The 121,896-nt window shown below is 40.8% G+C and overlaps 3 protein-coding genes, 1 long non-coding RNA gene and 1 other non-coding gene across 6 annotated transcripts; 3 read left to right on the plus strand and 2 right to left on the minus strand.

Annotated features, from left to right (window-relative positions):
* Nucleotides 1-16,602: 16,602 nt before the first annotated feature.
* pxylp1 (2-phosphoxylose phosphatase 1) lies at nucleotides 16,603-43,312 on the minus strand. Its single transcript, XM_042413387.1, has 6 exons — nucleotides 43,223-43,312; nucleotides 41,445-41,585; nucleotides 32,436-32,624; nucleotides 25,501-25,627; nucleotides 18,776-18,915; nucleotides 16,603-18,596 (listed from the first exon to the last, which is right to left on the minus strand). Exons 2-6 carry the CDS (start codon nucleotides 41,524-41,526, stop codon nucleotides 17,569-17,571), a joined length of 1,566 nt encoding a protein of 521 aa, XP_042269321.1. The 5' UTR covers nucleotides 41,527-41,585; nucleotides 43,223-43,312; the 3' UTR covers nucleotides 16,603-17,568.
* LOC121898378 lies at nucleotides 20,805-25,494 on the minus strand. The gene is made up of 2 exons (XR_006096446.1): nucleotides 23,564-25,494; nucleotides 20,805-23,510 (listed from the first exon to the last, which is right to left on the minus strand). It is a non-coding gene; the product is annotated as an uncharacterized LOC121898378 (long non-coding RNA).
* Nucleotides 43,313-52,688: 9,376 nt separating the features above from the next.
* trnak-uuu lies at nucleotides 52,689-52,761 on the plus strand. Its single transcript has one exon. It is a non-coding gene; the product is annotated as a tRNA-Lys (tRNA).
* A 449-nt stretch (nucleotides 52,762-53,210) lies between these two features.
* Nucleotides 53,211-67,764, plus strand: LOC121898377 (solute carrier family 25 member 36-A). The gene is made up of 7 exons (XM_042413389.1): nucleotides 53,211-53,612; nucleotides 55,548-55,712; nucleotides 57,488-57,565; nucleotides 61,427-61,527; nucleotides 63,990-64,056; nucleotides 65,148-65,437; nucleotides 65,543-67,764. Exons 1-7 carry the CDS (start codon nucleotides 53,572-53,574, stop codon nucleotides 65,734-65,736), a joined length of 936 nt encoding a protein of 311 aa, XP_042269323.1. The 5' UTR covers nucleotides 53,211-53,571; the 3' UTR covers nucleotides 65,737-67,764.
* Nucleotides 67,765-75,450: 7,686 nt separating this feature from the next.
* LOC121899293 (SPRY domain-containing SOCS box protein 4-like) lies at nucleotides 75,451-120,737 on the plus strand. 2 transcript variants are annotated; one of them, XM_042415012.1, is made up of 4 exons: nucleotides 75,451-75,763; nucleotides 90,459-90,552; nucleotides 104,603-105,491; nucleotides 119,360-120,737. In XM_042415012.1, the coding sequence occupies exons 3-4, from the start codon at nucleotides 104,783-104,785 to the stop codon at nucleotides 119,485-119,487; spliced, it is 837 nt and encodes a 278-aa protein (XP_042270946.1). In that variant the 5' UTR covers nucleotides 75,451-75,763; nucleotides 90,459-90,552; nucleotides 104,603-104,782; the 3' UTR covers nucleotides 119,488-120,737. The 2 variants fall into 2 exon arrangements, with proteins under 2 accessions (XP_042270946.1, XP_042270947.1); XM_042415013.1 differs by lacking the exons at nucleotides 75,451-75,763; nucleotides 90,459-90,552 and adding an exon at nucleotides 97,056-97,255.
* Nucleotides 120,738-121,896: the final 1,159 nt, after the last annotated feature.

Consider the following 121,896-nt stretch of genomic DNA (forward strand, 5'->3'; position numbering starts at 1 on the left):
AATAGTGTTTTTTTAACAAATATTTGTTTCATTTATTTGTTTTCAGGAAGAAAAAAAAACATGTTAAATACCAGCGCGCATGTCAGTTACATCACTATCTCAGTCTCTCTCCTCTGCTCCGCTGTTACGTCAGCAGGTCTCAACGAGGGGAGTCACATCCACCTTCATTTTGTTATTTGGACATCACTCCTGGTTTTCCCCAGGGATAAAGCTGAGCTACTGACACACACAAAGTGCTCCCAAGGGACTCTCCATAACCTGTTGTTCCCCTTCTCCTTTCCACAAAGTTAGATTGTAAAAAACAGGCAATAAATGAAAAGTGCAAAATAAGAATGGCCTTTGAAGTTCTTCCCTAAAAGTTACATGGTGTGTTGCCTGTCTGCAAGGAGGTGATGAGCAGAGTTTTAGCTAAGTAGTCAGCGCAGTCGTCTATGATCTGGTTGACTCCAGTTCGAGACCCAGTGTGGGGACCTCCTTCATAAGGTAGTTTATTCATGAACGCTTATTGTAACACTTTGATTTTCTGAAAACAAAAGTGTAATAAAAACAAAAACAGGATTTTAAGCCTCTTTCCACTTTCATTCGAATACAAACACAGATACAAATAATTTTGCTGCCTAAACAAATACAAATACAGATACAAATACAAATACTGGGCTCTCTGCACAACCCTAGTACATATACAGTAATCTTTAATTTCAAATAACCAGCATGGTTGTCATTGTGGCAGATAATATTGTGTTCATGTAGAATCTGGTTAGAGTATGAAGGTTTTCAAACCATTTAAAGATATTAAATATTACATAAAGCTGGCATTGAAAGCAAGTAAGTGATCTCACTGACAGATTTTAAAAAAACAAAAAAACTTTTAATATAAGCAAGTCTTTGGCTCCATACCAGACTATAACTTACAAAAGCTTTTCACAGTGCAAGCATGAGCAAACACAAATTACAACAGAGAAGGAAAATCAATTACGAGACCAAGAACATTTAAAAACATCCATGGATCCTGTGGGGAAAATAATCAGTGTTTTCCTGCCTTCATTCAGCAAAAGTTCATGAATGCAGATTGGGATCAAAGTGGCATGGTCAGCTGTATCCCATCATGAAATCATCCAATTAACACCAATGAGACCCCGTGATCGGAAAGAAGGGAGGGAAACATGGGGGGGGCGGGGGGTTGTTGGAAAGATAGAAATAAGACTGGTGGAATGCGAAAAGACAAGAAATGTTACCTGTGTGAATACAGCGATGAAAAACTGCCAGCAAATGCATTTATAGCAGAAGTGGGACAAACAGAGAGAGAAATTGAAAGAGAGGGGCGATCGATAGAGAAGCTGGGAGATTAGAGAAGAGACTGGATCAGAGGAAGATGAGGAGTACTTCAGCAAGGTCAACAAAGACGAAGAGGCAGGGGAGAAAGTGAGTAAGAGAAGCGGTGAGAAATAGGGAGAGGATGGGTGAGCGGAGTGTATCAACTGACAACCACGCTGCGGAAAATACAAAACTACACTATCAGTTATGAGAGGTCAGAAAAAGAAAAAAGACAGTCTTGGTTTTTATTGCAAAAGAAAATAGAAGTGGCAGCTATTGAGGTCTATCAATTATAGATTCCATCATGACTTGACAAGGTTGAGTTACTGCTAGTGCTGTATCAAGCTCACACACACTCACATAGATGCACATTGTGAATAAACCTCGACACCTTGCTGCTGCTCTCCCTCACACTAATAAGCCTTTGATCCCAGCTGAATAGACACTTGTCCATAAACCCATGATACTGTGTCATGTGGTTACTGAGGTACTTCACTATCTGAGCCAAAGATAAATCAGGTGTTGAAAATGTGTGTGTATGTAGCCTCTATGGACAAGAACTCGTGAAAGCCCTTCCTTCCAACCCGCATTGCTGCGCAATTAAACAGGCAGCATGGATATAAGGAAATAGGATTAGAAAGCACACACACACATATACACAGTATCCATCTGGAGGAAGCAGCTCAGCTACATGGATATACAGTAATATCCAGCCCTCAATTAGTAAGGCATATAAAAGTCCATGTCCTTGAGGTCAGATCTTACCTCTTTCTGTTTATTTTAGAGGCTTTATGCTACATTTTGTATGTAACTCACATGCGTGTGTCTATCTGAATGTTACTGTATGTACATTGATGGTGCCACTTAAAACGGCGCTGCCGCAGTGCATTAGCACGGCTTGTGGCGTGTTAACACCCCGCGCTCCAGCATTAAGTGTCGATGAGAGACGATACGGCTAATACGTGTTTATGTTCTGTCAGACAGCTCGCTCTGTGAGTGTACGTATGTGTGTGTGTGAGTGAGTGAGTGAGTACAAAGGGCGTGAAAGTACTCCATCCAAACTATGTCAACTATTTAATTCTGTTCCTCTGAGAGCCAGGGCATCTGTCAAACAGAGACTTCAGCTGTCCTCTGCTTCTCAAGCTTCCCAGGAACCCCCCCTCTCTGTCTGTCTGTCTATCTGTCTGTCTGTCTGCACACTCCTAGCTCTGCTCATTGTTGGGCACTAACGCTTTATTGTGAAACCTGTTTCAGTAATATGATTACTTTTTTCAGTAATGAGTAAGTCTAAGGTATTTGAATTTTTGTAATAATTACAATACAGCTACTAATCCCTCCATTACTTTAAACTTTTGGGGTGTTGGCTTGTTACCTGACTTACCAGGAGTTGGATGAGAGGTGTATATATACATGTATGTTTAAAGGCCCCCATGGCCCTTTCCTTCCCTCAATTTCTCACAGCAATTTTGTCCCTGACTATTCTGGTGTTGTGTCAAAATCTGTTAATCTGTTTATTTTTCCCCTTACCATAACATTTCCCCATCCTGAGCTCTAACCTCAAGCTCCTGTCATCTTTGCGACATGTAAGCAAATGTAACGTTAGCCTAAGTGAAATATAACCTCACAAAAGGCAGGGGGAACCCAGTTTGAAGGGAGAACAGACTTCGCACAACATCAAAACATGCAAGGTTAGCACAGGTGAAGGAGGAGACAGCTACCCTCTGCCAAAAGAGGAAGAATAAACCCTCCTGAAATTCCAAAGTCATCTCATTTACATGTGTCTTCTTAGCTGACAAGCTAGCTACTTGTGAGCCAACATTTAGGAATCACCTGGGTTTTGTTCAGACTTGGAGGTTGTGTGAAGCCGCCAGTATCACTGTTAGAATGTAACTTATGGAGTGCTATGAGCACTCAGGGCTAAGCTAGCTGTAAACACTTTCAAACTGTAAGCTCACTGCTTGTTAGATCATGTCTTGTCTTGTTTTCTATTCTATACAAGTTAAATACAGAAGACACAACACAGAGTTAAGCAACTTTCTAGTTGTTGGAAGGTGATGGACCTGGGCTGAGTAACGGGAAGTGGGAGACTGAGTAATGCAGTAAATTAGGTATGCTGTTGAATAAACTATTGAAATTACTTTTTAAGTAATAAGTAACTGATTACATCTGTCAGGTAACTAGCAAAACACTGTCTCTAGTTACAAAAGCACCAGTTTCTGAATTCTGCCATTGTTGTTGGGGTGATGACTGCTAGCCGGAAGCTTGATCTGCTACACATGTTCATCTGTTTATGGTCAAAAATTACAGAAATGTGAAAAGGTCTATTAGACATTCATTGGTCTTGAGTATGTACATGTATACTTTCTATCTAGGGTGACAGAACGTTTACTGACAACCTCACACACACTCTGTCCACTCAAACCTAATTCCCTCAAGTCAGTTAAGTTTACATAAATGCCAAATCTTGTCATGTTCCCAAGGCAATATGTGGAGTGTTAACTTCCACATGTGTTTGGACATGTACGTTCAACATCACCTTCCTATATACTCTTAATTCACTGGTGATATTAGTGCAGTGTACATCTATGTTAATGGTGTTATGTCTAATAACAGTGATTTGTTATGATGAGACTGTAAACTGTAGGAGGACAGAGGAGGACAGATGTGGAAGCATGGATACAGTGACCAGACATCCCAGTTTTTCCAGGATTGTCCTGGTTTCAAGCTGGGTGTCCCGCGTCCTGACAAATATCTGTAAAACTCTAAAATGTCCCAGTTTTCAACATTCATGGCATAGCATTGTGAAGATGTATGTTAAAGTTATTTTTATGTTATAGCCTATAAACTTATTTATACGGCCACAGAGTTTGTACCTTGTTTTGTTTTTTAAAAAAAAAGCTTGCAGAGAATGTGTCACAGTCAGCCATTTAGCCAGCAGCCTGTGCTGACAAATACCTTGGTGGATTTTGGGGGACAAAACATTAATTTAAAGGTGGAATCGGTAGATGTGCTAAGCACTGAAATAATCACCTCCCATCCTGATGAAAATACCTAAGGTGACGTGCATAAGCGCATACATGTGCACCTGCATGTGCGCGTGCATGAACGTGCAGTACACTAAAGGGTCCCAGTTTGGGGGTTTTGAAAAAATGGTCACCCGAAGCATGAATGGTGTTGACAGTGTTTGAGTGTGTGTTTGGGTGAGAGAGAGAGAGAGAGAGAGAGAGAGAGAGAGAGAGAGAGAGAGAGAGAGAGAGCAGTGCATGAGCCCTGAAATCTGTTGTTTAGGGAAAGAACATATGTGAGTGTGTGTGTGGCTTGTGACCAGAGCGACAGGCGGATGACTCACCGTCAGGAGAGGACAGGGTCAGGACACTTATATCAAGGGATGATGACTTCATTACCTCTTAAAAGATAAATGGAAACATCCCTCCATCTCCTCTTCCACTCAGCGTAGAGTGTAAACCTCTCAGAAGGCCAAACAGAGCAGGAACTATTGAATCATACTAATCATAATACTACATGTTTTTGGCTTGACCTATGCTGGGGGCTCCACAGGGCGTGCTTTGTTTGCTGCAGCCATTGATTTACTCTCATTGTTCCAACAACCTCTCCACCTCTTGTAGCAGGGAAAGGGAAAAACAAGGGCAATGGATATGTAATAATAATTCAAAACAGCACTATAGATTTCTGCTGTAATGCCACAGAATTGAGACTTATTGATCTTATTCCCATGGTGCTTCTCATTGGCATCAGCAACAGAAAAGAGCATCAGAATATATTTTAGGGGGGTTGAAACAAGCCATGCAGAGCTATGCCATTATCCCTCCTCTTTATTTCTCCCCTTTTCTTTCCCTCTGTTTGCCTCTTTCACTCTTCTCACCATTTGGTTTTTCATCCATATTTTTCCCTGACACTTATATTTTGCTAACCTAAAACCAGTCAAGCACCTTGTTCTGACCAACAGAGGGCACTAAAGCAATATTTTGGCTTTCCCATTGTATTGTTAAAAGGAATTATAGCAAGGCTTTTCTTGCTGATGCAATACTTAAATGAATAGTTAAAGGGGACATATCAGCCCTTTTATGATTTTCTGTTATTTTTATATTGTTATTTCCAAAACTGGGGGTTTATGTATGAACAAATGCCCCCTGCAAGTGAAAAACTAAGGCTTCATTCTGCTCTGAATGCTTCATTTGCAATTTTACCTCGAATTAAACCTCATGATGACGTTGTTCATGCATGGACACAAAAAACACAAAAGAGACATCTGTTTGGTAGCCTTTGTTGCTAAGGTTGTTCCATTGGTTGTTCACATTGTTTACTCTCATATTTTGGATCGGACTTGGGCTCAAACATGTACGGATGTATTTGAGAAGTTTCCATTTCGAGTAAAGAAAAAGGAAAAAGAAGTGAAATTCTATGACGACTGTTTGTTTACATAGCCTCCTTATCTCTTGGAAGTCTGTCGAGACAGCTTCCAGAAGCTGGTCAATCAGAATAGAGTAGGCTCATTGGGAGGGGGGCCTTAAAGAGACAGGAGCTAGAACGCCCTGAACTGAAGGGCTGCATAAGAGTCCCCTTCAAAACTACACATATTCCTTACACACTTATTTTCACTTTCTTGCTAAGAGTTAGATGAAAAGATTGACATTTGTCCCATTTTGTATGCTAAAGTTAAATATAAGTTAAAGCAAGGAGACAGTTTGTTTAGCTTAGAATAAAGACTTGAAACAGGGGGAAACAGCTAGCCTGGCTCTGTCTGATGGTACCAAAATCCAAAGTGTAAAAATGTCAAATGGTTTAACGGGGAGAGGTGGGTTAAATGTGCAAAGACGGGAAATGTTTGGGCTAAAGGAGCAACAGCAGAAATAAGGTATAAATAGAGTTATTTTGTCCAAGAGGCAGAAACAATACTCAACAGTGATTACATCGCTCCGAGTTCAAGGTGAGTCAGACAGTTGACACTATCAAGCATGTAACTTGGAAATGATTTCAGAATGAAAGGGCTGCTGCCTCTTGCTGAGTGGCAGACTCATTAAGGTGCTGTCTCTGCATTGTTTAGTCAAGACTGAAATAGTTTGGGCCCCATTAGCCTGTTGGTTTGATGGGATTATTGCTTTTGAGAGTTCTCACTTTGTACTCTCTTTATGTGACCTTCAATGGATTGAAATTTGAGCTTTTAATTTTCTCTTTCAGTTTGTGACTTTATATTTTGACATACTGTCTTATTGAAAAACTAAACAGTACTTAAGATGTGAAATAGCAAAGTAGATATTTTGTCTTCATCACAGCACTCTGTTAGAGCATGGCCTCTTTTGCCCTTTATGTACTGTATCACTGCTTTGATAATCTTTGTTCTGAATACATTAATCCAGTCTTCTGGGCTGTTGTTTTGATGCTGATGTACTGTATGCAGCCTCCTCACTCCACCCACAGTGGTAGAAGTGAACTTTTGTGTCAGTGTGCTGTTGTTGAGTTTACTGAGAAAGCCATCTGTGGTTTGCAGTTCCTCGCCAAGGTGGGAATTCTTCTGATGTGTTTTTCTAGTGCCACGTTGGTGTGAATGTACCACAGAGCTCATGTGTTAGAGTCTCTCTGCATTGTATTTTGAAGGCTTAAAGCAGTGGTTCCCAACCTTGGGTCGAATTGAAGGTGTCCCCGGGTGATTACAGGGATAATAAAGAATTAGATATTTCTGTTACACAAAATAATAATCATTTTTTAAAACTTTTCTCTAATTTTTTGTTGTTTTATTGATGAATAGATACTAAAATCCTTCCTCTCCAAAAATTCTTCAAATTAAAAAGTAATAGAAGACAAAAAAACTTCTATTTTCGTTTGAACTGCTCATGTGTCTTGTCATGACGGGTCACTAGTACACCGTAATAAATGGCTGTAAAAATACAGCCAAATTCAGTAAGGTACTGTTCTTTCTAAATACCATAAAATACTGTAGATTTTGATGCTTTTTGGAGCCAAAACCAAGAACGGAATTAACAGTAGACTACGGCAAGATTTGACGGTAAACTAGAGTATTTTCATTTTTGCCGACGCAATAATGGAGGGACAGAAGTCGCATGCAACCATTGACATCATATAATCATAGTTCATCTTCCTTTGTGGGATCAAACCAAAAGGTCATACTGAGAAAATAGAACTACATTTGTGTATCTGGTTACCCAATTAGTGACAACATTTAATTTTTGCTAACATTAAAATGGTACAGTCCTAGCCAGCACCTGGCAGGCACAAGAGAGCATTTTCAGGTAGTGTTCTTCAGTTGGAAGTTTGAATTACAAATATTTAAACATTATTTTCTGCTACTTGCAAGTCTAGTTCAAAGATTATGTTTGGATGACTGTTTTTTTCTTGAACTACACATCAGTGAATGCTAACATTAGTCTGGCCTTTAACTACACCTTGTTTATCCCACTTGCATTTCATAATTAATAATAGCCTACTGTCTAAAGCACATAACAAATGAAAATTATTGAAATATGTAGACAAGTTGATTAAGATGCTGCTGAGCCCCAAAAGACAGAGTGATTATAATGGTTATATTGGTTAGCTCAACATAAGTGTTTTTCTAAGCTGTAGCTACAGTAGGTTGCCGTAAATATATACTGCAGTTTGTTGCCAAGCTGTACTGAAACCTGGGACATAATAGGTGATTTGTTACATCTTGTTTTCAGGTACTTCATTGTGATTAAACCTGAGAGGGGAACAGAGGCCAGTCGGGGAAAGTAATGTATAAGAAGACAGGCAAGCTCACAGTGAATCCTCATCACCACTCTTCTGAAGAACTCGGTGTCACTTCATAAAGGAAAGTTAGGTGTCCTTGTTTAAAATGTTTATCTCTCCCGTTCAATTGTTTCATTTCTCTTTCTCTCACTCAATTTTCATTCTTGGTTCTTTCTCACTCAGTGAGCTGTGAGCCTAGAAGTCTGGATGTCGACCTTCTGCCAATTATAACAGAGGACATTTGAAGGCATTAGAAATGGTGTAATCCTGCAGTCTGGTTATTTGTGCTTTTATATTTTTTTAAACAGTAGTTTTCAAAGCAGTTGCTGTTTAGACTCATGACTACGTTTTGCTGGCAGCTATTATGATTAACAGATTTACATTGACCCCCTTTGAAAGGGCATGAACCTTGAGAATGATTTTTTCAAATCTCATTACTGTGTCTTCAATCTCAATGGTAATGAGATTAAAGACACATTGTTATTTACAGTATATGTCTGCAATTTATAGTTGTTTTTATTCATATGAATAAGAAGAAAACTTTTCGGTTGTTAAATGCAACATTTACAGTAAGAAACTGTTCATGTAGATTGCAGTAGCAACCCTGTAAAAATACATTACTGCAGACCTAGCTACAGTATAAAACTGTAAATCTCACATTCTACAGCAGAATACTGTAATAATTTTTATAGCAATTAACTGTTAAAGTAAATTATGGTAGTGACACTAAAAAATTGGTAAAATGCTGGCAATTACAGCTACAAGTAGTTTAATGTAATTTTACAGGGAAATTTGTTACAGTGCAGACACTGCTTTATTTTAAGGAACCACAAGCCAAAGTTTGGGAACCACTGGCTTAAAGGATGGGCTATGTTTAAAAAAACGAGTTTGTACAAAGTGCTGTCTGAACATGTCTAGAAACAAATGGGTTCATACATGTTCTGAATGGCAACACTTGAAGGTGAAGCGAGATGTGATGAATCATACCAACAGTGATAAAGGAGAACACTTTTGGAAAAATAAGTTTAAATCCTGCCTTCTTTCTGCCGCATACCTGGCACACAGCTACTGTGAAGTAGGCATAATTATGGGATTGTAGGTTTTGGAGAGTTAAAAACATGGCCCCCAATTCCAACACTATTCAGCAATCCAACAAGCACTTTGTTTGAAGAATACTGGTGCCTTAATTCTCTCAGACTTTCTTCCAAGGTGTAAGAAGACAAGTGAGCATCAAATTACACAAGACATATTGTATCTATTCTGTTTCAAGATTAAACCTGAAATATCTCATTTTCATGTCATGCATAGCTAATATCTAGAACACGCACTAGACCATATTACACTTTTGATCCCATCTCCTCTGAGCCACCTTTGTAATCACATACGAGGTCAGAAAGTAACAAGAAATGTGCCAGGAATCTGAGTTAGGCTTCTCACTCCTTCTGTCTCTTTGTATCTCTCTCCCTGCTTGTCACTGTCTGGCTCTGTAAGAATGAAATCACAGCAGCTGTATTGGCTTTCTCGAGCACTCCCCAGCGCCGAAAGGGAAGGTCACCCACTGCGTGGACAACAGAGATTCAATTTAAAATCTGTGCAGCTCACTGAGGAACACTCATCCTGCGCAAATGTGTATGTTTGTATGTGTGTGAGGGAGATACTGACAAGCACCCTTACCCATGATCCACAGTGATCCACACTTGAATCAAAATGTGACACCACAACTATGATACATTTCTACAGTAATACCATCACAACTGAAAATAATGTTTGTAAAACTGTTGAAGCTCTATTCTAAGCCACAAAAATCAAAACTGCCTTGTTACTCAGAAACACATGATGCATACTAACACACACACCCTTCCACAGTGCACAGAGTGGCGCCGTCCTGGGCTGTGGTGAACAGGTAGTGTCGCCATTGGGTTGTATGCTCAGCCCACTGGGGGCCAATAGGGAGATTGTCCCCCTTGGCCAGGAACCTGCCCACAAAGACAGGAAGTGGAACCCTTCCACCTGATACGCAGCACTGCAGCGCCTCAGGGGAGAAACATTTCAGCGTGACGCCCGTGATGGATTAGCTCCTATTCCCAAAACGTGTTTACCTAGGCGCACACAGACGGCAAGCAGCAGACTGCTGCGCAAACAATAGAGGCAAACAAGGCCGAGTGTAGCAGAGGCTGTACGGCAAATAAGGCCATGCTTCAGGGAAAAAAGTTGCGGGTGAAACAGTGCAAAGGCACGGGAGGGAGTGGGTTTTGGAGTCATTACTCATTGTCGTGTGTTGTCAAATGAGATTAACCCTTTCATCTGTTCAAGCCAAGCAGCCACAGAGCAGTTCTCACTTCAGTGACAGCCTGGCTCGTTTTCCTTTCTTCTCTCTTTCTTTGATGCAGTTCCAGTCCAGCAAACAAACTCACCGTGTCCTTTCATCAGGCAGCAGCATACCATAAAAAATGACTGGTGTGGTCTGCGCAGCAGCAGGCTGAACCACATTCAGCATCATGGGTCAGAGTCTAATCTAAGACCTTTGTCACAGGTCAAACCCAACTCTCCTTCCCCCTGTCAGACCTGTCACTCACAACTATGAACTGTCTGATGAAAACACTCTTTGAGAAACAATTGTAATCCCACAACAAGAGTTTAGACAGATGCTTGCTGTAAGGGAATATTGTATTGATGCTGTAGGTGTAAAGTAGTGGATACAGGCAGCCATCCTCCCTTCCCATTACAAAACTGCTTAACGTCATACAAACATATTGCATTATCAGCAGAACAGTGCCATATGGGGTTTATAGAACATTGTAAAACATATCTTGACAGCACCATATGACATTATGTCAGCCAAAGAATATAACTGTATGAAAGCAGTGTCATTAAGAGATGTATTTTAGTAATGACAATGCCACACTTCTAAAGGTGATCTGTTGACCGAAAACTATATTTGAACTTGAGATTCTAGTACATACCGGAGGAACTGGCAAAATGTTTTCAAAACTTTCCTGCCACACCAGGTCAACACAGACAAAATTGTGTAGCAGACTGTAATATAATATTTGTATTGTAATATTATAAGATATTATAGTATAGCTCATGCTGCTCACAATAATTAAATAAATGAATAGTGACAGGGACCAGGACAGGTGGGGTTTGACAAAAGAGCAAAAAAAAAAAGAAAAAATCTTGCAATAATACAGGTTTAACCTGTGGCAGCAGGTAATCACAATATTGTGATTACAACACATGCAAATATGCCAGAGCTGCTGAGCAAGTCCTTTAGGGCAAATCCAAGTCATAAACAAATATCAAGTCATGTCACAAGTCTTCAGGTCTCTGAAAGGTGGACCTTCTCACCATCATTTGTATCACAAAGTGAATGTGAACACAGTTAGTGTAAGGAATTATAATTAAAGCACAACAGCTGGATCACAAACGATTAAATCTGACACTGAACTATAAATCAAAACCTACACCATAGGTATCTACGATGGGACTCTGATTCACCCCTTCTCAACTATAAATCCTGTTTGAGTGATGTCATACTATATTTTTTAATAGGTTATGTAGTGCAAGTACTACTTTAGTAATGTCAGGAACATTATAATGATTTTCTGAGATATACGCTTAAGTTCACCCATTTGTGATGCTCAAAAATACATTTGAAAACAGTAAATGTATCATTTTTGGCAGAAACTACAGTAGTTCCAGAGAAAACTTTGGATTTTAAGTAACCTGCATGTTCTTTCTAAAATTACAAGTTCATAAAATTCACCTCATTGTATCGGGGTTGTAGCAGAAATCTCAGAAATGGACATAGTTAAAATCACTAGAAGTAAGTGAGAACATGTGTTTGAGTGAGTTGACCCTTTAAAATCAGAGCTCACTGAAACACTAGCTGGTATTCTGATGTCATTCTGACCACATCTTGCTTTCCATCCTCTTCCCTGCCATCCATCAGCAACCTTCTACTTCATCTTATTTCTCTCTCGTCTCTCCTCCCTGTCTTTCCCCTCTCCTCATGTCGTCTCTTCTCAGCGGCATGTTGTACGGTCTGGGTCTCTCTCTGGGGGCTGCACACTGTGTGTATGTGCTTGAGATGGCAGACAGGCCTGACCCATTTACCAAACGCTTTTATCCCCCTCCTCTTTTTTGCTCTCACTACCCGTCGTTGACTTGCTGTACATTTGTATGCGTCTCTATCACTCCGTTGCGTTTGGCATGTATGTCTATTCCATTCGTCTGTCCGTCTTATTTTCCCTCTCTTTCTATTTTTCCCTCTAAGAATGGTGAGAAGGGTCATTAGCCATTTGCATTCGAGAGGGCGTTTCACGAGATGCCATACACGTACACACACACACACTTCTAATTCCTGTTAGACACACTCAGGCATTTACAGTGTGTTCAACAACTAAAGATAGAAGACGCAGACGGCCATAGACAAGTGTGGATAATAAAGACGCAAATATCACCGGAGACGAGCAAGAGTCGCTGGGGTTGACATTAGTGTGTGTGTGTGTGTGTGTGTATGCTTGTATATTGCATCCAGAGTGACACACACACACATTTAATGAAAAAGTGCTTGTACAGCAGCCAGACACACCTTAACAAAGTGTTCAAAGAGCGTGCAAGAAGAAAGAATTTAAATTCACAAAGTTTTTTTTTTTTTTTTATTGAGAGAGTGTTTGTGTGTTGTGATAGATGACTGACTGAATGAGCACTTGATAGAGGAACGAGACTGTAATGACCAAACTCAATTAGCTGGGCTGTGTGCGTCTGTGTGGGGTGAAGCCTCTGGCCCGTCACTTACAGCACAGAGAGACTCATAAATCCTGATTATTTTAGCTAACGAGAACTCGCTCCCATCTCAATAAATCACACACAGGTAAGTGGGCACACAAGGAGCATCAGACACAACCTGCATTCAAACTGCAAGCAGTATGCACACACACACACATACATTCAGACGGACACATACATGGTAGCATGGCTGTTTGCTTATGTAAAGGGCTTAATAAAGTCTCACATCTGAGAAAACATACCGGTGGCACAGTCTAGACACTGACAGACAGGACACACACACACTGCAGACCGCAATTAGCCGACCCTCAGCTTAACACACACTCTCACACACACACTCTTTTGGTCTCTTTCTCTCTCACAAGTCTCCTCTGTCACCTCATCCCCCCAAAATGGCTCCTTATGTGCTAAGAATATCAGTTTTCCTAGCTCGGCAGGTTTTGGGTTTGACTAGCTTTCAAACCGTGTAAATACTGTAAATGCAGTGGTGGAAAAGTACTCAGATGCTTTACTTAAGTGAAGTGGCAATACCACAATGTAAAGGTACTCCATCACAAGTAAAAGTCCTGATTTTAAAATCCTACTTCAGTAAAAGTACAAAAGTATTATCACCCAAATTTACTGTAGTAAAAGTAAAAGTACTCATTATGCAGAAAATTGCCCACTGTGGCTGATATTATATATGACATCATTAGATTATTCATACTGACGCATCAGTGTTAGAGCAGCATGTTACTGTTGTAGCTGCTGGAGGTGGAGCTAGTTTGAACCACTTTATTTACAGTAAGCTAGTTTAGTTTAGTGGTTCCCAACCTAGAGGTTGGGGCCCCTCCAAGGGGTCACCAGATAAATCTGAGGGGTCGTGAGATGATTAATAGGAGAGGAAAGAAGAAAAAACAAAGTTATGATACACAAATATGTTTTCAGTTTTTGGACTTTTTCTCTAAACTTTAAACTTCTCACATAATTTCATTTCAATAAATGTTCAAATGATCCAGTATTTCACCAAAAATCAAAGGGGAAATTCATTTTTAATATTGAAAAGTAAGAAAGTAACCAATAACTATAGCTGTGAAATAAATGTAGTGGAGTAAAAAGTACAATATTTCGTAGCGGAGTAGAAGTGTCTTACTGTAGTTTATAAAGAGCTTTAAAGGAATTGTTTGACATTTCGAGAAATTTGCGTATTTGCTTTCTTGCTTCCCATTCAAGTTAAATGGGAAGCTCGATAGCACACATTTGTGTCTGTACGGTAAATATGAAGCTACAGCCAGCAGCCAGTTAACCTAGCATAAAGATTGGAAAAAGCTAACATGGCTCTGTCCATAGATAAAAAAAATCAACCAAACAGCACCACTATTCAACATGATATATCCATTTAATCCGTACAAAAGCTTAAGTGTAAAAACGACAAAGGGAAATTGTGTGCCTGCTACTATATTACATTGGTGAGCTTTAAAGTTGCTAGTCACCAGATTTTATTACCTCTGGACAGAGCCAGGCTAACTACTCCCCCTGCTTCCTGTCTTTATGCTAAGCTAACGAGCTGCTGGCTTTCACTTCATATTTAACACACAGACATGAGTGGTATCAATCTCCTCATCTAATGCTCGGCAATGAAGTGAAAATTTTACCATAATCTCAAACTATTGCTTTAAATAGACTTAATGCAGGTAGCATCCGGATCTCCACAGGTATAATGCCATAGATTTTCAAATGAAAAATTCCCACTTTGATGAGATTTACACAAGGAATCCCAACACAGGAGGACTGTTGCTGCTGCTGGATTTAGTGTTGACTTGTCTGTCTCTACTGTGTATGGAAAGATAATAGCCGTGAGAGTGAAACCTATGTCATTTGCACACGTACTCTGGCTCCTTTCTTATGAATTATGTTGGAATGAAGCTAACCGTGGGAAGCTGGAGTCATTTCAGTGGTGGCATTAGTCTGAACCCTAGTTGCTCCCTCTGGTCAACACTTGGCTCCTTTCGCCCCGAGTCTGGTAGCTTTTCCTCCTCCTCCTGAAACCTCTTCACAACATGAAATCTAATCTGTCTCTTTAATTCCTTCAACCTGTGGCTATAACTGTGGTTTTGGAGAGAGGAGAGTCCAGGGCTGATTCCATGAGGTTAATGTCAAACCATAACCACAATCTCTGCTTCTCTTCCATCTTTGGTTCTTCACGACATTGACCACAATGCTTCTCTCCTACTGTCTGAGCTGTCAGTCATCTGTCTTCCCTTCTATCTCTTCGACCAGCATACACACTGTGTTTTCTCCAGCCACTGTGTTGCTATTGATTCTGAATGGCCGTGGGTGTGTTTGCTATATATCTATGTGGAATTTTGTTTCCAGACTGGGTCAAGTGGACATTGTTCTGGGGCCAGACAAACACGCTGACGTACACTTTGAGCGAAAGCACACACACCCAATATATTCACCTTGATCTGTCTTTACACTTCTCCCCACACACACACACACACACTGAGAGGTGGCGGTGTATAAGCCAAAGCCGGAGGCAGTGTAACAACATCAAAGATTGAGCGAGTTGCGGCGGGAGGAAATTGCTGCTCCACTTGGTCTGGCGGGATGACATCAGAGGCGTGGGGTGTCAGGGCCTGGAGGGAGAGGCGTTGGTGGGACAGCGCAGGACAAGAGCGGGGAGGAATTGGGTCGACCAGAGAAGGTTAGCTCCTATCATTACCAGCCTTGACGTCATGGCATAACATGGGAAATGGCCCGGGAGAAGCGTTGGATGTGACCGGGGAAAGTTTGGGGATATATTTGCATAGACTTATGTGGTTTGCCTGAACTTCGGGATTGAGATGTGAACTTTAGGTTTAGGGTGTGACTCAGCAACTGAAGGAAATGTGACTTTTATTACACTAGTATTGGTATTCAAATATTTTCATACTTGACACCATTTTAATACCAGTGTCTCTTCTGTCAAACAATTAAATTATGTGAATACTCGAAAACATACATTACACTGTGGCAAGTCTTCATTATAAGCTCCTTAAATTCATACAATTCACTAATCTCACAACTTCATCAAAATCTGACATGTCTATGCAGCTTATAGCGTAACAAAATGAAAACTCTTGCTAAAGCTGATGACATTTATAATCTATCCACAACATCAATTGCATACCCTTTTATTCGCTAGCAAATAGCCCTGTACTGCAATGACAAATATAATGTCCATATATTGCAAATGTAATTTACCCAACTCACCCTTGTTATTGCGTTTTTCTAGTCAATACTCTCTTGATTCTGAGGATTTTGAAAGGGAAAAAAACAAGGCAGGCATGCTGAAGCACTTTTGAAAATGAGCTGTACAATTGATATCTTGTCAGTGTTTTATTATGTCCCTAATGATGATGACACATGACTTGTCTAGTGTTTGGGAATAGGCACTCAAGGTTTTTACATTTATCTAAACGTATTGACTATCTGCTCTGTCCCTGCAGCACTGTTGACAAAGTGGATAACTGATAGTAGCAGATGGGCCACAGAGAATGAGTTGTGTGGAACTCATGTGCCACCTAGTGGTAGAGTATTGTAAGAGATACCCATTGAGAATTGTTCACTTCAGCGTTCAGTCATTTATACATAAATATACCATGTACTTATATACTTTATATGGACTTGTGGGATTCTTTAGGTCACATTTTTCATACCAAAATATAAGCAGGAAACAATTTATCAACAAACCAATCACAACTGTTATAAAATACTACTGCGACAAAGACAATGACAACATGAGAGTATTTATTTTACTCCATATGTGCTTTACAGTATAAAGGTCTGTTGAGAATGAACCACTTACAGATTCAGTATCCTTCAAGCAAAAAAAACAAAACAAAAAGTGGAATGTTATTGGTTATATCACCAATTGATATTGTCTCATATACTGTAGTGGAATGGTCTAACAACAGTGTCACATCCCTTAAAAAGAAAAATTAAAATCAATATTAAAAATGAAACAAAAATGATATCACTTGTCACTGTCAAAGTACCGCAGTAAATTTTTAGAAACTGAAGGGAGAAAAACAGATAAATAAGCCTAACAGAGCTACAGCAATGAATAAACATTCATACTGAAAGAAATGCTAAGTGACAAATGAGTTAAACTTATTGAGTAATGGCCCAAACTAGCCCAATGTGTATTTTTCATTGAAAAGATTATTATATACAAAATATTTCCCAAGAATGATTAATCCAGCACAGTATTTCCAGCTTCAATATTCCCTTTTCTAGCAGGCATTTGGGAATAGTGGAGTTTTAATATTCCATGGTATTATGGAATGTAGGAATAAAGTGGCTAAGTGCCATACAGCTTCCCTTGAATTATTTATACCATACAAATATGTTTGAGAAAATATACAATATTCAAAACAGAATTTTGAAGAAGCTCTCAGGTTAGAAGCTGAGGTTAGGTCTAAGTGTTGATACCATATAATTTAAACATTGAGCCCATGAAAACTTCTGACCAAGATATGATATACAGTAGGTGTTTGCCACTCAAGTTTGTGCTCAGCAATGTTAAAAACTACATGTAAAAAAAGATGTGGCGTTTTAAGACACTATGAGCAGCATAAAAGTGCAACATCTTTAAAAGTGGAAAACAACTTAAAAAAACAAAAAAAACAAGGAAAATATAACCATCTGTCAACTCTTAATGCTGCGCCCTTACTCAAACACCCTCCCCTCCATCTGTCAACCAGGGCGTCTGTAGCAGGCCTCCTGGTAGGAAGTAGCGTTGACAACACTGAACATGTCTCTCCTGACAAAAGACAAGAAGTTCTTCAGAGGACACAGTGGCTGGCTGGCGTGGCGGTCATAGGAGCGACAGAAGGTGGTGTGAAATGTCACATCCTCGCCGTTGTACAGTACCCTGATGAACAGTTCCCCATCTTTCGCCTTTGACTTCTCAGCTTTGCCAGCTCTCTTCTTTGACTGTCCTTGAGTCATTGGGGGACTCTTCCACAGTTCAAAGACCACTCTTGCTGCAAATCGTGGGAACCTGGCCTCCTCTAGTCCCAGGGCGCTCAACAAGGGGGCCATGGTGACGTCATGAGCTGAGGAGAGGGTGAACACCTCTTCACCTCCTGCTCTTGGTTGCCGGCCAGCCTCATTGCCCTTGGCGACTCGCTCCATCTTGGTGGCTGTTCGGTTGAGGTAAGGGTACATAGCCAGAATGGCGTATTTATGGTACAGTCCTGCTCTTCTCCGATCCATCTCGTCATCTAGCTGCTGCCGACGAATCACAGCAAACTGTGCCATTGTTAGACACCCACCGCTACCAGTATCTGCCATGGGAACGCATGGGAAAGAAAGGCCGTGGCACAGGTGGCACAGCAGAGAGTCAATGGGGTTTGCAGCTCGGAGCTGGCGGGTGGGCAGACCCAAAGTGCGCGCCATATCGGCGTAAGTCCTTTCCAGTTCCATATCGGCCACTCTGAGCCGATACTGCCTCCTCTGCTCCTCCTCCAGGTATCTGTTCCTGGCGGGGCAGTCGCAGGCCGAGCCACAGAACAACGTGCTCCACTGGTGATGCACGGTCAGCTTTGTCCAATCAAAGTCAGTGTGGAAACCGTAGAGGAAGGCTAGTCCGCTCTGAAGAGTGCGGCTCTTACCTGTGGTCTCCACCCACAACTGGCGGGGCGACCAATTGGAGGGGAGGAGATTGTGGCGCTTGTAGGCTTGCTGGAGTAGCTGCCCGTTGCGCAGGTGCTGCACCACACCTGGAAAAAGGTTGAAGTCGAGATTTGCATGAGTTTGCATGACTATCAGAAGAATGTCAGGAATGACACTGGGCTCTAATGCTTGACATAAGACATTGTTATGAAAGCTGTGAAAGTTGAGTTTTGGTTGGGTGAGAAGAAAAATGTCTGATCTCAGTAATGAAATGTTCCTTGCCTACCTGTCTGTGTGAGCTCTCCCATCTCACAGGCACTGTGGTTGGGCAGGCGGGGGACAGAGCTCAAAGGGGACTCCCAGTGGCCACGTCCTCCCTGACCCATGTGAGTGATAAAGGAGTTCAGCAGGGAGTGGGAAGGCTTCCTATGGTTAGTGGGGAGTTAGAAAGAACATACAGCCTCATTAGCATTCTAAACCAGCAGAAAGAAGCTGCAAGATTCATTTCTGCTGTTAAAGCTGTAACTTTTCTGATGGTAACACTAACTAAAAGTTATACTGTATTTGAACAATAATCCACTTCAACCTATACAATTATGAAAACTAATGTGCTACACAGAGGCAAACATTTGTTTTTACAACTTTTTCTAATGTGTTAAGGCCCAGAAGATACCATCACACAGCTCCACATACACTAAAGAGCAGGATTACAGTTTGCTTCAGTGAAGCAGTTACAGCAGCTGTTTTATTGTCTGTAGGCACATGAAGCCCATGTGTCAAATCTCATGGCAACAAACAAATCATATTTTGAGGAACATGCTGATGGAATGAGAACCAAATACATTTTATGAAGTTTTATTGCTTTCTAACACTGTTGTGATCAAGACACTTCACTTGAGCTGAAACAGAATCACACAATTAAGCTGTGTATTTCCATGCATCACCCACAAACCTCTTGTCATATTAAGAAACTGGTTTCTGGTTTTTATCTAATCAAGTTAAAATGTGCTGATTCAGGCTTCTCAAATGTGAAGATGTGCAGCTTTTGTCTGTTTTATATCATTGTAAACTTGATATCTTTTGACGTCCCACAGCTTTGCACTGTTGGGATGACAAACAGATTTAAGACATCACCTCGGACTTTTCATGATTTTCTATCATTTAAAACACAAAACAATTCATTGATTTTTCAAAAAGTAATGAAAACAATTATTTGTAGCCCTATGACAAATACAGTGATTATACAATAGTACTGAACATCAAATTGACAATTGTTGGTCATTTTAATAGTTAAAATATGTAACACAAGGAAGATCAATGACATATTTATTTTTAGTATACAGAAAACTTGTAAACTACAAAAAACTGTGAAAACCCCAAGGTGATGTTATCAAATGTTTTGTCCAACCAACACTCAAAAACCCAGAGATATTAAAGAGATACTTATTTCCACATAAGGAAAAAAGCAGCAAAATAGTCACAATTGAAAAATTGAAACTAGGGAATATTTGGCTTTTTGCTTGAAAAATTAATTCAATTATTAATCAACACTGGGTGATTATTTTTCTGTCCTTTGACTTACGGACTTATCAACTAAATGTTTCACTTTCAACAGGATCTTTATATATTCACTATTTGACAGCATGTGAAACTTACTCCCAGCATCCACCACCAGATGTCTCTCTAACACAACACTGCGGGGCTACAGCACTGTTCAATATGTGTGGGTGGGTATGTGGGAGATGTGGATATAAAAAGATGAAAGACTTTGTTGCCATGGGACTCACACTCATATATACACATGCAAGCACAAACACACACTCACACTCTGGCACACACAGGGATGAGGGCAGCAAGAGGAGCAGTGGGTGATCTGATAGATTAGAGATGATTGAAGATTACAGTTTAATATAACAAATCTGTGGGAGCTGCAGCTCAGCTCACTCAGATTAAAGAAGCCAGTCTGGAGGGGGCATCCGTGGACGTGCAGACACACGGTTTCCATAGTGATCATGGGGCTGGATCATGAACATACCATAAAAAACTCATGATTTGTGTGACTGACCAGTACACATAATCTGGCATCTAAAGCCAACAACTACATTATAAACAATCACACAGCTGCAGCTTTTGCAACAGAATCTCCATTTTTTTTTTGGTCCAAATAAAAAGTAAAAGGACGTTAGCTTCAATGCACTTCTCTGATGTGCATGTGTTTGAAAAAACTAGTCTACATTTTCTGTTTTTGAAGGCTTTATTTCCTTTTGTTGTCACGTTGCATCAGCAGCTGTTGTCACCATCTATCCACCCGCCTCTCTCTGAATTATCACACTTTATTATTCACTTACATAATAATATATTCAACCACACAGCACATGGGACTGCAGAAACGAGTGAGATAGTATGCTCATTCGTACTCTATTCAGCTCTGCCCTCGGCAAATCAGTTGGCTGTGGGAAGTTTGGGACAATCTAGATTTAATTGGCTACAGTGGGGGACTGGATGTCAGTAGATGGACGACTAGTGTGGACAAAGAGCCAGCCAGGCTGTCTATTAGGCTGATTGTTTCTAACCAAAGATTACAGAGTCCAATTACATTAAGCAGGGATTATTATCACTGGATAGGGCAGGGGAAGAGATTAGCGAGGAAGGGATGGACAGATGAGGAAAGAGAGGCAGGATAAATGAGAGAGAGGAATAAATAAACAGAAGAGGAAATGAGTGTGTGCTTGACTAAAATGAAAGTAAATGGGATGACTGGAACAGAACGACAAGCGATGATGGAAAAACAAAAAAACCTTGACAAAGGCTGTACTGGTGGAGGAGGAAGAGGAAATAGGGTGGAGACGATATTCGCTGAAGAGAGCTCAGTTAACCGCAGACGGAGACAGTGGGTCGGCAAGCTGGTGCCAGCGCGCACACACACGTGCGCACCCACACAAACACACAGACATCCTTGTAATTACACCCTGGTCTAAATAAAAACAGAACTACCTGCATAATTACTAGGACATACGGAAATATAAAATAGGCTTTTAAAGTTCTCTCCCTGCATATCAAGCACATTCTAAACACAAATAATTCAAACACACTTACAATCATGCAGCCTCATAATGGTATCTTAGTAACATCAAGCCTTTTCTCTACACACAGAGTTTTTCTCTGCTTGTTTCTTCATCCTACTCGAAACTTGACTCTGCCCTAAAGATAAATATTGTACTAAATCCCAGACGCAAGATTGCTGTGTCGAAACAGGGAGAGAGATGTGGGAGGGAGAATTGTTTGGCACAAGGTGATGAAGATGAGAATGAAAGCTTGACATCAAAGTTCAGGAGTCATTACAAAAAGGAAGACATGAGCATCAACACCTCCTTCTAATGATGGTGAAATGTGCACTGTGGAATCATGATTTTTTTTTTTTCCCCCACACAAAGTAAGGCTTCCTGTTGTTTAATGAATAAAAGATGTGGAATTCTTATTCCTATGAAACAAGAGTAGGCGGCCACATGGTCATGTTTTCGGTGCAACCTCAGGTCACACCAGGTTCCACATTTCCCTGCTCGGTTCCTCCTTTCTGGTTGAAGAGGTGGTTCTCAGTGAATTTAGCATGTGTTGATACTTGTGTATTGTCTGCTCATCCAGAGCATTTCACATGCTAGACTCGATCCTGTTATTTAGCACTGTGCATGACAACAATACCAAGATGCTATTAACAATTAGCATCTTAGTATTCTGAACATCGTAAGAGGAACAGTGTAATCATACTGGGATCCTTCTGTTCCTGTAAAATATAATGATGCAGAATAAGCAGACATATCTGATATGTACAAAACACTACAAATGACATTGCTAAACAATGTAAAATGTTGAATGCAGAATATGAAATTTTAGCATGGGATTATAGTTTTATATTTCAATCCTTTTATATCATATGTGCATTATTTAAAAAGGTCCCTGGATGATGAAAATAAGTTTGCTCATGTCACCTCTGCTTTCTGTCTCCTCATTATGAATCACGATGTTGGATGGATTCTGACTGTGCATTTTGCCATTGCAGTGGGGTAAGAATTACAGTCTTGCTCTCTTGTAATGACATTATGCACGTCATTGTATCTTTGCAAGTTAGATTTGGCTTTTAATTCAATTGGTTTAATAATGAGGAACTAACCCTTCCTACCAAGATAAATCCAAACATACCATGACCAAAAATATTCATTCTGTTATTGCAAGTCTGACAGTCACCACAGTATCAGTTTCATATATTCTTGATCCAAGTTTTATTCTTTACTTAAAATTTTACTTTTGAGCCAGTAAAAAGTTTTTATCTTTCAGTTTCAATTCAGTTTCTGTCATTTTCTAAATGGAATCCAACCTCCATCATAAGAGGCTTGTGTGCTGGATGACCTACTTTCAGCTCAAGATCAAAGATCAAGGGTATCTAAAATATCTAATAATCAAATGTACATGGTCAGATCAAGTGCGTCATATCAATCTGAAATGCAACTGTGTGTCCACTGTGCCAAAGATTACAGCCAAGCCGCTCTGTCCAGATGTGCAAAGCTGATGTGGCAGCAGTGAAATCCATTAAGTAATTGGCTAAATCTGAACTCAGGTACACAACCCAGAAAAAGGGGATTGGTTACAGGGAATTTATTGACCATATGGTTAAAATAAAGCATCCAAGAGGATTCTGGGTGCACACGTCAATACCAAGTTAAATTTTCAGTCAAAAAATGTTGACGTGTTAAACCTGCAGTACGGAACTTGTGTCTCCCCCCTCTGGCAGTGAGAGTAAATACTGGATGTAACTCCAGTTCTATGAGTCCATGCATGAGCTGGTTGCCGTCGCCACTGTTGCGGCTGTAAAACAGTGGATAAATTGTTTTGAGCGTCACAATGAATTTGATCCTTTTGAAAAGTCGCACAATTTAATTATTTTATCCCTCAAGTTCGCAAGGGCTAAACTGGAGGTTGGCCAGCTCGGCCGGCGGAAGTCTCTGGTGCGCATGCTCTATGGGTGCCTTTCAGCTCCGGCAAAACAGTCATTGCTGGTTAACGTAAAACGCATCACTACCGGTGCGCCAGCACAGGAATGCCACCACAGACGCCAGATTTAAAAACTCTGTAAACTGCAAAATACAGAGATTTATCTGGCGGTGATAGGCTTAATCAGCATTGTGTGAGCTCGTTTGACAAGGGCTTGAATGTAACGGACGTTCGTTTACATGTAACAGCACTGCACTCAAGCTTTAAGTGTGTGTTGTTAAGTGCATACTATGATAGTACATCTGTATGTATGATCAGAGTTCACATAAATGGAAGTAAACAGTGCACAGAGAAACTGGGTGTGAAAGTGCTGATTTCAGACATCTTCTGAAGCTGAAGTACATCGGCTTTTAATAACATCTATCAGGGACTCTCATCTAGCCCCCTTGAAAGAGCAGCAGAGCCTGCCTGAGCACAGAGAAAGTGATAACAGTTACAGAAAGATACAGACAAGAAGAATAATGAATAAGAGATAATGATATTAATTTGTGTGTGTGTGTGTATTTTCCACCCACATTTCTGCCTTACCAGAGCTGCTCTGAGAGCATGGCCATGAGCATGTTGTCTGAGAGCATGCAAATATGTGTGTTTATGTGCGTGTATCCATCCGCACCAAAGCGCAGCAGAACAGATGTAGCAAACCAAACCCACCCGCCACAGCTGACACATGCAATAACACACAGAGTTAAAAGACAAAGAAATATATCTTCTTCACTGGAGCTGAATATTCAATGCCTATCCAGGTCCTGAGATTTCAAATGTAATACATATTAATTGATTAGCGTTCACAAATAACTCACAAAAAGGTATCTACAACCATTTTCTCTTGAACACACTGAGCTCATTTTCTGACAGTTATCAACCCAGCAGTCTTTGTAGAAGGATATCAAAGGCTGCTGCAGTAATTGGTGGGCTCTATCAGTGTCTTACTCTCTCACTGGGTGTGCACCCACCAACTTTCCATCAGGCATTAGACAGAGGTGGCCAGAACTCACAGCTGGGAGAGAGTCACTGCTCAAGAAGCCAGCTTCAATGCGCTTTTCTCTGACCTGGTTTAATTAAAACTGCGGGCATGAAGCCGTGCATGTGTAAGAATGCCTTTCAATGCATTAATGTACATATTTGTCTGTTGTTTTGTGTGTTTTTTTATTTTCATTTATATTGTCTAGGGTTATAACATCACTCATTTCTGTCTGTATTCTGTTATGTGTGCTGTATTTTGATTTGATTTGTAGGGTGCCTTTTATCATCTCACACCTTAAGGACCTCAGGGACTACAGAGGAAAAATCTCCTTCTAGAGTAACTGGCTCATTTGCATCATTTGGTGTCGTCCCTGTGAAATAAACCTTAAGTATGCAATTAAATTTTAGACTGAAAAATAGACCATAGAGTTGTATCAACTAAATGCTGAACAGAGCGTCACAGAAAAAGTGAACACTATAAGCTTCACAATGGTACATTCTATTCCAGGGTCATTGTATTGGATTACATTATACTGTAAGGTATAACTTACACTTGAATTGTTTCTTTATTTGCTTGTTTTTCTTAATGCCACATATGTTGCAATTTGCTTGTGTCTTATCTATTTGCAGCATTTTATTTATGTGACATATGTGTTGTTTAAGTGGTGGTGATGTTCTCTTCATTTGCTTGTGTTTTGTCCTCTTTGGCAGGCATTTTCCTGAGCTCTCTCAGGCACTGCACCATTGCAAGTGTTCCTCTTTGCCAGATCTTGTAAAGAATTTGTATTTTTATGATTTTTTTTCACTCTGCTACACTTCAGTCACTTTGATAATGTCCACAACATTCTCAAAAACAACACGTCTAGGGGTGTACACGGCAAAGTAATCAGTCACTAAAGATCCCTTTCAACATGTTCAGCCTCTTCGGAACAGCTGAGGGAAAACAAGAACAAATGGAGAGAACATTTCTCTGACTGCTACATGTATGAAACGTGTGTGTACCTGTTAACAGACAGAGTGCAGTCGATGGCAGGCCGCTTGGTCTTGGGGATGGAGTACAGTGGATAGCGGTCTCCATGGCGAATCATCACCTGCACAGACAGCAGTTTGTAGTCGGCAGGACTGTGACCTGCAAGAGAAGACTCAATCAATCTATATGATGACCACCATCACCACCATCATTATCCGTCTATAAATGCATGTATCCCACATTATTAACATGATTCACTTTGCTCAGTGTAGCGAATGAATGTTAAGAGATTTTCAAGTCATCTAAGGTCAAATAAAAAACAGCGCTATTGGTCAGAAATGGTTATAATAATGACAACATCTCTCTGTCTCCCTCAGTGTGTCAATAAGTCATGAATCCTTTTTGGTCCCTCTGTTTCTCAGAAGCCTCTGGTGACTGGATTTTCATAGTGAGTGCAACCATGTGTGGGCTGCTGCACTACACTTGTGTGCTGGTGTTACACCAAAAGATTCAAATTTATGTTCTTCACAGTTCTTTTTCTGATCTTTAAGCATCATTTCATGTATGCAAATGCACTTTAAATGTAAGTGATTGATTTGATTTGATTTATTGAACAGGACAGTGTGCAGTATTAAGCATAAATGATGCACAGCACCGGAGTTAGCTTGAAGCTAATTTGCATCCGTAGTCCATTATAATCAAAACATACAACAACAAACAGTACAAAGCAAAAAAAACAAAAACAAACAAACAAACACAAACAACACACCATACAAAATATAAAGCTACACGCAACAGCACATCACATACACCCACAATGTTAATTAAAAATGAATAATGTAAACTAGACTCAGTGGTCACACAGCTGATTCGTCTTTAGTTGATTTTTTAATATGGCCTTAAATGCATTGATAGAACTACAGTTCTTCATATCATCAGGTAGGGCATTCCACTGAGTTGTGGCTTTCACACAGAAAGCTGACTGCCCAAATGCAGTGCGACAAAATGGTATGGTACAATCTTGTATAGAGGATATTCTGGAGGATCTAATAGAACTTACAGAGCGAGTGTACACAATGATGGGGGCCAAAATGTGTCCACACAATCATTTTTTGCAAAAACGTATTTATAAGTTGATCTGAAGCTTATACGAGGCTGTGTTAGTCATATCAAGTGGATATCTGCCACATTTACAGTCTTTTAAGCATCAAATTCCCTCTTTGTGTTTCCTCAGACAGTGTTTCCTGTTGAACTACGGTGGAAGTATAGTAACAAAAAGAGGGGCTTTGGCATTAAAAAGACTGAAATATATCTACTAGATTTGACTCATTTGGACAGCTGATGCTTCATATTAGCTTCAGGTAAACTTTTAAATACATTTTTGCACAGAAGGAGGCTTGTGGATTTTGTCCCTTACATTCACTTACATTGTAAGTGCATTGTCTAATTGTCAGTATGAACAGGAGGAGTGATTATGGCAAGAAAAACATGTTTCAATGTTCATTTGGGCACCTGACTATTGTTTTAAGATAAACTTTGATTTTGAAGTTGTGAACGCGTCTTTTAACAATGTAATAGTCCTACTGTAGTTCTGCTGGATTCCATCAAATCTACATCACAACTATCGACTTGCAGAGAAGGTGCTCAACTCAATACATCAACCAAATACAGGGGAATTTATGCACATCAGTTCTTATAAAATGAAATGTTTATTTAGAAAATCATGCCACCTTAGCAGCAGCACTCAAGAAACATCAAGCGTTCATTGTCTGTGATTGCAAAGAATGGACTCTGGGCTGTGAGTGTGTGTTTAACATTAAATTAAGAAGACAGGAGAGACCAGGACAAACGAGCATGTCACAGGGAAACTAAACCCACCTGAAAAAAACAATGGTTCGTGATTGATTTTCAATAACTTCTAATCAAAATCTAAAAGAAGGCATAGGTTTAATTGGTGGTGGCTGGTACAACTTGTCTCAGGCGGTGAAGGACATTTGAATGGTCGCCTGGGTCTCCACAGTACTGTGCTTTAGAGAGAAAGCACTGCAGTATTATGGATGATGCAATCTGCAAACACATCCCCCAAGTCCTGAAATGAATACTATATTAAGTATTTACATACTGTCCATCACTCTAGCAGCAGGAGAACTGGTCTATTTGTTTTTTTAATTTACATTTTATGATTACAAAAGACCACATACAGAAAACACAAATACACAACATAAGGACAGTATGCCAGAGATTATAGACAAAAAGATATAAATATGATATACTTGCTTAGGAGAGATCATTGCATCACCAATCCCTCTTGACAGGACTTTTCCATTCTACATACAAGGTTCAGGTTTCTATTTATTTTACTGGCTTTATATCTTGTACAGTCAAAACACTTCTTAAACTAAATGTCTCTTTTTTAAATTATTTATTTATGTCTCTTTTATAAGTGTCCATGGTCCATTACCTCTATAAAGCCCCTGCAGGGCTGAGGCTGCACTTCTATCATTATCATTACCTTTAGCCAGTAATTCAAACACTGAAATTTGTTTGATTTCCTTACTTCCCAATTCATAAGAATGACCCTTTTCACAGAAAGGAATACTAATGTTATCAGGTGTTGTGTCACTGCAGATTTCAATCCATCCACTTTAACTCCTATCAAACACACTTCTGGATATAGTAATACATCCACATTTAATATTAAACACAACATATTTTGGACTCCTACCCAAAATTGTCTTATTTCTGGGCAATTCCATGACATATGTATTAAAGTTCCCCTATCTCCACAGCCATGCCAACATAGGTCTCACATATTCGGATTCATTTTATTCAGCTTATGTATATATAAAATCTTCATCTGTATAAGTTTATATCCAAAACATTTTGATGAGTAATTTGCATATTGCATTATAGTGTCCCATTGTTCTAGTGGTAGGTATTTTCCCTGATCACGTTGCCATTGTAATTTAATTTTATCCATGGCACTACAGGAGGAGAGAAATATAAGTCTCTTAAGTTTAGATACTGTGCCTGTATTTGTTACTAACATTATGACTTTTCCACTTTAATATTATTAATAATGATAATAATAATAATACAGGCAGCAAAGTAATAATAACAATAAGAGACTAATAAGAGTCTTCCCTCCAGCAGTGAATGGGTTCTCCCATAATGGCCATGAAGGCAACACCAATCCATTGATTGCACATTTCTTTTGGATTATCTTTGCAATTTCACATGAAAAACTAATAACTGGGCTTCTTAATGTTTGTATTGACCTTTGTACAATACCACAAAGAAGAAAGGGATATTTGATCTTACTCTCATCAACAATTTTCTGTTCCAGCCATATCCAGCATCTGACCTCACACTGTTCCTGATAGGTCCAGAGCATGGGTTATTTGCCATTAAGGGCCAAATAATATGTATATATTTCCAGTATCCCTAACCCCTCTTTATTTCTATGCTCTGTAAGCTTATTGAAACAGATTCTTGTTTTTTTTATTCCCCCGAAGAAACACTGTAAAAAGCTTTTTAATTTCTTTAAACCAACATTCAGGAAATGTAAGTGGAATCAAAGATATCATAAAAAACAGTCTGGGGAAAACATTCATTTTATTTATTACTCTGCTCTGCCCCACAAATATAGCGGATGTGTTACCCATCTGGTAAGATCTTCTTAGGACCATTTATCTCAAATGTCTTGTCAATGGGGAAAGTTATATTAATACCAAGATTTCACTCTCTCTGTCTTCCAAACTATGTGGGTTGTAGCAAGATGTGCTGGAAAAGTCATGCAGGGGAGTCATTTCACTCTTGTTCTAATTTACTTTATATCCCGAAAGGTTGCCAAACTCATTTATGAGCTTAAATAAGTGTGGCACTGAGATTGCTCGATTTGAAAGAGTTAATAACATATCATCTGCATATGTATTTATTTAAAAAAAAAAATCCATTTTAATTAAAACTGCTTATTTGTTGGTTAGCTCTAATAACACATGGCAGGATGAGACTGGACATCCTTGCCTTGCTGATCAAGTTAGCTGAAAGGACGAAGACACAATTCCATTTGTTTTAACACAGGCAAGTGGTTTGTAATAAAGCACCCTAATCCATTGCATACATATAGGTCCAAAGCCATATCTTCCTAAAGTATGAAATAAATATGGCCATTCAATCCTGTCCAATGCTTTTTCAGCATCCAGTGATAGCATGACCACTGAATGGTGAGGTGAAGCAGCTCTGTGCATTATGTGAAAGAGCCTTCTCATGTTACTTGAGGAATCATAGACTTTTACAAATCCCACTTGGTAAAAATGGACCAAGGAGGGGACCACTCTTTTAAGACACATTGCAAGTATTTTAGCAAAAAAACTTGAAGTCATTGCTAAGCAGACTGCATATGATCTTTGCCAGGCTTTGGTATTTTTGAATTTACGGGTCTTCGCATGCTGACAGGCGTTGATTGAGACATTATAATATCATTATATAACATTGTAAGAAAAGGAGTCAATACATCCTGAAAACATCTGTAGAACTCAATACTAAATCCGTCTTCTCCAGGTGTCTTACTGTTAGACATTTTATAGCCGATTTTACCTCTGTATCTGTAATACATTCCTCTAGTTCATTTTTGTCTGCATCTTTAACCGAGGTTACACATATACTAGTAAAAAAAATTGCTTTAAATTAAAATGACTCTGATTCATATAACTTTCTTTAGTAAGTTTTGAACTAGTTTTATACGTTTGATCTTGTGTAAGCGTGCCGTCAGTTGGCAAAGGCTGTTTGGACCGGTCAACACTTGGCTGAGCTGCTACATTGAAATCTCCACCAATTAATGTTGGAATGTCCGAGAACCTTGATAATAGAACACTCAATTTTGTCAAAAAATTAGCTTGCTCAGTGATAGGAATATAGATATTGGAGAGCACCATTTTCTTATTACAAAGAAGCAAAACACTTGCACTCACAGATCTATAGACTTTTTATTTATTGTGGACAAAAACAAATGCATTTCAGCTAGTCCACAATAAAAGTATTAAAGTATATAATAATAATCCTGCAACCGGGGCCATCGCAACCACCAAGACTGTACATTGTCCGCATGCTGAAGTGGAGAGACCGACAACACATCCTCAAAGCACCAAGGTCAAAGACAGGATTAAAGTGGCACCGAAAACTTTTCTACATATTCTTGGATCTTCCAGTGGAGATACAACAGCAACGTGCCGCTTATTCAGATCTGAAAAAGATGCCCCGGGATGCAAATATATGCTTTGGCCTGCTTTACCCATCCAGACTACTGGTGACACTGGGTGGGGAAAAACTCCTGAAGAGGTGCATCAAGACCTGCTAAAACGTGTCTCAACCGCTTTTGGTTAATAACAATATGGACTACAGGTCAGTGAATTGATTTGATCTACAATGGGAACCTAAAGTCTATAATTTGCTGTTAATCTTTTCTTTCTTTTCCTCATTATCAACGCTGGACAAATATGAACAATTTCTGCTGTTTCTTATTCCAGGGAGAATAATGGATAAATATTGAAATTAAAATTGATGCAACATCTGGCGATGCTAGAGTGACGAGTCACTCTTGGATCATGGACAGAGGACCCAGAATGAGTCCCTATATTATGTGTTGTCTGTGTTGTGTTTATGCTGTGTTATGGTAACGTCAGAGGAACAGTGTAAACTGATTGAAATGAGTTTGGGAGTCACTCGTAAAATGAATTATGTGAAATGTGGGATTGATTATTATTAAGATGATATCATGGAATGTCAATGGATTATCAAACAAAGTTAAACATTATAAAATACTTTCACATTTGAAATACCTGGTATGTGACATAGTTATGATACAAGAATCTCACTTGAATGAAGATGAATCTGTAAAATTAAAAGAGAGGTGGGTGGAGCAAGTTTTTTTTTCTGCCTCCAGTAATAGAGCCTCTAGAGGTGTCAGTATCTTGATTGCTAAAACTACCTCATTCAAACCCCTGAAGTCATTCCTGACAAGGAAGGTAGATACATCATAATATCAGGACTACTTTGTAATAAGTGAACAGTAGTTGCACGCACAGCTCCAAATCTTGAATAAAGTATCGGGTGCACTATTGTGGCAAGGATCAAAACAAGCAAAACACCAGCACTCACAGATCTATAGTCTTAAGAACAACATGGACTATAGGATTCTATGCTGCCGCTCCACCTCTGGTACCTGGTCTGACTCATCTAGATCTAATGTGTATGGGAGGACTGTTGCCATTTCTTTAAGAGGCTCGGAAGACTCCAACAGGCCCTCCTTTAAACCCACAAACACCAGCTTATTCCTTCTGCCCGGGGATTCCAGGACTTTAGTTTTTAACTGTTGCACTATTTTGGAGAGATCTCGGGTCGTTTTAGTGAGAGTATCTTGGAGGTCCTCTAAATGGCCAATTCACCAATTCACTCGGAAGTCTTTTTCAGACTCTTCATATTTTCGCTCAAGGCATCAAGCTTTTGTTCAAATGATTCTTTAACACCAGTAAACTGCTTTAGAAGTTCTTGTGCGCAGACTGGAAGATTTTCTCCAGCCACACTTCCTTCCATTTGGCATTGTTCGCTCTCTGTTCCGCTGTTTGTCTTTTCTTCCGACAAAACCATTTTCTCTCATTCATTCGTGCATTTATTGTCAACAATACATCTCAGATCTGTGTTATGTTTTTTACCAGGTAATTTCTAAAAGGCAAAATTAGGTCTGTGCTGTGAACGCCAAGAGCTTCAGCACACCATCTGGTCTAAATTTGTTTTTAATGCTCTGAAACTGTGACACTTTTTGAAAATAATAATTTAGTGATTCCATCAGCTATTGCGGGTCTCAAATCAGTTCAGAATAAGTCTTTCAGAAAAACAAGAAATAACCACTGGCTCGCACTCTTCGGTTAGACTGGTAAGATTTTGCATGTCAGTGTGCAGGTCTCACCCTCCCAAGCTTGTTCGGTGCGGTTGGGGGTGTTGCAGTAGCCGTAGGCCTCAGATATGGGGTTGGGCTGCTGGGTATGAGGCACCGGGAACACTCGCTTTCTGCTCTTCCCCTGAGCCACCCCGACACCTCCATCAGCGGCCTGGAAAGGTCGCTCCTCCACTATGGGAGTGGTGGGGATCAGGTTCACTGTAGGAAGAGAGAACGACAGAAGGAGAGAGATACAGCAAGTGAAAAAAAGATAAAGAGAGGATGCCAAGTGATGGAATAAAGAGGGGGAAAAGAGAGACAAGAGACTGCTAAATGTATAGATTCAAGAAACTTTTACAGGCAGCAATTCATAACTGGAAACAAGAAAAGACCAACTGACAGAGCAGTGACAGCAAAACCAAATTGGAGAAAACCAATTCTTTCTCAGTTCATCTCCATGTCAACAGCTCTGTACCCCAAAACCCCTCACTGCTACCAGCATGTTGCCTGGACACCAGTGACCTGTGACCCCTGGGAGAAAGGGTCCAATAGGAGCAGAGGTATTGTGGGAACTGGAAGGCCCATTCACAAAGCTCCAATTCTGGAGAAAAAGAAGTTGAACCCACATGCCCCTTTGGCAAGACAGATACCCAAATCCTACTTATGTCACACACACGCATTAGAAATCCAAGCTGGCAAGTCAACTGTGCAAATATTACATGCTGCTGCAGAGACAGAGAGAGAGAGGCCCCTGCCTGCTTGGTCATGACACACAAAGAACTAATGGTTTCTCATTTCTAGACAACCTCAAAACTTAAGTCATCTACTCTGAGTGTGACTGTATACGTGGTGTGCATACTGTCTTTCTCGAGCATTCACACAGTCACAAACACAGTTTTCCACTTCCTCTTCGCTCCAGCCCGATTCACAAAGTCCACAGTGTGGCAGACCAGATATTTTGTGCAAATATGCACTTCAGTTTGCTCCCGGGATCTTGTTTTCATTTGATTAACTGTCACATGTATTATGTTAAGAGAGTTTGAGAACACTGCGTCAGAATTATTTTCATTTTCAAACGTATTACTCCTGAGAGGGAGAAGTGCAAAATTAAAAGGGTTTAGAGGAACATCAAAAACAGTTTGTAATCGATCTACTGACTTCAGCCTTGTGTTTGACCTGCAGTGAGTTTTTTTTGCCACACATCAGCACCTGATTGTGACAGTTTTTATCTCTGTTTCCTAACTTGTTAAAACTTTTCTTCCCCCCCTAACATTGCAACATGCAACGTGATCGATCAATTAATCACATTTTTCTTCTGACATGAGCACAGGCTCTCTTAATTTTAGGTGAGGTGGGGCACCTTTTCTATAAATTGCTGTGGGAAGCTGCTAAGTGCTGAAAAAGAATGTGGAAAAATCCATTAGTCCGTCGGCAAAATGTACTGAGAAAAATTCAATAATAATTGTGTAAGCCTTTTATGAAAACAAAAATGCCAAACATTCACTGACTTTAGCTTCTCACATGTGTGGATTTGTTGTAAATTGATGTCATCTTGGCAACAGGAAACTGTGACGGTCATTTTTTCCTATTACCTGACATCATTGTTAGTTGAAGCTCTATAACAGGGACTGTATCTGAACCAACCTGGAGCACCAGACAATGCAGATGCTGTTGCATGACATTTTTTCATGTTATATAACTAGAAAAACAACTACAAAGAGTGTTTCTGAGACATTTTCGGTGTAAACTGAAACCCGGCTGTCTGACTCAGTCAGGCAGCCGACATCTAAAAGGAGGATCCAGACGCTCATTTCTACAGCTAAATCTCACTTTTTCCCTTCGACAGTGAGACCTTCTATTATTGCATTTCATCTGAGCAGCTGACACACTGAAACTCTTCAGGCACAAGCTGTTGAAACGATTTGGAAATGGAAGTAAACTGACATTTTATGCTAATTCTCAATCATGACTATTCATTTAATATCTAAGAACAGTTCAAGAGATTGAGGGAAGCAAACTTCATATTTAACAAAACTTCATCATGTTTGCCTTGTGAAATCAGAAATTACATTCCATGCAAGACCAACAAAAACAAAAGTCCAACCACATTCTTTTAGTTGGCGCTCCACATACAGTGGCACAGCAAAATATCTTTCAAGTGAAGTCAAGTGGTAAAATCCAGATGAGGATCGTCTCTATTTCTGGATGCTAAGTAATTAGGTCTTTATTAAAGAGACCTGAATTTTTATATGAAGATTTCTCGACAAACTCACCAGTGATGAGGAGGAAGAGAAGGTGTGCAGCGACAGCGGAGACCATTTTGACGACTGCACGGTAGCTTGAGGTCCAGCCGCACATACTGGAGCCCATTCATTACCACAACCTGTACCCCTCTACGCTCTGTGCCCCATACACTGCCACCCCCACCTACCCATCCACACACACACACATTCACACACACACGCACACACACACGCCTGCCTGAACTAACCAAACTTTCGGAGGCCAGCTCAGTCACAGGCACCTACACAATGGGGCTTTTGTAACTGGCTGCCCAACATTACCGAGCGCATACACAGCAATGGTACATAGAGCATACTGTAACACACACACACGATTTCATGAATTCATACACCCACGCTGAATGTGGCTTGAGTAACCAGACTTAAAATGTGTTTCCAACTTCCAATCCACCGACAGTAGATCTCTCAAACGCAGCAGGAGGCTGTCAGTCTGCCTCCAACAAAAGGTGAGAAGTGAGTTTGACACTCATTAAATGGTCTAACACTCCACATCTATATACACACACACACACACACACACACATGCACCATCCATACTCACAAATACAGAGCTAAACACAGCACACCCTATTAAAATCTCCCACCTCTGTGTCAACCCATCATTATACACATACACAGCTCGACTCAACAACATTACCTTACCCGAAGGCATAAGCAAGGAGTGTGTTCAGACTCAAAAATGTACACAGCTATCGCACCGCAATGATCAGGGGGTGAACAGGTACTTACAGAATGTGGTTTGGCCTGAAATTACGAAAATGTGTCCAAGATTACCTGCCTCCAAAGTGTTCTGTACCAGTAGCACTGTGGTAAAAACTAAAAAGGTGCAACAAAGATTGACACAGACTACGTACTGTGTTGTGGGGTGGGGTGGGTGGGTGGGGGGCATGGCAGCCTGCGGTGTAGCAGATCTTCTTACATCCCACCTTTATGTCAGATGCACAGAAACGTAGCTACTAGGGGTGGAGGAAAAGATTCGGACAATTCTGCATCAGTTCACGAATGTCAAAAATCAATTTTCTATATGTTAGTTAATAATATGATGTTGATGGAACTCAACTGTGAGGACAGAGCAGCACCCGGTCAGTCTACAGCAAGCACACACTAGAGTTATCTTCTAATTCATCTTCACAGAAGACAGCGGTTGCAAGCATTTTTTTTTTATTTAATGACTAAATAAATACCTTTGAGAGACAAATGTGAAGTATATTGTAAACTTTGAACACCATCACTCAGAGACTGCTATCAGCAGTGACTGTAAACAAATGAGATGAGACCAGCTGACCAACACACACACACACACTGCAGCATTAAACAACTTAAACCAACTCTGAAGTGAAGAAAATATGTCAGTGCTCAGTGTGTTTCACCTCAGAAACCCTGCGCCCACTCAGCGTGTTGAACAGTGAAGTCTGTCCCTGGAGCTAACAGTGCAGCAGAGAGGCTGCTCTCCACTGCTGGAGACATGAAGTTAATAACAACACAGCGGAGTGCTCCACCTCCCCCTCACTTTGTTATTCTCACACAGGCAGGAGACTGTAAGATGCTTTCAAATTAATTAATGCATTAATTAATGCAGTTAACTTCGTAAAAAAAAATTAAAAGGCTGCAGTCCATTTATCTTAATTGCCAGTCATGTTTCATATTGTATTTCAGTGGATTAAGGTGCCATGAATGGTTTGGCACACAGTATACTGGAGCAAGAAACTGGACTATTCATTAAATCGAGAATCAGTTCTGGAATCGGACACCAAAGAATCGGAATCAAATCGTGAGATTCCCAAAGATTCACACCCCTAGTAGCTACACATATCTCTTGCTCACAGAGTACTAATCAAAAACAAAACTATTTACAACTACAGGGGGCAGAGCCATGTGGCTTTAGAAACAATCCACAGGGACACAAACCTTATCTGAGCACAGATTAACATCCTCCTCAGCACTTTTAATTAAGCACTAATGCTTGGAAATACAGCAAAAGCTAGGGATATCCAGATAAGCCCCTGATTGCCCCCAAAGCTGATCCGTGTCCCTTAATGTTGGGTATCTGCGTATACCAAGTGTGATCTGATATTTAATTTGAGTCTTCTTTTTTTTTTCAGGGCGGCACAGCGGCTCAGTTAACACCTCACAAAAAAAGCCTTAGACTTCCTGTGTGTTCTCACCGTATCTGTGTTCTCCAGATGTTTTAGTTTTCTCCCACAGTCTGATGAATGCTTGTTAAGTGAACTTCAAACTCTAAATTGCCTGTAGATCCAAGTGTGAGAGTGATTATGTTAGATTGTGCTGGCAACTTGTTCACAGTCTCTCACCCAGTGCATGCTGGGATAGACTCTAACAACCCACCTTTATAGAATAATAGAAAACTGATGGATGATGGGATTTTTTTCCCCTACATAATACATCTGCACAGTGTATGTTTAGCTGAATAGCTCAGCATTCAGAGAATATAGATTGCATCACAGTCTTCCTTTCCTACAATAACCCATACTATTTTGTGTAATACCACTAGGACTGGGAATTGAAAACTATTTCCACAAAGCCCCACTCCTAGCCCGAGTGTGTCACCAGCTGGCACTAGCACCTCCAGTAGAGCCAGAGAAGTCTAGCCGTGACACACCTTTCTCTTTGGCAATAAAGGAACAGATGACCAAAGAGAATACTGAGGAGTCAAATACCACAGCATCCACAAGAAAATGTTTTTATTGTATGTATTTGCTTTGCTACTGTTCAGTTAATAATATTTTGAATTTACTTATTTTAATGAAACAATAGAAGTCAAAGTAAACTCTCAAAAGAATAAAGATATTTGCTATCTGAATATTTGACCTTTCTTTTTACCATTTTGGAATTGACATTGGGTATCGATAAGAACCAGAATCAATAAGCAGTATCAGAATCTGTCAAATTCAAATGATACTCGATCCTAAATACCACAGAGGAAATGAGTCGGTGTTGAACAGCCTCCTTTCACAGTTTCACTCTGTTAAGTCTCTGCACTACTTTAAATGCTGTTTGTCATGCATTTGCAGCAAGCTGGCTGCCTCACAGTGAAATCCCATCTCATTAAAATCCATCAGTTTGTTGCAAGCTACTGAACAGACCCAAATGCAAACAGCACGTATTTCCATTCAGGGTACAAAGTCCCTATCTAGACGAATATGGTTATTTTACCCCCTCAAAGCATTTCCTGCCTCTGTGACATCACACCCCTGGAGTCAAGAAATGAGTAAGTGAGAGACACTGCAACAAAACATGACGCCACTTCTTTGTGGGTAATAGTGCACACAACACCCATAACATGTTCTTCTTTAGTAGAGGTTAAACGTTCAGTTATGTAATCGTAATTTTTAATGACTGATTAATCGTTTCAGTCATTTTTACGCAAAAATACCAAACATTGCCTGATTACAGCTTCTCAGATGTGAGGATTGGTCTTATGTGATAGTGAACTCCTTTGGGTTTAGGACTGTTATTCAGACAAAACAAGCAACTTGACCTTGTGCTTTAGGATATTGAAATTGGTATTTTTCACTATTTTGTTCATAAACTAAACAATATATTGAAAAAAACTATCTCTTAACCAGCTGCCTCACCACAGTCTATTTCTGTCATTAATTTCCTCATGTGTGTTGAATACCAGCTGTGCCACTGTGATTTAACACCATGGAATAGGGGTGTAATTCTGTGAGTCTGTCCACTGGTGCAGTGTTTTTATTAGAAGCAGATTTCGGTGGCACTCCCATCCCCTCTCTGAGAGCACACTGTCTCCGTCACTGCCAGCATAGAGGCGAAGGCTCTGGTTCACCAGTGAGTATGGACACTGGTACCAAGTTAAGAATGTGAGGAATGTGGAGAAAAGAATTGCTTGGAAGAGATTGGAGCTCTGCCCATTTAACACTTAAGGACACCAGTCGATGGATTATTGTTTTGGAAAGGTCACAATAATTACTCACCGCTTTCAGACTGTCTGAACAGAGTTTTATTTGAGGTGTGTATCATGATTCTCATCGTCTACGACCCTGAATAGATTCCAAAAATCGTTTTTGTATGAGTCATTTTATGGTTCATCTTCAGAGACCTTTGGTGCATTTTGAATATAACAACTCAATAAATAGTTTTGCGAGATGAAAGCAAAGTATTGTTAAACCTTCATTCAAAATCAGCCGACTAACCGACACACTGCAATGTTTTACTAAATTTTCCACCAACTCTGGTGGGTTCCATCTTTCTCATTTCAAAAGCCCCGCACTCTTACACAGTCCACCCTTACACTAGCATTATAGCAGACAGCAAAGACGGTATCCACCACTGCTGGAGACAGAATGCTAGTAAGTGCACAGCATAGTGCTATGCCTTCCTTTTTATCCCCCCCTCACTCCAGAACACATACACCAACTTCTGTTTTTCAAAAGATATTCATTGATTAATAATTAAAAGACTGTAACATGCTTCTAAATTGATTTTAAAAAAATCTGTGTACTCTCACTTTTCTCTGCTTTTTCCTGGTCAGACAGTGAGTTACCAGTTCATCTAACTGCCAGTTATGTTTCATATTGCAATTTAGTGGACTGGGGACACAATGGCACACAGAGAACTGGAGTAAACTAGCACCTGTTCTTTCTATTTATTAATTATAGGTAATATATTTATAGAATAACTTTAAAATTGATTGATTATGGATCGAAACCACGCACCAAAAATCTGAATCGACTGCTTGCTCTCTCTGTCATGCCTCATCTCATTTGTTTCATTATAATTCTTTTCAGCATTTGGCTTAAGCCTCTCTCAGTCCTCGCGGGGCATCTACCTTTCTATTGCTCCGCAATTGCTATCTGCGTTTCAGTCACTTTAATTCCCTCTCCTGCCGTTGTCCCCTCTGCTCTTTATTCTGGAGTGCCGCTGAGCTCTGTCGCCACTTTCCTCTGGGAGTCCCCCAAGTGTCAGTCAGTCTGGCGATTGTGCCCTTGGCAGCTGTGTGTGCAGCCATCCCGGTTTTAATTTGAGGTAGCCTGGAGCCAGAGGGAAGCATTTACTTCACCATCGATCATCATCTGTCACTCAGTCTCTCAGGGTAATGGTCAACAAACAATAATAGGCACGTGGGCTGGGATGGGCATCTCTTAAAAGCAGGCAGGATATACTGAGCGGGCACGGAGACAGGCGTGGATAGAGTACAGAGTGGCGCAGGTTATTTAAGAGAAGAACAGACTAGTGAGCGAAAGCAGAAAAGTGGAACAAAAACAGAAGCTCACCATCTATTAAACATGACGCGAAGTCCCATACGCTTTCATCCCATGCTTCTCCTGGATAATGGCTCAAATCCTTCTCTATGTTTGATGAATAAATTATGAAAGCAGCTTTTCTCAAACAGTACTACTGATCAAAAACAAAAGCGAGGGCAGTTTTGAAAGTGAACCTTCCCCCCAAGAACAATGTCCTTTAATTACGAAAGCACCTAATCACATAGTTTCCCGATGTAGAAAAATAAAAGATGGTGTCAAATCTCGAAGACAGGCTTGAATGCAAATACCTCCACACTTCCAGTGAAAGAGGGGTAGTTTCACTCATTATAGCCTCTCTTTCTGCCTCTGAGTGTTATTATAAAGGCAAAGATTACAGAGCAGGAGATGAGAGTGGGTCTGATAGCGAGGCATTAATAACAACTTACAGAACAACCTCCTTTTACACGCTCAAGCACACATTATTATCCAGCTGAGGAGGAGGGAGGGAGGGAGTGAGTGATGGCTGGGGAGGCGAGTGTGTACTTGGGGGTCTCAGAGTGTAAACACTACATGAGTAGGAGCCTACTTGCTCCTGACTTCTTTTTTTTTTTTTACACATCTGATCTTACACTGCATTTAAAGCAACAGAGGAGGAGACACGAAGAAGAAATAAAAGCGTTCAGTATCCCAAGCTTACACATTTGAGGGGACAGTATTTTTAAAAAGCTGATGAAGGACAGTTCAGGAAATTTTTGGCAAAGATGCAGTCCTAGATACCAGCTCCTCTGTCGCATTGCACTATAATCCTGGGAGTGCGTGCCAGCGTGATTTATGCGAGGCTAATCCTATATGCTTGTCCAGACACGAGCTTATGATCACCAAAAACATTTCTACTGCATTGAGTTTTCAGGAATCCAGCACAAAATAGCTTAATCTTCACATTTTACATCCACATACAAATTTCCATTTGTACTGCTTCATTATCTAGTGGTTTTTGCTTGGGTTTTTTTTTTTTTTTTTTTACACTCACGCCTGTGAGACTTGCATATCACATCCAGAGCAGAGGAGACTGTCTCCATTTACCGAGCGGTGGTTTCCTTGCATTCACTCTGGCTGGCAGGGACATACTGTCTAGACAATACCTACAGGAGATGCTAAACAATGACTTGAATAAGGAAAAGCCACCATATTGTGTACACCTAGGCATTCCAAAGCAGATGTGAGAGTGTCGTCACAGCTTCTCGGAGCGTTTCAGAGCATCCAGAGGCCCGCTGTTGGTGCTGGATATTTATAGGATGTCTATAGGGGATTCAGCTTTGTTTTGGTATGAATGGGGTCTCTTGAAGAGGAAAGCAGGGAGAGGATATTCATTTATGCAAAAAAAACAAACATGCAACTTTTCTAGTGAATACAACTGTTTTGTTTCCAGTGCAAATCTGAAAAAGAGAGACTGGATATGTAAAAGCATTCAGACTAGAGCACAAACAAATAAACAAACACTCTGCACTTACAGAACTGGAGGCTGAGACTGATGATGGCCAGCGCCGCCCCACCCACCACCACCAGGAGGAGGAAGCGGTTACGAGCCAGCATCTTGTCACGTGATAGGTCCCCGTCCGTCAGCCATCCAGACAACGGCCCATCCCTGTAGTCTGGAAAGAAAGAGTGAGTGAGCCAATAAAAGTGTATAGACTGTGGTAACAATTTTAAACTTGTTTTTCTACTCGAGATGCAGCCGTGGCTCTACAGTAACAGATGGAAAAAAACTACGAAAACAGAGACAGCAGCAAACCTGAGAGACAATATTTGTGCCAAAGTCTGAGGTGTTTATATGCACATAATAGGTTTTTAATACTTTATTACTTTTATGTTGCAAGGACTTGACTCAATACTTTTTGTTGATGTGTGGGAAAAAACATAAAGGCTACAATCTGTGGAGAATTTATCTACAGTACATCACTGCACTGATGTTATGAAGTCAGGTGATTTTGTATAAACAGTGGTGTAGCAAATGCAATGGGTCCACATTAATTATGGATCAATTTCCAAGTCTTCAAGAAACAGTAGAAGCAAACACTACACTGTTAATATAATCATACCCAAATGAAAATATACAATTATTAAGATCAAACTGCTAAACCTGATTCACATTCTTGCTCTAAGCTTTCCAGTGCCTAACACACATTCAGTGCTGTGGTAGTCTGTACCATTTTCCACCATAAGCCCAGAAGCCATACATGTTCATGAATAGTCTGTGCAAGGGCAGAGACTTGGAAACCTTTATGAAAGATGGGGGAGGAACAAACTAAAATTGCAGTAAATGTACCCCTACACAATAAACCCTACCATTAAGCGGTCTAAAAATACTTTCAGCTCGGAGTGTTCAAGCCTACGTCTAACCAAGGTACAGGCAGAAATGGACTAACAAGCAGAAATGGATCAACAAATATGCCCCTTAACCTGCCGATCAACCTGCCTGCGCACACTAACCTGTAGCTTCTGGATGCGTCACACCAAACTCCAGTCAAAATGCTGGCACTTTAATGCTGTGATACTTTTTTTGGTGAAGGTTTTCAGCCATCAAATATGACTTTTATCTTTCACATACAAATGTACCACTGGTTGGTTCGGCATACATATAACCCCCGAAAAAGACACTTATTGAAATGAAATATCATCTTACATTCACCTCTGTCCCAAAGCAGTGTGGTGATAGCGAACGGAACGAGTTATGGACGTTGGGATATTGTTTAAGGAGATGCTGCCATACATTTCCTATGAATGCCGAATTCAAGAGCGGATTCTGAAAAACTCAAAAGTCATATTTAACGCTGCATGCGTTTGTCAATAAGAAAAACGAGACTGAAGTGCTGGAAAGTGGACCATGTTTAACTGCACGAGGCTCAGTTAACGTTATCAGTTAACCAGCTAACGGTTAGCTAGCTGCTTACACTCATTAATCTTGCATGTCGGCTAAAACAACCCAAGTGACTGAAGAACACTACACACGAAGGCAGCGAATAGCTAATGACATGTATTTAGTTTTGACTTCTTCTAACTTTATTTATAGTTACTTGTTGCTTCTATGTGCTGGACTTGAGACAAGTTACCGTCGTGTTGATGTGTAAATTAGCTTTGTGTTGCTGTTCATCGAGCGAGCAACCGGGTCGATATTTAAATGCCACATCAACAACCACGGTAGAAAAAAACGACCAAACAAATAGAAAATGTAAATACGTGTGAATGCACAAAATGGTGCATCCAGCACCGTTTCTCACGTTGTTCTTACCTGCAGAAACTGAGCGTCTCACATCCACAGAGAACCGGTGAAACACTTGAATCCACCGCTTCGATGTCTCCGGTGCGATCGACCGCAGACCTAAGACCGGAGTCAAGTTAGACACGATACAGAGCAAGACTTCCTGTGACAACTCTCTAAATAAAACATTGATCATATGAATACGCTATGACGGTTCGAGTATTGCAAATGAGATCATGCAGAGTGTGTAATCACATTTTTAAGGATGGCGTTTAAACAGCATATGCTATTCATCATTGCCTGATAGTAAAATTTAAAACTTATATGTCATACAAACAGCTGTTTCAACACACATAATGCCATGTTTTCCACTGTCAGTTTATTCCTTATTCACAACTTACAGGAACAGTTTACTTACAGGAACAATATTAAAAATAATACCAAGTAAAATAAAGACTGTATAGCATTGTAATGAGGCAAATGTCACAATCCCAACATATTTGTGTAAATCTGAACTACTGTATGCATGTAAAATAACATGTAAATCCCTTCCCCTGCACTGCCTGTCCAATTAATTATGTCTATCTTGACTCAATATTTAATTTATCTCACATTTGATGTGATCTTGTAACTTGGTGTAACCATGTGTCTGTTATGATGTTCATCCACAGTCCTCTAGGACTCCCTTTAACAAATTTCACATTTCCTCATTCTTCATTTTTGGGAATAATTCTTGTTATTCTCTGATGTCTGCCCCATTGAAAACTCAATTTTGCCCCCTGTAGTGTAAATGCATTTCAGAAATAACAGGTAATGAGTCGGATCTGATTAATGCACTACAGAAAGTCATTGTATAATCCATGTAATCCATTTTTATTAGCCTACAGAGGCTTGCCCAATACATCACTGGGTAAGCATTTGTATTATGTGTAGATACAAATTCATATATACAACAGATGCAGGATATTTCTGTTTTGTTGTGAGAACACAAGCACACCAGAGCCAACCATATGTTCTTATTATGAAAGCAAAATATATTGTTTTCCGGTACTACTTCAGTCTTCTCTTTCTCACTTGATAGTGGTGCAAAAGCGGGTCCAGCTGGCAGGTTTGTGAACAGTCAATCCAAACAAAATCCCAACCTCACTGCCCCATCTACTGGACCCATGACAGCAATGCACGTGCTGCCTTCACGGCCTCCGGGTTAGACATATAAGATGTTGGTGCATTCAAATGCTTTTGAACAAAATGTACATAAACATTTCTGCCAATGTGGTGTGATACTATAAACCACAACACTGACAATTTACATCATAATTTGAGTCAAACATAACTTCTTTCCTTACAGGTTTTTTTTTCCTGGAGGGAATGTCATCTTATGCCAACTGATTGATTGTAATCACAAAGTTATCAGCTCTCCTAGGCAACCCAAAGCAGCTTACTCACTAGTTTGGAAAGCAATTAGGTCTGCACTTTATAGATAAGCTGAATAATGGGCATGTCGATAAACACTTGAGGGAGCACAAATAATGACATTATGAGCAACACTTCCAAATGTATCAAGACAGTCTAAAAAGAAAGAGTCAAGTAACTCAGCAAGTAGCAGCTAAGAAGTTATGAAAATGTCATGTTTTGAGGAAAAAAACACAGAACAGATACAAAAATCCATCTTAATATAAACTGCAGGAATGAACACCACTTTTTTTATCAGCAGATTTCACTTGAAATCATAGATTCATGAAGATAATTACCAATGAAAGCAAATAGATGAATAGTTTATAATTTAGTTATCAATAGTTAGTTGTGAGCAACAATAACAATAAGTAAGGAATATTGCATGAATACATTTAGGATCATTGTTTCCCTCTGATAAACTGCTGATCCAGCACAAATGAAAGAAGAGGGAAGGTTGTGTTAAACAGAGGTAGTAAGGTATGACATTTACACTAGCTAAACTCTTAGTATGCTTGTCTGTCTTCATTTGTAATTTCTTAGTCCAGTTTAAGTTACTGGTAAAAGTTACAGGTGTAAGTATATGCAAAAATGGCATAAATGCAACTAAGTGACATTTAAAGACTATGGATCCAAACGATTACTATTATGTTCATTGACAAAGGAGATCCAACGCATTTCAAGCTCTGATTTTAGAGACGTTATTGCATGATCTTAAGAGAACATAGATAGATAAACTTTAGCAGCTGCTAAATTACTGTGGTGTCTCTGCACTGCACTTCCCAGAGATCACCTCTTCATAAGTATGTTCATATACTGTGGTATATTTTATATTTGCTGGTGATATAGTGTGGGTTTCTGTAGGTGGCAGTCTCTTCTTCTGTTTCTCTGCCTAAGATGATAAATGCTGACAAAAGTTGGCATAGCATATAGTTGTTCAGTTTATCTATAGATGCCTCTTGCTGTTTTTTTTTTTTTTTGGATGAACTAGTGTGCAGCTTTAAAGGGAATACAAGATGAGTGATAGAAAGTCAACAGCCCCGTCCTCTCCAGACTACTGTGGACAGCATCCTCAAGTGCTGCCTTCTGGTTGCCACTAATCAGTGTCATCATGCCTGCAGCACACCACTGTCTGCTCATGTGGTTAGAAAATTCTGCAAGGGGCCACTGAGTTTACTCACATTCAGCTCCAGTCGGAGTAAGACACTGAGACGTGACTCAAGCACTGAAAAAGAAACAAGCTCATTTCTGTGCTCGGTTACCAACAGAGCAGTGTGTCATGATGCATTCTTGGTCGGCTCACCTGGTTGAATCACAGCGAAGTGGATGCCAATATACATTCTTCATTTCTACATTTTTCAGCCATTGTCTGCACACTAAAACATACACATTTCTCAGTTCATTACTTTATATGTTTATGTTGTCATTTGTCTTCAGTTTATTAAGGTACTTTACATTTTTAATGAGTTCTCTGCCATCACATAATAGGTATACATGAGTTTTACATGTATTTTAAAGATCAACAGTGGAAGAAAAGTATAATAAAGTAAAAAATAGTTCAATTCTTACAATCTTTCATCACTCAGAACATCACTTGAAGGTTTACTCTGAACAGCAACTTAATTCAGCGCTTGCGCTGGTCTATTGATTTACTGAAAATAAGCTCCTGCTCTACAAAAAGCTTCTTATTAGCACAATTTGTTGGCTGAATGTTATTGATGCAGAGCAGCAGGCAGAATGTTAGACCGCCAGCCCAGATACTCACTGATGGATCCTACAGACAAACTCATCTGAACAGATTCATTTGTATGCCTCTATTTTCTCATTTAAATTCTGTCATTGAGACACCCAGTATCTCAATTCTGCTATCTTTTTGTCGCTTCCATGTCACTCTGCAACTTTGTCCTTTGTGAGTTGTCCTTTGAAGAAATGATGTGGCCCCTGATTGGTCCCAACGTGGCATCTTTCTGTGGCCTTTGCATCTGTAGAACTGCGCGGAACAAACTTGGCTGAGTGTGTGATTTCTGATGATTGAATCAGGCATCCCAGAGGAAGCTCCCAGGCTTTCAGTGGATCATTGTCTATACCAGCTTCCTCCCTCCTCTCCTGCAGTAATATTTGAAGGTACGGCAGTCATATGAGTCGAGCTGCTGAACGTGCAACCACTTAACTCGATCCTTTTCCCTCTATTCCAATAGAAGTCATGGGACAGGGCTGACAGAGATGGTGTGGGTGATTGGGAATGGCACGTCTGTGCGTGTGAGTGTGCATGTATGTGGAAGCCTTCAGATAAATGATAACTTTGAGGCGTTATTTGTAAGAGCCTGTACCTGCAAGAATGTGTCATATGTCTGAGGTAAAGTGTTCACCTTACATAATAAGTTGTAAGTGCAGTCTAAACTTAATGCTGTGTTGATATCATTTCGAAAGGAATCCTGCTTGGGAGCCAGATGTGCGTGTGTGAGCATCATGAGATACTGATCAATTCTAACAGCCTGCAGTGAGTGCATACCTAGGAGATGCCTTGATTCTTTGCAGAATGACCAAGAGTTTAACCTTTCAGTATATGAATGGAGATGATTATATAATAAAAATAAAATATTATTATACTATTGTTCTCTGTCTTAAGTCATTGAATGTCTTCTTTCATTTCCACGAAGTGAAATTTTGGAATAACCACAGTTTTTTCTTTGGGAATCTCACGATTTGATTAGATTTGATTAGATTCTTGGTGTCATGATTCAGTTCAGAATCGATTCTCAATTGAATAAATAGAAAGGGGGCATCATATTTAAGCCCTTAATCCAAAGAAATGTGTGCAAAAAAACATTATTTGTATCTTTAGTCCACTGAAATTCAATATGAATCATAACTGGCAGTTAAGCTAACTGGTCTTGATGAAGGTCACTGAGAACATAAAACAAAAAAGAAAAGTGTGAGAGTATGCAGCTTTTTCATTTAAAAAAGTGAATTGCATTGGTTTAGAAGCATCTTACAGTATTTTCCCTGCATGAGAATAATAAAATGAAAGTGTAATTTACTGACCGACATCACTGGTTAAAGGGATTGACATATTTTCACCTTATTAAGTTGATATGGTGAACATGTCAGCGAACTGTTGTTTATTTACACATCTAGCAGACACAGAGCTTCATCAGCATTTCTTTAAAGTCGTATTCCTTCTCCCCTGAGTCCAGTATCGACTTGCTTTTTCTCTCTTTAATTGATCTCCACTTATTCCTGAAGGAAATATCTGACTCTTTAGCTGTTAAATGCTCCGCTATGTTCACCAGCAAGTTGCAAACGTTGTCTGTCTGCTGTTTGATGCTGGACAGATAGCATACAGCGGGTTAAACAGAGTTCATTTGCAGAAAACAAGCCAGCAGCTAGAAACAAGTTATCATAAAAACCAAATCAATGAGCTGAAGACATTGAAATGTTCTGTAGAGCTGAGAGGAACTGTAGAGTAGAGCGATAATTCTCTGTGAGTTTGTCACTACAACAATCCTTCTCACATTACACATTAAGCTTTAAATCCGTTGTTAATTGTAAAAAAAAAAGAGATCTGTGCAGGTTTAAGGTTTCAGTTGTGAAATCACGGTTCATTTTACCTGGATTATTACTTTATGACAGGGCAGTCTTTTGAAAATGAGCACATACACGGTGCTAACATCCTGCAGGGCTGTAAAGTGGGTGGTAATACAGTGATTTTTCAAACAGAAACACTTAAGCAGAAACGCTACAAAAACGTAGTCTACTCCACATAAAGTAATCCGAGGACTGTGAACCAGTGACTGTTCAGATGCTTTAGATTTAGGCCTGCTATTGGAATGAAAAATAAAGCCAATTTGTAAAATCAAGAAGGACAAGGACATCTGATAAAAACTGTGAAGGCAGTTTCTTTCTAGTATGAACATGCCTCTAATGCTTAGAGGCATTTGTCACGTGATAGTGGAAGGTTACATGCTTTCAGGGTAAATTCAAAGGTATTGTAAGAACACTAATAACATGTATGTGTCATTGACTTTTGCAGCAACATATTGTATATTATTTCCAGCAGTGGTTGTAGCCTGCCTTACCTCATATTTACACTTTCTCTGCTTTAAAATCCTAAAATTTCCTTCCTAGCTCACTGCTTTGAAACTCAGCAGAGGCCACAGTTCAGTTTCAAAGTGAGTTTTGGATATCTCGGGGCGCAATTGGGTATATTTTGTACCACTGAGGAAGGTCTCATTGAGTCTCAAAAGAGAATTTCTCTTAATGTTTTCAACCTAGTAAACAAAAATTGGTCCTGTGTAGGTACTGTCAGGGTGCCAAAGCACATGTGAGCAAAGCACGGGTACCTCTGCAATGACTGACAGCTCCACGGTCACACGTGTACCTCACATAAACCCAGTGCTCTGAAAATGGTTAAAGTTTAACTGGTGTTTTCCTAATGGATTTCACATACTTGTGTATAAAATGAGCCAGATCTTTTCTTCTCACAACAAACTACTCAAATGACTACCCAAATCCCAAGTACAGAGTGCCATATGATCACTTCTACGTGCATACTTGAAAAGAAATCTACATAAACACCCAAATGATTTATCGTAAGACCTTAGAGTGAAGGGAAATTTTTTTTGATCAACAAAGCAAAAAGTTCAGTAGCCCAGATGGTCAAACAATGGTTGATCATTGATGCCGTGTTGACCTACCGCATGTTCCAGAAACAAGCTTTTAAAAGAGTAATGGTGCAGAAAGTTTGTTTTTTCTTCCTCAGCATTTCTAACCAAACAGGCCACATACATTAAGAAGAGCAGCATTAGAGTGAAATTCACACATGTTGTTTGGTAGTAGTTGCGATGGAAGGATAACTGTTAATCGACCAAAGAAACAAATATTTAAGCATTTATACATACATAAGTTTGAAAACATGTGCCTAACCCAAATATTGGGTATGTCTTAATACAGACGAGTCTCCTAACGTGGTGACTGTGACACACAGAAACTTGCCAGGGATTACTTCACAGTGAGGGATTCCCCAAATCAATTTCCTTTATAAGGGAGCACCCTAATATGGTCGCCACAAGACTACACATTCACCGTCGCTCCCTAATATAGAGGGGACAGGAATCTCTGTGTTTGACCCAAAAGCACACACACCTTGTCAGCTGTGTTTACAACACATGCATGGTAGTTGGTTGAGATGTGCACAAACTGCTGAAATGTCTTTGGGTTTGTATTTTAAATTAGTATTTTTTTTCCCCAGTAACCAAGGAAAGACTTGCATCAAAGTTTAGAGATATCAGATACACTGATCCTTACATGCCTATTAACTTATCAAGAATAACCTCTCTTGATCTGAAAACAAGATGAAGTTTCCGACAACTGGACATAGAGATTTGTCTGGGGTTTGCAGGTGCCATATTTTGACCAAATGATCAGATGAAACTACTGAAAATGGCATGCAACTGAAAACTTAAAGCACAATTATGTATCTTTTGCTAAAGGCTGTGGCTAATGCTAATGCTAAATGTGAAAACTGACTATAACAGTAGCACAAGTAGATAGAGTCATAAAATCAGTGAACTAGCTCAGTAATGTCAGTTACACAGTAATAGTTACCAAAAGTTTGCTATTATTAGCCATCAAAAGCTACTGGTCATACCAGACCAAATAAGGCTGTAGCAGCAAAACCCCTGAGTGTGTTCAATCATTTGTATGAATTCAACTTTTCATTTGTAAAAGGAAGAATGTGTTATTTCTTCTTTCAGAAGAGACCTCATTTCAAGTATTTTTAACAGCAGCAATGTTGCACATTTTCAAAAAAGACAGAGACAAACCTATCTTGCTTACAGTAGGTCCACATGGTGATTCACTTTGTTAGAAAATTGACTGGCCACAGGTATTTCAGAGAGATTTCAATAATATGCTGTCCTTTTTTTTTTTTTTTGTACAAAACATGCATTGGCCCCTACATTTTAGCTGTCATCTTGTTTGTCCTCAGAGGCCAACCAAAAGCCCAAAAAGAATGTTTGCTCTCAAAGTTCAGACTAACATTTTATTTGACTATTTCCAGACAGACCTGCACAGAAGACACCAAGATGTTGGCCTCTGCCTGGACAGCCAAAACAAACACCAAGCAAGCAGACCAAAAATACACATCCCTCGCAAACAGTCACCTGGAGCTCATGCACCCAGAGTTCATGTTGCCCTTTCTCTCATAAAAAAAAAAAAATTCTCTCAGTATTGAAGGTTTTGTATTTGGCTTGCATAGGTTCACACAGTCCAATTTTAAGGGCTTGTGCAGTCACACAGACTCACAAGTAATTGGTGTATGAGAAAGATTTTTGGTAACCTGAGCTGCCTTCAGTTCATTACGGCTAACTCTTGTTAGGTTTGGAGAGACACAAGAAACCTTTTCAAGACCATTTTTCAAAGCTCTCCCTATAAAATCCTGGCTGTGAGAGCAGGCCCGGTTACATAAAGGTAGTAATAAGCACCCACACGGAGGGAATCACACCTTAACTGCCTTAGCATGTATTAACGTCATTAGAGCAGTGATACAGTGGAGGGTTTTAGTTAGTATGCAGAGTATATTGGCTAGACTGGCTCATCATTGGCTCATCATTGCACGCTATTTGGGAATCTCTCTGTCTCTGGACTGAACCAAGCAGTGTTTTGGTAATAATTTAACTTTTGAAGACAGTTTTGGATTATCATTCTTAATAGTTAAATTCAAAGTATAGAGAAATACAAAAAATAACTTGAGATATATATCATACCACAAATCACGAATTAACTGTCATTTGTAGCATAGCAAAATATGCTAAAGTGAGTGAAACAATGAATAATCTTGCTGTCATTGCATATTTGATTCAAAGACAGGCAGCTGTAAATGCATTTTTTAAGGCAGAATGTTTTGGGGATTTGATTTTATAATAAAGATTGCATGCTGTGTGCATTATTGTGATGTGAAGTGATCTATGACAAAGATGCCGTGATACTGCAGCTTTTGTATGAACAAAGAATCAGATTGTGCCAAGTCTAGATCGTTGACCCCAGCAGACACACTGTGGCACATGATCTGTCCTGGTTAAATTGCTACTGTAATTATGAAATTAAGTGGCGTATGGATTTTATTCTGCTGCCCAAATTGGAAAACCTCATTTTCTGTGTACACAGAGTCTCAAGTCTCAGTTCACCTCCCTTCCTCACACACACAAACACACGCACACTTACAGTTGCCCATAGTAAATCCACAAAGAACCTCTGTATGAAATATTTGGGTCACATATACTAAAATGGACTGAGGTCAAATCAGTCAGCATTTGTGGGTAGCAGTTTTTTTCCCATGTCTAAATCCATCATATCATCCATGTCATATAAGCTCAGGGACTATTTACAGGCTGCAACAATGGGTTCCTTCTTTTAAAAATGTTATAAATCCTCCCAAGTCTAGTAGTGTTACATAACAGATCCATGGGAGAGGTTAGTGCATAGCCGTGTGCACCACCTACACCACTTCACTCATGTAAATGTGACATTACTGTGAAAAGGCCATGTGGCATACAAAAGCTGGTATGTGCTACTGGGTGATAGCACAGCCCTACTTAGGGCACGATGATGAAACAGAAATCAGCCCAATAGGAATGCTGATTGGTAAGTTATATTTAACCGCCACCAGAATTTAGGTGGAAGGTAGTCTACAGGAATGTAAACTATGTAAGCGGAAACTGGTGACTTCTAGGCTATGGAAAACGAAACTGGGTATGGGTTTGGGAGGTCATTGTTAGTTTTCAGTTTACAGGTCTTTGTCAACCTATACTGTAAATGATGGTAATTTAACTTTCATTAGATGAATAGTGCCACTATATTAATAGCTACACCCACTTAGAAAAGAATTAAAGAATAAAGTAATAAAGTAAAGAATTAAAATGCAGCTTCAGGCCACACTTTCATGAAAATTGTGGTTTCCCATTCAATTGATCATCAACAGAATCGTAAGTGTAGCTATACTGAATAAAGGATAATTGAATATCATATTACTGCAACTTACAGAGCCCGGATAGCTCAGTCGGTAGAGCATCAGACTTTTAATCTGAGGGTCCAGGGTTCAAGTCCCTGTTCGGGCGGTAGTGCTTTTACAGTGTTTACTCTGTTCTTCTCGATGTAATTTCGTTGTACATTAGTTAATTGGACATGAATTGGACATATTGCAAAATATGCCAACAGTGGAGTTTTCCAAGAAGGGGGCATTTAGTTCCTGTATGATTCTCAATGACACAGGTATCTGTCACAACTACTCAACTTGTAATGCGGCTTCGCGCTGGTGTCACAGTTATATGGTTGTATGTAACTGATTTTCTAGTGTAAACCTACCAAAGGATAAATCAGTCGTGGTTCAGTTTACCTCATTGCGTATTAACTCAGTCAGTCCTGTCTCATCTCTGCCTTCCGCGGTATCACGTGAAGGAATAGTGACGGGGCGGGTTTACGGGACACACATCAGCCAATCACAGCTTCTGTTTTGCGGCTTCCCATTCGACGATAAACATTGCGAGCTGACCCGCAGGGCTCTCAGTGAGTGAGGCAAAGGCACGGTGACGTGAAGGAGGCCGAGTCGTGGACGTCCACAGTCGCTGTTAGTGCTACAAGACTGGAATTACTCTGAAACATTAAAGACACGCGCACTATGCTGAAGCATTATCCTGTTTCTAAAGGAGGAGACGCAAACCTGTCGCTCTGACATCGACCTTTACCGCCGGAAACCCGTTAGCTGTGACAGCTAACGCAAGCTAGCTCAGTTAGCTGTTACATACCCTCATTTTTTTTTCCACGCAGCTGACCTCCACCACAACACCGCCGTGCTGAGTATCAATTGCTTGCTAGGTTGGGGTCCCGTGTGGTGCCCCGTGGACGGTTCTCGTCGAATATGATACATAATGAGTCAAAGAGATACTTTAGTTCATCTGTTTGCTGGAGGGTGAGTAAATCCTCATGTCACATAACCTGACGTTAACGTACATGCAAGAGCTGGCCCAGGGCTAACTATCGCCAATAGCTACATGTAATGTGGTGTTTGTGTTGGTGTGTTCATGTTATTGTTGGTTTTGGTTAGGGGCATAGTGTTAACTTGAAGATCAGTGTTAGCATCAGTGTGTCAGATGTCAGCTAACCAGTCTTGTCCACGCATGTGCACCCGTGGGAGGAGATGGGCTCAATGTCACAAGTTACAATGACATTTCAGTGTTTGAATGAAAGTGGCTGGCGGGTGGAAGCGTGTTCTGCCGCGATCACTGACTCTTCGAAGCCATTGTGACATTTTATATGAAATATTTCACAGCTGTATGTCGTGTAGCTAATTGAACGAACCCGCCGTGAGCACAACATGTGTGTCGCATCGGCCGTAACGATAGTGTATCAAAACAAACGGGGGGGAGCTTATCTAGAAAACATTGTTTATACACCACACACACTGTCTGATGCAACATCTTTGCACTGTGGAGTGCCGTCTAGATTATCTTGTCATACTAGTCTGCAAAATCTGGATGATGAAGGGATGAATCTAGTTTAAACTTGAGTTCCACACCTCTGGCTTTTTGGCATTCAGCCTCAGGAAATAGGTGAAACAACAAGCAAATATTAAGATTGTAGTATCATGCCATCTCGCCTCAAGCTGCCCAGGGAATGAGTTAAGACTCAGGTCTATTATAATTATGTCCTGTAAACGAGAACTAAACTTGCAATTGTTTAGAACTGCAGTGAGTTTAATGCTGTTGTTGTTCTTTTTCTTCTTACTTCTCTTAGAGCATTGCCTATTTTATTTTATGGCTACACGTATAAATACAAATGTAATTGTATATAATTACAGCAAAATACAATATGCTTCTAGTTTGATGGGCCAAACATGTTAAATGTACCCTTCTTCGCATAACAACTTATAATAACCTTAACGCCAGGGCCTACTTGAGATCAAATCAGACTTTTCCGCTTTTCCAATGCCAATGTCCTGCTTTCTCTGAGACTGCCCCACACCCATCAGCTTACCTCTGCCAAAAACCTTGTTGACAGGACTTACTATCTCAGCTTTGGTGCTGATTGGAAAGTAACCCCTACTAAACATAACTGTTGTTGTTGCCTAACTCTATCCTGCCTATTATGACCTTGTCAGATTTCCATCTAGATAATGTTTGTTTTATCAATCTTCCTTATATCCGTTACCGGAGCAGGTGACTCTCCTGGCATACTTGAGCTGGTCATGAACAGATGTCCTAGGTGTAGTATTTTGTCAGTAAAGAGCGTCTTACACTGTTTGTTTTTGTTTGGTTTTTTAAAGATTTTTAAAAACTTTTTTTTCTTAAGATTTACGTAAAAGTTTTTTTGAAATTGTAAATGATTTGTCATAACAAATTACAGCTGTCAGATGTTGGGTTTTAACACAAGAGAAGTAAAATGAGAAACATACCATCTTACAAAGATTACTTTATGTCAACCGAATTGTTCTAATGTGATGGCCCTATTCTCGAGCTTGTCAAAAACAAAAGACAATATTATTTGCAGTCGTTATTATACACATTCTTAAGTGAAAATACATACATCTGTGAGTTTGGAATGTGGTATGGCACTGAACAGAAGCTTGCTGTTATTCACCAAGAAACAAAAAGCTTTCCTGACTGGCTCTCTTTTCCCACACTGTGCTATTTCCTGTCAACATGCCATGGAACTTTAGGATTCCACCGACCACACCATTGGCTAAATTATTTGTGCGAGAGAATTAATGCTTTTCACACCTATGACCGTCCATCCCCAGCTGTTGCTGAAAAAGGGGAATACTCAGTTTCAGTCTTGTTCTATCAGCTGAGACAGGAGATTGTTTGCCATCTCATCTTGACCTTTCCCATCTCTGTCTTTCTGCCAGATGTGGGGGCACGGTAGGAGCCATACTGACTTGTCCACTGGAAGTAGTGAAGACGCGTCTGCAGTCATCCTCCATCACCCTCTATGTGTCTGAGGTTCAGCTCAGTACTGTCAACGGGGCCAGTGTGGCTCGCATGTCCCCGCCAGGGCCCCTGCATTGCCTCAAGTGGGTATTCAACAACATCTATCACAATCAGACTAATAAAACTACCAATTCTTACATACAGTGTGTATTTTGTGTACATGGTTCATAAATGAGTGAAGCTGCTTATGTATATAGCTCAGGGTTCCTCCTCCCTGCTCTCCCAGAGAGATTTGGCTGCAGAGTCATGGTTTCTTCTTCAGCAGGCACCATGTTGCTGTTGCTGTTGTTTGGTCTGGCTGATGTCCCCTTGGCAAAGCCAACCAATCCCTGAAACCCAACTCTACAACTTCACCCTTTGGGAAAACCACACACATCAGTAACTTTAGCCAAACAGGAAATTTCATAAGGGGGTCCAACTATTATTACTCTTCAGATTTTCATAAATTTGTGATTTCTCATGACTCATTGTGTTTGTTATTACAGGCATTTTTTCTAGTTTAGGTCCACTTATTCAAATACCTATTTTGATTTTGAGAGATTGCCAGTTGTGATGTTGAAAGAAATTAGATCTAATCCATGAGGAGGAGAATGGCTGAGTCTCTTCTAAAGAGGTCATGTCAGGGTTGCTCCAAGCCTCTGGAAAAAGTATGTTTGATGGCACCCTGCCACTTCTCAAATTCTCTGAACTAAGTCCAGTTAAATGAGGCACCAGTCACTCTGGCAGTAGAAACTTTGTTCTGTAGGCTGGCAGTATATTCCTCACTAAATGTCTTCACTTTTCAAACTCCTGTCGAATACAGAGCTGCATCCAAATACTAGTATGCCTTTTGGGAAATTCAGGTCTGTTCATTTTATGTCTTCATAACTAGATAAAGAGCTTGCAATAATCATGGAGAGCAGACATGTCTTGTGTTTTTCTCAAATCAAAAAGTAAGTATGCAGTTACGTTAAAAGTAGTATAACTCTATTTAAATAGACTGAAGAACATGCAGCTTGCAGCCAATCACATTACATCGTTGACATGTTGCAGGCAATGATGGATAGGGTGTGGTCAGTGAGGCTCCATGAAAATTTCAAAATGGTCATCGGACCAGCCCCTGCGGCCATCTAGGCTGAATGCAGCACACCACATGTTGACACATGCAACATGTAGCGAAGGAGACTGGACTACATTTGCTTTTCAAGAGCTGTACACAAACCTACATAAATATACAAATGCATGTTGTTCTAGCCCTTGGTCAGGTGTTACTGGACAGGTTAAACTGGACAACTTTTTTATGTGTTTGTTCATTATGTCCATTGTCCATATTTAAATTGTTACACAATCCTTCATATTCATGATTGAATTTAACCTATTCTTAAGACTAAAAAATCAGAAGACTTGTCCCCTTGATCCTGTCGTGTTCAGTACACCCCACAATACAAAGGTGTTTCTGACGAGGCAAACGACTTGTCACCTGACTACTGACAATTTTGCTATTTTTAGAGCCCTGCTAGTTTTGTTTCAGGGATGGAATGAGAGCAAAGGCCATGCTGTCTTTCATATCTGAGGCGTTCATCCTGCTGGGAGAATGAATGTGTTTAGTAGATGTTTAATACTGCCTGTACAGAGGTTGAAACTTTGGTTTGACAGGGCTGCTAAAGACAAAATCTGGTGGCACCAAAAATAAGGAATTCATACATTTTGGACAAAAATCTGAATACCATCCTACATGATTTAAGGAGGACATGTGTTTGGAATGTTAAGTGAAATTTGATTGCCAGACATTGGACAACACCAGTAGAAAATGCATATCTGCCAGTAATAAGAAATACCATGTAAAGTCATATTGTATATTTCTCTGTTTCATATTCAGATTGATATTGGAGAAAGAAGGACCTCGCTCCCTCTTCAGGGGTTTGGGGCCAAACTTGGTGGGTGTGGCACCTTCCAGGTAAGCTGACCCTCGTCACCTACACTTATCATCTTCATCATATTCTTAGCAACATGTATCTCCTTTGAGTATGAACTGAAAGACTATCAAGGAGTTAGGGCTTCATTCAAGTGAAGACATCTAACTATAAAGGAAGGAGTCTCTGTATGTATTTATGTCTTATGTTTTGGTTTTCTTGACAACCATTTTTCCGATCGACTTCACACTTGGCAGGTGTGTTGCTGGGGACACAAGGAAGTGCAGTATCAAGTGTGAAGTTGTTTGGATGAGAAATGTTAATCATTAAAAGAAATAATTTAGCGGCTCTTGACCTCACATGATGTTACCCAGCCAATGTAATCTGTGCATTCCGATAAGCACTGACTGGAACACACAGTCACAAACACGGGGGAGAGAGGAGACGAGAGACTACAGTTGGAGAAAGAAGGGAGTCAGGGAAGTAATTTAACATGGCCTGCTCTAAAAAGAGAAAATTAGACAGTGAAAACAGCTTTTAATCAAGAATGGACAGACCCTTACATGTTCCTTCTTTCCACCGGCAGTTCAAAACCAGTATTTCTCATTAGTTCCAAGACCATGGCAATTGTGAAAAGCCACTACAAGACAAAGACATACCCACTCAAATCTGAACTGAAGGCACAGAAAATAAACGATCTAAGAGCCCAATTTGATCGATCCACTTTATTTTAGGATGCATGTTTTTTCAAAAGCTCTCTGTTATGTTATTTTATTTTTAAAGGCAGCCCTTATTTTACTTGACATGAGAAAAGACCATTTAATTACTAGTAGAGTACTAATTATTTATAACACCTGTGCATAACAGAATGTTGGCTTCTTTCATGTTGTTGGAGTATATAGTCATTCACGCCTCACATCAACTGTGATTTTTTTTCTGTGATTAAGTAGCGTCTGGAGACCAAGCAATCGGCCCATTCTGAACAAGCACGTTTTAAACCGGCACTACACTAGTTCTTTGTTAATGTTAATATGCACAGGATTTCTTTAACTACTTGATTATTTGATCAAATTAAAAATCTGCCAAATTTTTGCTGCAACATTATTGCTCCTCTGGAGTTTAATACAATCATGCAGGAGGATTTCTTAAAATCTGGTGTTTGGCATACTGTATATAGCAAAGCATATTTCTGAATATTACTGTTGCTGCATTCCTCGTTACACACCTGAACACAACATTGTTGGCCAGAGAAAAAACGGAGAGAGACCATGTTGTTATGTGGATTAAAAAGTTTTAATTCTCCGCACAGTGGCCATTTAGGACAGCTCAGACACCGCTTGTCAGGATCATCTTCACTTTTTCAACTCTGTACTCTTATCAGCGTCTGACATTTATTTAATATTAACTATTACTTAGACGTGATTCAGTCACACTGGCTCAGTACTATTTCTAGGTGAGTTTTGGATATTTTGAGTGTTTTTCAGGGAGACATGGCTGTGAGAAACATCAGCTTTATGTTACTCTCACAGGGACTTGGATACATGGTCATGTTGGTCTCATTCATCTTCGTTGCCTGCTCAGCAGTTTACGCTTTTTACTGGATGGTGAAGTGTTCCTGTGGAAAAATGGCAACAGCAGCATTTTGAAAACAGTATTGGGTCAGTTTCTGGGAAATACTGTAACTGACTGCAGTTAGTTAATAATGTATAACAACTATGATTATTAATAGCCCTCAGTGTGGTAATGATAGGAGCAAAGTGGTGCCTAATGGCTAACACTGCAGCAAGCAGGTGCCAGTGCTAAGCATATGTAGAGTGTTTTCTTAACATCTTACATGAATGAATGCTGATGCAGTGGACTGTGGGAGGTGAAGGCAACGAGGTCTCCTGAGCTGTGACGCAGATTTAAAGATGAATGAACAGACAAACACTGTCTGTCTAATAATGTGACTAATGAGCTTTGAGTATCCTTATGAGTCTGACTAAGCACGTTTGACAAACTAGTGCAGTGCCCGTTCAAAACGCGTCTGTTTGGAACAGGCCGATTGTTTGGCCTCCGGCATTGCTGCTTGCAGCTTTCTTGAGAACCGCTCATCCAAACAACTTCACACTGGACACTGCACTTCCTTCAGTCCTCAGCAATACACCCGCCAAGTGTGAAATCAATCAGATGGGACAGACATACATATATACAGACAGACAGAGACTCCTTCCATTTTAGTCAGATTAGTTTCATTGATGTGAAAGTGTCCTTAAATAAGATTGTGTGATTCTTATTTCCGTCATGTGTTTTCTGTATCGGCCGCTGTGTGTTGTTTTGGGCAGGCTGGTGTTCTCTCAATCCAGCCTCCCTCTCTCCGGCTCTGTTCTCCTCTGGTATTTCTGCTTGCAGCTTTCTCAAGAACTGCTCATCCAAACAACTTCACACTCAACACTGCACTTCCTTGGGTCCTCAGAAACGCACCCGCCAAGTGTGAAGTTGAGCGGATGAACGGTTATCGAGAAATATCAAGACAGACAGAGACTCCTTTGGCTTCTGTATGTTGCAGCTATGCATCTGCATGACTGCCATATTGAAAAGGTCAAGATCCGCTGGTAAACAAATGCATCGCCGGTATTTACACCAGTAGATGCCGCCGCCATATTGGAGAGGTCAAGATCCGCTAAATGTCTTCTTTTTATGATATCTTTAACATTTCTCATCCAAACAATTTCACACTCGACACTGCATTTCCTTGGGTCCCCAGCAATACACCCACTAAGTGTGAAGTCAATCGGATGAAAGGATCTCGAGACGTGCAAAGTACACACATACAAACAGACAGACAGAGAGTCCTTGCTTTATAGTTCAGTGTTTCCCCTATATTCAGTGCACCGCGGCTGCAAAATTATTAGTGCCGCTGCTAAAATTAAAGACGATCATTAATATCAATGAGCTACTAATGATATGCACTTGCACACTGTGCGAGCACAATAATAATAATAACAACGTTATTGTGGATTTTTTTTAGTCATCCTCCCTCTTCGTTCTTCAAAGGACATCTATGTGAAAGGTACAAGAGAAGCGCAGCTCCGTTAAAGAATAGGGCAGTGCGCGCGTGTGTGTTTGTGTATATAAAAATGTGCGTTTGTAGTTGCGCAAGTTCACGTGACGTGAACGCAAGCGGAGCAGAGGAAAAGGTTAGCAGTAAGTTGTCAATCTGGCAGTTAATGTACAGTACAGGCTGTATGTCAGTTAATAAATGCTACAGCTCCTCAAGACAAAGAAAATACTCATCTATCGAAGGGGGACGGCCCCAAAGTTAGCAACATCATGTTAGCTTAACTTGACTAGGCTCACTTAAGGTGGACTGACTTTTAAGGTGGACCAGCAATTCTCATTTAGTGTCAATCTCAGCTGCTCTTTAACAAAGAACGGAGAAATGTCTGGCTGATGAGTGTCTTGAGTTTTTCATATGCCCTGTCCCGCCGCCGTCACCGCTCCAAAGCAGTCAACCTAGGGGAAACACTGTAGTTAGATGATTATACAATTGAACCAGACTGCACATTATACAGCCGTATTGCTGCAAGGAGGGAAAAAGCAAAAACAGCACAAACAGTCGGTTTAGATACAAGCATGAACATGATCATTATGACCTTTTTAATTAGCAACGATAATTAGTGAAAACAAAGACATATGCTTTTTATACTGAACTGTTAGTTCTACTCTTGGCTTTACACTTAATGAATTTTTAAAGCTCATTAAGCTGAACCTGACATGGAGACAGTTTGATTTGTGAATGTAGTGTAATTAATAAGCTACATCCCTACTCGAGGCGCATGCAAGGATGAGACTAATAAGCTTTACACAAAAACATGGCATATATTGATGAAAGGCACTGACTTTTTTTTCCTCACTCTCAATAGAGCAATCTACTTTGCTGCTTACTCCACTGCCAAAGAGAAACTGAACGGAGTGTTGGAACCTGACTCCACACAGGTTCACATGGTCTCGGCTGGAATGGCAGGTAACTATATGTGTGAGGTAACAGATTGACATTCACCAACATGTAATGCTCTTTAACACACACATTTCCAGCATGCTCGTCAGAAATGCTGAGCAAATCGGATTGGTCTGGTTCAGTAGGAATACAGGATCAGGCTTGTGTAATGTATGTTCTGTAATGCTGTTGTCAGCCTTTGCTATTACATTGATCCCTCTGTAAATAGCAAGCGGTTGTAGAACTAGTTTGTGTTGTGTTTGATTCAAAGGACTTGTGACTGAAATAATACAAATTTTGGCAATTTAAGCACACATGTGCGTGAAGACCCTGTGTATTCAAAAACATATCCTGCCTCCTTTCTCCAGACATACTGCCAACACAGTAATCTTAAGAGCACTTAAAAACGTGCCAAAAGGCCCTATTTAAATACTGTATCATTATTCTCTGACGATTTGCATGTCAAGGGTAGGTTATCTACTCTCGTGTCAGTCTGGTTCAGCTGGGAATACTGAAACATTACAATGTGGGTCAGTCAGACAGCTGCAGCTACAGTGTCTGTGTATGTGTGTGTATAAGGGTGAATCTGACAGGCTCACCACAGCACCACTTTTAGCACACCGTGACTCAGACCTTTCAACAGCCCATTCAAGGTCAGCATTTGTCAGTACATCTCTCTCCTGTGGCAATTTTATATATTCTGTAGTGTGAGACCTGACTGAGCTGAGCTGACAGGTGATGAGGTGTCGACAGTCCAGTGGTTAATCTTATCTGTGAGTTGATACATGATACCTACAGCAGAGCTATGACTAACAATGGAGGTACACTTGGTAGATAAATCACCCTCAAGCTAAAACAGGGTCGTGAAGATATTAGTTATAGAGCCTGAGCAAAATGTCAGTGGGCCATTCTCACAACACTCACATCATTTGTGTTTTTAATGTTCCTTATTGTCACTTTCAGCAGCCTACATAGCAGTTTTTTAATTAACAAGAACTGAGCTGTACTCTTCCGACCTGTCCTTTCTGCTGCCTTGGTTCGGGGATATTCATTTCACATGAGGTTGAATATGGTGGGTTAAAATTTGTGAATGGTGGGGAAGTAAAATGGTTGCATGCCGGGTCATTTTGCTACACACAAGCCTGTGTCTGTTTTAGGCTGTTACTGTACCATAGTTCTCCTCTCGCAAGGGCATGAGACCCCCCACACCACCAGGGGTCTCTAGCTGCATCTGTGAGGAGTTACTTGGGTCTGCGTGAGTACTCGCCACAGATCTGTGCTTCTTTTTATATCTGGTTCTTCTCTTTCTCTCTCTGCATTTCTTTTCTGTACTTCCCTGTCATCTAGGCCAGTGGATAAGATGCATTTTATTTCAGTTGTTTGCACTTCATACAATTTTTATGGTTGCTTCCCCACTAGCATACACACAGGATAGTCTATAGAGGGGCTAGCATTCTCTCTCTCTCTCTCTCTCTCTCTATCTCTCTAAGCTGCCTTTGTGACTTAAATTTCCTTTAAAAAACATTTTTACATAATCTTTGTCAACATGAATGTAACTTGAAGGGGACCTATTATGCTTTTCCTTTCCTTTACAATGTTGGATGTTCATATTAAACTTTGCCAAAGTGTCAGATAATAAGGTTAACATATGAAGAAGTAATCCCTGTGAGTAAAAAGCACTGGCTTCAGACTGCTCTGAATACTTTTTTTTCTACTTTCAGCCCACGTAGAGCATGCAAGCTCCGCTCTGCTAACATTATGGGATTTTCCTATTGTTTTGGGGGTAGTCATGCCAAACCATGACTTGAATAAGTAAAATAAGTTGTTTACCTGTTGGAGGTGTGCTGGTCGTCTGCAGCTCTTCATCAAACATCATCACTGTGGCTGTTTCTGCTTGTACTTTTTCTCCCTGCATTATTTCTAACTGATCTGCTGAACAACTCCAGATATCTCCATATGTTGTTGTGTCAACCAGTTTTCAGTGCCACTAACGGAGCTCCGACTCATCCACTCCATTTATTTAGTCATTTAAAAGCTTTTAAGTTGAAGCAGAAAAGCAGGAAATGTTGGGTTTGCATCAGCGGTAACTTAACATGACTCTGATATGGCTGCCCCTCAGCGGGCTTCTGGAAAGCTGGCCAATCAGAACAGAGTGGGCTTATCTGGCAGGGGGCCTTAAAGAGATAGGAGCTAAGACTGCCTGTTAGAGACAGAGGCTGAACTGAAGGGCTGAATAAAGGGCAAGTATAAGATAAATTTTGTGAGTTTTGTGAACTGTGAATCATGCAAAGCTACTCTAGTGAAGTCCCAGAATAAAAATACAGAGCTGGAAATGAGCATAATAGATCCCCTTTAAAGAACATTTACATCTTACTTTGAGTGTTAGTTTGTGAACAGTTTCCTGTGTCACTGGCAGCTTGACACTTAGGAAGACCATAGTATCTCTAGGATTTGAACAAAATGTAATCTTGTGTTTTTTTCCTCCGCAGGTTTTACAGCCATTACAGCAACCAATCCAATATGGCTCATAAAGACCCGTCTACAGCTGGACGCCAGGTAAAGATGACGTTGTCACTAGGGTGTGAGCAATATAGAGAGTTGGTCATGACATCCCGTCCTGGTTAGCCTCTCTTATTCAGCATTTTTTTTTACCTATCTTTTCTGAAAAATAAATTGCATTCCTGGGGTTTAAAACGGCATCCCCTACAGCACTTGCAATTGGAGGTTTTTGATTTTTAGAAAAAAATTACAGCTCCCATGAATACCAGCGCGACACCATGGGTACTTGCGTCATTGTAACTTTGTTTTGTCCATATACATAAAATTCACCAACGCTCTGTGTCCTGTTGTTCTCGCAGACATGTCTGAAAAAAAACGACAGACCGTGTTCATTAAAGGTAGCTAAAAGCTGAAATGTTGAATTGAGACATACAGAGTGAACCACACAACATACTGTTGAATAAGGCTATGTTCCATGGCTGGATTTTTAGTTAGATTTTTTGAAAAATGCCAATGGAAGTGGGTGATTTATTATTATAAGCGACGGAATAGACTACTTTGTCTGTAAACAAAAACTTGTAGAATCAGAATGATTTCTACGACACTATAATCACATAACAGTTAGTACCCTATGTAATACATAGTGTTACATAGGGTACACAAAGTTGACATCAGTGTTTATTATCTGTGTTAAGTGATATTTTTTCTTGGGTCTTGATGTACTCTTTCCCTTGTACATACAGAAAATCCCAAAGGAATTGGAAAAGGAAAAGGAATGACCAAACAAAGAAAATATGGACCTGAAAACACTGACTTTAGTGTTTGTTGTTTACATTAAGACTCTGCGGAACCACTCAGTGAACTGATTATAGATTGTAACTAGTGCATGGCATGCTCCTGATAGCTCCTAGTCTTTAGTCTTGTTTTTTCCCTCCCTTAACTGGTTAACAGTTTTTTTATGTTTTTGTGTGAGTTGGGGCTGTGTGCTATAATATAATTTAGGCATCTACTTTTACAATCAGTTTCATCATTTTACTTCCTTATTCAATAAACAAATAGTGTTGTTGTTGTTTAATGTCGATTGCTTGCATCTACAGTCATTTTACTTGTGACTTTTCAAATGTATCTTTTTCCTTTTTTTTTCTTAGGAATCGAGGTGAGCGAAGGATGAGTGCATTTGAGTGTGTGCGGCGGGTTTATCAGTCAGATGGCCTACGAGGCTTCTACAGGGGTATGTCAGCATCCTACGCCGGTATCTCAGAGACTGTGATCCACTTTGTGATCTATGAAAACATCAAACGGCGCCTCTTGGAGGCCAAGGCACCACAGAACATGGATGAGGAAGAGGAGGCATCCAAAGATGCTTCAGACTTTGTGGGGATGATGCTCGCTGCTGCCACCTCCAAGACCTGTGCCACGACCATCGCTTATCCTCATGGTGAGTCTGTGATCAGCAATAAGATAATAGTCTTAGCTGAATGTTCTGGCTTTAATCTGAGAGTGGACTTTTCCTTTAACTTTTCATATCTTCTCGCCTTTACAGAGGTGATCCGCACCAGGCTACGTGAGGAGGGCACTAAGTATCGCTCCTTCTTCCAGACTCTAACAACAGTGCCCAAAGAGGAGGGCTACCGTGCCCTTTACCGCGGCCTCACCACCCACTTGGTACGACAGATCCCCAACACCGCCATCATGATGTGCACCTACGAGCTGGTGGTCTACCTACTGAACGGTTAAAGTCTTCCCCCTTTTAGAGATTACATGTAACCCTGCCCTTGTTTGGAGACGTAGAAAAGAGAAAGAGAGCAACTGCACACCAGCTAGCACAACAACCCGCTCGCCTGAAGAGGACAGAGACGGCACCGTGACCTTTGTCTCAGTGACACGAGTGGTTGTTAAAAATAAGTAGGGAGATTTGTTTTATGACCAAAGGGTCTGGCACAAGGAGGAGGATTAAAACGATCCTCCTATTGATTTGGGATCTGGGTTAAGCAGTGGAATTGAAATGGTTGCCCTCCCTCACTTTACTCTATTGAAATGTTATTTTCATTTTTATTCCATCCTATTCTCCCTTTTGGTTAAATACGTTGCTTGTGCAAGCTCTGATTCAGAGTGCTGAAGAAAGAACCTGAGTTACAGTATATTCTGCCTCTAACAATACTAATGAAAGAGAAGTACATTAATTCTAGTCCTTAATACCTAGTGGATAGAAGACCCTCTCCAGCTGTAGGCTTTGCTGTCACGGTTATGATCAGTTTTTAAAATATACTAGTATCATGCAGTGTCCCCTGCAGCCCTAAGAGTACCACTAGAGGTCCAACTGTAAAGATGCCAAGAGCCAGGAGCTACCATGCATCCTTTGAGCTGAAGTATCTGACGAGGGTTCTGAAGTTTTTGAAAACAAGGAGCAGTCAGTGCTTGAGGCTTATTGAGTTTTGATAAACAGAGGGAAAAAGGTAGAGGGAGGTAAACGTGCCTTGTGTGAAAATGTGATGTAGACTAAGATGCACAATGGCTGTAGGAGGAAGTGGAGCTCTGGTTGACCTGTCAAAGTATGCTACAAAAAGTGTAGAAATGTAGTTGAACACTGGTATTGGGTGATTTCAGGCGCCCATGGAACCCTTAGAGAACCTCTTGCATATTGTGAACGTACAGTAGACACACCCACCCAAGGGTTTTATAACCCTACTGTTCGCAATTTACATGCATTTACACTAAATACCTACGTGAAAGCCTACCTATGAAAACAGCTTGCTTATTTTAAGTGAAGTCTGCATAATGACATTGACCTCTGAACCTGTACGTGTTATGTGGAAGAAGATTAGTCACTAAGGTCAGACAGAGGCTAAAACATCACCAAATTAAACCAGAATATGACCCACCTTTCTAACTACTGCAATGTAAATAAACAGGAGAAATAACCTTACTAAAGGCAAGGAAGTAAAAACACTGACCCATGATGTGAATATAAATGAATAAATAAATAAAATTAACAAACTTTAACAAATTGTACTATTGATAGATATATTAAATAGGTATGCCTACATAACGTGATTGTGATTGTTGCATTTGTCTGTCCCGTAATGACAAATGCCGTTTCTTAAGAGGAGAGGGAGATTTGTTAGTTGTTACCTTTTCTCAAACAACGGTATCGTTCTCATAGCACTTTTCAATGTTTCTCTAGAATCCTCATCTCATTCGTTTTCCCTCAGTTGGAGAATCCAGGCTAGTTTTACAGGCGAGGACAATCCTCCTGAGTTTACTCTGGAAACTTGTGGTACAGTTTAGACAGTATGTGGAGGAAGTGGGCAAGAATATACTCTTCATAAACGCACATTAATTAAATACAGACCAGTGTGAAAAATATTGTTGTTGACCCCCCGCCCCCCCCACACACACACACCTTTTGATTATTTGGTTATTCACAAACTCTATTCACAAAACTACTACATTTCAACTATTTTAAAAACTGACACAGCTTTTTGTTTTTTTGATCATCAGTGTTTTATGTACTTTGATGTCCTTTTATGGAATGGAAAGGTACTTTTTTTGCTTCAAACAGTGCAAACAACAAGAATGGTGTTTTGCTGTCACCTCATTTATCCCCAGTAACCATAGAAGTAACTTCCCTTCTCACGACACAAGAATCTAGCCTCTTTATAATGTGTGCATTTTGTCTCAAGTCATAAACTTTAAAGGTGCAGTGTGTAGAATTTAGTGGCATCTAGTGGAATGGACTTGGCAGAAATGTAATATAATATTTATGAGTATGTTTTAATTAGTGTATAATCACCTGAAAATAAGAATCATTATGCTTTTGTTACCTTAGAATGAGCCCTTTATATCTACATAGGGAGCAGGTCCTCTTCCTTGGAGCGTGCCATAGTGCACCGTCATGTTTCTACAGTAGCCCAGAATGGACAAACCAAACTATGGCTGTAGAGAGCATTTTTCGTGGGATTCTTGAGTTTTGCAGCCACTGTAGGTTCTCCTATACATTTGGAAGGGAAGGGGAGTGGGCGTATTCAGGTAGTTGCAATCTGCAACTTCACTGCTAGATGGCAATAAGTCCTACACACTGGTCCTTTAAGGACACGGCTTAGCCTACAATGCTAACACAAATAAGCGTCTCACTTTAAATAGCCCTAGTCATTGCTGTTGTCCTCCTGTGTATTTTAACTCACACTGATACCTTATCTAAACACTTTACTGCTTTATTAGGGGAGAATGCTGGTGTGCAGCAGTAGGCATGCCTGGCTCCTGTGGAAGGGAAGGGCAGTTTTGGCATAAAATGCAGCTCAACTATGCTCACTTTCTCAGTGCCAGTGTACTTGAGATTGTTGAAACAGCTTAGGTGTGTGGCCCCAAACAGCCTCAGATGCTTCTGCTGAAACTATTGATGTGATCCTTAATGTGAACACTTTTCAGTTTTACAGCTTACATGAAGGATGCATTAGATTAGCCTCATTGTGCAAATCTCACCGGAGATGTATTTATGCTTACAGACAGTACCATCAACACACACTATTGATGTAGTGAGACCATGGGTGACCCCGTTGCTGCTAGTAGTTTGTATATCACGGTGCTGGCTACACTCCCATGTGTTTTAAAACAGGACAGAACGACGGTCCATACGGATAGTGTGAGTTGATTGTACCTAACCTTGATAAGAGGTCACCTCACCCAAATTACAAAAAACAGTTTCTCTTTTACTGCTAGTGGCAGTTAGCCTTGCAGATAGTTTTATTTTGAGCACCACAAACAGAATTCGATTCAACTGTAATGCATTGATGTTTGGCTGAAAATCAAAACATGAAGAAATAATACAAAATCTATATGCAAGCCTCAATACCATTAGAGAGAAATTCTGATTAAAATTTCTTTTTTGTTTGTTTGGGTGAATTGAGCCTTTAACTGTACGGTTATATGCATCTCTTTGACCTATATTTGTGTCTGTTGTCTGTGATATGATGCATTATTCCCTGCATCCCATGGTTATTCTTTTGCACCCACACGTTTGCATTGTGTGCCAGTGAGTGTGCGTGTATGTGCGTTTTTGCGTGTGCTTGCTTAAATGACAACGTATGTCATTCAGTCGTGTCTTGTGTGTAAGAGACCATAGGAGTATGTGTGCACTCAGTTGAATAGCTGCAAACAGTGTTTTTATCTTTTTAAATAAATGGTTGCCTTTTCCTGACACCCTTTGTTTTTTTTTTTTCCATGTTGTCATTGATGAGCCGACTGTAAGTGTGGCTCGGTCTATGCATTCTCTCATACCTGTTTTTGTAAAACAAAAAGTCAATAAAATGCAAAGAGTGCAAGTATATTCAAGTGTCTTTTTAAAGTCTTTGTTACTCATTATTTGCTTAAAATTATTATTTTTTTTAAAAATGTGTTTGATGTATGGCTGCTAAGATGCAATTAGATTTGTAACCAGCAGGTGGTAGCGGTGACCTACTAAGCTTTCAGCACACCATCAGCTCAGTGGAGCAGATACTCAAAGATGACAGCAGTCTGGTGCTGCTGCCTCATTCCTCAATCCCAAAGACGGGAGAATGAGAAAGACCCATCAACAAATGTTCACTTGTATTCTGCACCACAGATACACTTGTGACATGAAATAAGGCAGCCAGCCAAAATCACAGGCCAATTTTTGCAAACAAAAGCACATAAAAAAAAGAGTAAATTAATGGGCAAAGATACCAAATGAATGATGGCATAGCCTCAGTTGAAAAACACCTTATTCACATCTCATTTCCTGGCTTAAACACTAGCATCACATCACCACATTAGTTCCAGAAGGACCAGCCTGAGTCAGACACCATGCGTATTTATTTTGTGTCTGACTGAAAGGGAGGAGTGTGTTCCCAAAACATACTCTACAATCTGCCAGCAACGCCAGCGTTCTTGGAATAATACAAAGTGCCTCAGGATGTTGGTCGTGCCGCACTTGTAAATTGAACATTGGGGACACACTCTGAAATGGCAGAAGAAAAAAAAAACAAACCTGATGGTGCCAGTAGGGTGTTATGACTGGCACCGTGTTTACCTCTGAACTGGAGTGGAAGGGAAGGGGAGGGTAGAGAAAGAAACAGAAAAATGCTGTGTTCCATTTCCACCATCCCTGACGGGCTTTGGGCTCTGTGTTGTGGTGTTTTCAGTTGTCTGGCTTAATCCTAAAAACAGGGGATCTGGACAGTAATCTGTATTTTAGTTGAGCGTAAAGATTAAAATCGGCTTTTCGGTCTTTACACATATATCAAGCATTTCATTTTCTTGGTTTGGCCATTTTTTGCAGCCTATTGCTTTACTTGCTTTACACTCTCCAATTTCTACTTCCAGTAAAGTGATTTTTTTATCTTTGAGGTCCTGCTGATGTCAAGATATTAGAACTTCCTTGATTCCCTAGATTCAAGCTCCAAACACAACACAAACAAACAGGCTCCTACATTTCCGATATGCAACTAAATACTGTTTTGAATTAAAACCTCTGTGCCTGGTAAATGCCAATGTTTTTCAAAGTCTCCTCAATCCAAGTTCATAATGCAATCTGTTTTAAATTTCAAGTCTCAAGCCAAATTTGAGATATCCCTGATGACATCATCAGGGTTACTTTCATATGCTTTAAAGCTAGACTATCTTTTGCTGAACAGCAGCCACTGCAGCCACATTAGACAATTATTCTTAATGCTAAAACCACTTGTAACAGTAGTACGAGTGGGGATGAGTCATGAACTGACTTAGTAATGTCAGTAACACAGCAATATCCATCTAAGTTTGTTAACATTAGCCTTATGAATCTACTGGTCAGACCAAGTAGCAGCAAAAGGGTATTGAATTGAGAATGGGTGCATCTTATTGCTTATGAGTTAAACTGTCAATCTGTAAGAGGAAGCATGTGTTTTTTCTTCTCCCAAAAGTTAGTCTCACTTTAAAAAGCTCATTTAAGAGGTACAGAAGTCATTGGAAGACATTGCACACTATTGTCACAGGCTAAGTAGGATTCTTCATGGCAAGTAAATAAATCGTCATGTCAATCGTCAATGTGCGTCCCTTAACGCCAAGGCTTTTATAAAGAATTAGATGATAGTTCTTTGTCCTTATGCATCTCTTATATTTTACAATTGGATGTTTCAGTCATGGTTCCAGCTAGAATAAGAACCACAAATATAACCAAAGAACCCCTTGACAGTTCATCTGTTTCCTGTATGAAGGCTCTGTCTTCACACACTTTGGAGACTCTGTATATCCAGTCTTTTACGTTGCCTCCTCCTAACCTTGACCAGTAATTGGAGGCACCCAGTTGTTTCTTGAGATAGTTTCCTCCAGGTGAGTCACCGATTGGCTGAACACATGAACTTCAGGCTGAGCCAAAGCAGTCTGTCCAGCGTACGGCTGTCTGCTGCAGCTGTAGCCCAGGGTGAAATAGTCGGTAGCTGTGATTCGTGAGCAGCCAGGCTCCAGACTCAGACAAACAATCCTCTCTCTTCTTGCCTCAGATATCTACCGCGGCCCACACTGTCAACGTGGAAAACCACAAGTACAGCATATGGCCGACATGCACATGGCATTATGCACACCACATAGCGTGCATGGATTAAAAAGAAAATGCATTCGATCTGCCTCCCTAGCTCTTCTTCAGTTTCTTTTCCAAGACTTTAACTTTCATTTAGCATGGTTGTTCTGTGATCATAGGAATATTGTAAAGTCACTCAAGCTGTTATGTACCCTTTCACATATTAGTTGTGGTTGCTTATACTTTTTGGTGATCTAGGACCTCACTCTTTTGTGATTGCCTCTGTGAGGTAAAAAGGCTGTTCTAGAGCAACTATAACAGTTACAGTGAAGGAATAATTCAACATTTAGGAAACTACGCTTTTTTGCAGAATTAGATAGGAAGGTTGATACCACTTACATATTTGTCTGTTAAATATAACCGGAGCTAGTAGATGAACAGTGAAAGCATTAGGGAAACAGATGCAGGCTGCAAAAACATGTTGTTTTTACACTTTTACACAACATATCATGTGTTAATCAGTGAACTTTAGAAGTTTTGGTAAGCACATTTCTTTTCCCTTTGGACAAAGCCAGGCTAGCTGTTTCCCCCTGCTTTTAGTTAGCTTATGCTAAGCTAGGCTAACCGTCTCCTGGCTCCAGCTTCATATTTAACAAACAGAGAATGAGAGTGGTATCAATCTTCTCATCTGACTTCAAAGCAAGAAAGCAAAGTGTATTTCCTAAAATGTCAAACCATTCCTTTAATACAAGCGAAGAAATTGCATATTTTTAAATACTTATATACTTAACTATTTCCAACTATTCCCAACAATGAGACACAGAGAGTATGAATATTTTAAAGTCAGTCTAGTGACTTGACTAAAATGTGAATTTAAACGTGCATGTAAAAGTGCATCCACAAAACACATGAGCACACATATCTTTGGCTTTGTTTGAATCTTCCACCCACAGTGCTAACACACACTGGCTCGAGGTGAATGCAGGGACATCTCTCTGCCTCTCTCTCTCTCTCTCTCACACACACACACACACACACACACACACAAATCACCTACATATGGGAAGCAAAGTGAAGGGAAGTTCAGCCAAGTTGAGACAAAGTACCCCCCTTTATTTTCTAACAAGCAGAAATCCTCATGGTGATTCAGTGACATTGCTTGACTGTCAGTACGCCATCCAATTATGACTGGCTTCACAACCGGTCCAGGGAGAGAAAGACCCACAGGATGAAGACGTGACACATGAGGACTGGATAGAGACAGATAACCAGGGAAATGGAAGGAGAGAGAGAAGGGGAAAAGGAGGGTAGATGCAGGGGTAGTGAGGAAAACGACATAATGAAAGGCAGAGAATGAAAACATCTGATGTAAAGTGTCTGTCGGAGGAACTGGGGAGGATTTGGCGCGCGCTGGTGAGAACAACCATGGCAGCTTCTCTCAAGTCAGCACTGAAAGGCAGGCGATGGGCTGACGCACACATACTAACACACTCTCAAACTCTCATTCACGAGCAATAGATATGCACAAAGCTTGATGTTACACAATGCCAAATCCGTTGCCTGCACACACACACACAGACACATACACACACACAGCATGGGAGCTCTGAGTCATACAGTTGAAACTGTTTCTGTCTCACCGGGATCAACTTTTTTAACTTTATGAATAACAGACATACTGTCTGTGGTGACAACTAGTTGGATGGATAGATTGATGTGATTGATACCAGTCTCATCTGTCTGTTAAGCAGGAGCCAGGAGACGGTTAGATTAGCTTATCATAGAGGCTGGAAGCAGGAGGAAACAGCTAACCTGGCTGTCTAAAGTTTAAAACCTCCACCTACAAGCACCTCTAAAGCTCAATTTAATTAACATGTTATGTCCTGTTTGTTTTATCCGTGCAAAAACTGAAGTGTAAAAATGATAAATTGCGGTTTTATGAGAGTTTATGTGCAGGGACTTCCTTTATGGTTCCACATAAAACCATAACTTTAAATTTTGCGGGGATAAAACAAACAAGATATAATGTGTTAATTACAGGTGCTGGTAGACAGACTTTTTTAACCTTTGGACACAGGCTAGGTGTTTCCCCCTGGTTTAAGTCTTTATGCTAAGATAAGCTAACCAACTCTTCGCCATAGCTTAACAAACAGATATGAGTGCGGTATTAATCTTACCATCTATTCAGCAAGAAAAGTGAATAAGCACACAGTGTTTTCCAAAAATGTCAAACTCTTCCTTTAATGACTCATTGCAGAGGAGTGAAGAAAAACAGCTGTGTTTTACACTGACAGGTAAGTGATCTCAGCTGTGTTAAACCCATCAACTTCAATTCTCTGAATCTCTTTGGAATTGATTTGAGGCCAGCTGCTCAGGGAGCCGATGGTCTAGTTTTCACAATGAGCCTAATTTCAGCTAGGCTTTTATTACTGACTGAGCTTGCCTGCTCACGTTGTTGATACTGTCATACGATACAAATAGTTGCGTCTCATAATTGTTACTGAGATAAAGTTCTATACAGGGCAAGGTTCAAGGTTCTATTTAAGGCAAGGGAGTTAATATTGAGAACCCTAAAATGGTATGTTTATTAGATCACATGTAACCATTCTGTCTTTTGCTGTTAGATAAGACATTTGCACAATTGTTTACTTTTATACTGTAGGTGGGGTCACACTGTGGTTACAGTGAGAGCTCTAAGCACTAACCAAACTTCAGTCCAAACAAGCTCTAGTTGTAATCTCATAATCATGAGCTGGTTTACATGTTTATGTGGTAAGTGGCTTTAGCTGCAACAAATAAGCTTGCAAACCCATTAGTTCAGGTTTAATCTATAAACCAGCTCCTCCCATTTAATGATTGCTTAAAGCCACTTTTCATTAACCATCATTTATATTAAAAGAGAAGATTTTAAAAAAGGATACACAATTTATCAAGGATATAGGAAAGTAAAAGAAGACTAAACCATATAGGCTCATACATTTCACATATGTAGCTCCACAAACATCTGCTTTTTTTCCGTTGGTTAGGAGAACATACATAGTAGCAACAAAACATAAAACAGAGATGCAGTTTGCAGAATCTGTATTGACTGAATAATGATCCAAAGGGAGCGACGGAAAGCAGGAGAGAGCATTGTAAGCAAGGAAGGTAGAGGGGGAGAGAAAGGGTCCTGGTCTCACCCTGGCACCCCTTCACCCTTGGGACCCAACCGGAGATGCCCCCCAACAGCACAGTAGCTTTCTTCTTCTTCTTTTTCTCCTTCTGCTTCTCTTTTGTCCCTTCTGCTCTCTCTCTCCTCCATATCCTTACACACACACACACACACACACACACACACACACACACACACACACACACACACACACACACACGTGCATCTAGTATTAAAGTATTAAGCCAAAATTGTATTTATTTATTTATACTGTCGTTAGTAATGTCCCGTGTCAGACGTTTTTCTTTCGTTAATCAATCATCTTGCACAAACAAAAATTCTGTGTTTTCTTATTGCAGTATCTCCAAGTGCAAGCAAATAAACTGCAAAAGAGGGAGAGTTGATCGTGAGAGTGATCGTTATTATGTCCTGAATAAAACTATGTAAGGCACGAAGCAGCCTCCACCCTGCGTCAAGTTTCCTGTTAGCTGAGATGTTACAGGAAGTTAATCGATCATACATACAAAACAAAAGCATGGAATCAGTCACGCTTTGGGAAAAAATAACTTTCAACAATATAAAACACATGAAAAACTTTGTAAGATCGTTAAATCCATTGTGATGCTACTTCATATCTGTAGAGTAGATACAAAAATGCCAATTACAAAAATAACATCTATAAAAGAGCGCGTCATTGTAAAAATCGTGACCGGAAGACGAGGGACCACTCTGTCTACCTTGACACCATCACCTTTTGTTGATCCCGGTCCTGCAGCCAATCAGCGGCTGTCAGGGACACATGAACGGTGATAATATCCACGGAACAGGCTGCAGGCAGCAGGAGGAACAAAGAGAGCCGCCCGCTCCCTGTAAAAACTGTTTCCACTTCGTCAACACGGACACATATCGACTTTGCAGAAGCATTTATTAGGTTACTTTGAATACTTCGTCCAAAGTGTCCAACGTCATTCTGCGCGCTAATTCCGACTGGTCGGCTTTGTTGAGGAAAGAGGAAACTTGGCGTCGTGCGAGGTTTGTCGGGTCGCCTTGTTTGAAACCTCCGTGCCTCGGATACGCTGACTGGAAGGTAACGCACGGTAAGTTCACATTTTTCTCTTTCTTAATGCGTCTAATGTTGTGCTTAAAACAACCGCAACAGCGTCGTGACGGTGCTCTGTTGTCGCTTCACATTGCGACAAACAGAAAACTCCCGTCTCAAACTTTCTTGTGTTTTCTGAGGCAGCGATAGAGCCGATTCCGTTCGCTCCCTGCCAGCACACAGCCTGATCCAAATTCACTCACATATGGTGTCATTTTAATGCGCCCTTTCTGCATGATAAAAGCACACACATAGAGTAACTAAGTTACATTTAAGACATTTTCTGACATTTTAGTAACCACTCAAAACATGTGCATATAAACATTCTATCAAGTCGCTTATTTGATTTATTAAAAATAGTTCAACTTTGTTGAATTGCTTTGACACACACTAAACGAGGACTTCTGCTGCAGCAATAGTGTCAGTCAATTAAAATATATATATATGACCTGAATTGCTAGTTAGGAAGCCATTCACGTGCTGAAATCACAGCAAGACCCCTGCCACACATTAAAGGACCAGTGCGCAAGATTTAGTGGCATCTAGTGGTGAGGTTGCAAATTGCAACCAACTGAATACACCCCACCCCCAACCCCCCCAAGTGTTTAGGGGAACCTACAATGGCTGTGAAACTCATGAAAAGCATGAAAGGCCCTTTCTAGAGCCAGTGTTTGGTTTGTCCGCTCTGGACTACTGTAGAAATATGGCGGTGCAACATGGTGGGCTCCATGGAAGAGAACCTGCTCCCTCTGTAGATATAAAGGGCTCATTCTAAGGTAATGAAAACACAGCTATTCTTATTTTCTGGTGATTATAGACTAATTTAAACATAGGTATGAATTTTATATTCCGTTCCTGATTTGTACACACAGCACCTTTTTAAATGTATCACGTTTCGTTTTGATGTTATAATGTTGTTTTTAAAGCAAAGCACTTGAAGTCTGAGTCATTGACGGTTGTTGCTTCCTTGGAAGAACATTCTATGCCTCATGCATGAATAGATCAAATGATAGATTTCCCAGGAATTACTTCCATCATCATTACTTGTTAGGCCTGTGTCTACTGGAAAAGTGACAAAGAAATGATATATATATATATATATATATATATATATATATATATAAATATAGAGAAAAAGAGTTTTGAACTTCACAGGTGCAGATGTGTTTTTTTTTTTTTTTTTTTTTCAAGCTTTGCTTCAACTCAGCAAAGGCTGACATTATTCCAGGTGAGCAAACAATGCAGCCTGATGTCCTAGAAACAAAAGAAAATGTAGTATTTGATTTAACTCACTGCCCATTTTATTTGAAGTTTGTCTGCTGTTCAGAGGCTAAAGACTTTGGCTGTAACTGCACCATCTGCTTTGCCCTCCTGGGCATTGGCAGGCTACTGTCCAGATCAAGTGTTATGCGAGATTTGTGTGGGTGGACCACAGCAGATGGTGAGATGGAGAACATAGCTGGCTGATGTGGTAGCTAGGCTAACTGTTGTGGTGGGTTTTTTCCCCTTCTAGCTTTCAGTTGTGGTTGGAGTAATAAACAAACAAAAACCATAATCTTTTAACATGTAAGAAGTTTGTGTAGGGCGGCTGCATCGTGGTCAGTATGACAAATGGTTTGAATGTTAATTAGCTTCCCTGAACTGTTGAAAGCAGGCTCATATGCTGCCATCACAGAGGAACCATTGACCCCTGCACTCTATTTCCCACCATCTGGGGTTTGACCCAGTGACCGTTGTGACATCAGTTGACCTGTGTTCCCTTTCACCACGTGGGTGGGTGGCATAAACATGCCCAGCTCCTCAGTATTCTGATGTCAGCACTAGTTCTCTTATCATCCTCAATCTAACCAGAGTCAATGGAAACAAATAAAAGGATATTGGTCACTCTTGGCCACTTCCAAGGAAAAGGTTGGACCAGTGTTTTGACCTTTCCTGACTTGTGCACAATCGATTGCACCCCCAGTATGTTTTTATGCATGCCTCTGTGTATGTGTATTAGAGCCCGACCAATATATCGGTCAGCCGATATTATTGGCCGATATCAGCAACTTTTTTTTTTTTTTCAAGTTACATGGACAGCATTTTAGGTATATTTGATCCTTTTTATTAATTCAAGTTTTCAAGTTTTTTTATTCTGTTTTTTCATTTATAGTTATTTATAATTAAATTCCCAGTGAAGTTTACTGCTTCAGTGCACTGATATCATTTTATACAATAAAGTTTATTGTTAAACTGTACAATATCATGCCTCCATTACATATCATTGTCACAAATGTTTGATAACCACATTTGAGGAAAAGAAAAATATGTGTTTATGTATATATTTTGTATATATTATTGGCCATATATCGCTGTCGGAATTTTTTACTCCCTAGTATTTGCATCGGCTCCAAAAATCCAGTATGTGTCAGGCTCTAGTGTAAGACTGAGAGAGATGGAACACAACCATAGAAATAAAATGTGTAGAATGGACATTATAGTTTACAACAACACTTTTCTGGATCAACTTCTGTAACAATTCTGTTTCTGGCTTAGGACATGCCACTGAAATAGTCAAGTCAATTTTATTTGTATAGCCCAATATCACAAATCACAAATTTGCCTCAGGGGGCTTTACATTCTGTACAGCAGAACAACATCCTCTGTCCTTAGACCCTGGATTTGGATAAGGAAAAACTCCCCCCCCGAAAAAACCGGGAAACATGAAAAAATGGAAGAAACCTCAGGAAGAGCAACAGAGTCCCTCTCCCAGGACAGACAGATGTGCAATAGATATATGTGCAGAATAGATCAAGAGAGACAAATTACAGAAATATAGTATAGCCAACAGGATGACTAAATTATAAAGGATTTATAATGCATATGAAGCATATGATTTAAGAGGACACCGAGCAACTTCCAGGTGCTGCCAAAACAGCGTAGGACCTGAGCCATGCGACCTCCATCACCATGGAAACCTGGGAAGAGGACAGACTACACATGTACACAGGGGAGACTCACATCATACCATTTACACACACACACACAGAGGATGAGAGACAGGAAACCACACACAAAGGGTAGAGAGAGAGACAGGACATCATTCACACGAGACAGAGAGAGATGAGGTGAGGCGAGGCTGAATCTCCTGCAGGATGAGGAACCAGAACCAAAACCTCTGGAAATGGTACCGACAGCCAGGGAAGCAGACTGATTGCATGGTGGGCGATGGTCCAGCAAAGACACGCCTGAGAGAGAAAAAAAACTGGACACCACAGTGACTCACCATCGCCTCTTGATGTACAAAGTGTTATGTCGAGACAGGACGGGCCGGGTTTATTCTTACATATAGCACCATTTGAACACAAATATTTTTGAGAAGCGTTCATAAAATTCTTTTTTTTTTTTTAAAGAATTAAAACCAAGATACAGCTGGAAAATAATCTTTGGAAAGAATTTAATGGCAACATTTGTCTTTGACATATCTCCACTGGAATTTCCTGTTACTTATCACCCATATATACACAATACAGTGTATGTGTGATAACCTCATATTATCCTGTCCAATGTATCAGTCAAGCTCTAATCAGTTTGATAACTTTGGACCCAACAGTTGGAGCCGGATATATCTTTGTGTCAGTGTTATCAGCTTCTATGGAAGATTTGATTGAGAGATTGTTTCTGAATGAAGGCCTAACATTGTGACAGAGCACTACATGTGCCATAACACACTGTCTACCCTGCTGAACAATAAGTAGCACAGAAACCCTGAGAAAGCTGCATTCATTGCAGAATAGGGCGGACAGCAACAGTCTGCATTTTGAAATGTATTTGTTTTTTTTGTCAGTTGTCTTGCACAACAAAAATGGTTTTGTCATTTAGTCACCCTGCATTTCTGATGTGGAAGTGTAAACTGTGAAGATGGAAACCTATTTCCTTTCCCATCTAGGTTCTGCTACTCGATTATAGCAAATCAGATTTCTTCTAATAGAGTGTGGAATTGTCTTTTTGTTAAATGCTACCTGCGCTTGTTTTTCTCCTCCGTTTATTTGTCTGTTGAATTGATGTAACAGGTCCACCCCAACTAAGTCCTCACTGCTGCCCCATGAGACACAGCATATGAAATATGACACCAGCTAGACAAATGGCACATTATCTTGAAGATTAAGTTTCAGCGTCACCATCCAGCAGTCAGTGGTAATGACCTGACAGCTCAGCCGTGCACTGTCTGTGGTAGTTGAATGATACAAACATTATGTTCACAACATCACTTGTCAGAGTATTTGTTTAATTTATGTTGACAACTGAGTAGCACAGCAATCATTTCCCACCTCATCTGTCCGTCCTGTCTCAAGTAGCAAATCAGTTCTAATGACAGCTGTGGGTGACACCCAGGTAATGAGAGCTTACTTTCCTTTCACTCTTCTGCTGCTGCTGCTGTAAACCCTGTAAACATCGATCATAAAAACAAGGTTCCAGCGTGCCTTGCTTCTGTTGGTCAGGATGTGGATGTGAGATCCATTATTAACAAGAATTATGTGTCATGATTCATTTTTTGATCACAGAATGATCACATCTGCAAACTTCCAATCACAGACACACCTTCACTTGATACAGGACGCTCGCTTCCAGGATGTTGGCTGCTCTGCCATGACTGCTACCTCTGGTAATGGTGTATCCGACGTGTGCTACCGATGGTGGTAAACAACACATCGTTACTCTGTACCGTCAGTGGATTTCCATCGCAGCCCTTAAGTGCAGCAGAGAGGAGAGAGAGGTGGTTCAGGAAGACTGAGTGGCAAGAGAAGGATATCTGGCTCAGATAGCAGAGAAAACACGTGAAATTTTGTCTCAGGTTGAAACACAGAGAAAATGATCAAGACTTGAGTTTATAAGCCTGAGAATCTTGACTTGAATTAGGTGACGTTACTCTCTAATGAAGGTAGCATATGTTTTCCTCCCATTTTTCCAAATTTTGTAGCTCAAAAGAGGACAATGAACAAAAGACGTTTTTCCTGTCGGTTTGGCATTTCAGTTTGAGCAACTTTTCAGACACAACCTGTAGTTTTGGATTATTTCCAGTGAATTCCCGTTAATGGTGCCTTTGCAACAATTTTGGCACTGGTCTGATGACACAGTTCCCTCTGTCTGCTATCAACAATTCTTGTTTTATCCGACCAACAGTCCTAAACCCGAATATATATTCAGTTTACTATCTGATAAGACAAAGAAAAGTAGTAAATCCCAAAACTGAGAAGTTAGAAGAATGTTCAGCATCAGGATTTTCGACTAATCGCTTCAGGTCTATCCACATATCTCCTACTTGAAATAACTAAAAAAAAAACTCACAGAAATCCAAACACACATTCAGAAAAGGTTCACAGAAACAACAGTGTCCAAAGTCACACTTACAACAGAATGAGATTTAACCCCGTTTCCAAATAATTGCTGATGGATTTTAGTCAGCCAGCAGCATCACGTCTGGAGATATTTTTGCTCTGGATAGAAACATCATGTTCACACTCCACACTTTCACACTATGTACCCAGTCACGTAGCCCACACTCTTACACACGCTCACACACACACACACACACACTCATCCACACAGTAGTACAGTCACACTATCAGAGATGCGGCTGTTTCAGCAGGGGAGCACTGTAGCTAGTGTGTGTGTGATGCTGACTCAGTAGAATGTTAATGTTGTGAAATCCCATTAAGAGCATTCCGGTGCAGAGCAGGGCCTTGCCTGGGCTTTACGGGACAGCGGGTCATTTTGAAAGGCCAGCAGCGCTCTTGTGTTTGCACTGTGTAATAGAATCTAATCACTTGAGTGGCTCACACTAAATTGAATTGCTCTTTTAAATCTCTGCCACTCATGTTCACTTGCTCTCAAAGGCCATTTAAATGATTTTAGATGAGTGTTGCTGATTGAGAATAATGTTGTTTTTCGAGCCGCAGTTGCGCTTTGATACCTTGTAAATGATACCTTTTCCCATTGTTGTGTGTGTGTGTGTAGCAACAGCAAAATTTTCCATCAGTTGTTTTCACTGGCCTGTCCTGATAAGGTCAGTTGAACAGCAGGAAGCGTATGCAAAGGAGCAGCATTTCCCATCAGGTTCAGCTGTGTGTACCAACCGGTAACAGAGGAGTCATTTTGTGGGTTTTTTTGTTGGGTTTTTTTTTTTCCTCTATTGGAAAGTATCTCGGTGAAGGCGGTGCTAAGCTGTAACTGCCCAACCTGTCACCAGTACGTCTCCGATAGCAGCACAGCACCACATGCTTCACACTGTCAGTATTGATTAGACGGGACATGAGACCCTTTCCCAGCAAAAGGTCTTCTATAATACGCTGCACCAATTGAAGCAAATCTGACTGTGTTATCACCCTGTAGGCATGTTGTGCATGATTCTAACAGAATAAGTTACTGCACAGTCAGGGTTGCCTGTCGCTGCTGGGTAAGTGATGTGTGTTGAAAATTGGATTCTCACTCAGTTCTTGAAGCAGATGATGGATGTTCCTCCTTACGGAGAGAAGTAGAGAGAGAGAGAGAGCGAGAGGAATGTACCACACAAGTTACTGTTTATCTATCAGATCTTAGAAGGATGTGGTGTAAAGCGCTCCTCCTGGAAGAAACTTCCACCCACACGTTTCTATACTGGTACACTGAAGCTCTGCATTTTGTGTTACATTGAACTATTAACTCCTATGAATGAAAATGACTCTCGACAGCGGTTGTGATCGTTCCTGTATTCACTGAATGTACTGTGTACTCAACATGGCATTGCACAATACCAGAATTTCCAACCTTAATAGCATCTTTATGTAAAAGAAGAAAACAGCCCTCTTGCGCTTGCATGTCTTTATAGTAGTTTATTTGGCACTAGCTGGCCCTTTGCTGTTGTTCAACTTTGTCAGCTTTTTAAATGAAATGGTTCTATGTTGAATAAAGAGCACTATATTTGGCACTTTGCAACAATTTTATGAGATAGTTTATGTAGCCAGGGAAGACATGGGGCATATAACCAGTCAGGGGTTGTCTTTACACAACTACTTCTATCACTTTTTGTGGTACAAATGGTTCAAGTAGTTATTTTTGATAACTAGTTTTATGATCTGGCTCTTTTATAGTTGTGTTGGATGGTGGGCAGATTGAGTCAAATGGTGTATAAGGAGACACATAAACTGAGGAGAGTAAGAATAGCTGATTGTTTAATAGCTGGAGGAGTGTGGTCGAGGATGGATGTTGTGATTGCCTAAAATAAGACTTTATTAGGGTATTTAATTGAGGTTTAGAAAGCCTCTATTAACTGAAGCCATTATCTCAAACTCTTACAAGCAGAGATCAGAGACATGGTTATAGTATTGACAATTGAAATAGTGTGATGTCATTGAAATCAGTGAAAAGTCTTAAAACTCAACAGGAAATCCATCTGGAAATCTTATATGGATGTGCTGGTTTCTCTTTCATCTACTAAGGTGTACAGATCCCAACAGCGTCATCTTTTTGCGATCAGTGTAGTACCAGCGTGATGGTCCAAACCTGTGTTACTCATTGCGTGGCTCATGAGCCTCATGCGGTGACTGGCATCGCAACTAGGGCTGTCATGGTGAGGGTATTTCCTCTGTGATGATTTAGGGTGGCTCAACAGTGCAGTATGTGGTCATATGCGTATTAGTGCCTCTTTTTTGTTGTTGTTGTTGTGAAAATCAAGGTATGTTAGTCTGATTATGTGTTAGCTGAATGGAGTGGAAGTACCTGACAAACACGGAAAACACTTTAAATTGTGTTCTGTCAGTAAAGAATGCTGGCCTACCTCTGAGTCCCCTTAAAGCTGGGATTTATGAATGAAGTCTGGCTGGATGTGCCTTTAGATTATATGATTGGTGGAAAACTACCTTACCCCACAGGTTAAATGGCATCCTGCTCGGCCACACGGTAACTCGGGAGAGTTTAAACATATAACCGAGACTACATATTCATACAAGACTTGTTTTTAATTAGTGAGCATCAGCATCGACCCTGAGATGCGGCGGGCAGGAAGGGCCTAACCTCATGAAAAAAAAGAAGAAACATGAACATAACACAATTATGGTGGTTGCTTGCAATCCACCACGGTTGGCTTGTCTACAGTGTGGTATTGCGATATTGTGGGTATTGCAACAGCCCTAATTGCTGCTAATAATTATGATTACCTGGTTCTGAATTGGAACCGGTTCTAAAATTAGAAGAACCTGGGGTATTTTTAAGCTTGGTTCTTTTATTGTTACTTCTATACATTTAGGTGTAACTTCTGGTTGCACTGCAGCCTCTCCTCTCTGTCCTCTTTCTGTGTCTGTGTTTTTAGCTCCTAACACATACACACACACACAACACACACACTCAGAGCGGACAGGCAGTGAACCAGCTGAAGTGAAAAATAACATTTTATCAGTACTTTATCAAAACACCTGTTCAACAAGCATAAACGTATGGAAAAGCAATATTTTCAACCGCTCTTCCCTGCAGTCTCCCATCCACCGCTGGCATATGTTTTACACAACCACAGCGTGCTTGTTAAGCTAGTAGCAAATTGTTAGGAACAAGTTAAAACTAAGATGTCTGTATGTAGCCTAACTGTTTAGCTTGGGTTGCAACATATATTAAAATTTGGCAAATTCTTGTAAACTTAGCTACTGGCTGAGATGACAGCCCCCCCCCCCCCCCCCCCCCCCCCCCCCCCCCCTACCAGCAGTACCTGCAGCAGTGAATGACATCAGCGGTAGAGGGAGGAGGACAGAACAAGAGGAATGACTGATAGTGAAGGATGTGTTTGTTCTTCTGTCTTTCTAAACTTCACTCAGTCAGAAATATTATTGATATTATTGACATTTTCGATTTGTTTCCAGTGAGAGATTATTGATTTTATATAGTGACAGTCTGAGGTGAACACTACTGTTGCTGCTCTAGTTATGGTTATATTCAAAATATAAATAATTTCTAATCCTGTTTATTCTTTTTTAAATAAAAATATTTTTAAAAAAGCAATTCTTTAGTAATGAGAAAGAACAGATAAGAGTATTGATGTAGAACTGGACCGATAAGGACTATCAATACAAGTAGTAGTATCAAAAAAATCCTAACGATACCCATCTCTAATTATGATGATGCAGCCAATACACATAATTCACTAGAATTGCAACAACAAACTACAAATATAACAAGAAGAAAGTCAAGGAAATGCATGCCTGCTCCTGCTCATCTCAGTATCAAGGTAAGCCTGTGTACATACTGTATGTTGTTACAGTTATGATGACTAATTCATAGGGAGATTTACTTAAGGGTTAAGGTGGATTTTGGTGTTTTGTGATAGAAGTGGCTCTCCTGTTGACACTGTCCTGCCAGCGTGGCACCCATGAAATGAAGACCACTCTAAACCTCGCCTCGGTGCTCTGGCTGTACAAACAGTACTTGCTGTTCTGTACAGAGATAACATGAAAAGCCTACAGCTCAGCTTTATATTCAAAGTGGAAAGGTTAAATCTGACCTGGATGCAGGAAGTTTCCTCTTAAATGTTTAAAGCAGACATCCTCCCCCGTACATCCTACCTCAGTGTCTACCTGCTGCGCTTTTCCTCTTCCCACTCTATGCCTTCTCCTCCTCCTCCTCCTCCTCCTCCGCATTACCATAACAATCTGTCATGCAAAACACTGTACCCAAAACACTGGGTTACCGTGAGGGCAGCGTCCACATACACACAACCACTGTGGATCGTCTTACCTGAAATGACCTCATGCACAGTGACGTGTGCATGATGGTGCAAAAATGCAGTCATACATGGCTGCTCGCTGTCAGTGTAGTGGAACAGAAATGGAGGATAACAGGAACATGGTGAAAGCATATGTCAGGCACATGAGAAGGAGGAGTGTATTAATAAAGCATGAGTTCCATGTTTTGCCTTGTAATATAGTAAACCATCACTGTTACCATTACTAGTCTTATAGCTTGAGTTTTTCTAGGTACAGCTCTGTGTGCATAGTAACTCATAACAATGGGAACTGACTTTTTAAATCTATTTAATAAAAATGATTGCCGAGCAGGTATAAACATCCCTTCTGCGGTATAAATTCAATAATATTTAAAGATAAAAACCACTTTGCTCTTTGTAGCCAGAGTTCCCTATAAACACGCGCTGTGGAAGTTCAGTTCAACCTCAGTCAAATTTTAACCACATTAAGCACACCCATCATGTCCGGGTTGACTAGTATGTCACGCAGGCAGGTCCTCATGTAGTATTGTGTACAGATGCAGATTGTGTACAGATGCAAAGTTCCTTCCACAGTCCAAAGACATGCAGGTTAGGTGAATCGGTGATATGATTGTGTATGACATTTTGTGATCTGATTGGTGATCTGTTCTGACTGTACATTCCCTTGCGCTCAAAATGTGCTAATGCACAAACATGTAACCCCCACGTCTACTTTCAATCATCCCATCAGCCTGGCTATTGTACAGCCACACCACACCGGCATGAATAATTGAGTCGTCCTATGTGCTCATGGATGTAATCTACTGGGATCCTATTGCTCTGCTGACATTCCACAGCTTTGTTGCCTGCTGTGTCCTCCTGCAAGATGTCAGGATCTTTGTTCACATACACATTAAGATACTAAAAAAAAATAGCCAATATCTGAATTTTTTTTCAAACTTTTGGCTTGCAGATTCATTGCACTTTTAATTACCTACTTGTTTAGAGCAGTTTGTGGTATGAAGGTACACTTAATCAAGCGTTGCCTGTTGTTCTTTGGCAGAGTTCTCCCGAGGTTAGGACAAACATCTTTTGAGTGTCTCTGGGGCATCTGGGGGAAGGAAGAATTTCGATCAAAGCTACACAAAAACAGAACAGATGCTTTTCACACTACTGTCTTTATCCTCCCTACCCCCCCCCCCACCCCCCCTTTCCAAATTTTGTTTTGCATGTTTAAATGGATCAGTCAAATGCTTGAGCACAGCAACCCATTATCCAAGTTAATTCACACCATGTTTGACTGTAGCTAATGACTTATTTTCTCGCGGGTAAATGAGGCCACAAGCTCAACTGTGGCACATTGAGCTAATTTAGCCGCTAAAGTGACATGGCACTTTCGATCTGCTAACAAGCCTCCCGGTTAAGCTCCATGTATTCCAAACCATCCTTTTGGCCTACATGCATGCGTGTCAAGTCGTTTTTGAGCATGGCCAGTTCCACTGTTACAATATGCTGCTAATTGGCTGTTTTTTAGTGGAGGAAATATGTCAACGAATGAGGCCGTTTCTGTCGTATTTCTGGCTCTGCAGAGATGACAAATATACTCCAGACTGAACATTCAGTTGTACTTCTGGAGCGTTCTTGGAGACACAGTGACAAAAAGTTGTAGCTAGTTGTACAATTGCTCCGATTTGTCTAGTTGTTTTTATTTTTCATCATGGTGTACTTCTGTTGCTTACCAGGAAGGATAGAGAATTGGTGTGTGAGAATGTGGCTTTTATCACCTCAGTAAAGATGTGTGTACCGTAGATCCATTTTTCCTTTTAATATTGCAGTCTTATTTATTTACAGTATTTACTTATCGTCGGTTGAGCCAAGGTGCTGGGCATCACTGTCTTGGCTTCATAATTTTAGCTGTCTTTAGGCTGAAGTGTGGATGTGTGTACTGCTTGGTATTTTGTGATTTATTTATGGTTTCTCCAGCAGTTGGTTCCCTTGAAGATTGCAAGGAGGGGTAGTAGAGCACCCTAGGGCTCTTAACAAGGTTATTTATCATCACACCACATTGGCACTCTGCACGCATTTTTATTGTGCAATTTAATGGCCGCTCTGGTGGCCACTATTTCAGCTGAGGCCCATATACGACAGACAATAGAAGTGATTGGTCGCTTGAGAATGTTTTTGGATTGAAACACAGGATTGGAAGGAGAGAAGGTAGATGAGGCAGAAACGATTGAGGACTGTTGTCTCCCAGGGGCCTTCTACTGATAAATGGTTCACCCTCTCTTCCCTCTAACCATCATTAAAAATGTCAAATCATTAAAAGCTGCAGTTCTCTTTATTCCCCCCCCCCCCCCCCCTCCCCTTCTCTCTCCCCCAAACTGATGCAAGACATCCTCCGCCAGGCTCATCTGGCCTCTCCTTTCCTCTTGTGGAGTATGTTAAATTGCACTCCCAAGTGTTTCAGAGCTAAATTGAAGTTGCACTTCAGTCACTGTGCGCTGATTGTCCTTTTGTAATTATCAGTTGACAATAATATGTCCAGGAGGAGAAAGCAGAGCATATTGGCAGTACAACAGAAGCTAACAAATACCTTTGCACTAGGTTCAACGCCTGAGCAATCATGGAAATTACAACACTGAATGCACAATGGGTCAGTGGTGGTTTTAATGGTTGTTGGCTTGTGACTGAAAGATCCCCGGATTGGCAGGATAAATACGGGTGGGGAAGTGAAAGAGCTGAACTTGTACGTCCCTCATTACCACCGATGTGCCCTTGAGCAAAACTCTTAACTGCCCTACTGGAACAGTTGTGGGTTAAGGGCCTTGAATGAGGGCATTGTGTTTCTGAAAAAAGGATGTATTATTCTCAGTAAAACTGCTCTGGGTAAATGGAGGTTAGAATTAATAGGTGGTGTTTGACTAGAAAAAAGTCACTTCATAAAATACCCACACACCAGTATGCTGTGGACTGCTTCCTCATTGGTTATGTATTTTTATGTTGATTTTTGAAAAAGTCTGCGTCATTCAGATCACCTTGACTTCTGTTTCCACACCAGCACGCTGCAACAGCTTGCTCACTAGAGCTGTGTGTGGGCAGAGTGGGAGGGAACAGGTGGTGAAGAGTGAGGGGCGTTGGAGAGAAGGCTACTGTGTAAGCCGTGTAAGCCACCCTGCTGTCTCGTCAGACCACACACTATCAGGGCCTGGATCGTTTGGATGTGTGCACGTGTGCCTGCGTGTGTTCGCTTGTTTTTCTCCAGGGCTGATCATTTGGAAGTGATGCACCCTGCTGCCCCCACAGTAGGATAATGAAGTCATTATACCTGCAACTTAACTCAAAAACACCTTGTCTGAACTACAGTTAGTTGCCATGGTAATATTGGCATGGGTGCACCAGGGATTATAGACAAATGTCTGAAATGTGATCGATCCATCAATGGCTTTTTTTTCCATGAATGTACTGTTCATTAACTTTTCATTAGTAGATTAATTGATACCCTGTAACTTCGTTTTACTGGGTTTAGCTTCCTAATGAACTTGATACCTTAAGGGACCTTGAATGTCTTAAGACGAGCTGCTGTGATGTTCTCCGGTTCATTTCATCAGTGTAAGAATTCATAAGGCCCCATAGATGGAAGATACGTTTTACAACTTTGGTGTTATCCAAACCCACCCAATCCAGCACTCATTTCATTGCCAAATATTCCCCCCATTGCTAATTTGAATGCATATTTATAAGATAACACCCCTTGCCAAAGTGTGTGTTTGTGTGTAAAAAGGAATGACAGGAGGGAATGGAGACTGGCAGTTCGTATTAATCAGTGAAGTGTCATTCATTACATCTACATGCTCACAGGAAGCCAGGTTATCTTATGTTAACTGGATTTTTCTTAGTCAATTTAAAAAATAAACATTGTTTCTCATTTAAATGTTTTAGAAATGGGGTATATAAGGATAAGAATAATGAGATTTCTTACGTGCGTGTTATTGCATTGATTGCTGCTAATCTCTCAAGTGGCCCAAGTTTCGACAGGCAACATCGGAAGACTCAGCTGACAGAATTACCATTGCACTAAAGCTCCATTTAAGGAGGAGCAGCCAGCACTTTGAGTGCTTTACTTAACAGATGGAATTTTAGAGGAGTTAAGTGCTACTTGACCACAGGGAGGAGTGATGCTGGCACTGAAGCTGCAGCAGTGCTTTCCGCTGTCTGTCATGTGGCTCTCTGTGGTGCACTGGGGGACAGTAATTGATTAACATTAACATCCTTACATTCATAACACTTGGAACTAGGAAGCGCAGGTTTATCTAGCAGTAAAAGTTGTTTGTGTAAGTGACTCAAGAGCCCCTACATCGCCGACGCACCCCAGAGAATAGTTGCATCATCGGCTTGATCACTAACTGCCAATGTCAGACAGGGCGCACCAACCCCTTGTCTTTTTAATGTTTGAAGAGTCGCCGTCTTAAAATTTGATGATCATTAAGATTGCACTAGCCCATGAATATTAAAAAGAGCAGAGGTCCCCCCCCCCCCTCTCTTTGCTCTTGTTCTTTTATTCATTCCTTTCTTATCTCGCTTTGTCAATGCCGTCTTATTTTGAACTGCTTCATCTCGGCCAGAATTTTAACTGGACCCAAACAAACAGGTTTTCTCAGGAGAACATCCACTAGCACTGTAGTGGCACTTAGTATGTTTAATGCGAAACATTATGTCAGTCCATTGCCTCTAATTGTGCCGTTGAGTGTTCATTAAGATGCTCTGCCAACTATTGTTTATACTGCAAGGCTTTTAATATTAGCAGCACCTAATATTAGTACGCTGTAATGTGATGACCCAAAAGACAGACATGCACGTTGTTTGTTTTGTCCAAACAAGAACCTTTTTAAAATGTAGTAGAACCTCCCCACCAGTGGGTGAACACTGTGTCTTGTGTCTTAGCGTCACACTAATTAAATTTTTTGCTTTTGCTGTTTTCTCTCAACAGGGAACAAGCAGAGCTTTGATGTTGTGACCTGCGCCCGCTTGATTTGGCAGAGATGTACTGTTCTCAAGACGCCTGCAGTTGGATGGATTAACAGGTTAGCTTCCAATCCCACAGCCAACTCTGCTCATCCACCTTCATTACATACTTCAGCACTGCCTCCGTCGTCCTTTTAGCTGCTCTCCCATCTATATTCCAAAGCCATGCAGTGTGTTAGATGATATTGGTGGTGATGGAAAGATGGTATTCTGTGCATTAAGCAAAGAGTGAACACACAGTGACCCCAGCAAGTATCATGGCTTTGTTTTGAAAATGATAATGTAGCCCACTGGTGACGGCGAATGGTTGATTGTCGGTGATGTGACGACAGATCTACTAATGACTGATTTCAATGATCTACCTCACATCCTATAACTCAGCGCTGGAAACCTGATCAGACTGGTTTGTGCTTACCTGTAGGGACAGGGAAACTGATACAAGGCAGCTGCTAAATAAATAAAACAGGCCCTAACCCAAAAGCAGCTGATATGTACTACAGGCTTAGAGTGTTTAGGCTCAGGTTCCATCCTGTGGAGGCCCACATCACTACACCTCATCGCTACAGTACACTTCATAATTACAATACAGCATGACCCAGGTACAGCTGACCCATGTCTGTACACTTTTTTGAGAGTTAAAGCTACAAAACAAGTCTGAGCCCAAAACTAAATAAGTAAAGCATCAGAAGTTACAGGAAACATCCTAACCTAAACAAACACCATAGTTAGTTCTGACTCCTCTCTCAAGTCCAGATATCAGGACGTTAGAGAGGCGTTTAGTATGATGTGCAAATGAATTCAGGCCACAATGTAAATAATGCAAACATCCTCAAAGCACCACGCAACAACAAATACACAATGGCTGAGGTTGCCATAGCAGTCTGTCAACCACGCAGTGCAGTAAAGAAGCTAAGAGAGGAATTCTCATCTGGCTTATATATTTGAGCCAGATGAGCTTTTATCAACCTGAACTGAAAACACAGCAGAGGAGCCATTCAATATTCAATCTAACATGTAACCAAAACAGCAAACAAATAACTTTGACTTTACTTCATTGTGTGTGTTGTGAGGCAGAGACAGTTAGACAATAAACAGAACCTTCCTTTTTAATAAATACCATATTTTCTTCTGGAATTATGGGTCGTATTATATTCAAGGATGTAAATGGTTATGTAATGATATCAGATGTTTTCGTGAAGTGAGTTGAGTTAGTGTGTTACGCCACGCAATAGTTTATTTTTTTGTGGTGTTGATCTTGTCTATTACAAAAGTTTGTAGTAGTTTCAGGAGCTACAGCCAACATCACCAGGCAATAACAAGTCTTGTCTCTGCGTGCTTACTCTGTGATCATGGCAGCCATACAAGTTGAATTTCTGTATCTGATACAGTCAGTGAATGTGAACCCAGTGACCCCACTACTCTGTCAGTCCTCCTTATTTTTCATACTAATAGACTGGAGTATACACAGTGGATCCCTTAGCTATCATGATAACCAGAGTAGCAACAGACTTTGTCCTGTATATTTGGATATCTACTGTTTCTCTACTTTATGCAGCTCAGTTTGTAATATTTTCTAATCACATCAATGTGTGAAGGGAATGTTGGCGTGGTCAGGGTGTATGTGTGTATATACAAGCTTAAGAAAGCATTACAAAGATGCGAGTCAGCGCTGAAGCAACGACTAGCTCATCCTGCCAGGTTTCCAGTCTCACTCCATAGCTATGTTCAGACAGTCGACCTTTACGGCTTCACCAGACTGATGAAGAATACAGGGTTTGCTCTGTATGCCGAAATTGCTATGACCAAAAGTTTGATGCTAGTGAAAGGAAGCTGTTTTTATAAAACTATGTATGATGATCTGTCTTGCACCCAGCAAAGCCTGTTACTCAGTGCTGGACACTTTGGTTGGGTGGTATGGCCAAAAACTAAAATCTTACTTTTTTCCTACTTTTTTTTTTTTCAAACTTTGAATTGATTCACAATTTTAAACAAATTGTGTGCAGGATTGAAATATTTATTTATTTTTTTAGACAAAACAAGAATAATAAGACCTGCACCACTTGCAAGGCTGTCATCATTATGCCTAAAATACAGGTCACCCACATAGCCACTGACTGTCCGAACCAGATGCTTCAACTAAGTAGACAAAGCAGAAAACTCACTAAATGATCTGCTGCTGTTTGTGTTAACTTAGAAGACATCAGTGTGATATCTGCAGACTGCTGCTGGCTAGCATTAGCTACACGGCAGCTACACTTCAACTCTCATATTCAAAACATAATTATGTTATGAAAGAGAGCGCTGTCCGTACTCTTAACCTGCCTAGTCCTGTTTAGGGTCAACAGAGAGGCTGCAGCATATCAGTGTGCACTGGGTTAAATGCAGGGAACAAACAAACACCTATGAAAATTTAGAGCTTCCCTTTCAACTCACCTGCTTGTCATTGGACTGAGAGGAAACCTGAGTACTCTGAGAAAATCCTCATAGACACAAGAAGCGCCAAAGTGTGGTATGAGTGAATATCATTCATTGACCAAATTAAAAATACTGCCATGCTTCACCAAGCTCTTACTTGGTGTATTGTGTGTTAACAATATGTTATATGATTTTTGGTTGTATTAAAACTAACTGGCCGTTTTGGGCTTGCGAGGTCAAAAACTTTTACTGACGGATCACACTTCGCCATGAAAAGATTTCTGTCTCTTCTCCAACACTTGGGAGACATTACCACAGAGGCAGGTTTACCTTTTATGTCTCTAGTGTTTGGATTGCAGTCCGGTGTGTTTGTGTGTGTGTATGTGTATGTGAAAGACCTGGATTCTCCAAGACGGATAGCTTTGGCTCCTTCCTCCAACACATGGTTGCCAACAGATTCTTCTCTTGGGTAAACGGAGACATGGAGACTGCAAACTGCTACTCATCTTCGGCTTGTGGGTGTGTCTTTGTCTGAGCAGCAGGAAGTTATTTGGACAAATGGGTCTGTTATTGACTAGCCCATTCCCCTGACTGACTAGACGCTTTGATCTGCGCATTATAAAGTCACGCATCTACTTTACAGGGGATGAAAGGAGAATGGTTGTAATGTTTTTGATCGTAAAGCAGTTTATGTGTTTTATACCATTTTATTTCCATCAAGGTTTACCAGTCCTGTGTAATTAGTGTTTTATTCCATAGTTCTTAAACTTCCACTCCTCCTTGTCTTTGTTTTCCATGTGTTCATTCAGTGACTTTACCTTTATCACCCATTGGACTCATTGATATCAATGAGGCAACACTGTTTTTTTTTAAATTTCTTGTTGCAATGCCTGCAGTGTACAAGCACACAAACATGTGTATGTCTATTGAGTGTATTTCTGGCCCACTCTCTCTGAACCCTAGCTGAGGTCATTCAGCTTTTTGCTGCACTCATATCCATACACCAGGCCACGTCAAAACAAGGTAGTCCTGCGGCAAGCAGCAGCAGCCTTCAGCGTGGGTGGGTGTTGTTGAATCTGTTATGAATGTGGTGAGTGTGCATTTTTTTGTACAGTGAAAGCTCCAGTGTGGTTTTTCTTGCTTGAGTTAATTTGAGCAAGTCATATTGCATTAATATATGTGGAATTCAGCATGAAACACTCTAAGCAAGCATGCAGAGAGGAATGCTGTTGCGCGTCGAGTAAAAAGGAGGGCTTTCTTGTCTCCCAGGGCAGAAAGATGAGAGGAGAGAGAAGCATGGATACATAGGTAGAGAGCGGGGGATGGTGTCAGAGAACTAAGAGATGTAGGGGTTGGGTGGGATACCTTGTCAGAACTTAGCTTATCATACAAATGCATCTTAATTTCAAAAATCCATTTGTATCCCTCTGCTTTGCCCAACTCTTAGACACAATTAAAAACTAGAATCAGAGGATAAATCTGTTTTTATTTAAGTTAACATGGCTACCCTACCGTGTTATTAAAGACCTCATACTGGGCTCTGGTTGGGAAAAAACACAGGGCCGTCCAGCAAAAGACTGTAACCTTTCTCTATTTTTGCCAAAACACGATGCGATCTCGTCCGTGCGCATTGCCATTAGATTACTTTGTAGCGTGGGTGGGGTAATTCTAGTGCTCCCCTCAGGCATTGAGGATAAAATGATTGATACTATGAGGAAGGATTTTATAACTCTGAAAAGTTATCAGTGACAAAGTGCTGTGCAGTGTTATGGTGTTGCATAAACCCTCAAACTATTTGAATATCAGAACTGTTGGTCTCAGCACTCATAAAGCATCCAAAAATAGTAATATTGAGTCCCAACGTTTAATCCATCTGACAGGTTTGTTTTCTGGTGTATAATGAGGATTACACAAGATGTAAACTAGAAATACATCATCTGTTTTTCCCCCCAAACATGTCCTTAGAACATGAAACCAAACTGAAGGATTAAAAAAAACATAGATGTGAATGTCCTCATTTAGATGAGCTCCACACAGTTGCCAAGGCAAATGTCTGAAATGCTGCCTCTGAGTTTCATACTACTTGAAGTGATAGTCAGGTTAAACCAGTGCACAAAGAAACAACGTTAAAATTCAAAGGGGGATGAGAGATGCAGATCCATACTACATCAAACAAACGGAGGCAAAGGTCTGTCTGCTTTATCTCGGTCGAGTGGAAAATAGGAGGAGCATGAGTCCCTGGTAAATTTAGACATTTGTCTGTCTGAGCTGTCATACAGAGTCTGCTTGTTGTCACAGTACAAGTCTATACAGTCAGTAGAGGGAAAGTCCACAGGTTGCAAAACCACTCCAGAGATCAAAAATGAGAAATTCACTTCACCTCGCAGCTGAATGCAGCTCACTGTTTGGATGGAGCACTATCTTGGAGTGAGAGTGAACAGACATTCAGACTTAAGACTTTCTTGATTCATTTAGTGTATAAAATGTCAAAAAAAATGAAAATGCACCACAAGAATTTCTCAGAGCCCGATATGACAGTCAACAGTTCAAAACCCAAACATATTCAGTTTACAGAGAAAGTGGAGAAACTTACCTTACTTAACCTGCACTTCTTTGAAAAATGAGATCAATTCATGAGTCATCAATTATCAAAATAGTTGCTGATTAATTATCTTTTGATAGAAGTTGATTGACTATTCATTGCAGCACTAGACTTGATTGATATTGCAGTTCATATTTTGTATAATAAAATATTTTCCTGATAGATCATTAGCTTTAACTTTACATCATCTAGAGCTGACTGTGCAATCGTCACCTTGCTATACATACCAGTAGAGGTGTGTGATATGACCATATTAGATTGCGAACGATTAAAATGTCTCCACGATCTGCCTTTACAGAGAGATCGTTAGCATCGTGCTACAGTGCACATTGTATCAGTTCAGTATGCTAGCAGGAGGCAAACAGGTAACAGCACCGACATGGCGAGCGCCTCCTACCACATCTGCTGGTGAAATCTCTAGCAGCTTTAATGTCCTGCTAAGAAGCTCCCCTGCTGCACATTATGTTAAACTGACAGCTGGGCTACAGGTAAACACCACTGTTTAGCGATTAGCCCACCTGCTAACTGATAACACTAACTTCTGTCATACTGCAAGCTAGCGTGATGTCAGCTCTGGTGTACTGTTTTTTTTTTTTAACGGTGCACACCCTGCTAGTTATCTGAATCAATCAACTTATCAACTATTTGCTTTTCAGCCGTGAAATTAGTTGTCATTGTACTGTTAGTTTGGTTTCACACTGCAGTGTCCATTTTAAACAAGGCTAAAAAGATTGTCACTACTTCTTAATGCAGCTTTGCGCACCTGCTCTTATTTATTTATAGAACTGTTTGTGTTTCAATGTAATTTTGTCTTTCATGGGTGTATGTTTTTATGTTGTTAGTGAGCTCCTAACCTAAGACAAATTTCATCATGTGATAGACATTTTTTGAATCTTGAGTACTGTTCAGTAACTTGAAAAACCGTCCAATATGAAAAAGAACTTTTATAACTTTGAACTCTGATATGATATTCTTGCCATATTACCCACCTATACATACTAGCATAGTGGTGTAAAGGAAGTGAAACTTAAAAAAAACTATCAAGGACGACTGCTCACTGATGTAGTGCCATGGCAGTCAGCAAAACCACATGCTAGATTTTACACTTGAAGTTCCTTTTTAACATTTGAATGCAACACAAGACAGACTTCTAAAGCGCTGGTGCTTTCTCCAACACTCGTCCTTGACTGGCCCAAAGCGCTCTGTCCAGTTCAACAGAGCAAAGTGGAAACGAGCTGTTGAGCTGCAAATGTGGGAGAACTGTGTGTGTGTATGTGTGTGCGTGCGTGCGTGTGTGTGTTCTATTTCCTTCCACCGTCTTCGAGAGGCGCGCAGTCAGTGCATCTGTGAGAGTGGGTGGTTTTGTACTGCTTGGGAAAGACTTTGAGCGTGCTCCACACTAAGCCCTCCCCTTCTCCCTCCCTCTCTATCGTTCCCTCTCTTCCCTCCTCCCTCCAGCAGCTGTTTTCCTGTCTAAGCTGGGAACTGGAGCCAGGCTGTTTTTCCCCATCCCCGCGTCACAAGCAGGAACTCACCCGACTTGTCGGCATACGCAAACACGCAACACACTCTTTTTGTCTGTCTCTGCCCTGTCCCACACTCGTCTGGCTGTTGACTGTGTACTGACCTCATTTTGGACTACAGACTGAGGAATAAGTATCCCCACTCTTTTACTTGACTGCTGTGACTGCGTGTTCACATTGCTGTGTGAGAGCCGTCTGACTGTTTGGAGAAATGCTTTCATGGTAAGATGTCTCTTCCCTCCTCACTGGCCACTTCTGTCTCTTGACCTCTTGTTTGTACTTTTCTCCGTCTGTGATATTTTCTCGGGTTTCCCGTCTCTCCGTTGGCAAAACTGTTGCTGGGCTTGTTCCATGCTGACAGTTCCCAAAGTCTTTCTGTCTGTGTCTTTAAGCTTTTTCAGGGTTTCCACATGTCCCAGAATGGTCTTGTAATGAATTAAATTAAACATCAAAGCTCTAGCATGTCTTAAATGAGAATAAATATGGCATTCATTGCTTTACTTGTTTAAAAAACGTAGTTATTCCGATGAGCCGTTATTTCCAGTTAAAAATGATGTTTCTATATTTCACCCTGTCATGCCGGCTTATTATCTTAGCTAAAGTCTGCTGTAATCTCTGCTTGTTGCATCTTAACTAGTTGGGTTTGTATATAAAAAGGAAGAACTGTTAAGTTGCTGTTCCAACCAGCCACCCTGACCTCTCCAGCACGGCTGTAATCACACTTTCCGTGTAGCGTTTCACACCGGGTGACTGAAAGGTGGGAGAGCGACACATGATTAAAGACTTTGTGTATTGCGTTACACTGCTGCTACGCTAGGCCAGTTCAGTCCTGACTCGTAGTTATACTTGGCAAAAACTGTGAGTTAGTTATGTATGGCTGGTTAGATGAAATACTCCAGTAAGTTTAAGACGTTACACTAACTGTTTTGAATGTGTTTTGGGCTGTTGCATTATATCAAGCCTGCTAATTTCAAATGTTTGATCCTTATTGATACCAGAGAGACAGTAATGAGTTGAATAGCTTTAATCATATTTTCTTTCCAAAGCTTATTGACACTTCTGTCAGGGAAACAAAATGGCATCTTTGTTGTGGTCATTCTTCATAGTGAAAATTTCTTAGTATCTGGAATAGTTCCAGTGCAAGAAAATTAAATCCTGTGACATTTCTCATCCTCAACTAAGCAGCTGGAGCCTCACAAAATCCCTTATCCTCCCATCTCTTCATGTGGTTCCTGGAATAATGCCACCTCAGAGTTTAGACACACACTGAGGGAATCTATAAACCGTGATGACGACAATCTTCCAGTTTCATTGCATGTTTACACTGTCGTGGTCGCAATCTGAGAGGGACTGTACAATAGCGATTGAGAGGCTTGTCAGAGTGCAATGAAAGCCTGGTAAACTGTAGTGTGACGTTAATTGGAAAAAAAAAAAAAATCGGATGCAAGCAGAGACATGTCATCAACTTGCGTCATCTATCTACGTTGCTCTGATGTTTTGAAAATGTGGAAAAACAGTAAGCAAGCTTCGGCCGTAGCACTCGGATGCATCGAAAAGTTACAGGAGGAGGAGACTATGAAGCTGCCGGCAGCCAGAGGAAGAGGGTCACACGAAATGCTGATTTAGCTAAATGAGGATTGGAGTAAATGTTTTTAGCAGTCATGTTAGGCTAGCTGGCCAATGTATCCTGCATCATTTCATGTCATATTCTGATTGGTTGGTTTGAAAACATGGTTTATAGCAACAGTCACATCGGGGGATTTTGGTCTATAATTTGCTGACACCATCAGAATTGGGGCCCAACCGATACTCGTTTTTTGGGGCCGATACTGATATTAGGGAGCGTTATCAATATATGCACATTTTTTTGCAATGATTTTTCAAGTGTGGTTATCAAACAATTGTGACAAAGATATGTAATGGAGGCACGATATTTTACAGTTTAATAATAAACTTTATTGTATAAAATGACATCAGTGCGCTGAAACAGTAAACTGAAAATTTAATAATTAAAATAACTATAAAATAAACAGAACAAAAAAAACACGTACATATATTAAACTTGAATTAAGGAAAAGGATCAAATATACATAAAATGCTGCCTATATAACTTAAAAAAAATAAATCTGTGTATATCGGACAACATATACGCCAATACCGATATATCTGTGATAGGCCAATATCGGCATTATCACCAATATATCAGTTACCACAGCAGGCTTTGGTTGTCATGAACATCTGTACAAAATTTGGTGCCAAGCCATCAATTAGATGTTGAGATAATTCACAAAACAAGCTTTTAAAAACTTTGACCTGTTGGTGGCACTAGAGAAAAAAATCAGAGGATCATCAAAGTCAAGGAATGTGAGTATCTTTTTTTTTCCTCAGTCAAGTGCAGAGAGACTGGAAACATGGGTAGAGAGAGGGGTATGCATCTTAACCAGCTGGCTACCAGGGCGCACAGGATATTAAATATCTGTAGCAAATGTCATGGCAATCCATCAAATAGTTAGATTTCTATCTGGACCCAAGTGGTAGACGGACCGACATGGCCATTCCTATAGCCATGAAGCTAGCATGGCTGATAAACCAGTTGGTAGTCTGTATTTGTAGGCCAAAACAGTCTCGTTAGTTTATGCTCCAAATACAAATGTTAGATATGTCTAATAAAAAGTCGCTACTGCCACTCTAGTTTTTGTCCAGCTTTGCTTTACACTGGTGTTGTCACTTCATGTTCTTTTGCTTGTAGAAGGAAAAAAAAGAGGCGAATGTTCAGAATCCTTAGATGGAACACAAACCTTAAAATGCATGGCAGAAATCCATGTTGGGATTCAACCATTATTAATTTTTTGTTTTTTACTTTGGATTATACTCTGGGTTAATGTGGTTGTCCTTTCCCCTTAAACACTGGATGTTGGAGAACACTTTGAATATTTCAGTGCAATTTCAGACCAGGAAAAATGAATCTGGAATCTGAAAACACACAGTGAGATGAAGTGCAAAGTCCAGTTTGCATACATACGATTTGCCGTCTGCAAACTTTGTCTAGCCATTTATTCAGCCCTGTAATATGGTAACTAAGCTAAATGATAAGTTTGTCATTGGCAGAGTAAAAGTACATACATACATACATGCTCATACCCGTGTCGTCATTGCCCCCTGCTGATGTTCCAGTACCGGTGTGCAGATAAGAGTGTGTGCGTATGTTTGAGTGGGTGATACTTCAAAGTTCCTGCATTAGCAGTCTGCATTTTTGTGCCCTCGAGTCATGTGTGTGTGTGTGTGTGTGTGTGTGTGTGTGTTAGGGCGGGGTAGGGGTTGCTTGTGTTAAGACTGGCTGTGCATGTTTGATATGCTAACAATGGTTGTCACGCTACCAGCGGCCTTCTTCATGTCACTGCCTCCCGTGCTCGAGATAAGTTTTCTGCTGCGGATTCCAAGTCAAGTTGCATCTTAAACAGTCCCGGCTCCTCCTCGCACCCAATCTCTTCTACACCCACAAGAGAGGAAAAACCACTGGGCTGATATTAAGATCTGCTTTTTAAAAGAAGCAGAGGACATTAAAACGAAAGTCAAAAGTGAAGGAAATGAAGCAGAGATTGTTCATGGTTCGTAGCCACTGTATTTGACACTGGATAATCCCCTTCACTGAATTCAGCTCTCTTAATCTGAACATGTGTGGACTGCAGCCCTTCTTCCTCGCAGTTCAGGGTTCCCACTATCACGCATCACTCATCTGCAGTCATCTCATGTGTTTCTCTCCTCTGTCATCAGTTCTCTCATCTCTCCTTCTCCTTCATGTTCCTCCTTTACTTTTCCTTGCCCATCATCTCTTTCGCGGACCCTCCTCATCAACCCTGACCTTCTTCACGGCCAGCTTTCGCCCGTCCTTTCACTATCCTTTTTTGATATTAAATCAGCTCCCTCCACATCTCCTCATCCTCAACTCCCTATGCAGTAGAGTGAGAGAGGAAGGCTGATTCTCCTTGTAGATGGTACACAGGATATACATGTCCAACGCTTGGATGTAGATTTGGAGACAGTATTAATAGTTGTTGGCAGCCTTATTTGGGGGGGAAAACTACTCTGAATTGTCTTTTTGTGGCTCCATGTTTTGTCGAAGGTGAGCGTCCCCCCTTTTTACCACATGATGACCTTGTCTCCTGACCCCTCGGATGTGTCTCGCTGTCTCTCAGTGCTCATTTGAAAGTAATGACTCCTTGTCATTTTGTTGTGACTGCTAGCATGATCAATGGGTCTATATATTTTTGTGGGTATCATTTTGTTTTCACTGTGAGAACATCATAAATGTTGCTTTGCATGTCAGCAGCAAGACTTGCTAAATGTGCGGGGTTTTCTCAGGAAATAATAAAATGACCGCAGGCTTTCCAAAGCTTTTTATTGCAGAGATTGCTTCCCCTCGCTGAGCTCCCTTAACTAACATCAGAAATGAATACACTTCATTATAACTTGGCCAAACAGGCTATATCGTCACATTGTGTATGGATTAAATATGCACGTAATGTGAGACCGGTCAGCAGATGACAGTGCTCGGGAGGTTTTGCTTTGTTGATTCATCTTGCAATGATTAATCAGCGTGTCACAATTCCAGGGTAAAAATGACCCTGTTTTTTTGAGACTATTATGTTTTTTTTTGTATTTCTGTTGTCTGCAGACGGTTGTAGATAAAGGGCTCGATCAGTTACAATCAGCTGTGTGTGTGTGAGTTCAGAAGAGCTCTCTGAACACCAGGGCAGAGGCAGCACAAGCCGGTCAAACACTAGGATGAAGTTGATTTTCAGGTTTGACATTCACCAGCCGGAAGTGTCTTTTTGATGTCAGCAGCTCCATGTGGATGGCATCAAGTATTCTCAAAAGGTTTTTTTTTTTTTGAGAGAGGTTGACAGGACCACATCTCTGTCTCTCTGTCTCTCCCACCGGCTGAAGCCATATCTGTCGATGTAATCAATCAGCTGGTTATAAAAAAACATTTACAACCTATTCGAGATAATATATATTTGATTTAATATTAGTGTTTAGATTGTGCAGGACAGTTAAGCAGAAAAGAAGAATGTTTCATGTTGTTTAAGCCTAATAATTTCTATTACTTCTGTAATATTTTAACTCTACAGGGTACACAGGTAGACAAGTAAGAAACAAACAGCCTCACCAACATGACACGCCTGTCACACATACTTATAAACTCATAGAACATTGTAATGCAATAATAATAGACTTGGACTCAGACTCAAAGTGCTCCGAATACATTAAACCATATTGACTGAATACAAATTTACAAGTGTGTGTGTGTGTGTGTGTGTGTGTGTGTGTGTGTGCGATCCAGACGTGGTTGCTGTAGTTAAATTGTAGACATCTCTTTAAATGTCACTGTATGTATTGTAGATTAATTGGACGCTGTGGTAGGCTATCTGCAACACGACTGCTTATTCTTTTTCTCATCACATTTTCATTCTCTCTCCGGATCCTCATGAATCATCTCTTTCTGGCTTGTCACCTGATGGTTTGGCCCAGTGTTCCCTTACTGATGACCAATGCTTGAAGAATTTCCAGCAAAATCAGTGTGTGTGTGTGTGAGTGTTAAGGGCTCGTATGTGGCGTGAATGTTACAGGCGCGCAAATAAATGTCAACTTAATGGTTGGTAGCCACTGTGATTACAGTCTCTTTGTCCATGACTACATTATGCTGTGTGATAAATTGCTCCATGCCTCGTCTCTGGTGTTTATAAATGAATTCATACGGAAATGGAGAGTTTGTCACTCTTCATGAGTTGTAGTCATGAGATAGTGCCAGTGAATGTTGAGAGTAGTCCATTTTTTTGTTGTTGTTGTTGGTAAAGCTGTTGTTCACACATTTTCTGTCTTGATCTTGCATGTCCGTTCACCTCTACAATTCACAACGTGTTTACTTTGTGACATTTAAACACACTGGGAATGCAAAACCATGACATGTGAAAATGTTTTCCTGCTCTATATGATCTGAAACCAAAATAATTTATGCCTGTATTTGGCAAATGACTTTCCAATAATGTAATGCTCCAGTGACAACTACTTAACATATCTCCAGAGAAAAAGAGGCATCTGTTTGGCTGATTTTTAAATGTAGGTAAATGTTAAAGTTCTGCATAAGGCTGCTCTGTGTGTGTGTGTGTGTGTGTGTGTGTGTGTGTGTGTGTGTGTGTGAGTGACCGGGTGGGATATTTCACTCAAGCGTCACTGTTCTGTACTTTCCCTGGAAGCATCATGTGGAGTCCTTTCCTAAGAAACTATAGGGGATTGAGAAACACAGTAGGGGCATTGCTTGTAGGAAAGTCTGATAAAGGGGAGGACAAGGAGGGATGTCATTACAGCAGATCTGGAGCAGCTCTTTTGACTTGGTAATACAGAGAAACTGTGTGCGCATGTTTTTGGGGGGTGTGTGGTTATTTATTGAAGTAAGGGTGAAGTCACTGAGGGCTTTCAGTTTGCTTGCCGTGAAAGCTCAGCATATACATTACGTTTTCTTATGAAGACTCATAAAATATGAATTGCATCACATTTGTTTGCTTGGTGGGGACAGTATTTGCTAAGAAGATGGGAGTGCGTATTGCCTGACTGTTTTCAGAGGAAGTCACCAGCAAGTTTCATCAAAACCTCCTCCCTCTGTCTGTGTTTATATGTCATTATTTCTTTAAAAGGCCCTTAACACTAACTGATTGAGTTTAATTTGTATTGGTGTGGACTGTATACCTAATTGTATATGTTTCTGAAAGAAGGGATAGTTTGTATTAGTCTCTGTAATGAAACACAGGGCTGACAGGGTGGTCTGTGGAGGAGACCACATTTTAGTAATAACAGGTGTCTGGTGTTTGTAGGCGTCATCTCAACTTGTTTGCTGCACATTTACACTGAACATTAACATCCGAGATCCAGGTCAGATGTCTAAAATGCTGGTACCCGGCTTTTAGATTAGTTTTCTAATACTTTTACTGTATCTTGTGACAAAAACATATCCACACAGAGAATCTCTAATTTGCAGTAGTCCACACTTGAGATCGGCTACTAAAGAGGGGAAATGGTTTTCTAGTGAAATGCTAGAAATAAAGAGAAATGTATCCATCTTTTCTCCTCCTCTGTCATCTCCTCCCCTTTCTGCAGCTCTGGTTGGAAGCCCGTGCTGTTGATGCCACATTTGTGCTTCTGTCTCTGCCAGTCTGCATCACTGTTTGATATACATGTATGAATAAGAAACACATCTTTTGTTGGTGACGTTTTATAAACAAAATGAGTTTAATCAAATTATTCATCAGAGCTGATCATATTAAAAAGGTTTCCATGGTAAAATTCACATTGTGAACTGTCCCCAGAGGTACGTGTTGTTTCAACATGCAACCTTCTGCCTGTACCTTGTACCTTTTAATATTTACTAGAGGCTGCCAATACATTATCTATGACAGGTCAACACGCTAAATGGCTTATTTCAAGCAGTTGCTGATAAACCAAGAGTGACTGATATTAAACAATGTCAGACTTTATGTCAGCCACATAATCTTTTCTTTTTGTGTGTTTCAGGAGTGTCATTCCCCCTGGTAGAAGAGAGTGTCTGTGTCCAACGGCATCTTTCCACCCAGGACCCACAGTGTTGCTGTTGCGCCCATGAGGTAACGTCAGGACCGATCACCCCCTCATTGCCACCCTTGGTCCATCCATTTCCCTCCCCTCTGCCCCTTCCTCCCTTGGACCCACCCAGCCATGGGCCAGAAGATCTCAGGCAGTATCAAGTCAGTGGATGTACGCGGGGAGCCCTCCTATCGGCCAGTGCGCCGTGAACTTCGGGGTCCAGATTTCTGTCGGCCCCCGAGGCTGGACTTACTGCTGGACATGCCGCCAGCCACGTCTGAGACCCAGCTGCGCCACGCCTGGAACCCTGACGACCGGTCCCTCAACGTGTTCGTGAAGGAGGATGACAAGCTGACGTTCCACCGACACCCCGTAGCACAGAGCACAGACTGTATCCGTGGCAAGGTGGGCTACACTAGGGGCCTCCACGTTTGGAGGATTCATTGGCCGGCCAGACAGAGAGGCACACACGCCGTAGTGGGCGTGGCCACAGCCGAAGCACCTTTACACTCAGTGGGCTACACGGCCCTGGTGGGATCGGACTCAGAGTCCTGGGGCTGGGACCTGGGTCGGAACAGATTATACCATGATGGAAAAAACCGGCCAGTTTCCACGTCGGCACCCACATACCCCTGTTTTCTGGAGCCAGACGAGTCATTTGTGCTTCCAGATTCTCTGACAGTCATACTAGATATGGACGAGGGCACACTGAGCTTCATGGTAGACGGACAGTATCTGGGAGTAGCTTTCAGGGGCTTAAAGGGCAAGAGACTGTATCCCATCGTCAGCGCTGTGTGGGGGCACTGTGAAGTTTCTATTCGCTACGTCAACGGACTGGATCGTAAGTGACACAACTCTGACAAGCACACACACATACAGACACTTGAAAAGCTTTTCAGTGACAGAATAATATTTAACAAGCGACTGTACAGGAGTCGTGTAAATTGTGCAATTATTTAGTTTTTCATTCTTCTAAACTTGTATGGCTGTTTAATGGCTGGCACAAAACATTAGTAGCACTATATTTGACCTGTTGAATTATGAGGACAATGTGTGAATCATAACTTTATGTAATGTCTCCATATATTGCATTCTCTCAACTGTCTTCACACATGCCTCCCGCTGTTAGTTTGCTGCTATAGTGCTTAGTTATATATACATAATTTATGGGGGGAAAAAAATCAGATGGCAGCATTTAGTTCAACAGCTTCTTAAGTGAAAGATAGTTGTATTTTTCCCCAATAGTACAGAAATAGTACAACTGAGAGTGTGTCTGAAGCAAGACATCCTTGTGTTCAGCAGAGTTAATTCCCTACAAATATGTTTGCTGTCAAAACACTTTTTAGTCTAATCCCTGTTTAAATGAACATAGTCCCTCATTATCACAGTCAGCTGTGTAATATATGCTCATACACTGCTCTGACTGCTGACACCCAATTGAATTTGATTTCCAGTAAATACAGGTTTAAATTCTATTTATAATTAATAATTTATATTAAACAAAGTGTCTAAGTGTCTATTTAGCCAATCATTTTCCAAATATGATGAAGTCCAGTGCCAGGTTCAGTGCTGCTGTTTGCATTTGAGTCACAGCAGAAATGTTTCGAGGTGGATGTGGTTGGTAATATTTCACAGTACAGGGATGTTATGTTTATGGGTAAAGCTCAGTATAGGCTTATATTAAGACCTGCTCACCAAGGCTGCGAAGGCCCAGAGTGAGATTTGTACTGCAACAACTTCAAGTCCAGTAAGAAAACCCAGGGTTAGACCAGATGGGAGAAAAAGGGGGGAGAGATGGGAAACGTGATTCTAGGAAAGACATGTGTGTTCAGTTGTCACGTTTGGGCAATGGTCAGTGATGTCTGTGTCTAGTTGCAAAACAAAGAGCACTTGTTTTGAGGATAGACGGTGAGAGAGCAGTCTGGATCAGGCTGCTGAGTCATTTGGACAGACCTCAGTAAAGCCTGTACCCTTTTGAGAAGTCAAGGTCATACAGTGGCTGAAACTGTAAAGGACAGAGCCTCTGTGTGTCTGTCTATCTTGTCTGTACGTCTGATCTTTGCTTTTCTTGACAACCGTTCATCTGATCTACTTCGCCGATAAATTATCGAGAATTAATCAATTTTGACGGAGCATTTCTGTTTTTAACCAGCGCGGCTTTTCTTCTTTACGGCACTGGTTTAGCAGCCCAGGACCAGTTGCATGCATTGTAAATCATCTCACATGATGCTACTCAGCCAATTAAATCTGTACATTCCGATAAGCACTGCAACTGGAGTAAGTGTGTGAGATATATACACAGTCGCACACAAACAGGGGAGATGAGAGACTACAGTTGGAGAAATAAGTGAGTCAGAGAAGTCATTTCACATGGCCTGCTCTAAAAAGAGAAAAATTAAACAGTGAAAACAGCTTTTAATCAAGAATGGAAAGACCCTTACATGTCCCTTCTTCCCACGGGTACTTCAAAACCAGCGTGTCTCATATGTTCCAGAGATAGGGCTGTGCAATATGACGAGAGAAAAACATCAACATCATTTCATATTATGCTCTATTGTTTATTTTATGACACAAATCACAGTCTTTGTGTATATTTTTCGTTATTTGGAGTCTGTCCATCTTTTGTGAATCACAATAAATAAATTATTCTTCTTGGCTTTTTACTCGGAAAGCTTTTATTGCACTTACAGTAACATAACATAAGTTGTCATCAACTCTCCACAGCTGTCTGTCTCTCCTGCTGCGCTGCACACACACAGAAGGCTCAGCCCCGCCCGCGCTGAGAGAGAGCAGAGAAGAGAGAGACTGTCTTTATTTATGTTCTTAACCAAATTTATGTGCACTTGTTTAATTTCACCTCAGTGTGAGAGTATCTGCTGCATTTTGCTGTCATAGTCAAGCTGCTCTCCTCTGCTCTCTATGGTTCACCGTGGGCGGGGCTGAGTCCTCCGTGTGCGTGCTGCACACACAGGAGAGACAGTGAAGCAGGTGAAGTACTCGAGCTGACAGCAACTACACTCGTTATGTTACTGTAAGTGCAATAAAAGCTTTAAAAATATTAAATAATAGACCAACTATTTATTCATTGATTTTAAAATGTGCTATATCAGGATAGGATAGGATAGGATAGGATAGGATAGGTATTGTTATCAGGATATGAGATTCTGGTCATATTGCCCAGCCCTATTCCGAGACCATGGTGAAGTGAAGTGAAGTGAAGTGCCACTACGAGACAAAGACATACCCACTCAAATCCAAACTGAAGGTACATAGGGCTGTGGCAGTGATGGTATTTCCCCTGCGGTGATTTAGCCTGATGAGCTGTCGGCCAAATGGAGCAGCAGTATCTGACGAACGTGGAAAACACTTTAAATCGTGTTGTGGCGCTGTTGGCCTACAGTCGAGTCCCCTGGTGGAAAACTACTCTACCTCGCAGGTTAAATGGCAGCCTGCTCGGCCGTGCGGTGATCCGGGAGAGTTTGACCACATAACCGAGACAAAATATTCATACAAGATGTGTTTTTCACCTACAAAGCATCAGGACCCACCCCCCCCTCAGTCAGCTCATACCAAACCCAGCTCTGTTATGAGGGCTGGGCGGCAGGTTAGCTTGTTATCCTGGATGGTAGCTGCGGGAGGCATGAGCGAGGCTCTGTGGAGCCCCACAAGTGAGAATTCAGCGTGCGAGACGCCGCGCGGCAGGTGGGATACTCTGCAGTGACTGGAACGGGGGGAGCTGCCAGAGACGGACCAGATCGGGGGAGTCGCCAAACATTGAATACACGTGCATTGATGTGTAAAACAAGAAGGGCCTAACCTCATGAAGCGCTTGCAGTGGATGACAAGCGCTTGGCTTGTCTATAGCTTGTCAATATTGCAATATTGCAGTTATTGCAGCAGCCCTAAAGGCACAGAAAATGAACAATGTAAAAGCTCAGTATGATCGATCCGCTTTGTTTTCAGATGCACATTTTTTCAAAAGCGCTCTGTTATGTGTTTTATTTTTAAATGCAGCCCTTATTTTACTTAAAATAAGAAAAGAACATTTATCTACTATTAGAGTAGTTATTATTTATAACACCTGTGTATAATAGCATGTCAGTTTCTTTCATGTTGTCGGGGTATATAGTCATTCACACCTCGCATCAACAGTATTAATTTTCCTATGCACTGAAGCAGCAATACCGGAGGCCAAGCAATCAGCCTGTTCTGCACAGGCACGTTTTGAACAGGCACTGCACTAGTGTGTGAAATATGGGGGAATTTACAGTTTCAACACTCTTAAGCAGTACTGGTGTGGCTCATTTTCAAATGCTTGCACCTGGGCTTGGCTCTCCATGAATGTATTGGGTATAAGGCAAGATGGAGAAGGCTTTCCTTGCAGATTTGTCATTTAGCGCAGTTTCTTCAGAGAGCATTCAGTGCACATTTCTGTGTGCACTAGTCTATAAAAAGCCCACAATGAGAGGGACTGCTGCTTTGTTTACCAATAGGAAGCAGCTTAAACATGCCATGTGTACTATTTCTAGCCTGCTTCCCCTCTGTCCTTTTAGCACTCTCCCCAGTCTTCGTGCAGTCATCTTCAAATTCTTCCACGCACTGAGACAGCAAAACAAGAAATCTGTATCCCATTCTGATGTCATGGGAATATCTGTTTCACCATTGTTCCGAGGACACCGTCAAGATCAGAGTGTGCGTGTGTGTGTCAGCCCTGCCTTCTGTTAAATGTCATTGTCCCAACAATTAGTCATCTCAATCATGACTGCCCCTCAGAGTGTATAATAGCCCCTCGGTCCTCCCTCCCTCCCTTTCTCTGTCTCTAGCCTGCATGTTGCACAAAGACCCAAAGCCAGGCTGGGGGCGTTCCTGACAGTGAGGCATGAACACCATGTCCATGGCTGCGAGCCATGTGTGTGTGTTATGTGTGCTGGCGGACAGGAGCCAGTAGAGGAGGAATTCTGGAGGATGTCCCAGTGTGCCTCTGAGCTCAGCGTCTGGCCTTGCTTTGTGGGGAATGTTGGGTTAGGGGTGTGTGTGTGTGTGTGTGTGTATGTATGTAGTTAAGCCGCCTGTATGCACATGATGTAGATTGACCTATATTTGTGGTCTATGAAAACATTGTACAGTACAAAATCTGTCATTTGTCGCTTTTAGTTCATGAAATTTTGCCACAGTTTTTGTCACCTTTTACCAGAAGTTCTAGGAATTGTTTGCTTAACCTCCAAAACAACTTGATAAGCAAAATGCTCCCAGCAGTTTGATTTCCAGTCTTTCTGTCCCCAAGACACCGGAGATAGAACTGGGTGCTTCTAGTGTAAAAACCGTTTTTCTCTGGAAACTTGTGATAATGGCCCTTGAGTGCACAATATGTGATGACACGGCAACATGCTACAAAAAGAGCATCTCAGCCACTGTTATTGTTCTCTCACACATCAGCTGGTATCAGATATTAGTCACGTTCGGATGTTTCAGACGTTAAAAATAAATGAGGATTTAGAATCAAGTTGCAACATGAACATGTAATAAATGTCTCAACTGTCAAGTTGTGATCAGATTTCACTTCTCTACTTTGTCTTCTGCAGATGCCCTGCAGTTAGACCTGATAAACTGTAATGTGATGGAAGGGAGATTATCTCATTTTGAGATTGAAGTATGTTGGGTGGTAAGGCAGCGCACTCATGAGAAGTACAATGAATTCTTTGATCAGCCTGTTTTTTTGCTCAACTAATGAATCTTGGAAATGGCAAAACAGAGTTTGCTAATGGAACCGGTGCTGACTTATGAGCCTGAGCTCACATCAATCACTTGTTTTTTGGGTTTTTTTTGTGTAGACATCAAAGATGATAGACTACTGATATGTTAATAAACATATTTGTATTCTTTTTACTCAGTGCAGACAACATATATCATTTCAGTTGAAGCTATGAATCTTCAAAGAGCTTCAGCGTTCTGACAGAATGCACGAGAGATGGCTGTATGATATCAGGCATAAGGCATATCTGGGTGTAATGTAGAGAAGAATGGAAGCATCAATATTTATGCATGGAGATAGCAGCGCTCCCCTGTTCCCACATGAAGCTTTTGTGCATCCTCTTAAAGGAACTCAAAGAAGATTGACTTTTTCTTCACTTTCCTGGTCTTTCACTTTTCTTGTAGTCTTATCACGTTTTTTTTTTTTTTCCTCCTTCTCCCTCTTGCATAAGCTCTTTTATTCTCCATCTCTTACTCCCTAGGAAGTGAGAAGAGATTATACTTCTCTCTCCTTGTCTCTTAATTCTAGGGGTGGGACAGCAAAATTGACATTGCAACATATTGTGATATTTTCACCTGCAATAAGTTACACTGGTCAAGAATCGATATATTTTTTTTAAACATAGGAGCGCTCTGAATTGATTCAGCTATTTTGACTTACTACTACCAGAGCACCACTACCCTCCACCTCCTTATTAAGTCACTGAACAGACTGGTGACAGTCAGATGGACAGAAATTGTAGGTGACAACGAAGGAGAAATGCAAGTGAAATGACCGTCCATGAACAGCTGCTTTCAGACTCTCGTCCAAGCTGGAAACACAGAGACTCTGCTGGAGCTTTAACAGTCACTAGAAGCACATTTGTGAAAGTTTCAGGTGTGGTACCTGTGTTGTAGCTGAGCTAGCAGCTCTACAAGAGGCTCTCTGGTGTGAGTATGTCTGTAGGGGACTATTAATATGTACCCATAGCCCTGCTGTTTGTCATATTAATGTTTAGTCTACCGTTGCCATTCGTCAGCCTTGAATATCTTGTAAAGCTCTGAATATAGCACAGTTGGTAATCGGCGGGTCATGTGTTTGTGTTTTCTACCGCACAAAAGGAATAAATCTTTGGGTTAGTAGCATGACGTCGCCTCTCTGTTGTCTCTTATCAGGTTCGCTAACGCTGCCAGCAGCTCTGTGAGAGGTACAAACTGAGGCTAGAGTTAGCAGTGGTCTGATATTTATACTTGGCAGCATTTCTTTTCCGTGAAACTAATGTTTTGTTAATAAACATTTGTATCACCCCTGTTTAATACCCTGCATTAATGCATGATTTCTCATCCTTCCTACGTTTCACTGAACACTTTGGTCTTTTGGCCAACAGTCCTCGAGACACTTGAGAGCCAATTCTACTGAGAGATTTTTATCAGTTTTCATACCTCCGCCTTGCAAACATCTCTAAGTACAAAATGATGAAGTTGCCGTTGTCCTCTTTCTATCCTTGGAAGGAAATCTTTTTCTCTCCGCCACAACAAGCCTCATTGCACCACAGTGGCCCAGCCAGCCTAATGGCAACAAGCTGAGCCAAACTCATTTACACCTGAACGAGACAGAGCAGAGAAGAGGAGCGTTTCACACACTCTGCTGACATGACTACCCTCCCCTTTTGCAAATGAACCCTATTTGACTCCAGCTCTCATTGTGTTTCATCTCCTCCCTCCTGCTCTCCTTTCTGTCTTTCTCCTTTTCCTTCTCATGCTTTTCAACACTAATCCTTTCTTTCAGTGTTTACACACCCCATCATGGTGGCAAGTTGCTGTGGAAACTGTTAAGCTGACTTTTTGGTGGATAGGTGGGCGGTTAATTGTTGACCAGGCAGCTTGCACGCAAATTCGTTGGCCAAGGTCTTGCCCGATGAGAACGGGATGTCTTCCTTCTATCTGTCTGCATTTCAGATGTGTTAGCAGTGTTCACAGCACAGATGCAGGTTGTAACTTGAGTTGAGATCTGCATCAATTAGGGAACTGGTTTGCAGAAGACTAGCCAGTCTGGTCATGATGCTGTTTTTGATCATATTTATGAATAAAATGCAACACGTGCATTGGACTACAGTGTTCTGTTCTTCAGACAGGCCTAAACCTGCAATAACTGGTATTTTTTGGCCATTTTGTCATCTTTTGAGTTGATTTGCCGACTCTGTTAGCAAACAGTTGGTTACTTACACATCCAGCAGTTACAGAGCTACATTATCATTCATTTTGAGTCAAGTCTCTTCCCACCTGATGAATAGAAGGCCGATATTCACTCTTTTTTTTTTTTTTTTTTTTAGTCCTGTTTTTGGTCTCAACGCCTGAGGGAAATATCTGTCTCTCTAACTGTTAAACTGTACTGCAGGTAGTGTTCAGTGATTCTTTTTGTCTATGTTCATATCCAGTCGGAGCTGTCTGATGATGATGATGTTTCCCATCACCTGTTTTGATGTCCAGTGTGTAACCTTGTTGAACCCTCTCTGGACAGATAGGTTTGGTCCTGGAACATGATAGATTGCAGTGCTATCACACCGCCTAGCCCTCATCTCATTGTTTTACAACCCATCAGAGAGTGAAATGAACAAAGTCTGGTGTGTTGAAGGGATAATTGTAGATTTTTCATGTTTATTTTTTTTTTTAGCCCACTTGAATTTATCCAGTATGCTCCGTTACTGCCTAAACAATACTAGCCTGTCGCGTTTTACTACTCAGTAGACAGGAATTTTCAAGTTTTCTTTTCTAACAACACACCCAAGCAATTGTTTTTACTGTCCAACCATTCAGTAAAATAAAGGAAAGGGATAGTAAAACAGCCAGGAAAAAAGGAGTAGTGTTTGGTTTGGAGAAAACCAGAATGAAACTCTTGGAAAATACCACAGTTGAAGATATTTTCCTTTGTTTTATATGAACATGGTCAAACTGAAAGTACTGAGATATATGCTACTGCTGCTGGAGAGCTGTCACTATTTTCACAGCCAGTATTTGTGCGTACAGATGTTGTTGAGTGGTATGCATTTGTGCGTGCTGTTTATCAGTGCATTCTAGTATTACAGTCATGCTCTTTATCTCTTTATCTTTATCTTTGTCTGCGTGGCCTCTTATTTCCTGAGCGCGAGAGTGAGAGAGCACCACAAAAAGGCTGAGACCAAATTGACAGCAGTGCTGCGCTCCCGTCTGGAACTCGCTAGCTTGGCCGTGTTAGGTAATAGGAAGTCAGATATTGTCAGTGGAAGGAATTCGGGTTGGCTTCTGACTAGTTCATTGAGCAATTGGTTTCCACTCTGAGTGGACGATTCAATTTGGACACCTGCGTTTCCAATTAAATTAGATATAGAGTGACTGTTTGCTCTATCGCGTTCTCCCTCCGCTCCACCTCACTGTTTCTGCTCCAGTTTCCTGCCTTATCACATCACTAGTCTAATTCTGTCTATCCCTAAATATATTCACTCCTCTCCTCCCTGTTTTCCCCTTTGACCTGTCGGTGAACAACACTGCGAGGCTGGAGACGTGTCCGCACCTTAAGGGCAGTTTACGTAGACACATACACCCTTCATGTTAAAACTAGGTCAGACAGCCCCAACAGTTTTATGCTAATCTGTTGGATAAGCACAGCGGGGAGTCAGCACCCTTTCCTGTATGTCTGTTACTTAGGTATAGCTCTGGTAACGAAGGGAATGTAGGGAGAAGGGGGGGGTGGAGTTAAATGAACAGTAAATTGGAACATGTGAGCCAAAAAGACAGGCTTGTCCTAACCCTCACTTCTAAATAGGACATAACTGGGTCGTGTCGTCTCATGGTGAGCTGATGTATATCCAGTGCACACATATGCCCAGATTTATTGGCATCATCCTGGGCTGCAGGGGCGAGTGTGTGTGTGTGCATGTGTGTGTGTGTGTGGGGAGAGGGGGATTGGGAGTGCATATTTACTGTCTCACCTCAGTGAGGGCAGACTAACTGACGCGCCATTGTCCCAAAATTTACCTCCCCTTCCTTTACTTTGTTCTCAATTAAGTGTTAGGGAGGTGCGCGCGCCTTCCAGCCTGCGGTCCTCTGTAGTCTAACGGTACATCAGGCATTCAGTCGACCTTAACCACACTTTTCCCACACTCCATCTCCTCTTTAGTGTGCCATAAATCTGTCAAAAACTAGTCCCTGGCCTTTACAAAAAAAAAAAAAAAGTTGAAGACTTGAACGCTGGAGAGGAAAAGGGAGAGTGCAGTTATGGACAGATATATAAAGGATCGGAGGGAGAGAGAAGAAAGCAGAGCTCCACCGTTCACCTCGCTGAAATGCCTCCAGCTAATTAGCATGGATTAATTATTAAACCTGCCTGTTCCTTCTGATTGTGTTTAAAAGTCATTCTGGGTTTTCATGTGTGAAAGATGACATGCAGACTGCTTTAAATAGGCACAGACTTTGGCGTCAGTGTTCATCATTATATGAGCTTACAATGTGCATGCAATGTAAATATTCAATTATATACTGTATATGTCAAGAAGGTAGTGTTAGAGTTCCTTTGGAAAGAAAAAAATACCCCAAAGGTTCACTTGAACTGAATGAATGGAGCCATTACACAGAGGAATTTGTGATTATTTATAATGCTGATATGAGTCAGTGCATCACATCCTTTTTATAGTTTCACAGTTTTGCCATGTGTTTACAGTAGTATTCACAAATAACAAACGTAACTCAGCTCATAGTGAATCATTGAGGGGCAAAAAGGGGTTATTGTAGTTCTGGTGAACTTTTAATTCATGAGGTAGGACAGCTACACGTGAAGTCTTAATGAAATGCTTCTTATTTGAGCGCTAGTCTGTAACGGCTTTTTAACCACAACTTGGACCACTTTGTACTTGCTGTTCCTGTTGGAGGAGAGTGTGCTTCCTGTCGCCCCTCTGTCTTCACCGCTGTCTGACAGGACCACTTGTCACCCCAGGCAACCCCTTACCACGGAAACCAGCTTGTGCCAGCAGGGATTGGGCTGGTTTCCAGCAAGTTTGTAGCACTATCACGTCATCACCTCCCTCAGGAGAACACTGTCAGAGTGTTAGTGCCTATGGTAGCATCAAACTTGTGCTCCGCAGGTGGTACCACAAGCAGTCATGTTCACTTTAGCATTGCACTCAAAGTGATAATTAACTTTTTTTTTTTTTTTTATCTTGTTGCTGATGATCCAGGCAGGTGTTATAATGTTAGAGGTACAATACTGGAGGAGAAGTTAAGTATTATATGGGTGCTGATAGAAATAAATGTAAATATTCTTATTTGTGTAGGAGTTTTCAATGTGCCCTCTTTCACTCTGTGTTAACACGCTTCACAATTAGCATATGCTCAGAGTAAAATCTATTAGCATTCCAAGATGTTATGTACCCTGTAGCTTAATAATTCTTGTCCAATTCAAGTAATGTTATTTTGGCTGTAATTTGGAGGAATGTGCAGTTGGCTTGTTTTTGGGGAAAGTCTTTGATAAAGCTTGTTATTTTGCAGTGATACATGTAATATTAGGGTAAAAGTTTTTTTTAACATATTAGAGCTGTTCACACTAGTTTTTTTGGGGGGGGGGGGGGGGGGGCTGTGGGCTGAACATTTAAATTAGCAATACTACAGGCAGCACTCAGAAACATCCACTAGCTTATGCATGACAATACACTCCCAGTACAGTGACATCACACAGCAGCGGTGTGAGGAACTGGTTACTATGGAAACTGTCTATATGCGGGGGCTGTGCTGGTGAGGATAGACTGATTGATAGGTGCTGTTAGGCCTGACGGAAAGTACATCCATCTCTTGGGGGAGGGAGGGCCTCGGTTCCACAGAGGCTCCATGTGCACCAAGAGTCTGCGATCTCAGGGTCCTTATTAATTAGAGCAGTGTTCAGACGGTCACAAGGTGCAGGATGAATGGAGATGTGATCGTACTACCAGTCGTGTGGGTCTGAGCTCCTAATCTTGTAAGCTGGTGCGCTAAAGCATGAACCCGCCTTTGCAGATAAAGGCTAATAAGATGTTGGAAGGAGGTGATGTGATCGTCCTGCCAAGATTTATCAGCCGTCCAATCCCACTGCACAGGTCACTGCACCATGTCTGTATCCCGTCAGAGGTCAACATGTCTTTTCTGATATGGGCGCTTACCATGTAGATGAATCCACACTCTGCCACATGTCCCCAGGGCACTCTTACAAAGGCTTTTCATTAAGAACATGGCAGTTAAATAAATTCAGATAGCAGCACTCCTTTCTTTCCACCCTGTCAGCTGCTGCTCACTGGTGGATTTCATTATTTCCCCGTCGCTGCTGTTTCAAAGGTCACTCACCAGACCACAGCAAAGGAATTCACCGAGAGGTTCCTGCAAAAGTTCAGTCGAAGCAAAGCATTGGGATTTTTTTTTTCTTTCTAAAAACAGATCCACTATTGAGAAGGTTCATCATCATCGATTCAAACAGAGACGTTAACAGGAGACTTGTGCATGCATCAGCTTTTCATTAGGATCTTGATGTGTGAGCTGAGTCGATGAAACTGTTTCCTTTAGCCATCCAGTGGTCATGTAACCACAAGGGCAGCAGTTCATACCCAGAGGAATGTGTGAATGTGCGCCTCGGCCCGCTCCAGTCCATGAACACACATCGGACTAGACGTCGTGTACTCGCCTCATATTTGTTTGGTAGGGGGCCTCGGTTTGTGGTAATGTGGTGCACTTTTAATAGACTGTGGAGAGAAGCAGCTCAATCAGTCACAGAGATGGCTTATTTGAATTGGCATGCATGTCTGTTGTTTTTACATGTTAGAGAGTCAGACATGAGATGCATTAACACTACGGATTTTAAACAACCACTCTGTCTGCAGTAGCACATTTATTTAATTATAATTATTAAAATAAACATCCAAATAATTGGATAATTTTTTATTGCTCAGAAATATGAACTGCATCAACATAAAGAACAAACTATCACCATCATATTAAAATGTGATTAGAAAAGAAGAGTAAACAGAGTACACAGTAATGTTGAAGAGATGCTGCCTGTAGACTGAACAGACAATAAATCATTGATGGAGCATTGAGTCTGGTTAAACAGCTATTCAACATACAACAATCAGGCTAGTTTATAGAAACTACAGCAAACTTTTCTTTTTAATCTTTACCCCTGTCAACAAGTGTATCATGTTTGCATGCAAGTGTAAATGCCCCCGCTCACGTCCTTCACACAGTGTGTAAGTGGACTCTGAACAGCAGGGATTCAGCTCTACCAGATGGTCCCTCCAGGTGGAGCAGTTTGACATCCATGAAGGGCCAGCAGTTAAGAGTCTGTCTGACATACACAGACATCACCTACCTCCAACATCGGTGGGAGGGAAGTTGCCTTGTTATATTGGCACACATTGACAACAGTGATGACCTGTCTGTGTAAATATTTTAATATGGTTTGCTGCTGCTTCTCTTTACACTTGCTGTGCATCCAGAGTGATGGAATTTAATTAAAGTAAGTCTACTGCTGAAAACTGAAACTGCACAATATGTAGATCCACTCATTGCAAACACCTTTAGTCTATGTCACTGCAGGATTTTTTTTTTCAGGGGGTGGTGGGGCCCCCCCAAGGGTGGGCATGCAGGGTTTTCCCCAGGTTTCTGGAGGGCTTAAGTGCCTGGTTGCAGGGGAGGGTCCCCCCCTTTCCTCTTGGAGGGGCAGGCCATCCCTCCAAGGTAATGGCAGGGGAAACACTGCACTAAATGTTAAATATGCAAATAAAGCAAGCATTCATTCATCTATAATTATCCCGACAGTCCTGGAAAAGTGTTATAAGACAGTCAGAGTCATCATGGATGAGTAACACGTGTCAGTCGCTGTCAGTTTTCAAGGATGTGAATATTAATGGGGACAACCTGCTTTATAGTCTGTGTGAGTAAAGGAGAAATTGATTTGAGTGTGTATGCTAGTGATGCAGGTGTACAGGGGAAACATGTTCTATCAAGTAACAATTCTTTTCATCATCGATTAATCTGTTGATTATTTTCTCAATCAATCAACTTGTTCTTTGGTCCATAAAATGTCAGAAAATCGTGAAACATGTTGATCACTGTTTCCCAGAAGTGGGAGTTATTTAGTTAAATAACAGATAAATGATGAAATACAAGTCTGTCTTGCATTAGTGAAAGTGAGAAGCCTTTTTATGCCTGCACGGCAGCTACAGCTGTGGCCGGAAGCATGATGTTTTCAGGTTGTCCGTCCCTCTGTTCCATTCTTGAGAACATGATATCTCAGGAATGCCTTGAAGGAATTTCTTCAAATTTGGCACAAACAACTTCAGAATGAACTGATTAGAATTTGGTGGTTTAAAGTCACTGTAACCTCACAAAACACATTTTTGACCATGAGTCAAGAATCTATCTGCTAATTATTACAAAGTCTCACACAAATGTTTAGTAGGTTAAAGTGTTGTTTTTTATGTCCAAAAGGTCAGAAGGTCAAAAGTCAACTTCACTGTGACATCATAATGTTCTGCAAAAACACTTTTCTGGCCGTTATTCAACACCATTACTCAGGAACAGAAGGAGAGATTGTGACTATATTTCACATTTGGTCAGATAGTGAATTGGTGACACTTATCTTGGTGCCCACCTTGAAACTGTGGTGATTTTATTAAATTCCCTCAAAGTCTTCACTACAAACATGAGTCTGGAAAGACATGAACGTACACTACAACTTGACTGGTTGGCAGAGGCAGTATTTCTAGTTTGCTGCATGTTGTTTTCACTACTGTGAGCAGAGATGTGTAGGAGATGATACATTTTGAGGTGTCCACTACTTTACCAACACTTTGACTCAGGTGTATAAATCAGTTTGAAGTGTAAACAAGCTAAATCAGATCCAGAGTCTGTTGACACACTTGCAGCTTGTTACTCACCAGTCGGACCCTAACGATCTCTCTCTCTCCCTCTCGTCCCTCACAGCGGAGCCCCTCCCCCTCATGGACCTGTGCAGGCGAGTAGCTCGTCTGGCTCTGGGCAGGGAGCGCATCCATCACATCGACACACTCCCACTGCCGCAGACTCTCAAGAACTACCTCCAGTACCAGTGACCAGGCACACATACAGATGGGAAAGAAACTGAGGCCCATTTCTTATTACAGTAACCAGCCTCCAAACTGAACTTAATCATAAACCGTGAGACATCTGCTGTGGACGGGGACGATGACATTGACTGAGAACAGGCAGTGAAGATGGCGCTGCAAGGGGTTCTGTTTACACCAGTTGGGGGTTTGGATGTTTTTATCTCCTGGTTTTCAGCTTTTTTTTTTGTTTTGTTTTGTTTTTTTTTTTTGTTTGTTTATTTCTGACTGCTGTCTTTTCCTGGACGGACGACTGTAGAGGAGCTGATGCATCACATGAAGGCAGTGAGAATATTGCAATCCAGTTTCCTGTAAATCACAAAGTCAATCTACATGTCTTCAGTTTGAAAGACCGTAAATGCTGTGGGAGAGAGAGAGAGAGAGACAGAGGGAGGGAGGGAGGGAGAGAGAGAGAGAGAGAGAGAGAGAGAGTGAGAGACTTAAGTCCACACAAACTCAAATCCCCGCCACACACACTGCTTTGAATGTTTTTTTTTTCTTTTCTTTTGCTATTTTGGTCCGTGTGTACACACTGTATCGCACATGAATTACATACACTGCATGTATGTGTGTGTCACGAGTGTGCAGAAACAAAGACCTCACTGTCTGTAGTAAGAAAACAGCTCACTGACAAGCAGGCAGTTCCCACATACAGGCTGAATAACACAATCCCAATCTGTTTTTGAACATTTTGAATCCCCTCCTGCCAGCTCCTCTCTCTCTCTCTCTCTCTCTCTCTCTCTCTCTCTCTCTCTCTCTGTATGTGTCTCTCTTGTTTGATTTAAGCCTCCATCAGGTTTGGTGAACTCGAAGGACTGCGCCCGTTGTTTATCGGCTCTCCAGCTCCTGTAACGCTGATAGAGATTGATCTGAAGGTCTTGGACTGCTAATGTGCCTGTTCTGAGACAGTGTGTGCACACACACACACAAAGAAGCACATGACACTTCTGCATTATCAAAAGACAGTTCTTTCCCCCCTTCAAAGTTTTAAATGCTGCTTTTCTATCTTTTTCTTGCACCGTCTTACACTCATGTGGGTTTTTAATCCCTGATTTACTTTAGAAAATTATCTTATGATGAGATTTTTTTTAACGTTCTTTTTTTTCTATGGATTTTGAGATTTGTTTAGGGGGGGCAGGATGTCTCGCAGGTATAGGTGGAAGAATGTGCTGCCATGAGAATCTTTTAAATGTGAATAAGAATAAACTCAGCTAAACTCACACTGCCTCACTATGTGTGCTCTTTGATTATCATGAACTTTCATGTCAGTAGATGTATACATCCGATGTCTTAGTATCTTTAAGGAGTAGTTTTGGGAGACGTGCTTGTTCGCTTTCTTGCTGAGAGTTAGATGAGAAGACTGATGTCACTCTCATGTCTGTATGTTAAATTATAAACTAGAGCCATGAGAGCATTAGCTTAGTTTAGCACAAAGACTGGAAACAGCGGGAAACAGCTAGCCTGGTTCTGTCCAAAGTTAACAAAAAATATGCCTATCAGCTCTAAAGCTCACGTTATATCTCATTTGTTTAATCTGAAGAAAACTGTTGTGGTTTTTTTGAGGTAGTGACTTCTTGGTGGATTTTGTTCCAGTCTTTCTGCTAAGCTAAGCTAAGCTAATTGTCTGCCAGCGCTAGCTTCATATTTACCATATGAGAATAGTTTTGTAACTTTGGGCAAGAAAGTAAATATCCCAATCTATCAAAGTTATTCCTTTAATTTCCCCTTTGTGTTATTTTAGTGATGCATTATAAATGTTACTTTATCAACACTGATGTCATTTTTGGAAACACAAATTACACCACATCAACCCTTGCAACAAGCTCTGCTCTGATGGAGAATCCTTTGCTGCTGTCAAAGTCCCAGATGCTGGTTTTGGTGTAAAGTTGAAACGAGTTGGCTTTAAACTGGATTCCCCATCGCAGGGCAGACTTTGAACACAGAACAAAGCCTGTTGTGTGATCAAAGTTCAGCTCAGCATGGCTTTCCCTGGCACCGCCAACAGAAAATCCATTAATGTTGCACAGCAGAAAGCAGCCTGTGTTGATAAATATCATAATCTGTCTGTGCTTTTAGCTGTGTGTGAGAGGGAGATGACCTGCACTAACGCAGCATTATTGATGGCCATTTAATGCTATAATAATAACAAAAAGTGTCTATTGCACAAGATGGACTTAAATAATGATCATTAATGTCTTAACACCATGTCCCAGCACACTTTCATTAACATCAAAACAAGAGTAAAAACATTTAACAAGCTGAAATATGAGTGGCTCCAGAGAGGCGAGCTCTGCTATAAGCACCAGTGTGCAATTGAGCCCCAGCTGTAGCGTGTCTGCCTCAGTACATATAGCACTGCTGTTCAATAATGCAGGGACC

Source organism: Thunnus maccoyii, chromosome 6, assembly GCF_910596095.1.
Source record: "Thunnus maccoyii chromosome 6, fThuMac1.1, whole genome shotgun sequence".
Taxonomy (NCBI): Eukaryota; Metazoa; Chordata; class Actinopteri; order Scombriformes; family Scombridae; genus Thunnus; species Thunnus maccoyii.

What these genes read in the sequence shown, in the direction of transcription:
- pxylp1 (XM_042413387.1), bottom strand. Translation starts at nt 41,526, where the DNA reads ATGCTGGCTCGTAACCGCTTCCTCCTCCTGGTGGTGGTGGGTGGGGCG. An exon ending in CAGTCTCAGCCTCCAGTTCT is followed by an intron (nt 32,625 to 41,444) that starts GTAAGTGCAGAG and finishes CTCTTCCTACAG; the next exon opens with TGAACCTGATCCCCACCACT. An exon ending in TGCACTCTGTCTGTTAACAG is followed by an intron (nt 18,916 to 25,500) that starts GTACACACACGT and finishes CACTAACCATAG; the next exon opens with GAAGCCTTCCCACTCCCTGC.
- LOC121898377 (XM_042413389.1), top strand. Translation starts at nt 53,572, where the DNA reads ATGAGTCAAAGAGATACTTTAGTTCATCTGTTTGCTGGAGG. An exon ending in GTGGGTGTGGCACCTTCCAG is followed by an intron (nt 57,566 to 61,426) that starts GTAAGCTGACCC and finishes CACTCTCAATAG; the next exon opens with AGCAATCTACTTTGCTGCTT. An exon ending in GGTCTCGGCTGGAATGGCAG is followed by an intron (nt 61,528 to 63,989) that starts GTAACTATATGT and finishes TTTCCTCCGCAG; the next exon opens with GTTTTACAGCCATTACAGCA.
- LOC121899293 (XM_042415012.1), top strand. Translation starts at nt 104,783, where the DNA reads ATGGGCCAGAAGATCTCAGGCAGTATCAAGTCAGTGGATGTACGCGGG. An exon ending in CTACGTCAACGGACTGGATC is followed by an intron (nt 105,492 to 119,359) that starts GTAAGTGACACA and finishes CGTCCCTCACAG; the next exon opens with CGGAGCCCCTCCCCCTCATG.